Raw genomic sequence first — 131,584 nt, forward strand, 5'->3', positions numbered from 1 at the left:
AGGCTCACATGCTCTATTTTTAATCAGGGGCTGCTGGGTGAAGACAACTGGGTCCTTTGGGTTGCTTTGAAAGGCGGCTCTGCCTCTGTCTTCCCTGCTGGGCTGCTTTTGCTCTGGCCCCAGGCATGCCCTTCTCCCCAGCCTCAGCATCAGAAAGGTCACTTCCTATGTGGACAGAAAGGTGGAGAACACGGGTCTGATCTCAGAAAGGTGTGTTCAAGTCCCAGCTCTGCCACTTACGTTATGTACTTTGGGGACAAGTCCCTTAAATCTCTGTGAAACTCAGTGGCCTCATTTGTGAAATGGGGGTAACCATAGTGTCTCTCTTCCTGGGATTTTGATATGCAATTCTTAGCACACACAGTTCCTGCAGAGAGGAAATATTCAATGTTAAAAGAAACTGGGCTGTGGCTAAGTGTGGTGACTCACTCCTGTAATCTCAACACTTCGGGAGGCCAAGGCGGGCAGATGATGAGGTCAGGAGATCAAGACCATCCTGGCCCACATGGTGAAAACCTGTCTCTACCAAAAATACAAAAATTAGCCAGGCATGCTGGTGCATGCCTGTACTCCCAGCTACTTGGGAGGCTGAGGCAGGAGAATCACTTGAACCTGGAAGGCAGAGGTTGCAGTGAGCAGAGATCGTGCCATTGCACTCCAGCCTCGCGACAGAGTGAGACTCTGTCTCAGAAAGAAAGAAAGAAAGATAGAAAGGAAGGAAGGAGGGAGGGAAGGAAGGAAGGAATCGAAGGAGGGAGGGAGGGAGGGAAGGGAGGGCGGGAGAGGAGGGAGGGGAGGGAGGGGGGGAGAGAGGGAGGAAAAAAGCTGAAATTCTGGGGAAAACCAATCCTGGTTCTGCTTTTCCTCCCTAAACTTTTTTTCCTCTCTAAACTAGTTTCCTCCTCTGTAAAAATATGTGCATTAAACTTTGTCCACCTCCCACGTTTAACACGAGGGTTAAGAGAAATGGTGCATGTAGGGTGCCCAACCCACAGTGAGCGCGGGACAGTGGTGGCTGTTCCGGTCATAGCTGCTGTTGTTGCTGTTTCGTAAGAAGACTGGGATGGAGGAGCAAATAACTCCAGGTTGCTACCGTAGGGTGGAGCCTGGGCTGGGGAAGGAGCTCTTGTAGGCTGGACTCCTACCTATCCCAGGTCCTTCATCTCTCATTACTGGAGTAAGAAACAACGTGGGGAGACACCCCTCATGGTCACAAAATGCAACCTTGGGGTAGACAGAGGGTGCTGGTGAGTTCAGCATCATGCAAAGAGCTCAAGCCTCAGCATCAAATAGGCTCCACCTGTCGGCTATGGAACCTGGGGCAAGTCCTTTCACCTAGCTAAGCCTCGGTTTCCTCATCTGCAGAATTCCTCCCAGCACAGCTGTTCAAGTCCAATGAAAAGGACATAGGGTCTGGCTCATGATAAAGGCTGATTGTTTTTAAAAACTATTATTTGGACAGACTCAGGATCTCCAGCACCTGGGAGGGAAGGGAACCAAATTGTCTTTCTTGCTTGAAGGAGGGAAGAAGATGCAAGAGAGATTGTGGTCATACCCAGTGAACAGACCACCCCAGTGATGCCAGGAAGCCTGGGCAGGGAGTGGCAGGGAAACTGGCACCTCAGCCGCCACCCTTCTGTCCCCTCTCTCCCCTCCAAGGGCCTGATTTTGAAGTTGATATCATACACGTGGGGTTGTCTGAGTTGCCCAATACCTCCTCCAGCCAACTGGACTCCCCTGGAGACCCGGAGATCATGCCTTTCATTTCCCACCCATCTCATCTGAGTCCTGGCCTGGCGTACAATCCGTGCCTGATAAACGGAGTTGCACATTTGTGTATCGTGTTTCTGTTTACAAACATATCCACGTCCATCATCAACCTTCCATCATACAGAATGGGTCTTACCAACCCCAACTCACTGTTTCAAATGGACCACGGCTGGTGGAATCTAAGGATGCTCCCATCACACCTTGGGTGGCGGAGATTCTGCTAAACCGCTAGGTGAAGGCTATTTGCTGTTTGGTTTGGGGGTTCTTTCTTGTGTGTATTCACTGCATTTCACACCGTGTTCTGTGTGCTTTACTGCTGTGATTGCATTTAATCCTCATAACAGCTTTGTAAGGTAAATGTTGCTATTGCCCCCATTTTGCAGGTGTGGAAGGTGAGAGTCCTCATGTAGTTACTCGCTCAGGGTCACACAGCTGTGGTTATAGACCAGGTTCGTCTACACCCAGACCCCATGCGCTCAGCCACCATGCTCCTCTGCCTGTCATTTTCTTCCCAAATTCTGCAAACCTCTTTCTACAAGATATCAATGTTGTTCATCCTGGTGGCCTCCTTCCACCTCATCTCCTGTACCCAGGACAAAGCAAGGCAGAAGGGGCGAATATAGGAGGTGACGTAACATGATCAGGGTGGCGCAACTGATAAGTAACAAAGCCAAGATTAGAACTGAGGCTGTAGGATCCCAGAGCCTGTGCTCCTAGCCAGCACACACTGTTGCCTCCACTCATAAGTAATTCGATTAGTATTTAATTATCTAGAATTACGTACAGTTGGTGAATTTCTGTGTTCATGGTTCTCACACACGGCATTATGCTGAAGGGTTCATTTATTATCATTAAGGGACCGACAAGACCATGTATGTCCAGTGCTTGGGGGACACAGTCCCTGCAATGTAGGGTGTCACCAAGTGGTTATTGAACTCCTATAGAGCAAGGGCTGGGTCGTGGTTGCCTTTTCAGTGGCAGCACCTACCACAGTGCCTGGCACAGTGCAGGTACTTAGAATTAGGGCAATGAATGAAATGAATGAATGGAAGAGTTGGCCCTCCAACCACATTTTCCAATTTCCAGTGCTCTTTCCTTGACATCACAACCTCAAAGAGCTTGAGTTTAGGGAGCACTGAGGGGCACCAGGGCACATCTCAGGAGAGATGTGAACTGCCAAGGGGTGGACTGTGGATGGCAAGTTGGCCAAGCATGTGGGCTCTGAACCCAGCTTGCCTGGGTTCAAATTCTGCCTCCACCGCGTGTTACTTATGGGATTTCAGGCAAGTTACTTAGCCTCCCCGTTCAGCATGAGGAGTGGCCACCGTCAAGGCTTTAGGGATAGGAAGTCACCTCCATCTGGGCAGAGGGACCTCCATCTTGGACTCCACTGATGGACAAGGCAGACGGGCACCTGCAGTCGGCACCTGAATGCCTCTCTTCCCTCAGACCGCCATTGCGGCCAGCTTTGTACTCCTGCCTGGACAAACGCATAAAGCCTTGTTAATAATGAATAGGCCCCTGTCTGCCTTACTTAACACTGAAGCTCCGGGCAGATGCACAGCCCTTTATAAACGATCCAGTCCAGCTGATGAGGCCCCGTGGGGCGCATTCCTGCAGCCAGCCTCTTGTTCCCTATAATGGAATCATAATGTTAATGTGATTTCAATTAGGGCTGTGTTACAGAACACAGGTGCTGGAGTGAGCCTGTAGGCGGGGAGGCCTCCTCAGGGACTCATTTTCCTGGGAAAGGTACGTGTGTTTCCAAGGCCTCAGGAAAAAGCAAGTCACCCCAGCTGAAGGGAAGCCATGAAAGCAGGGACAAGAGGTATCAGAGCCCACACTGCCGGCTCTTCGGGGGCCCCAGACCTGTTTCTTATTCCACTAGAGTAGCAGGCCCTTTGATAGGAGAAACTGTCTCTTGGGGGCCCCTGAGATCCACAGGTCCCAATTTGAGAAACAATGGCCCAAGAACCAAAATCTGATCCCAGGAAAATGTCTTTCTATTGTGAATTATCGCTGCAGAAGAGATGAATACATGATACAGGGGTTTTTAATTTTTCTTAATAAACAGAGCTCACATGTACGGAGGCTTCACTATGTCCCAGACACAACTTTTAGAACATATGTGGATGTACAACCCATTCCTTGGATTTTATTATTGAAATGAAAGCACACAAATATTTTTTGGACAATTTTCTTTTCTTTCTTTTTTTTTTTTGTTTTTTTTTTTTTTGTTTTTTGAGATGGAGTATTGCTCTGTCACCCAGGCTGGAGTGCAGTGGCACAATCTCAGCTCACTGCAACCTCTGCCTCCCAGGTTCCAGTGATTCTCATGCCTCAGCCTCCAGAGTAGCTGGGATTACAGGCGCACACCACCACACCTGGCTAATTTTTTTTTGTATTTATAATAGAGATGGGGTTTCACCATGTTGGCCAGGCTGGTCTTGAACGGCTGGCCTCAAGTGATTCACCCACCTTGGCCTCCCAAAGTGCTGGGATTATAGGATGGGTCACTGTGCCTGGCCATTTTTTGGGCACTTTTCATAGAATGCAAGGACCTCCTAAGAACACATTTCCAGACTGCGGTCTGAGAAACCCCAGCCCGGGGTAGCTGGGCCATATGGGACCCTCAGGGAGCACTGGGCCAGTTTTCATCCTATAGGTGAGGAAGCCAAGAGCCAGAGAGGGGAAGGGACTTGCTCAGGTTTCCTTGCAAGTCGGTGGTCAAAGGACATCAAACCCAGGTGCCCTGCTTCCCAGGCCCTGAGCCTTCCTTCTATCATGCTCATTATGAACAAAGTATGGGGAGGAATTAAAAATGATCGCAAACCCCACTACCCAGAAATCTCCGTTGCTGACATCCTAGAATATCCTTCCAGCCTTTTTCTCCAGACATATACAATCGGCCCTCCATATCTGCAGTTTCTGTGTGTGCAGATACAACCAACTGAGAATAAAAAATATTCAAAAAACTAAAACTAAAAAATGCAACAATAAAAATAATACAAGTTAAAAAAATACACTGCAGTGACCAGGCGCAATGGCTCATGTCTGTAATTCCAGCACTTTGGGAGGCTGAGGCAGGTAGATCATGAGGTCAAGAGATCGAGACCATCCTGGCCAACACAGTGAAACCCCATCTCTATTAAAAATATAAAAATTAGCTGGGTATAGTGACTCATGCCTGTAGTCCCAGCTACTGGGGAGGCTGAGGCAGGATAATCGCTTGAACCCAGGAGGTGTAGGTTGCAGTGAGCTGAGATCACGCCACTGCACTCCAGCACTCCAGCCGGGAGGCAGAGGGAGACTCCGTCTCAACAACAAGAACAAAAATACACTACAGCACTATTTATATAGCATACACTATATTAGGTATTATAAGTAATCTCAGGTGATTTGAAGTAGATGGGAGAATGTAAGTGAATTATATGCAAATACAACTCCATTTTATGTCAGGGACTTGAGCATTTGTGGAGTCTGTTACCCCTGGGGGTTCCTGGAACCAATCCTGTGAGGATACTACTGAAAGATGACTGCACAAGACAGCACACAATCAGATAGCAGTGACTAGACTATGGTAATCTGTTATCTTTCACCGCCTAAACACAGCATGTCAACTGGGTAGCACTGGAGCATTTATATCTGATGCCCATGCCATTCTAATGACACCCCTGGGTTCAAGGTGGCCTCTTTAGAAGGTCTCATCTTGCCCAGGTTCTCCCATGATTCCATTATTGCAAACACTCAGAGTGATTTGCATTGCTCTGATCAGGTCTTCAATACATGCCTCCATGCCCTTGCACTTGCTGGTTTCTACCCGCAAAGCCCTTCCCTGCTGAGCAAAATCACACTCAGCTCACATATTGCCTCTGCCGTGAAGCCTTCCCCAGCTACTCTAGCACCGTCCTCCCCTCTCCTTGTGCCTTTATCTTCTTGCAGTGCTTCTACAGGATGTTGTACCTCGTCCTGCTGGAGCAGCTGTCACTTTGCATTTCTACGGCACAGGGTGTCCTTAAAATCTGGAAACGAATATACAGAATGTTGTCAAACACATCTTTCATGTGTAACATATTTATTCATTGTTATGACTTTCTAGGCTTCTGGACTTCATGGATACCCTGTGTTTTCACGGAGCAGTCCCCTTCGTTCCATGGTGAGTGCTGGAAGTCAGACAAACACTATCTTCTTCATATGTGTATCTCCAAGGGAGTATTTAGGTGATTATTGATCACCGTTTCCTCATCTGTGGCATGACAGTCTTTGGATAGTGGTAGATGAGATGAGATAATGCAAGAAAAGCAGTTAGCACAGTGCCTCATGCACAGTAAGCTTTCCACAGATGGTGGCTATTACTGTTTGTAGTACCATCGTTATTGTTACCAAGCCTGTAGCTTTTTGAACAAGGAATGTGCAGAGCGAGGGAGGGATGACCAAATGACCAGATGATGGATGAATGGATAATGAGGGAAAGGATGAAAATCGATGGGTGATAAATGGAGAATGATGGAGGCTGGATGGATGGTCTTAGAACGGATAAGTGAAAGGATGGATGAATGGGTGGATGGATGGATGATGGATAGATAGTTGGGTAGGTGAATGGGTACATAATGGATAGAAGGGTGGGTGAGTGATGGATTGATGAATGATTAAGGATAGAAGAAACGAGGGAAGAGGTTGACGGGAAGACCAAAGGTCTTGGTGGCTAGAGACAAGAGTCAAAGGCTACTTGTTATCCCAGCCTTCTACCACAGCCCAGATCTCAACTAGGTCTCATAACTTAGCCTACCAGTGACTGTCCCTAAGCCAACTTGAGGTTATGTCTCTGGAATAAAAAAAGACTGCCTGTGGAATAGCTGAAGGAGCAAATGCAGGGCTGTAAATCTGCCCTTAGCCGAGAAGTTTTCTTGGAATTCACTTTGAAGTTCACGGGTCATGAAGTTGCTCCTTGGGGAAGAAAGCCCTAACCCTTCCTCCACTGGCAAGGAAGAGTGACCTTAAGGTCGCAGAAGCAAACACCGCATTGCTGCCCAGCTGGCCCTAGCTGCAGGTCCTGACGGGCCTTCTCAGATACATCCAAGAGAGGTCTCAGGGAATGATCCCCAACCAGCCACCCAAGTGGGATTACAGGCTTGGAGGGGTCCCAGAATCCTGGAGCACCAGCACCAGCTGGGACTCAGGGATCCTCCAGGCCACCCCACCCATGGGGCAGATGGAGACACAGAGGCAAGAGAGGGTGGTGACTTCCCCAGGTGCCCCCCAAGTCAATCAATCAGGGGTGGAGTTGGCGCTCGAATGCAGGTCCCAGGCTGTGGGGTCTCTCCAGCCCTCACTGTTAGCTATTTGTTGGCTGCGGGGTGAAACCACCCAGGCTCTCCAGGAATCCCTGAGCTGCTCAGGCCAGGCATGGCTGGAGGCAGTTTCCTGGGAGCTGGCGTATACTCGGACACTGCTGTGCCTTTCAACACAACCCCTGTAATGTTCCAGGCGAGTCACTCTCTCCAGGATTCTTGGATGCTGAGTGATCCTCCCAGGCCCTGAGGCTGATAAAAAAGTGTTGGATCAAGTCCCTCTCTGCTAGGTGAGCCCATGGTGATTATTTTTGGGACTCCAACTTGAAGAAGGGCAGGCAGACAGAACAGTGGCTTTTCAGGAGTGGCAGGTCAGGCTGTGCCCAGTGGAAATTCAGCCACACCAGAGAAGCCTACCTACATCCTTCTGTTGGGGAGCCGGGGTGGGGTCCTGACTCCTCCGCTTACCTAGGTGGCCTTCAGGGAGGTACCTCCTCTCTGCCTGCATTTCATGGCTGAAGAGAGGGGGATGGGGATGAGGGATGCCAAGAAAGAGTGGCCTGCTGGAAAAGAGGAAACTGAGGAATGCATTTGGGCCCTCAAGCCCAGGGAAGTGTTTTCAAATAATGCAAGAATTTAGAATGGCAGATTGAAGCCCTGTTGACTCTGCTCCTTGCCCTGAAAGCCGGCTGAAAATAACAATGAATTCGAAGGGAAAGAAACAGAGCAAGGTCTCTCTTTTTTTTTTTAGATGGAGTCTCGCTCTGTTGCCTAGGCTGAAATGCAGTGGTGCGATCTCAGCTCACTGCAATCTCTGCCTTCTGAGTTCAAGCAATTCTCCTGCCTCAGCCTCCTGAGTCACTGGGACTACAGGTGCACACCACCATGCCTGGCTAATTCTTGTACTTTTAGTAGAGATGGGGTTTCACCATGTTGGCCAGGCTGGCCTAGAATTCCTGACCTCAAGTGATCCTCCCTCCTCGGCCTCCCAAAGTGTTGGGATTATAGGCGCCATTTTTTATTAAACCAGAAAGTATACACGCTACTAAATGCCACAAAATATAAAGAGGGCGCAGAGAGGCGAGGAGGAAGCGGGCGTCCCTGCAGACAGCACCACTGGGAGGCCTCTTCTGTGGATGACAGAGTCTGGGGGCAGCTCAGGCCACAGGGGTGCGAGACACTTCCCCCTTTAGACCCATTTCAATAGCACAGGACAATGGAGGGTGGAAGGGGATGTGCTGACTGGCTATGTCTCCTGCCTGACACCCAACTCCTCCTAGCACCAGGAAACTGCAGGAGTGAGGCATGGGAAGGAGGGCTTTTGAAGGCCTTTGCTGAGTCTTGCCAACCCTCAGTGCTGAAGTGGGAGGTGATGTGTGTTCGGGTAATAACAATAAAGAGTTTGGAAAGAGCATGCCTGCGGGCACAAACCCTGATCACTTTCTGGATTGCATATCTCTCTCTTCAATACCATCCTGCAACAAACGACTGGCCGAGTGGCCGTGATCTAAGGTGAATGATAATCACAGAAGAACCACAACGGGACTAAAGAAAACAAAAAGGCAATAGAGGTGAGGAACGTAAGCAAAGGGCGCAAGAACTGACATCAGAAGAAGACTTATTAAACAAACAAAAAACACAGAGGAAGAGTCTGACACGCAGGGACTCAAAGAGATTGCAGGTGATCTGACCTCCCTGATAAGCTAAAAGATGTCAAGCATTCCAGAAAGCACTCATGAGGCAACATACAGAAAGACAGCTGCTCTCAGGAAAGAAATGGAAGCAACAAATGAAGACATTTTGAAATTAAAAAGACGTATGGGCTGGGTGCGGGGTGGCTGATGCCTGTAATCCCAACAATTTGGGAGGCCAAGATGGGCAGATTACTTGAGGTCAGGAGTTCGAGACCAGCCTGGCCAACATGGTAAAACCCTGTCTCTACTAAAAATACAAAAATAAGCTGGATATGGTGGTGGGCACCTGTAATTCCAGCTACTCAGGAGGCGAAGGCAGGAGAATCGCTTGAACCCAGGAGACAGAGGTTGCAATGAGCCGAGATCCCACCATTGCACCCCAACTTGGGTGACAAGAGCAAAACTCTGTGCCAATTAAAAAAGAAAAAAAGACATATGGATACAAACAGCCAACAAACATATAAAAAAAAATTCCCAGCATCACTTATTATCAGGGAAATGCAAATGAACACCACCATGAGCTACCACAGTACTACTGCAAGAATGGCCATAATTAAAAAGTCAAAAAATAACAGATGTTGACGTGGATGTGGTGAAAAGGGAACACTTGTTCTCTGCCGGTGGGAATGTAAACTAGTACAACCACTACTGAAAACAGAATGGAGATTCCTCAGAGAACTAAATATAGAACTACCTTTCCATCCAGCAATCCTACTGCTGGGTATCTGCCAAAAGGAAAAGAAGTCATTATATGAAAAAGACACCTGCATGCATATGTGTATAGCAGCACAATTTGCAATTGCCCAATTATGGAACCAATCATATTGAACCAACCACATTCCAAAATATGGAACCAACCATATTCCATCAACAAGTAGATAAAGAAATGTGGCGTATATATACACCATGGACTACTACTCAGCCATTAAAAGAAATGGGATAATGTCTTTTGCAGCCCCTTAGATGGAGCTGGAGGCCATTATTCTAAGTGAAGTAACTCAGGATTGGAAAGCCAAATAACACGTGTTCTCACTTATAAGTGCGAGCTATGAAGATGCAAAGGCATAAGAATGCTATAATGGACTCTGGGGACTCAGGAGGAAGGATGGTTTGGGGGTGAGGGGTAAATGACTGCATACTGGGTACAGTGTACACTGCTCGGGTGACAGGTGCACCAAAATCTCAGAAGTCACCACTAAAAAACCTATGCATGTAACCAAAAAACACCTGTACCCCCCAAACTATTTAAATCTTTTAAAAACGAAGAAGAAAGGCGTAATGAAAACGAAAGACAACTCCTGGGCTAAACAGAGACGCAGAGTGGAGAAGGCCACGTGATGAACATCTGGGAAACACGAATATAAAGGAACAAACAAAACATATACAGTCTGTTAGTTTCTCGGGCTGCTGTGGCCGAGGACCGCAAGTACTGTATGGCTTAAAATAAGAGACATGTAATCTCTCACAGTTCTGGAGGCTGGAATTCTGAAATCCTGGTGGTGGCAGCATTGGCTTCTTCTGGGGGCCCTGTGGGAGAAGCTGCTCCATGGCTCTAGCCTAACCTTCCGGGGGTGGCCGGCAACCCTCGGCGTTTTTTGGCTTCTATCTGCAGAAGTCTAATCTCTGTCTTTGACGTTCCACCCATTCTTCTTTCTGTCTGTCTGCATCTCTCTCCTCTTTGTATAAGGACACAGTCAGATCAGATTTAGGACCCCTCTAATTCAGTGTGACCTCATCTGGATGAATTACATCCACCCTGTTTCCCAATAAAGTCACATTATGAGGGACAGGGCATCAGGACTTCAACATGGCTTTTTGAGAGGACACAACTCAGCCCATAAGAGTTATAGGAAAAGCTAAGAGACATGGAGGACAGATCAGAGACAGACAACATTTGCACAGTCAGTTTTTGAAAAGAGAAAGAGAACAAATGGAACGAGGATGAAAAATATTCTGACATAACAGGAAAAAACATTCCTCAAATAAGGATTTGAATGTGGAGATAAGAGATTGATTCAAGACCATCAGCATCAAGCATTATACTCTAATAAAGGTATTGAAATTCAAGGCCAAACAATCATATGGGAGTCTGGGTAAAAATCTCAAGTCACACAAATGGGAGAAATCAGGTTGGCTGCAGGTTTCTCTCTAGAAATACACCAGAGTCTGTGGGGCAGAGTCTGCAAGCTCCCAAAGGATACAATGTATGACCCAAGAAATTTGTACCCAGACAAGTTTTGATATAGTTTTGTGGCCTTTCAAATAGAAAGGCCACAGACAGACATTCTCAAGAGTTCTAGAATTTAGGGAATAAGTGCCTCTTAGTTATTGAAACAAACAAACTATTGGGCAATGAAATGGTATCAACAAAGGGATTTATCAAAATAAATAGCTGAGAATGGAGAAGCCAGGGTAAACATATGGATAAGCTCTAAATCCATTTAAATATAGAAATAAAAATCTTTGTGAATTTTGAGTGTAGGACACAGTGCAAAGGTTATATAAACATCAACAATAAAAATAATATTATTAAGTGACCAATAAGAATTGGGAGATCTAGGAGAGAAGCAGAGAGAAACTGAATCTGCTAATTTCCTTATTTTTCACAGCAAGAGTCAACTGGTAAGGGATAAAGTTGGAAAAAGGTCATTTAAAAAATAGCATAATTTGCTGGGCATGGTTGCTCACACCTGTAATCCCAGCACTTTGGGAGGGTGAGGTGGGTGGATCACAAGGTCAGGAGATCAAGACCACCCTGGCTAATATGGTAAAATCCTGTCTCTACTAAAAATACAAAAAGTTAGCTGGGCATGGTGGCATGCACCTGTAGTCCTAGCTACTCGGGAGGCTGAGGCAGGAGAACTGCTTGAACCCAGGAGGTGGAGGTTGCAGTGAGCCGGGATCGTGCCATTGCACTCCAGCCTGGATGACAGAGCGAGACTTCTTCTCAAAACAAAAAACAAAAAACCCTAATTGGCTGGGCACAGTGACTCACACCTGTAATCCTAATACTTTGGGAGACCAAGGTGGGTGGGCATCTGAGGTCAGAAGTTCTCAAGACCAGCCTGGCCAACACGGTGAAACCCAGTCTCTATTAAAAACATAAAATAATTAGCTGGGCGTGGTGGTGAGCACCTGTAGTCCCAGCTACTCGGGAGGCCGAGGCAGAAGAATCGCTTCAACCTGAGAGGCAGAGTTTGCAGAGCCAAGATCGTGCCACTGCACTCCAGCCTGGGCAACAGAGCAAAACTCTGTCTCAAAAAACACAATAAAATAAAATGAAAATAAATAAATAATAACATAATATAGTCAAATAATTAATATTACACAAAATTATGTTTCTTAACTTTAAAAAGCCTGGTAAAAACTCATATTACTTAAGGTAAAAAAGGATTTATCTAAAATGAAGCAATTCTTTGATTTTAATTTACTAATTTATTTTTAAGCTTTTTATTTTAAAATAATTTTAGTTGATTTTTAATTTTTATTTTATTTATTTTTGAGACTGGGTCTTGCTCTGTCACTTGAGTATCTTCTGGGCTCAAGTCATACTTCCACTTCAGCCTCCCATGCAGCTGGGACCACAGGCATGCACCACAACAGCTGGCTAATTTGTTCATTGTTTTGTAGAGACGGGGGTCTCACTATGTTGCCCAGGCCGATCTTGAACTCCTGGCGTCAAACAATCCTTTCCCCTCAGCTTCCCAAAGTGTTAGGATTACAAGCGTGAGTCACCATGCCTGGCCTATTTTTAAATTTGTTTTTGAGGCAAGGTCTCACTCTGTCATCCAGGCTGGAGAGCAGAGGTTCAATCGCAGTTCACTGCAGCCTCAACCTCGTGTCTCAGGTAATCCTCCCACCTTAGCCACCCAAGGAGCTGGGACTACAGGCACGCACCACCAGGCCAGGCTAAATTTCTATTTTTTTGTAGAGATGGGGTTTTGCCATGTTGCCCAGGCTGGTCTTGAACTCCTGGCCTCAAGCAATCCACCTGCCTCACCATCGCAAAGTCCTAGAATTATAGGCATGAGGCACTGCACTGGCCAAAATAACTTTAAATGTACAGAAAATTTGCAAAGTGTTCCCCATATGCCCTTCACTCAGCTTCCCTAATGCTAAACATCTCACCTATTTGTCCAAACTAAGATACTAACATTGGTATAAGGCTGTTAACTAAATTACAGACTTTATTTCGCCAGTTTTTCCACTAATCTATTTCTGCCCGAGGATTTCATCCTTTACTAATCAATGTCTCCGTGACCTCCAGTCCCTGACAGTTTCTCAGTCTTTCCTTGTCTTTCATGACCTTGACATTTTTGAAGAGTCCTGGCCAGATGTTTTGTAGACGATCTCTCAGTTTGCATGTGCATGATGATTTCTCATGACTACATTGAGACAGATTTGGGGGAAGAACGCCACAAAGGCAAAAAGGCCTATCAAGTGGTGGATAGCATGAACATGACTTATTACAGGTGATGTAACCGTGATCACTTGGTGAAGGTGGCATCTACCAGGTTTGTCTGCTGTAAAGTCACTGCTTTTCTCCTTGCCTACTCTATTTGTTAGAAGTGGATGACTAATCCAGCCCTTACTCAAGAGGAGGGGAATCATCTCCTTCTCCCTGAGGGAATTGGTGGACATAGATTAAAACCACCACAGTAATTAATAAGCATTTTGGAGAGGAACTTTGGGGACTCCATCAGTGGATCCTGCCTGCGGTAATTAGCACTTGTCCTCTAATGGTGATGTTCTATTGTCCCCATCCTTCTTATTTGGAATATTATTCACATGATTATGCCCCACATTTATTATCTGGAATTCTTTATAAAGAAGATTTATCTCCCCTCATCCCCATTTATTTATTTAGTCCATCATTTGCTTGTACCAGTATGACCTTGTGAATATTTATTTTATTCTTTGCATTGTAATCCAACACTATCGTTATCCGTTTTGTTGTTCAAATTATTCTAGCCTTGGCCACTGGGACCTTTTTTCAGGTTGATTCCTTTGTCCTTTTTCCTTTGCATTACTTAATAGACTATACTTAGAGGGTTTACAGAAAAATTGAGTGTAAAGTGCAGAGAGTTCCTTTGTATTCCCTCACGCTCCCAATCTCACACACAGCTTCTCCCATTATTAGTATCTTGCCTTGCTGTGGTACCTATGTGACAATGGATGAGCCAATATTGATACGTTATTAATTACTAAAGTCCATAGTTTACATGAGGAGTCACTCTTAGAGTTGTGCATTCTGTGGGTTTTGACACATAGGTACAGTACTGACAAGTGTCCACCATTATAGTTCATACACAACAGCTTCATAGTCCTGAAAATCTCATGCCCTACCTAGTCATCCTCCCTCTCTCTCCCTGAACCTCTGGCTACCACTGATCCTTTTACTGTGTTTATGTGTATTAGTCCATTCTCACATTGCAGTAAAGAACTTCCCAAGACCGGGTAATTTACAAAGGAAACAGATTTAATTGGCTCACAGTTCAGCACGGGTGGGAGGCCTCAGGAAACTCACATAATGGCAGAAGGGGAAGCACGGCGCCTTTTTCACAAGGCGGCAGGAAAGAGAGTGAATGCAGGAGGAACTACCAATCACTCATAAAACCATCAGATTTTCTGCGAACTCACTCACTACCATGAGAATGGCATGGGGGAAACTGGCCCCATGATTCACTTACCTCCACCTGGTCTCTCCCTTGACATGTGGGGATAATGAGGATTAAAATTCAAGATGAGATTTTGGGGAGGGACACAGGCAAACCATATCACCATAGTTTCAGAATGTCATATAGTCGGAATCATACAGAAGCCTTTTCAGATTGGCTTTTTGGAGACAGGGGCTCTCTCTGCCACCCAGGGTACAGCACAATGCTGTGATCCTAGCTCACTGAAGCCTTGAACTCCTGGGCTCAAGCAATCCTCCCACCTCTGTCTCCCAAGCAGCTGGGACTACAAGCACGTGCCACCATGCCTGGATAATTTGCTTTATTTGTGTAGAGATGGGGTCTCATTATGTTTCCCAGCCTGGTCTGGAACTCCTGGCCTGAAGCAATTCCCCCTCAACCCACCCTTGGCTCCCAAAGTGCTTGGATTACAGGTGTGAGCCACTGTGCCCACTCAAGAGATTATTTTGTTTTATTTTGTTTAGAAAGAGGGGCCTCACCAGATTGGCTTCTTTCAGTTTACATTATGCATTTACGTTTCCTCCACATCTTTTTGTGGCTTGAGAGCTCATTTCTTGTTACCTCTGAATAATATTCCATTGTTTAGATGTATCACAGTTTATCTGTTCACCTCTTGAAGAACATCTTGGTTGCTTCCAAGTTTGGACAATTATGAATAAAGCTGTTGTACATATTTATACATGTGTTGGGTTTTTGTGTGGCTCTAACTTTTCAACTCATTTGAGTGAATACCAAGGAACACAATTTCCAGATTGTATGGTGAGAGTGTGCTTAGTTTTGTAAGAAACTTCTAAATTGCCTTCCAAAGTGGCTATGTCATTTTGCATTTCCACTAGGAATGAATGAGAGTCCCTGTTGCCATACATTCTCACGGCATTTGGCATTGTCAGTGTTTTAGATTCTTAGCTATTCTAATAGGTGTGTAGTGGTAACTTGTTATATTTTGCAATTCTCTACTGATTTATGATGTGGGGCATATTGTGTCCTTTAATATGTCTCTATCCTCTTTGTTTTTGTAACCACTTTCTGGCATTACAAGATGCTCCAGGCTCATCTTACATTTTCTCTGTGTATTAGTTCATTCTTGAATTGCTATAAAGAAATACCTGAGACTGTGTAATTTACAAATAAAATAGGTTTAATTGGCTCATGGCTCTGTAGGCTGTACTGGAAGCATGGAACTGGCAGCTGCTCAGCCTCTGGGGAGGCCCCACGGAGATTTTACTCATTGTGGAAGGCAAAGAGAGAGCAGGCATCTCACGTGGCTGAGTGAGAACAAGGGAGAGTGGGGCAGGAGAGGTGTCACACTTCACAACAATCAGATCTCACATAACTAACTTACCATCACAAGGGTAGCACCAAGCCAAGAGGGATCTGCCCCCATGAGCCACACAGCTTCCTCCAGGCTCCACCCCCAACAGGAGATTAGAATTCAACATGAGATTTGGTAGCGATATATATTGAGACCATATCATTCTGCCCCGACTACCCCGACCCCTCAAATCCCCTGTCCTTCTCATATTTCAAAATACAATCACGGCTTCCCAACAGTCCCTCAAAAGTCTTAACTCATTTCAGCATCAACTCAAACATTGAAAGTCCCAAGTCCAAAATCGCATCTGGAAACGAGCTCCTTCCACCTATGAGCCTATAAAATCAAAACAAGTCATTTACTTCAAATATCCAATGAGGATACCAGCGCTGGGTAAACATTCCTATTCCAAAAGGGAGAAAATGGCCAAAAGAAAGGGGCTTTAGGCCCCACACAACTCTGAAATCTAGCAGGGCAGTCATTAACTCTTAAGGCTCCAAAATCGTCTCCTTTGACTCCACATCCCACATCCTAGGCACCCTGGTGCAAAGGGTGAGCTCTGAAGGCCTCGGGCAGCTCTGCCCCTGTGGCTTTGCCGAGTTCAGCCCCCATAGCCCCTCTCACAGGTTGTTGAGTGCACACTGCTTTTTCAGGCAGACAGTGCAAGCTGCTGTGGATCTCCCATTCGGGGGGCTGGAGGACTGTGGCCCCCTTCCCATTGCTCCGCTAGGCAGTGTCCTAGTGTGGACTCTGTGTGAGGGCTGCAGCCCCACATTTCCCGGCTGCACTCCCCTTGTACAGGTTCTCTAAGCAGGCTCTGTCCTGCAGCAGGCTTCTCCCTGACACACAAACAGTCTTTCTCACACGTCCTCTGAAATGGGCAGAGGCTGCCAAGCCTTCACTCTTGTACCCTGTGTACCCACAGGCTTAACACCATGTGGAAGCCACCAAGGCTTACGGCTTGCATTTTCCAAAGTGGCAGCTCGAGGTGTACCTGGGCCCTTGTGAGCCCCAGCTAGAGCTGAGGTGTGGAAACGCTGTCCCAAGGCTGTATAGGGCAGCAGGCTCTCTCTCCCCAAGCCATTCTCTTCTCCTAGATTTTAGGGCCTGTGATGGGAGAGCCTGCCTCTTATATCTCAGAAATGCCTTTGAGGCCTTTTCCCCAGCGTCTTGGCTATTAGCACTTGCCAACTTTTTAGTTATATGAATTTCTCTAGCAAGTGGTTGCTCCATAGCCTGCTTGAATTCCTCTCCCCCAAAAAAGATTTTCTTTCTTTGCCACATGGCTAGCCTGCAAATTTTCCAAACTTTTATGCCTTGCTTCCTTTTTAAATGTAGATTCCAACTTTAGGTCATTTATTTGCTCCCACATCTGAGCGTAGGTAGTTAGAAGCAGCCAGGTCACATCTGGAACACTTTGCTGCTTAGAAGTTTGTCCTTCAAGATACCCTAGGCCATCACTAGCGGACGCAGGAACTTCCCATGGCACAGCAGGAGCAAGAGAGAGACAGTGGAATGGAGGGAGGTGCCAAACACTTAAATAATCAGATCTCACAAGAACTCACGGTGGTGAGGACAGCACCAAACCATGAGGAATCCACCTCCATGACCCAAACACCTTCTACCAGGCCCCACCTCCAACACTGCAGTTTACATTTCAACACGAGACTTGGACGGGGGCTACAATATCCAAACCATGTCACTCTGTTTCACCCCTAGAATCTGCCATTTCTCCAGGCAACCCAGGTTTCTTTATTGGTGAATGTTGTTTAGAATTCAAGAAGTAGATGCGAGGCTGGGTACAGTGGCTCATGTCTGTAATCCTAGCACTTTGGGAGGCCAACGTGCGATCACCTGTGGTCAGCAGTTTGAGACCAGCCTGGCCAACATGGTAAACCCCATCTCAACTAAAAATTAAAAAAAAAAATTAGCTGGGTGGAGTGCTACATGCTACATACCTGGAATCCCAGCTACTTGGGAGGCTAAGGCAGGAGAATCACTTGAACTGGGAGATAGAGGTTGCAGTGATTTGAGATTGTGCCATGCACTCCAGCCTGGGCCACAGAGCAAGACTCCATCCCCCCCCACCAAAAAAAGATGTGGATGTTAGGTGTGCTTGTCATTACTGGAGTGTCACGGCTTCTAGGCCCTCTCAGAGGCAGAGGTATGACATATATGTATGTGTCCACACAGAACTATATTTATATCTCTATCTATCTATATTTACATTAAAATAAGCCTGAATTCACACCGACTCTCATGCAGCATTCTAGCCTTTATTCTAGACTTCCCATTTCCTCATTTGTAATTTTTTCTCCAAAAGTAAAAATCCTGGCTCTAGTTATGTACAAAAATGTATACTTACGTGTTCAACGTAGCATCCAAGCACTGTAGTTTCAGGATTGCTAGCCTGGAGAAGGAGACCAATGACAGTAGTATCTGTGTTTTGTTCTTTTCCTCTTTAATCCTACAGCATCCAGTCGAAACACCGGTTTTTCATTTACTTAGGTCAGCTCCTTTTTCCCCACGGAACTTGGCTTTTAGGCTCTTAAAGAAAGTCAAATAGCCGGGCGCAGTGGCTCAAGCCTGTAATCCCAGCTCTTTGGGAGGCCAAGGCAGGTGGATCACGAGGTCAAGAGATCGAGACCATCCTGGTCAACATGGTGAAACCCCGTCTCTACTAAAAATAGAAAACATTAGCTGGGCATGGTGGCACGTGCCTGTAATCCCAGCTACTCAGGAGGTTGAGGCAGGAGAATTGCCTGAACCCAGGAGGCGGAGGTTGGGGTGAGCCAAGATCGCGCCATTGCACTCCAGCCTGGGTAACAAGAGTGAAACCCCGTCTCAAAAAAAAAAAAAAAAAAAGGGTCAAATAATATTAGACAGATACTTTCAAGTTGGAAACAGGATATTTAATATGCCATATTATTAGGCTACACTTCTCTACTTTTCCTAATGTTTATCCGTCCATGCTTCTCTCTGTATGTATGTATAAAAAGATATCTGGAATTGCACGAATCCAATGTTAAAAGCAGTTGCTTCTAAATGACGGGGTGTAGAGTGATTTTTCACATTATTCAGATACTGTTCCATTATTCATTTTTATAATAAGTATGTATTATTTTTACAGAAGACAATAAATTGTTGTCTAAACTAAGGGGGGAAATGGGCAAAAGGTAAAAAATATTGCTGAAGGGGAAATTCCTGTTGGATTTCATGGAACAGATGTCATTTCTGAGCCTGGTGAGAGTCGTTGCTTCTGGAAGAGCCAGTTGAGGAGTGAATGGAAGGTAAGGAGAAGGCAAGTGACTAAGATGATTGCTTCTCATGTTAGTAATCATTATCACTGTCGCACGACGGGGAATCACATGTTCAAACATATTTCTGGTCCCCATCCTGCGGAGGTTCAATTCTGTAAGTCTAGTGTAGAGCAGATCACTGGCTTTTTTTTTACCAAGCTCCCAGGTACTGCCGGTCCCAGGTCCCCACTGAGAGGCGTGGGTGTGGATGTGTTGTTTGGGAAGATTAATCAACACGGAGAGAGGGAGGAGAGGATGATGGCTGGGATGGCTTGTGGGTTAAGGGAGCTTGCTTTGTTCAAATTATTTTGATTGTTGTTTATTTTTTGTATGCATCTAATGCTACATAAACAAAATAATGAAAGAATCACTGAAAGAAACCGACAAATACAAAACCTGACTGGGAGATTTTAGCACACCTTTCTCAGCAACATAGAGCAAGCTGACAAAAAAAAACCGTCACCAAGTCTATAGATGATATGAATAACATGATTCACAAACAACACCTGGGAAATACAGAGAAACACATCAAGCAATGACAGAATTACTTTCAAGGGCACATGGAATTTGCCAAAACAATCCTACTGGGCCATAGGATCAGTGTGAACAGATTTCAAAAGATTGAAATAAGAGGATGGTGTGGATTTTGGCCACTGTGAAATCCATAGCCACGTAACATTTTCAGATCTTAGAATTGTTGTAATACACTTTTACTTTTGTAACTAGTTACTTGGAAATAATTTTAAATTTACCAAAACAAGCTGCAAAAATAAAAATAATAGTAAGACCACTCATACAACCTTTACCCAGATTCTCTTCATTGTAAACATTCTACCGGCTTGGCTTTATCATTCTCTCCCTCCTTCCTTCAAGTAAACCCCCTTAAAGAAGGGCCCCCCAGTCTCCAGCTGAGCTGCCCCAGTTAATGCTGCATAGATCAGAGCTGAGCCTTACCCAAAAGTACAGATTTGTAAACTAAATAAATGTTTCTTTGTTTTTATTTTTATTATTTTTAGTATTATTTTTTTGAGACAGAGTTTCACTTTTGTTGCCCAGGCTGGAGTGCAGTAGCACAATCTCCACTCACTGCAACCTCCTCCTCCTGGGTTCAAGTGAGTCTCCTGCCTCAGCCTCCCGAGTAGCTGGGATTACAGGCATCCACCACCATGCCCGGCTAATTTTTGTATTTTTAGTAGAGACGGGGTTCCACTATGTTAGCCAGTCTTGTCTCAAACACCTGACCTCAGGTGATCTCCCCACCTTGGCCTTCAAAGGTGCTGGGATTACAGGCATGAGCCACCAAGCTCAGCCCTGTTTTTTTTTTTTTTAGAGACAGGATCTCACTCCGTTCCAGGCTGGAGTGCAGTGGCGCAATCAAAGCTCATTGTAACCTCAAACTCCTGGGTTCAGGTGATCCTCTAGTCCTAGCCTGTTGAGTAGCTAGGACGGCAGGCATGCACCACCTTGTCGGGCTAAATTAAAGCCAGTGAGCTTTGGGGTGTCTTGTTACACAGTAATAGAAACTAGAACAGACATTGCGGAGCAGGAGAGGGAGTAGTCCTAAGATATCTTATTTCCAGGGTACCAGTCTACCCTAGGCGGGGATTTTCTCCCTCTGTCCTGGTGCAGGTAAAGAAGCAGCTGAGAGTTAACTCATCTAAAGTTGGAATTTCATAGGTGGGTGGAAAAGATAGATGGAAGAAAGGATTCAGGAATTGGCAAGAGTGTTATTGAAGAGGACAACCTCTGAGGATTCTAACTTGAATACAAAGAAAGGGAAGCGGGGGGATGGTTACCAGAAAGGAAGTAGACAGGCAAGTCAGGGCACTGTGGAGCCAGTGAAGGGAAGGACTGTTGTAATGGGAGTAGTTCAGTAGACAAGACAGAAACCAGGACCAGGACCCAGCAGCAAGCTGCATTCGCAATCCTGGCCATAGGGCATGGCAGTTTGGGGTCCTGATGGGGACTGGCTACCGCTGATTGTCCTTCACATTCCCCTTCCCTGGCTTCCCAACAACCCCTGTCAAGAGTCCTTGCTGCACTGGATCTCATTGCCTCCTCCCTGTTGGCCTTCCCAAGAACTGGCGCTGTGTGTTGGTCATTGCTGTGTCCCCAGCTCCCGGCCTGGCACACCAGGAGGCTAAATGAACCGATGCTTGGATGCAGGGAGTGAAGACGGACCTCCAAGTTCAAACGGTCTTTGAGAATGAGGGGAGTCCAATGCCCTCTCAGCCTCACCTTCCAGATAATTAAATGTGAGGCCAGAGAGGTTAGGACACTGTCCAGGGTCACACAGCAGATCAGCCCTGGTGACTGAAGCGGCAGCAGGATTAAGGGAGAAGAGAGGGGAGTGCTGGGAGGAGGCCCCTGAATCGCTGCTCTATGATATCAGCACTAGCTGGAAAGAGTGACTCCCTCCTCTCCTCCCACCGTCCCCACTCCACTGGCTGCAGGGATCCAAGCCCAGCTGAGGGGCCAGAGGTGGCTGCCCCAGAACCTTTGGCAGCCCGTGAACTTAAGCCTCACCCGGCTGGGTGGGGAGCCGGCTGTCACCTCATATCCTAAGCATCTCCAGGTTTCTGGGGAAACAGCTGGACTAACCCGGATGTATTTTCCTCCTCTCCCTTCACCCCACCACCCCACCCCCATCAAGTAAAAGGAAGAGGACAATGAACAGGAAATCCAGAGGAGGGAAGGCAGTTTTACAAGCTAGGGTTGGGGCTGCCCTGGGAGTGAGGAGGTCCCCAGAGGAAATCCCGGTAAATGAATGTTTATTTTAATGGGAGATGAAGGGAGAGGGACTCAGACCAACCTCAGCGGGTGGGGAAGGGGAAGGGCAAGAAGACGATGCAGGGTCGGGGCTCACAGATGGGCTTTTGTGAGCTTCCCAGGGCTGCCCAGTGAGTCGGGAACCAACAAAGATGCTCAGGCAGACAGCGAGATGGGAGGCAGGGGCTGGGGCTCCATGGGAGGGGGGGGCTGCCAGCCAGAGCCGGGGCAGTGGCGTTCTCAGCTCGCCCTCGCCCACCTTAGTGGGAGGACTGGTTTGAACATGCCCTATCCTCAGCAGGAACATCTCCCCAGCCTGGCCAACTGGCTTGTCCTCTTTTTCTTGCTTTCACACACTCATTCATTCCTTCATGCATCCATTTCCTTTCTCCTTCACTCCCCACCCGTTCACTCAGGTCTCCAACATCCCCTGGGCTCTTATGTACCCCAACCCTAGGCTAGGGGCTGGGCAAACAATGACCAATCAGCCCTGGTCCCCAGCAAGGGAGGGAGTGGAGAGACCCCTAGCTAATCAGTCTATGCTAATAGGGTGGGAGCTGGGACAGCCAGAAGCACAGGCACTGTGGGAGCACTGGGAGTCTGGAGGCTGTACAGGTTACAGGGCTGGTAGCCTTCCCAAGGCTGTCCCATCTTTTAGGACCCAGGGTCCTGAGACAGGGAACTCAGGGGCCTGTCCTCACTGCCAGGCAGTGTCCTGGAGGGCAGCCACATCCTGAGTGTCTAGGAAACCTAGCCAGACGCTGGAGCCCCTCCCACAGCTTCTCTGGCCTGTCCCGATTCTGGCCCAGGTGGGTCCCTGTCATCCTTGATGGGGCTGAGGACATCCTCAATGACCGATTAGACCCTAATATTCTTCAAGGTCAGGTTCACTTCCAGTCCTTACTCAGCCACAGCTCTGCACCAAGTCCCTAGGGAGTATTCCAACTCAAGGCAGAAATGCTACATTAAATTGCTCATTCATTCATTCAGCAGGCACTCATGGAGCAACCCCTGTGGGCTGGGGCACTGCTCTGGATCCTAGGGATCTACAGTGAAAAAAAGCAATTCAAAATCCCTGCCCTTTCCTGGTGTGGTCATTCATACCTGTAATCCCAGCACTTTGGGAGGCCAAGGAGGGAGGATTGCTTAAGCCCAGGATGTTGAGGCTACAGTGAGCCGTGTCTGTGCCACTGCACTCTAGCTTGGGTGACAAAAGGATACCCTGTCCAAAAAAAAAAAAAAATCCCTGCCCTTGTAGAACATCTCTCGTAAACAGAGATGATAAAGAAAGGAATGTCAGATAGTAACGAGTGAAACAGAGAAAAACAAGGTGAGGGAGAAGGTAAGGGCAGTAATGATAATAATCATGATATTTCTCTTCATTCCAGTATTAAGAGGTGCATCTGACACTGATAGAAACCTACAAGCTTGTATCATGCTTCACCCTCACCGCTGGCCTGCAGGTTGGTTCTGTGATTAGCTCACCTTTTGTGAATGACAACATAGTGAAAGCCAGGTGGACTAAGCCCCCATCTAGGAGCCTGGTCTGAGGTAGAAATGGAGAAGGAAATAAGTATTCCTCAGCCACAGGTGGCACCTCATCTGGGGGCACCGACCATGGGTTGGGTTCCTGCTTTGGTGCAGACCCTAGGAAGCCTTCATTGATTGGCAGTCTTGCTGTGTGTGGCTTCTGCCTAGGGAGGGCCCCAGGACTGACCATATCCCAAGGTCTCTTGGGGGACCCACCTGCCCCTGCTCAGCAGCCGAGAAGCAAGGTGCTCGGGAGAAAGAGTGCTGGGTGGCAGGCAGAAGGTCTGGCTCTAGCCCCACCTCACTCTTATCTACCTTGTCAATTACACACATCAAGGACCAGCTACTTCTCTGCATCCCACTCTCCCACAAATGAAGTTTTAGGGGGAGCCGGTAACTCTGGAGGGAGGAAGATGAGAAGGGGAAGCTGATTTTTCAATGAAAAGTAAACTTTTGAAACTGTGTATATTACTAATTAAAAATAAAAGTTTGGGCAGGGTGCAGTGACTCATGCCTGCAATCCCAGCACTTTGGGAGGCCGAGGTGAGCAGATCACAAGGTCAGGAGTTCAAGATCAGACTGGCCAACATGGTGAAACCCCATCTATACTAAAAAAATACAAAAATTAGCTGGGCATGGTGGCTCTTGCCTGTAATTCCAGATAATTGGAAGGCTGAGGTAGGAGAACTGCTTGAACTGGGACCTGGGAGGTGGAGGTTGCAGTGAGCTGAGACGGCGCCACTGCACTCCAGCCTGGGCTACAGGGCGAGACTCCATCTCAAAAACAAATAAAAAAATAAAAATTTTTTAAAAGTTTAAACTTAAGCCCTTCCACATTTCCTCCCCTTCCTGAAACTCCAAGAACCTGCTTAGGAAAGTTTCTGACTTTACCCATGGGCCTGTCTTGCTGTTAATGGTATCTCAGGGACTGGCAGATAGTGAGAGCCTCCCCCAGCACCCTTAATATTTGCTCCTGTGGATGCTGCGTGCACCTGCCTCCCCCATGTACACACCTGCTGAAGTCAGGCCCTTTGGCACACACAGGCTCTCCTTGGTTCATCCCAGTAACCCCCTTCCCACCCGCAGATGTGCAGATAACACATACACGCACACACAGAAATGCACAGACACACTCTCACACAAACACAAACCTACACCGAGACACACACAAATACATGCGTGCACACACACTTCCACCCTGCCCACTGGGTTGCTTTGCATACCTCTTAGTCAGGAATTGAGACATATTTGCTAAATAATAAATGAATGTGAATCCTCAGATCCAGAAGGCCAGACAGCCGGCTGGGCCCTGCCTGTCTGCAGCCTCCCTACCTCCCCAGCTCCCTGAAGCCTATTTGAGCAGGGCAGGGAGAAACTGCTGAGCTGGCCGGGCTGGCTGGGGTTGGCCGTGACGTTTCGTTTACAAGTTTCTGCAACTGGGAGTGCTGGCGTTGGGTGAGGGGGTATCTAAGGAGAAGGGAAGGATAAGCGTGAATTCTGGGAGCATTGCTCTGGCCTGGCCTGGCCTGGGAATGTCTCTCGCCCCACATTCCTGTGGTGTCTAATGGACTCTCCGCATGCTTTAAGTATTTGGGGACCAGACCAGGTAGGCCACATGTGCTGAGCCTCCCACGCCTTAAGTCGTGTCTTCTGTGGCCTGACCCACCCAGACCGACTGGAGTGCTTCTCTGCTGAACTTGAACTTGACTCTCTCCAGCTGCAACACAGTTCATAGGGAGAGGTTATCAGCGCACCCTTGTCCTGTGTGAAGTTGTTCTGAAGGGCCTTTTAGGGATCTGGTCACAGGATCACTGGAGGAGTGGACAGCTCCCTGTTGAGCTGGGGGTGGTTTTGGGGGAGAGGGTAGGAATGAGGTCAAACTGTGGGGCTGAGATGGCTTGTGGAGGGCAGGGCACTAGTCTGCCCCACAGAGAAGTCTGCTGTCACCTGAACCTTTACAGACACTGCTTCCTCCAGGGCACAGATGTGAGCTCAAAAGAGAAGTTGTACACATCAAGGTTCCAAATTAGAGCCCTTAATGGAGGCGGACCTATTTCAAGAATACGTCTGTATTCGTTCATTCTTTCAGTGCTAATAAAGACATATCCGAGGCTGGGCAATTTATAAAGAGAGAGATTTAATGGACTCACAGTTCCACATGGCTGGGGAGGCCTCACAATCTTGGCAGAAGGCAAGGAGGAGCAAAGTCACATGGCAGCAGGCAAGAGAGAGCGTGTGCAGAGGAACCCCCATTTATAAAACCATCAGATCTCATGAGACTTACTCACTATCATGAAAACAGCATGGGAAAAGCCTGCCCAACTGATTCAATTACCCCCCACCAGGCCCTCCCTTGACAAGTGGGGATTATGGAAGCTGCAGTTCAAGATGAGATTTGGGTGGGGACACAGACAAACAATGTCAACACCTAAGACAGGGAATCTACCTAGCTCTGGAAGGCCCTTCAGGAATTGTCTTGCCTAGTGGTTCACAATTTGGGATTCTATGCACCAGTTGAAAATTACAAAAAAAAAAAAAAGGGGGGTGCTGTCTCACAAGATAACCATCTACTAGCCCTTATTTCATAAACAAAGTGGCATTCTTGAACGTCAAAACTGTTGGAGGAGGTGGGCGTGGTTTCACAATAATGGACAGCCCTTCACATGGAAACACTTGACTTTTCAGAAAGCCCAATACACAGTGCTTGGCTTTCTCACTTGGAGAGAAAAATATCCTCGCCCCCCCAGTGGGCAGGATGGCATTTGGAACAATGAGGAAACTGACGAAGGCCCAGAAAGAAGGGAGGCATGGAACCTGCAAAGTGAGGGGCTGAGGGGGATCAGAGGTCAGATCTTTGGACTTCAAGTCCAGGGATCTGTTCCTGCAGCTGATTCCTCAGAGCTAGAAGGGGCAGCAGAGGCCCTGTGAGGGATGGGAGTGATACCTGAGGGTGGCCCCTTTCTGCTTCTCAGCAGAGGCTGGGAGGGGTGGCTGTGGCTGCAGGCTTCCTGCCATATCCGCAGCGGAACTGAGCCTACCTCTCTCAGCTTCCCTCAGGCCCTTGGGGCCCACCCTAGAACCAGCTCAGACTGCAGCTTCAAACACTTGTCTCCTGCCTGAATGCCAGTTCCCTCTGGGAACGCTCTGTGCCCTTGGCTGCCAGCATCCCTGGCATGACATTGCTCCAGTGCCAGGAGGGAGGGGGCCACATGTTCCCCATATGCCATCAGGGTGGGAAGTTTATGCCGAACAGCTGAGCCGGCCTCTCCTCCTCCTCCCCCCGCAGAGACTTCCCTGCCTCTCTTCCCTTTGTCCTCCTCAAAGAACCTCCCACGCCCATCCAAGGAGGAGACAGAGCAGAATGTTTCAGCATTTGCAGCATTGCCCCATGCTTTCCAAAGCATGTCTACATGCATGGGTTTTAATTCAACAAATAGGAGTGCCCTGAAATCAAATAGGCATGCGTCCTGTTCGGGGAACTGCAGGAACAGGTAAAGGTGAGCTCCTCAGGGAACAATGAGCCCTCCAGCTCTCCATCCTATCATCCATCCCTCCATCTCTGCACCTCCATCCATCCTTCCCTCTATTTCCTCCTCCTCTCCATTCCTTCTCCAGTGTCTCCATCTCTTTATTCTTCCTTCCCTCTCTACCTTTCAATCTCTTCATCCGTTTCTCTCCCTTTTCCTCCGGCCACCTCTCCATCCTTCCTTTCACCCCTCCCTTATGCCTCCACCTATCCCTACACCCTGTTATCCCTCTATCCAGCCACCATCCATCTTTTCCTACCCTTTCCATCCCATTACACATCCATTCACCTCTCCATCCCTCCCTGGATCTCAGTCCCTCCATTATTCCATTCACCTTCTACCCTTCCATCCCTTCATCCTTCCAGCTCTCCATTTCCCCACCCACCCCTCCATGCTTCCTGCCATGTCTCCATGGCTCCACTCATCCCTTTAACCTCTTTATCCTCAGCCATCATTCCCTCCCTCCTTCCATCCCATCATCCCTCCACCTCTCTATCCCTTCCTGAGTTTCTCCATCCCTATTTCATCCACTTCCACCCTCCCACCCTTCATCCATCTGTGTCTCCATTCCTGCACCCATCCCCTCTATTCCTCCCTCCTCCCTCTGCCCAGCCCTCACCTCTCTATCTTTCATCTGGCTAATCACTCTTCTCTCCCTCTCCCTTCCACCCCTCTCCATTCCCCTCTATCTCTCCCTCCATCCATCCCTCTACCACTTATTGAGAGTTCTCCATGAACTAGGAAGTGCCATGGTATCTCCTCAGGGGACCAGCATGCTTTGTCCTGTGGCATCTTAAATGCGTATTGCCAGGACCTAATGGTGCCCCCAGCCTTCAGGAGCTTGCACGACAGAGCATTAAATCCACAGCTGACACCAATTCTGCCAGGTCTGCAGGTGGAACTGGGTCTGTGCTTGGTAAGCAGGTGGGCAGAAGCGAAATATGGGAAAGACCTAGTTTTCAAGAGTGCTTACAATGAGCAGAGGCCTCTCACACACTGTCTCTTTTCCTCCTAGTAGCCCTACAGAGAAGATGTGATTTGTTCCCACTTTATGACTGAGGAGCTGACCAGCAGCCCCGGCCCAGGAAGGGAATCTGACAGTGCCTCTGCCCTACCATCTGCTCCATTCTGGGGAGCAGGCCTGCTGTTTTTTTTAAAAAATACAAATAAGAGTGAGTTGATTTATTCCTTTCGGCAAACAAAAATAGTAAATTTAATGTCATCCCAACACAATTTCTCAAAGGCTTGACTCAAGCAAGGAGAAAGCCTGTGGAAATTTCTAGTTTGGCAGAGTGCAAATTGGTTTTTGATCCTCTTTGGCCCTTATGCTACAAAACCCCCTCTTTTTCAAAGGAGATATGCGCGGCTTCCCATTGTTTTTTACAAGTGTGTTCCTTACTGACGCCATCAAAGACAGAGATAGGTGGGGTATGGCTCTCTCCCTCTCCTAAAAGCGTCTGCTGGCATCACGGTGACAATACAAATAACAGGGAATATGTTCTACTTTCCTCAATTATCAGCAAGTCACTCCCACATGGGTGAAAGAGGGAGACTCTGTCTCAAAAAATTTTTAAAAAGGGAAGTCATTTTTTCTGTTCCTTGCAGGCACATTCATAGCAATGCTTGTACCATGAATTTAAAACTCCCAACCTGACAGCATATTTTATTTTACTTTTTAATATTTAATTGTGTGTGTGTGTGTGTGTGTGATGAAGTCTCACTCTGTGGCCCAGGCTGGAGTGCAGTGGTGCGATCTTGGCTCACTGCATCCTCTGCCTCCCGGGCACAAGAGATTCTCCTGCCTCGGCCTCCTGAGTAGCTGGAACTACAGGTGCCGCCTGCCATGCCTGGCTAATTTTTGTATTTTTAGTAGAGACGCGGTTTGTCATGTTGGCCAGGCTGGTCTCGAGTTCCTGACCTCAAGTGATCTGCCCACTTGGCCTCCCAAAGTGCTGGGATTACAGGTGTGAGCCACTGTCCCTGGCCCTGATAGCGTGTTTTAAAGGGAAGGAATGACATAAGGACAAATTACATGTTACCTAATAAATAGCTTTAGCTACTTCTCTTATGCTTCGACTCTTTTGCGCTTAATTATTATTATTTTGAGATGGGGTCTCTTTGTTGCCCAGGTTGGAGTGCAGTGGTGTAATCATAGCTCACTGCAGCCTCAGACTCCTGGCCTCAAGTGATCCTCCCACCTCGGCCTCCCAAAGTGCTGTGATTACACGCATGAGCCACCACGCCTGGCCTAAAATTTTTTTTTTAACATAAAAGGATTGATTTATTATAGTTCAATTATGTAAACTGGCATTCAAACATCTTAAAATCATTCAAACATCAACACATCTTAAAATCCAACTTTAGGAACAGAAGTTTAACATTCAAACAGGAGTACAATTTTCAGGGGACATCCGGAAAGTAATTCATTGTCTAGTCCAAAATAATGACAGAGATCACTTCATGGTCAATAACATGCATGTTACCAGTAATGTTTTTTCTTTTTTTCCCTTTCTTGTGTCTTCATAAAATCACCAGCAGTTCTATCCTAGCCCACATCTTATGACTGTGGCCCCATACCTCTCAGTGACACTTGTGCTTCTTTTGAATTCTTCCCTTGCCCAGTCCTTCAGGGACTTGTTATCAGAATCATTTGAAAGTAGCTGAATTGCTTGGAAAACTTTTTGTAGCAGAGGAAAACTTGTTGCCTTCTCGTGAACTGCTTTAGATTTTTGTTTTGTTTTGACAGAGATTTGCTCATCATCCAGGCTGGAGTGCAGTTGCACGATCTGGGCTCACTGCAACCTCTGCCTCCCGGGTTCAAGCAATTCTCCTGCCTCAGCCTACTGGATAGCTGGGATTACAGATGCCCACCACCACATCCAGCTAATTTTTGTATTTTTAGTAGAGACAGGGTTTCACCATGTTGTCCAGGCTGGTCTCGAACTCCCGACCTCAGGTGATCCACCTGCCTTGGCCTCCCAAAGTGCTGGGATTACAGGCATGAACTCCCACGCCCAGTTGAACTTCTTTAGCATTTGGGTCACCAGTGGGGAAACGGGCATCAGCTATGTCTCCCGGACAGCGTTCCCCTCAGCATCCTTTTTGATTTCACCATAAATCTCCCCTTCAGCAAAGTCTCTGCCCCACCAAGCACAGCTCACTCTCCAAGTCCCATGTGTTTCCTTCTACTGTTTCCTTTAGCTTGGAATACCCCTGTCGGTTTTTCCACCGGAAGAAATCCTACCCACCTTACCATACTCATCCCTGAGGACCCCTCCACCAGAAGGCCTTCCCAAGTCGCCCCACCACCCCAACTTTAGTGAGAATTGATGGTTTTTTTTGCTGCCACAAAACTTCATTTACTTGCCCTGTACACACATGCTATTCTCTGCCTTATCTGCAGAACTGTTGTGTGTGTCTTCTCCCTAAATCACCTGGGTCCCCCCACACCCCAGTACACACACATAGCCTAACACCAGAGCCACACGCAATGGGCAACGGATAAATATAGTTGAAGCAGATTTCTAACCAGGGTGATATTAAGAATATTTACTGACTGGACGAGTTGCGTCATGCCTGGGAGGTCGAGATGGGCAGATCACCTGAGGTCAGGAGTTTGAGACCAGCCTGGCCAACATGGTGAAACCCCATCTCTACTAAAAGTATAAAAATTAGCCAGGTGTGATGGCGCACACCTGTTGTTCCAGCTACTCAGGAGGCTGAGGCAGGAGAATCACTTGAAGCTGGGAGGCAGAGGTGGCAGTGAGCTGAGATCACATCACTGCACTCTAACCTGGCAACAAAGCGAGACTCTGTCTCAAAAAAAAAGAATATTTACTAGTCAGAGCAGAGTATGGACACCAGTTGGTCAGAAAGGGACGCAGGACTGCTGTCTGTAATTTTCAAAGAGCTTCGGCCTTTGCCAGCCCCTCACGACCTGACTTCCACCTGAGCATGGGCAAGAGGCTGGGAGGCGTTCAGTACTAAGGGAGGTTGAGAGCAGCGGGTAGCCCTGGGCTGCAAACCTTCCCAGGACTTTCTAGCTAGTAAGCACAGGCCAGGGCTGGAATTCAAGCAGTAGGACTCTCAGGACCCCTAGGCTGGTTTTGGAGTAGGCCAAGAGGAAGCCTGGGTGCAGGTGGTGGGCGGGACTTTTTGGAACGGGAAAGGCTGGAGCTGGGGAGCCAGGCCTGAGCTACTCACTCCTGGTTGCACCACGTGTGGGAGCGGAGCCTGCAAGGGCCATTTGGAAAAGAGGCCCCCTCAGTGCCCACGGGGCTCCCTGTGCCAGCTCTGCAGAGGGCCCAGCTTTGGCAGCAACATGGCGAGGCTGTGTGCAAGACCGAGGAGGCATTGCTGAAGTCCCGAAGCCTTGGCTTTAACCTGTAAAATGGGTGCAATGGTGTTTATGCTATAGGCTTGTTAAGAGGAGGGCTTGGGATAAAGCACTCACCTGGGTCCTAGAAGGCTCAAACTCACCTTGGTCCCCTTCCCCTCTGCTCCTCTGCCCTGTACTTGGGCAACTAGGTGGGGCATGGAGGAAGGGGGAGGAAGGACGTGGGGATCCGGGCACAGCCCAGGCCCCTTCTTCTGCCCAGCTCACTCAACAAGGCAAGTATCTCAGCTATTGACATCCTGACCTTCCGTGTTGGCCAGAAGAGCAGGCTGGGAAAGCAGCAGGCTGCCTCGTCTGTCCTGGACCATGCCACGGCCAGCCCAGGGGCTTGCTCATAGGGGTGCATTCTCATTGCCACTTGGCAGATGAGACGACTGAGTCTCAGAAAGGCCCATTCTCCCAAGTGGCCACCTAGCGAGTGGACATGCTGGGGTAAGGCCCTGGACCAAGTCCCCTCCTTTATCCCTCGCTGTCTCTCTGATAAGGATGGGTGATTATGCCCAGTGCCATACCACCAGGCACAGGGAGGCAGTCAGAGGACAAGGTCTAGGCACCAGGGCACTGGCCAGAAGGGCAGTTCTATAGCAGTAAGGAAGGAGCAGCGGAGGGCTCCCTGGGACAAGAGGAGGATGATCAACTCACAGGCCTTCAAAGTCCCCAAGAGAGGCCTTGGCTCCATCAGGAGCCCCCTGCCCTGAGATCTCCCTACCGAATGCCCTAAGCAGGAATCATTGTCTCTCCCAGACCTTGGGTCCCACGTTCCTTGATGGCAGTGACAGTCTTCTGTGGCCACCTCCCTGGAAGAGCAGGAACAAGTCAGGAACCTCCAGCTTGATTACCTTCATGTGCCCAAGGCCTGCCATAAATGGGTACCAGACAGTCTGTGCCACCCATGGCTTTCAGCTTTCATAAGCGGAAAAGCTGGTGAGGAGAGAGCCAGCCAGAAGGCCAGGGGGAGTGACAGGAGAGCAGGGACAGGGAAGGGAGCTAAGAGCCGCTGACTTTTCCACGTTTTTCTTGGGGGCCCAGAAACCTGACCTGACCCTGGAGCCCCAGCCCCGTGTTCCTGGCCTCTCCTATTCCAGAGCCTCCAGGCCGATTGTGCCCCTTAGAGCTCCCCGATCACGGGGAGAACAAGGCTGCTGCAAACAAGAGTGTTTCTTTCCTTTCGTGCCTCCCCCACTTTGATGCAGGCAGGAGCAGAAAAGGCTAAGTCAGCAAAATTCACCCCATTCACTGCCCCTCCCCCACCCTGCACCTGCCTCCTCCTACCCCCTAGCGCTCCAGGGCTGCACACTGTTATAAGCTGGAAAGTGCTGGAAAAGCAGTGGCAAGGAGGCCACCTGCTGGGAGGCAGGAAAGCCCAGCTCTTCGTGGGGATTCCCCGGTGCTGCTCCTCGGCTGCCACTGGGCTCCGGGGTGGGGTGAGGCGAGGCAGGGAAGGGAGTTAGCACTGGGCAAAGCCACTGCGTGGCAAGCCTTTTATGTCCCCTCCTGTCTTCACAATAACCTGTGGTAGGCATCACTGTTCCCCTTTATCCGATGAAAAGACTGAGGCTCTGTGAGTGACACAGCTGGGGAGTAGCGAGGTTGGGACCTGAGCTTAGGTGTCTATTCCTTCCAGGCCTGCCCACCACATTGGGGAGGTGGGATGCGGATTTCTCTCTATCGTTCACTTTCCAAGTGATATCGCTATTTGTTCTTGGTCATCTAAGAGGAGAGGTCATTGCCAAAGAGGGTCTGAGCACATTCGTGGACCATCTTTAACATTTCCTGGAGAATGTCGATTTCATACCATGAGAGTGTTCTCACTGACATTGACTGTGGCCACTGCAGGCAATTCTCCAGGGCTGTGGTTTTGTGTGGACAATGCACGTGGCCTAAACAGAATGTCACAGCTTCAGCTGCCCACCCCCGGCCTCCTAACATGGGAGTGAACTCAGGGTCCATGGTCCCTGGCAGGTGGCTGCAGGATCCCCAGCCCAAGGATGCCCTGAGCTCATGAAACACCCGTGAAGGAAGAGCACGAAGGCACTGGTGCTGTGAGAAGTGCATGCACCAGAAGGTGGATGCTAGATTCAGGAGACATGGCTCGTAAAAGGTTTTTGCAGCTGTCCAAGAGAATTCAGGCTGGTGTTTCCTGGAGAGTTTGAGACTAGGGAGCCTTCACTTGGGGATCCCTACACTCTCTGGGCCCCATCACTGCCCTCCAAGCCTGTCTCCAGGAGAGACAGGGGGATGGGAGGTTCAGCTTCCCAAACATCCTCCAGCCTGGTACCCCCTGTATCCTGTGCTGAGAAGGTATCCTTGGTACCTCCCAAGCTAACTTCAGCTTCTGACAGATTTATGATTCAACATGTTTTGCTTGGCTAGGTCTCCAGCCCATCCTCTGTGGAACTCCAAGGCACAGTTCAGCTTATATGCATGTGAGCCCCTACCTACAAACCCACCTAGTAGAAAATGCAAAACAGTTTCCTTCCACAATCTGCCTACTTGGGGGCAGAAAATGCCCTCTGGTCCTAGAGCTCCATTAATGGACACTTCAACAGACAGGACCCCAGGTAGAATGGGGTGTCAAAGCCCGGAAGCAGGGGAGGGGGAGAGGGGGATGGGGCATGGCAGCCCCTGATCCACCACAGCTGTTCAAACATCCAGGCCCCCTTCCTCCTTCCTTGCAAAATCCCTGGTCAGCACTCAGACTTGGCTCGTGGCCACCCTGGCTCCCCAGGTCCCTGCAGTAAACACCTTGCAGAGATTTCCTCCCGCAGACAGGAGGCTTCTCTCTAAACCTCAGACGGCAGAAGGCCACCAGGTCAAGAGGAGCCACCAGGGCTGGGCAGAGCCAGGAGTGGAATGGATGACTCTGCTGAGCTCAGAGACGGGCAAGGTAAGGAGTGTGGAAGAGGTCAGAGGTCACAGTGTTGCCACACCCAGGTCTCCTTGCCTGGGCCTCTTTGCCAGTGGGGCATCTGTGTGATGCCGGAAGTCCTGCCATTAGTGACTTCCCCATTCACTGCACACAGTTCCACTCTGTACATGCCTGGCTACAGCCAACACCAACGCTCCTGCCCTAAACCCTCTGCATGCTTCCACTCTAGCCATTGTCTACACTGTCCACAGAGTAGCCTTTGTGTTTTTTCTGAATGACTAGAGTCTGCCCACTCTCAGGGCCCTAGTACAGTGCTTTCAGATGGAAAGCATCTCCTACCATTGCCTGCTCCTTCCGCCACCCCTGTGCCTTATCTCTTTCGTCATTGGTCATTTTCTGCCTTATGTGGTAGATATTTGGGTGAGGGTCATACCTGTCTTCCTGGAGCTCCAGAGGCCAAGATGAGCTGACTCCTGCCAAGTGGTCTCCAGAGTGTCCTTAACCCAGTGCCCAGGGAGAAAGAAGAGAAAGTGACATTTGGTAACTTAGTAACTTTGCACTTGCTAGTTCTTGACTGACTTGTCTCGCTGAATCCTCATGTAAACATGCTGAAGTAGGCACAGCTCCTCACATGCCACAGAGGGGGCAACCATGGTCAACACCATCATTTTCTGTTATTTACATTTTCTAATTGTTTGTACTGGGACCTAGAAATATCGTGGATTTTTCCACGTAGATTTTATGTCTAGCAGCCTCGCTGAATTCTCCTTAATCCTAGTAGTACATCCATGAATTCCTTCATGTTGACTGTATAAAAAGTTGCATCATTTGCAAGTAGATTTTTTTCCTTTCTTTTCAATCTTCATATCATTCAATATTTTTAAATTTACTTTATCTTGTTTTTTCTTTTACTGTGCTAAACCTCCAATGCAATAGCATCCAGAAATGGCATGAGCAGGTATCTTTGTCTTCTGCCTGATTTTATTTTTATTATTTCTAATGTTTATTCTTAAGACATAGGGTCTCACTCTATTACCCAGGCTGGAGTGCAGTGGCATGACCATGGCTCACTGTAACCTTGAATCCCTGGGCTCAAGCGATCCTCCCTGCTTAGCCTCTGAGTAGCTGGGACAACAGGTGTGCACCACCATACCCAGCTAAGTTTTTAATTTTATTTTACTTTCTGTAGAGATGGGGGTCTCAATATGTTCCAAAGACTGGTCTCAAAATCCTGGCCTCAAGCAATCCTCCCTCCTGAGCCTCCCAAAGCACTGAGATTAGAGGCGTGAGCCGCCGCGCCTGGACCTGCCTGATTTTAAAGGGAATGTTTTCAGGTCTTCTTCATGCTAACTGCTTGCTCTAAGGTTTCTGTTGCCACCACTTATTAGGTTAAAGAAAATTTTCTTCTCTTCCCATTTTTCTAGGAGTTTTTGTCATGAATGAATGTTGGAATTTGTTGCCCTCTTTCTCTGCACCTGCTGATATTATTATGTAGCATCTGCCCTTCGACTTGTCTAATGTGAATTACATTAATCTCTTTCCCAAAGTCAAGCCAACTTTGCATTCTTGAGATGAATTGATGTGTTGATCAATTGATAAGATAAATCGATGAAATAAATTGATGGACAGAATTACAAGATTCTGTTTGCTAATACTTTGTCCAAAGTTTTGTATCCATGTTCAAGGGTAAGGAAGGGTCTTTTTTCTATTGTGTTCCATCTGGTTTGGCTATCAAGGTTAGAATGGGCTGAGCATGGTGGCTCATGCCAGTAATCTCAACACTTTAGGAAGCTGGGGCAGGCAGGTTACTTGAGCCCAGGAGTTGGAAACCAACCTGGACAGCATGGTGAAACCCCATGTCTATAAAAAATACCAAAAGTAGGGAGGCATAAGGGCACACTCTATCATCCCAGCCACCCAGGAGGCTAAGGCTAAAAAAAAATGAGCTGAGGGCTGTCCTCTTTCTTTTCTGGCCTCTGGAATGCTTTGTGTAGGATTAGAATTATCTGAAGCTTGAAGGTGGCAGAAGTTGCCTGTAAAGCTGTCCGAACTTGGTGTTCTCATTGCAAAAAATTTGAAACTTTGGATTCAGTTTGAACTATTGATATCAGTGGTCACTGATCCACTTTAGAGGACACTGTTTACATCACGTTTCCTTTGGCATCAATTTTCAAGTTTTGTTTTTTTAATTCATTCATGTTACATGCTTAAAAAATGTATTTGGATTGAAGTTCATAATGTGCTCTGATTATTTTAATAAGTTAATTGATAAATAATTGACATAAATTGACTTCACTTATATAAAGCATACAATTTGATGAGTTTTAACATATATAATGGGGTTCAGGATACACTACTCCAAAATACAGCACCTTGGCATTTGAGCAAACAGCAGAAACACGAAAGTCTCTCTGACCTCCCAGCCTTCGCTCCCAAAGCAGATCATCAGACAATTCTCAAGCCATCCTCTAAAGTAAGCCATGAGACCCTCATGCTAGAGAAGCGCACCCTATATCCAGAGAAAGGTAATTTCCTTCTCCCCCAAAACACAGAGATGCCAAGAATCTGAACAAATAGGGATCGCCAAGCTCCCCCTAGATTTTTTCCACTAGATCATACTCCTTTAGTGCAATCATGCTTCTGCACAACCATCCATAAAAATAGTTTTCCCTGTCTCTTTGGGTCTTCATTTCTAAAGTTATTTCTATGATTTCATTCCTCAAGTCACATAAAACTTATATTGAATAAAACTGCATGCTTCTCTCTTGTTAATCTTTCTTTTACTATAGGTGCCTTAGCCATGGACGTTGAGATGCGTGAGAAATCTTTCCTCCCCTACGTGTACACTAGTGAAACTGTCAATGCGTTCAAGGTACTGAACATTCCCTCATGGGTCTTGATGCTTCCTCCCTGTCCCTCTCCCAACTTCCACCCAAGTCCATACCAATATGCTTTATGTCCCTATATCTTTGTTTGCGTTTTCTAGAATTTTATAAAGTGAAATAATACAACATGCACTCTATTTTGTCTGGCTTCTTTGACTCAGTGTCATTATTTTGTTTTTTGTTGTTTTGTTTTTTTTTTCTGTTGCTGTTTGTTTGTTTTTTGAGACGGAATCTCACTCTGTCTCCTAGGCTAGAGTGCAGTGGCACGATATTGGCTCATTGCAACATTTGCCTCCCAGGTTCTGGCGATTCTCCTGCCTCAGCCTCCTGAGTAGCTGGGATTACAGGTGTGCGCCACCACACCCAGCTGATTTTTGTATTTTTAGTAGAGACGGGGTTTCGCCATGTTGGTCAGGCTGGCCTTGAACTTTTGACCTTGGATGATCTGCCTGCCTCAGCCTCCCAAAGTGCTGGGATTACAGACATGAACCATTGTGTCCCACCTGTGTTATTATTTTGAGACTCATCTAAGTTCCCGTGTATATCAATAGTTCATTCCTTGTTATTGCTGAGTAGTGTTTTATTGTATAGATACACCATCGTTGGTTTATTTTTCACCTTTCAGTGGACATTTGGGTTGTTTTCGGATTTGGCTACTGCCATCACTGTTGGTGTAGAAATCGTTAAATGAACAAAGGCTTTTATTTCTACTTGGTTAAACAGAGGTTGAATGGCTGGGTCATATGGCAGATATATATTTAACCTTTAAAAAAACTGCCAAACGGTTTTTCAAGATAGTTTTACCATTTTACATTTCCACAAGCAGTGTATGGCAGTTCCAATCCTTGCCAACGTTGGGGGTCAGTGTTTTTCATGTTAGACTTTCTAATAGATGTGTAATGGTATCTCATTGTGGTTTTAATCTGCATGTCCCTCTTTGTCTAGTGATACTGACTATCTTTTATGAGCTTAATTGACATTTGTACTGTACATCTTCCTTAGTGAAGTATTTGCTCAATATTTTTGTCCATTTCTAATTTTTATTTGTTGAATTTTAAGAGTGCTTATGTATTCTGGATACAAGTCTTTTATCAGACATGTGATTCACAGTTTCTCCCTGTTTGTGACTTACTTTTGATTCTCTGAACAATGCCTTTCGATACATGTGGCCAATAAACATATAAAAAAAAGCTCAACATCACTGATAATTAGAGAAATGCAAATGAGATTTGTTTTTTTAAGAAAACAAAAACCATGCCTTTTGAAGAGCAGAAATTCTTGCAAATGAGTTACTACAAAAGAGGTATCTCAAACCACAATCAAATACCAAAACTACAATGAGATCCATCTCATGCCAATCAGAATGGCCATTATTAGGAAGTCTAAAAACAACAGATGCTGGCTACGTTGTGGAGAAAAAGGAATGCTTTTACACTGTTGGTGGGAATGTAAATTAGCTCAACCATTGTGGAAGACAGCATGGCCACTCCTCAAAGACCAAGAGGCAGAAACGTCATTTGATCCAGGAATCCCATTACTGAGTATATACCCAAAAGAATTTAAATCATTCTATTATAAAGACACATGCACATGTATGTTCACTGCAGCACTGTTCACAATAGCAAAGAGATGAAATCAGCCTAAATGCCTATCAATGATACACTGAATAAAGAAGATGTGGTACACAATGGCATACTATGCAGCCAGAAAAAGGAACATGGATGGAGATGGAAGCTATTATCCTTGGCAAACTAATGCAGGAACGAAAAACCAAACACCATTATGTTCTCACTTATAAGTGGGAACTGAATGATGAGAACACATAGACACATGGTGGGGAACAACACACAGTGGGCCCTGTGGGAGTGAGGGGAGGGAGAGCATCAGAAAGAATAGCTAATGGATGCTGGGCTTAATAATTGGGTGATGGGGTGATCTGTGCAGCAAACCATCATGGCACACATTCACCTATGTAGCAAACCTGTAAATCTTGCACGTGTACCCATGAACTTTAAAAAATTGAAAAAAGAAAAAAAAGTCTTTTGAAGAGCAAAAGTTCTTAATGCTGCTGAAGTCTAGTTTTTTAAATTTTTTTCTTAAATAGCCCAAGGTCACAAATATCTTTCCTTATGTTTTCTTCCAGGAGTTTTATAATTTAAAGTTTTACACTTAAGTCTGTGGCCCATTTGAGTTATTTTTTATATATGATGTGATACATGGATTGAAGTTATTTTTTAATGTGGATATCCAATTACTGCAGCACCATATGTCCATGTGTCCACTGAATTGCCTTTGTACCTTTGATTAAAATCAATTAACCACCTATAAGCTGGTCTAGCTACAGACCCTTATTTATGCCATTGTTTATGTTGATGCTAATCTCACACTGTTTTGATTACTGTGGCTTTGTACAAAGACTTGAAGTAAGATAGTGTAAGTCCTCTGACTCTGTTTTTTTTTTTTTTTTTTTCATCAAGACCGTTTTAGGTATTTTGGGTTCTTTGCATGATGTCCAAGTGAATTTTAGAATCAGCTTGTGGTTTTCTATAAAAATAACTTGCCCATATTTGGAATGGGATAGAGTTGAATCTGTAACTCAATCTGGGAAGAATTGACGCTAACAATATTCAGTCTTCCAATCCATTAATATGGTATATCTCTCCATTTATTTAGGTCTTTTTTAAACTCTTCTCAGCAATATTTTCTAGTTCTTAATGTATAGGTTTTCATGTCTTTTGTCAGACTTAGCCCTAAGTATTTTATATTTTTGATATGTTTGTAAATGATATTTTTGGTTTCAGTTTCCTACTGTGACTAGCATATAGACTACACCTGATTTTTACATATTGATCTTATATGCTACCACCATGCTTAACTCACTTATTAGTTATAACAGTATTTTTATAGATTCCATAGGATTTGTTGCATAGATCATCATATCATCTGCAAAATAAAGATAATTTTACTGTAAAGAAAAACCAACTGGATGACTTTTATTTATTTATTTTTTTACCTGAACACACTGGCCAAAAATTCCAGTGCTATATGGAATGGAAGTGGTGACAGCAGACATCCTTGCCTTGTTCCTCATCTTAGGGGAAAAGCATTCAGTCTTTCGTCATTAAATACAATGCTAGTTGTATGTTTTTTATAGTTGCCATTTATCAGGTTATGAAAGTTCTCTTCTCTCCCTTCCCTTCCCCTTTCCCCTTTTCTTTCCCCCTTCCCCCTTCCCCTTCCCCCTTTCCCCTTCTCCCTTCCCTTCCCTTCTCCCTTCCCTTCCCCCTTCCCTTCTCCCTTCTCTTCCCTTCCTTTATTGCTGAGAGTTTTAATAAGGAACGGATTTTGGATTTGACAAATACTTTTACTGCATTCATTCAGATGACCAGATGGCATTCCTTTTTTAATCTGTTAATATAATGAACTGCACTGATTGACTTTTGAATCTTAAGCCAAACTTATGTTTCTCTAGTAAAACTCCACTTGGTCATGATGCATTATAAATTTAATATATTGTGCTGCAGAGGTATGGTGTATTAAAAATTAATATATTGTTATGTTTAATTCAATAACACTTTGGTTAATAATTTTTACATTTATGTTCATGAGGAAGATTTGTCTATATCAAACACATAGTCTGCTATTTTTATAATGTCTTTATTTGGCTTTGGTAACAACGTAATGCTGACCAAGTAATATGAGTTAAGAATATGTCACTTTTTAAGTTTTTGAAAGAATTTATGTAGAATTGCCATTTTTTTTTTTTCTGTAAAAGTTTGTAGAATTCCCGACTGGGCATGGTGGCTCATGCCTGTAATCCCAGCACCTTGGGAGGCCAAGGCGGGCAAATCACAAGGTCAGGAGTTACAGACCAGCCTGACCAACATGGTGAAAGCCCATCTCTACTAAAAATACAAAAATCAGCTTGGCATGGTGGTGCATGCCTGTAATCCTAGCTACTCAGGAGGCTGAGACAAGGTAATTGCTTGAACCCAGGAGGCGGAGGCTGCAGTGAGCTGAGATTGTGCCACTGCACTCCAGCCTGGGTGACAGAGTGAGACTGTGTCTCAGAGGAAAAAAAAAGTTTGGTAGGATTCTCCAGTGAAGCTATCTGGACCTGGCATCTCCCTTGTGCAAGGTTTTTAACTGCATAGCCAATTTCTTTGCTAGGAATAGGGTTATTTAAGTTATTTTCTTCTCGAATAAGCTTTGATAATTGGTGCCTTTGAAGGAATTTTATTTATCTAAGTTGTCAAACTTATTGACATAAAGCCCATAATAGCCATACATTTTCCTTTCAGTATCTGTAGAACCTCTAGTAATATTACTTCGCTTATTCCTGATATTGGTAATTGAAGTTATATCTGTTTTTATCTTGACCAGTCTGGCTGGAGGTATCAGTTTTATCAATCTTCTCAATGAATCAGCTTTTAGTTTTACTGATTGTCCTCCACTGCTTATCTATTTTAACATTTTTCACTCTGATCTTCACTATTTTCTTGGGTTTAATTTCCTTTTCTGTTTCTACTTTTTTATTTTATTTTTATTTTTATTTTGAGACGGAGTTTCGCTCTTGTTACCCAGGCTGGAGTGCAATGGCGCGATCTCGGCTCACCGCAACCTCCGCCTCCTGGGTTCAGGCAATTCTCCTACTGCCTCAGCCTCCTGAGTAGCTGGGATTACAGGCATGCACCACCATGCCCAGCTGATTTTTTGTATTTTTAGTAGAGACGGGGTTTCACCATGTTGACCAGGACGGTCTCGATCTCTTGACCTCGTGATCCACCCGCCTAAGCCTCCCAAAGTGCTGGGATTACAGGCTTGAGCCACCGCGCCCGGCCTCTGTTTCTACTTTCTTAAGATGAAAGCTGAAGTAATTAATTTCAGATACCTTTTTTCCTAATATGTGTACTTAATAATTTAAGTACCCCTCTAAATATTGCTTTACCTGCATCCTCTAATTTTTAATATCTCATTTCCATTTTCATTTCATTCACAATAATTTTCTTTTGATTTTCTTTCACCAATGGATTATCTAGAACTTTTCATCTGTTAGTTTCCAAATACTTGGAGATTTTCCAGGTGACTTTCTATTAATAATTTCTAATTTAATTTCATTATGGTAAAAAAAAATGTACCTTTTTCTATTTGAATGCTATAATATATATAGCAACTTGTTTTGTGGCCAAGAAAACAGTCCGTCTTGGTAAATAATCTATACATACTTTAGAAAAAGAATGCGAATTCTGCTATTGTGAGCAGAGTGTTTTACAATATCAGATTGAGGTGATAGACTTGTTCAAATAATCACTTACTAATTTTCTGTTTTGTCTCAGCTGACCTTGAGAGAAGACTGTTGAAGTCTCCAACTGTAATTATGGATTTCTCTATTTCCCCTTGTAGCTCTGTCAATTTGGGCTTTGAAACTCTTTTGTTAGGTGCGTAAACATTTAGGATTGTTACTTTTTTTCCTTGATGAATTCACCTCTCTATCATTTTGAAATGACACTCGTTATGCTTTGACACTCTTTGATTTGAAATCTACTTTGTTTAATATTAATATGCTTACTTCGGCTTTCTTTTGATTAGTGTTAGCCAGTATAACTTTTTTTATACTTTTAACCTATTTGTGTCTTTATATTTATAGGCAGCGTATGATTAAATCTTGCTTGTCTATTTAATCTGGCAATCTCTTCCTTTTAATTGGGGTGTTTAGGCCATTCATATTAATGTGATTACTGATATGGTTGAATTTAAATCTAGCGTCTTGCCATTTATCTTCTCTGTGTCTCTTACATTCCTTGAAAACCCCAATTTTCTTCTTTTTCTGCCTTTTTTTGAACTGAGTATTTTTATCTCATTTTTTTTATCTTGTTGCCTGTAATTCTTCATTGTATTATTTTAGTGTTTAGGTTTTATAGCATAGTATAACTATAAAACTTACATAGTTGTAGTATAACTATAAAACTTATAGTATATAATTATAGTATAAATATAAGACTTATTGGTCTACTTGCAGGTGATACACCACTTCATGTGTATAAATGTGTGCAAGAGTATACTACTGTTTCTCCTCTTTCTGTCTTTGTGCCATTTTTATCATACATTTTACTTCTACATGTATTATAAAATTCTACCACATTGCCATTAATTTTGCTTTAAATAGGAGATTATATTTTTTAAATATTTAAATAATAATTACATACATTTTTATACTCATAAAGTTAACATTTTACCTTTTATTCCTTTGTGCAGATCCAGATTTTCATCTGGTATCATTTTTGTTCTTTAGAATGAAGGACATTTAACATTTCCTATAGTGTAGGTTTGCTAGTCATGAAATGTGTTAGCTTTTATATGTCAGAAAAGATTTAATTTCACTTCTGTTTTTGAAAAATATTTTTGCTGAATAAAGAATTCTAAGTTGGCAGACTTTTTAAATGCTCCTCTGCCTTCTGACTTGCATTATTTTCAACAAAAAGTCTGCTGTCATTTTTATGTTTCTTCTTCTGTTCATAATGTGTCTTTTCTCTCTGGCTGCTCTTAAGATTTTGTCTTTATCACTGATTTTAAATAACTTGATTATAATGGTGGCTTAGTGTCATTTTCTTAATATTTTCTGTATATATTTATATCATCAAGTTTGGAAAAATTGTGGTCATTATTTCTTCAAATATTTTTTAGCCTCCTTTTCTTAATTTGAAGACTCCAGTTGCACATCTATTAGGCAGCTTGAAGTTGCTCCCACATCTCACTCATGCTATATTCATGTTTTTTTTTTTAATTTTTTGGTCCTTTTTCTGGCCATGTTTCTTTTGGTTAATTTCTATTGCATTGACTTCAAGTTCACTAATCTTTCTTCTGTCATGTTTAATCTGCCATTAATCCAAGAATATTTTTATCTCAAATATTGTAGTTTTTATCTACCTTCCTGGTAATCATTAGTTGAGTGGCAGACATTATAAACTGTACCTTGTTAGATATTGCATATTTGGTATTCCTATAACTATTCTTGAGCATTATTTTGGAATTCAGTAAAGATACTTGGAAACAGATAGATTCTTGGAGATCTTGCTTTTAAACTTTATTAGGTGGGACCAGAGAAACATTTAATCTAGGGCTAATTTCCCTCAACACTGAGACAACTCTTTTGAGTATTCTACCCATGATTCATAAATTACGACATTTAAAAAATCCTGGCAGGTGCTAACAAGAACTATACCTGTGTGAGCTCTAATCTTGTCAAGTGGTTTTATTCCCCCAGACTTGGGTATGTTCCTCACATGCATCCATTAATCAGTACTCATCTGAATATTCAAGGAGGATTGTCTGCCTCCAGAATTCTCTCTGTGCAGTTCTCTCCTTTCTAGGACTCTTCCCTGTGAACTTGACTTTTTGGTCTCTTGTAACTCCTAGTTCCATTACCTTAACTCAGAAAGCTGACAGCCTCCACCAGGACTCTTCTTCTCTGTATTATGGACTGTAAACTCTCAATACGGTAAGTTGGGGACAATTAAAAATGTTCTAAAACTGTGGGTTGCACACATCTGTAATATACTAAAAATCATTGAATCGTACACTTTAAATTGGTGAATTATGTGATATGTGAATTATATCTCAATAAAGCTGATATTTTAAAAAATATATAGGCCAGGTACAGTGGCTTAACTTTTATTGAGAAGCTGACATGGGAGGATCACTTGAGTCCAGGAGTTTGAGACCAGCCTGGGAAACATAGTGAGGCTGCTGTTTGTACAAAAAATAAATAAAAATTTATAAGCATGTAGTCCCAATGATCAAAAATAACTAGCTTAGAGCTGGAATTTAATTTCTAATTTAGTCTGAAAAATTTATCTTTTAGTCAGAACACTTAGACCATTTATATTGCTTGTGATTACTGACATATTTGGGTGTATTTCCACCATCTTATTTTGTGCTATGTGTACAGCTTTTTCAGTTTTTTCTCTTTCTTGTCTCATTTTGAATTAAACAAATTGGATCCTCACTGAAAAGCATACTGCATGAACAACTTAAGGGAGAAAACTAACAGTATGAACCAAAAGTAATGTTATCCACCAATGCCTAAAAACCTAGCTCTTAAAACGTCTGTCTGTTTTTGGTTGAGTTCTGCCTCTTCATAGGACTCTAGCCATAATTACAGCTCCTCTGTGATCTGCTTATAGGGTCAGTCATGATCAGGATGAGTTTTGTATGTGTTTTTAGTTCCATTTCCCCCTCTACTCGTTAAGCAGCTTTGTCTTCTCTATACTTAACGATGGGGGTATATTCTGAGAAATTTGTCATTAGGTGATTTTGTCATTGTATGAGCATCATAGATTATACCTAAATACAAACCTAGATGGCATAGCCTACTACATACTTAGGCTGTATGGTATAGCTCACAGCTCTTAGGCTACAAACCTATACAGCATATTACTGTACTGAATACTGTAGGCAGTTGTAACACACTGGTAAGCACTTGTGTATCTAAACATAGCTAAATGTAGGAAATATCATGCATTGTTCTACATTATATGATGGCTGATGCCTATGATATCACTAGGTGATCAGGATTTTCAGTCCCACTATAATCTTATGGGATTGCCCTTTTTTATGAGGTCTGTCACTGACCGAAACATCATTATGTGAAACATGATTGTATATCCTTATCCATAACAGTTAAACGTTCCTACTTAAGAGCTAAGATGAAGTCAATATAATTTTACTCTCTTCCCAAACAATACAAAGATCTCCATTTACTCTCCTTCCACCTGCCAGCTACTATTGTCCAATATTTTGGTTTTGTCTTGTGAAATCAGCTCCCACAATCACACATTATTATCCTCGTACATGCAGTCATTATGTTGAATTTAACTACACATGTATCATTATCTTTGCCTACCGCTCTTTCTTGTATCTCAGAACTTCCAGCTCTCAGATACTTTCTGTCTAGAGTGCATTTTTTAAAAAGCTTTATTGAGATATGGTTTGCATACCATAGAATTCATTCATTTAAATTGTAGAATTCAGTGATTTTTAATATATTTACAGAGTTTTGCAACCACCACCCACAGTCAACTTTAGAACATTTCCATCATCCCAACAAGAAACTTTATAACCCTTGGTAGTCGCTCCACATTTTTCCTCAAATCTCCCAGCCCTAGGCAACCACTAATCTACTTTCCGTCTCTGTAGAGTTCCTTATTTTTGACATTTTACAGAAATAGAATCATACAATATGTGGTCTTTTGTGGCTGGCTTCTTTCACTTTGCATAATGTTTTCAAGACTCATTGCATTACAGCATGTATTAGTACTCCATTTTTTTTGTTCCAAATACTATTCCATTGTATGAACATATCACATTTTACATATGCATTCATCCACCGAAGTTACATTTAGGTTGTTTCTACTCTTTGGGCCACTATAAATAATATTCCTATGAGCATTTGTGCATAAATTTTTATGTAACTGCATGTTTTCAGTTTTCTTTGGTATATATCTAGGAGTGAAATTGCTGGGTCATATGGTAACTCCATGTTTAATATTTTGAAGAATCGTTAAACTGCTTTCTAAAGTGGCTGCACCATCTTACCTTCCCACCAGCAATGTGTGAGGGTTTCCATTTCTCTGCAGACTTGCCAACGCTTGATACTTTCTTTTTTTTAATGTCCCTCCTTGTGTGTATAAAGTGGTATTTCACTGTAGTTTTGATTTGCATGTTCCTGCTGATTAAAGATGTCAAGGCTGTTTTCATGTGCTTAGAGGCCATTTGCACTTATTCTTCCTCTTTTTGTTGTTGTTTGAGATGGAGTTTCGCTCTTGTTGCCCAGAACAAGTTTCCTTCTTGTTCCCTCTTGTTGTGTAGTGGTGAGATCTTGGCTCACTGCAACCTCTGCCTCCCGGGTTCAAGTGATTCTCCCGCCTCAGCCTCCCGAGTAGCTGGGACTACAGGTACCCGCCATCGTGCCTGGTGAATTTTTGTATTTTTAGTAGAGGTGGGGTTTCACCATCTTGGCCAGGCTGGTCTTGAACTCCTGACCTCGTGATGCACGTGCCTAGGCCTCCCAAAGTGCTGGAATTACAGGCATGAGCCACTGTGCCCAGCCCATTTGCATATATTCTTTGGAGAAATGTCTATCCAAGTCCTTTGCCTATTTTTCAAATAGACTTTTGTCCGTTTAATATTGAGTTATAAGAGTTCCTTATATATTCTGGATACTAGTCCTTTATCAGATATGATTTTCACATATATTTTTCCATTCTATAGTTGTCTTTTCACTTTCTTCATGGTGTCTTTTAAAGCATAAACGTTTTAATCTTAAATTAAGTCCAATTTATCTATTTTTTCTTTTGTTGCTTGTGCTTTTGACATCATGTCTAAGATGTTGCCTAATCCTGGGTCACTAAGATTTAAACCTGTGTTCCTGAGTTTTATTGTAAGTGTTCTGTAGTTTTAGCTCTTTCATTTAGGTTTATGATCCATTGTAAGTTAATTTTAGTGTGTGGTGTAAGGAAAGAATCCAACTTCATCCTTTTGCATATGGATATCCAGTTGTTCTGGTGCCATTTGTTGAAAAGAATATGCTTTTCCCATTGAATTGTCTTGGCATACACCCTTTTTCATAAATGTACGATTTTATTTCTGGATTCTCAATTCTCTTCCATTGATCTATATGTCAATCTTTTTGCCAGTACTACAGTCTTAATTACTTCAACTTTATAATAAGTTTTAAAATTGGGAAGTGTGAGTTCTCCAACTTTGTTCTTTTTCAAGTCTGTTTCATCTATTCTTGGCCCTTTACATTTCCGTATGAATTTTAGGATCAGCTCATCCATTTCTGTAAAACAGCCAGCTGGGATTTTGATAAAGGTGGCATTGAATCTGTAAATCAATTTGGAGTGCATTCCCATCTTAATAATATTAAATCTTCCAGTCCATGAACAGAAGCGATCTTTCCATTTATTTAGGTCTCCTTTAATTTATTTCAATCATATTTTACAGTTTTTAGGGTGCAAGCATTGTTCTTCTTTTGTTAAATGTGTTCTTTAGATTTTTAGGTTATTTTTAATGCTATTGTTAGTAGAATTGTTTTTCTTAAATCCATTTTTCTTGGATTATATATTGCTAATGTATAGAAATACAATTAGTTGTATATGTTGACCTTGTATCCAGTGATGAGTCTAATAGTTCTTTAGTTGATTCTTTTTCTAGATAGAAGAACAGATCATCTGCAAATAAAGATAGTTTTACTTTTTTAATTTTTTTCTGGCCTAATTGTCTGGCTACATCCTCCAGTACCATGTTAAATGGAATTGGTGACAACGGACATCCTTATCTGTTCTTGACCTTAGGAAGAATGAAGTACATTATTTAGACAATCCTTTAGTGAGGTCCATTGTGGTAAACTCAGTTTTTTGAGTTTTTTTCCCTTTTGAGACTGGGTCTCAATCTGTCACCCAAGCTGGAGTGCAGTGGTGATCTCCCCACCTCAGTGTCCCAAGTAGCTGGGACTACAGGAGTGCACCACTACACCCAGCTAATTTTTATATGTTTTGTAGAGACGGGAGGTCTAACCATGTCGCCCAGGCTAGCCTCCAACTCCTGAGCTCAAGCAATTCTCCTGCCTCTGCCTCCGGAAGTGCTAGAGTTACAGGCGTGAGCCACGGTACCTACCCCCTCCCAGTTTTATTATTTCTTTGTTTTTGAAATGTGGATTCACCAGATAAGAATTCTAGGTCAACCACTACTTTATTTCAGCAATATACGTTTCAAATACACTAAAAATATTATTCTACAGTCTTCCTAATTGAATTGTTGCTGCTGAGAAGTCAGCCACCTATCTAAGGGCTGTTTCATGTGATTTTTTTTTTTTTTTTGGTCTTGCTGGCTGCCTTTATGATCTCTCTTTCTTTGAAGTATAATTTATTTTTAATTGACACATAATAAGTGTACATATTTTGGAGAACAATGTGATGTTGTGATACATGTAAATACTGTGTAATGATCAAATCAGGATAATTAACAAATCCATCACCATTTATCATTTCTTTGTCATGAGAACATTCAAAATCTTCTTCTAGCTATTTTGAAATATACAATGCATTACTGTTAACTATAGCCATCCTATTGTGCAATAGAACACTAGAACTTATTTCTCCTATCTAACTGTAACTTTGTACTCATGGACCAATCTCTCCACATTCATCCCTCCTCCCTCCACCCCCTCAGCCTCTAATAATCACTATTCTACTCTATTTCTATGAGATCAACTTTTTTAGAGCTTGTTTATGGATGATAATCTCTCTTTCTTTTTTTTTTTTTTTTAAGACAGAGTCTCACTCTGTTGTTCAGGCTGGAGTGCAATGGCGTGATCTCAGCTCACTGCAACCTTTGCCTCTGGGTTCAAGCAATTCTCCTGTCTCAGCCTCCCGAGTAGCTGGGATTACAGGCTCGCATCACCATGCCCAGCTGATTTTTGTATTTTTAGTAGAGATGGGGTTTCACCATGTTGGCCAGAATGGTCTCGATCTCTTGACCTTGTGATCTGCTTGCTTTGGCCTCCCAAAGTGCTGGGTGTGAGCCACCACGCCCGCCCTTCTCTTAATTCTGCTGCTTCACTTTAATGTATATAGTTGTGGATTTCCTTTTATTTTAGTGTTTAGAAATTACTGAGTTTTCTGGGTTTAATGTTGGATGTCTTTTGACAATTCTTGAAAACTGTCAGTTTCCATCTCTTCAAATATTGCGTCTTCCCCATACTTTCCCTCTTCTCTTTCTAGGATTCTGGCTGAACATGTTAGATCTCTCTCCTCCACGTCTTTTACTTCTCTTTCCTACTTTCCAACTCTTTTTCACTTTGAACTATATTCAGGATAATTGTTGCAGTTCTGTCTTCTATCTTACTAATTCTGTCTTCATATGTATGTACTCTTACTTGACCCATACTTTGAATTCTGTCATTTCAATGACTATATTTCCCATTTCTAGAAGTTTCATTGGCTAGGCAAGGTGGCTCATGCCTGTAATCCCAGCACTTTGGGAGGCTAAGGCGGGTAGATCACTGCAGTCAGGAGTTCGAGACCAGCCTGGTCAACATGGTGAAACTCTATCTCTACTAAAAAACAAAAAATTACCCAGGCGTGGTGGGCACCTGTAATCCCAGCTACTTGGGAGGCTGAGGCAGGAGAATCATTTGAGCCCAGGAGGCAGAGGTTGCGGTGAGCTGAGATCGTGCCATTGCACTCCAGCCTGGGCAACAAGAGCCAAACTCCATCTCAAAAAAAAAAAAAAAAGTTTTATTTGATTAATTTCCAAATCCACTTGTTGTTCAGGCTCTGGTTATTTGCTCATATTTTCAGATTTCTTTTAGTTTTGAAACATCCTACGTTTTGCATCCAGTTTTAATGTCACATCTTTTCAGGTCTGAGTCTCCTGTCTGTTGATTATGCTGACTCTTATTCGTGGTATTTTGTTTCTTTGTGTGTGTGTTTTATACTTTTCCTATTGAGACCTCTTGTTTCCTGGAACATTATCTGGGGGGTCTTTACAATTACATCCCTCCAGAGAGAGCTTATATTTGATCCTGCACATCATGTTTCAGCATTACAAACCTAGGACCATATTAAACTGAAATCTCCACTGGAAGTTTATTGATGCATATAGGTGCCACCAATTCAGAGTACAAAGGCACATCAGGGTTGGCTTATGCTTCTGTATTTTCATTGTAGACATTTTTCCTCTTCCACAAGATGTCATGCTTGAGATGGATACATTTCCTTGCTTCCCCTCTATGCAGTGGAGTTATTTATTTATTTATTGGAGATGGAATTTCGCCCTGCTGCCCAGGCTGGAGCGCAATGGCATGATCTCGACTCCCTGCGGTCTTGAACTCCTGACCTCAGGTGACCCACCAGCCTCAGCCTCCCAAAGTGCTGGGATTGCAGGTGTGAGCCACCGCGCCCAACTGGAGTTATTTATTCTTTATCCTTACACTAAGAATAGAGTTCTGTAAGATCCCAACTTCATGAGGCGTTCTCTTATAGACCCTCCACTTTGAGCAAGCCACATAACCCCTACTACTATTATGTTATTTTTGGTGGTGGTGTTGTGTGTGCATGTGGGTTTTGTGAAGCACCTTGCAAGACTAATGTTCTGAGGGCACACTTGAAGTGTTGGTTCAACCGCACCTGCTGGGGCAGCCCGGTGATCTTCCCCCGGTCAGGTGGAGGTCTTGGGGGGGGGCAGATCACTGCAGACCCTGTTGCCTTCTGATCTCCCTGGACAGAATGGGAGGAAGGCTTTCCCGCTCCTAGTGCCAAGCCAACCAACCTTCAGCATTCTGAATTCTGGGGCTCCAGGTGCTAGGGAATAGAGATTGACAGCCCGATTGTATTTCAAGGTTGTTCCTGAATAAAACCTCCATCCAGGTATTTATTTGGGAAGAAGAGAGAAGAGCCAGTGCTAGGAGTTAGGATTGGGCCTTTGGCCACACTGAGGAGGGAAAATCCCTGCAACCAAAGTCAGGAGGCGTGCTTAGAATTTCCTCAGGCAGCAAGGTCCAAGGTCTACTCCCACGTGGTCCCCCAGTGATCGCAAGAAATGGATGTTGACCTCGAAGCTTGAGAGCATTGATGTAAAGTCCTTGTCCTTCAGCTAACCCTGACAGCAAAGGACCAACCATTTAGCTTTGAAATGGACCTTGAGGAATTACGAGTAGACACCCCACAGGCAACTGAGATGGACTGAGGGTCCCCTTGTAAGTGGGGCAGGGGCTTGAGGTACATGACCTCATTGAAGCCTCACACCCGCCCGAGGCAGGTCCTATTATCATCCAAGATGAAGCTGACCGAGATAAAGTCCCCGGTCCAGGGCCACCGTGCTGGTGAGGGGAGGAGCCTCAGTGTGCATTGGGGTGCATCTGGCCCGGTCGGTCACCAGGACCGTAACTGCAGGAGCTGAGCAGTGTCCAGCTGGGGGGAAGCATCCAACCAGATCCCACTCACCGGGGAGGCTGGGCAGGGGGAGGAATTTCACGTTGGTCCCAGGGCACAGCCCCTCCCCCACCCAGGATGTGTCATCCTCACAGGGGCAGCCAGGGGTGAAGGGTAAGCTGGCTGGGGGCGGGGTGGGACCAGGGAGGGTGATGTCACCGCCAGGCTTAGTAATGTTTTGGCAGAGCCTGAAGCTCCCACCTTGGGAGGGAGGGGAAGGAGGAGGGGAAGCACTGGAGCCAGCATCCAGGAGGATGCCAAGTCAGTGATCAGGGACAGGCACCCTGCCAGGAGCACCCCAGACCAGGCCTTCTGGGCAGGGGGGCCTCCAGGAGAGGAGAGACACTCTTGGCGTGCTGGGAGGGGACCCTGGAAAGTGGTGTCTGTATCAGATTGAGTGCAGTGATCCTCAGACTGTCTGTCCATCTCACTAGCAAGGCTGGCAGCCAGCCGTCTCCTGATCAATGCCCGACTGTCTAACCGCCTGGTCGTAGAGTCCCGTCACTGGCAAATGGACTGCCCAACTGATTTACGTGACTGACACTTGGAGAAGCCACAAGGGATAGGCCACATCTCTGTCTACATCCACGAGACCTTGGGCTACCCTCTGAACCTGATGCCACCTCTTATGAACACCCAGGGTCAGGCAAAAGAAAAGAGAAAAGTAACATCTACTGACGTTTATCGAATACCCAGCCTTGGGCCAGGTGCTGGAGGGACAGAGCCACATATGACAGGGAACCGCCCTCAGGAGCCCAGATTCTGGTAGGGGAGACAGAGTCACAGCCATAATGACAGAAACCAGTGCATTTGATAAGCAAAACTCAGACGAAAGAGAAAACAACTTTATTCTTGTGACCCAACATCTTTTTTACTTTTTATGATTCATTCTCAGGTGGAAGTTCGTCCCCTCATTTCTGGATGAAAACTTGTGGGATGAAAAGTCCCACAAGTTTTCTGACCCCGGTTAGGTGATAAAAATTCTTAGGTCACTTTAAAATTGCAAATGCAGAGTCAGGTTAGCATTCAAAGCAGCTGGTCCCAGGTAGTAACCTTGTCTTTGAACTTGGTTCAAAGCTAACCCTCCTTTCTGCCCTTGCTGCCCTCCGCAGGCAGCAAACTGGAGAAGGGGCTTGGACCTGCTGTGCCCCTGCATGTGTCCTTGCACTGGGCCCCTCTTCCCCCATGTTACTACAGACTGAGCATCCCTAATTCAAAAATTCAAAATCAGAAATGCTCCAAAATTCAAACCCTTTTGAGCACCGATGGCATAACACTGTGTGTGGAAAATTCCACCTAATCTCTGCTTTCTGATGGTTCAATATGCACAAACTTTGTTTCAGGCACAGCTATTTCAAATAATCTATAAATTACCTCCAGACTGCGTGTAGAAGATGCATATGAAACAGAAATACATTTTGTGTTTAAGGATTGGGTCCCATCCCCAAGATATCTCATCATGTATCTGTAAATATTCTCAAATCCAAAACTATTCCAAATCTAAGTCATGGTGGCTCATGCCTGTAATCTCAGTACTTTGGGAGGCTGAGGTGAGCAGATCACTTGAGGCCAAGGGTTCAAGACCAGCCTGACCAACATGGTGAAACCCCGTCTTTACTTAAAAATACAAAAATTAGCCAGATGTGGTGGCACATGCCTATAATTCCAGCTACTTGGGAGGCTGAGGCTGGAGAATCGCTTGAGCCCAGGAGGTGGAGGTTGCAGTGCACTGCACCCCAGCCTGGGCAACAGAGTGAGACTCTGTCTCAAAAAAAGCAAAAAATCCCAAATCTGAAACACTTCTGGTCCAAACATTTTGGATAAGGGACACTCACCCTGTATTTGCCATTCCAGAGGCTGCCAGGGCATAGCCCGGAACTGGGAGAAGTCGGGAAGAAAAGGTTTTTGCCTCATTGGTCCTGTTGTGAGATGGCTTCTGCTCACAGGGCCTGGCAGAGGGCAGTGCTGATTCCTCGGGTCCTTCTAGATGCCTCCTTCCTGCCCTGGGGACCTTTGGCTGCCCTTCCCACACTGCGAGCCAGGGGCATCCTGCAGACGGCTGCTGCCCGCTCTAACCCTGGCTTTCCACGTCCGTCCCACACTCACGCTCTGCTATAGTGCTTCCCAGATTTACTTGTCCACATAATTCTGAAGAGGAGGAGGAGGAGGAATAGCTGTGCTTTGTGAAACTTCTTGGCAGAATAGGCCCATGTTTGGACCCCAGAAAATATACCTGTTTTCTGCACTCGGATGAACTCTGAGGGATCCCAGCCAATCCCACCTCAGATCCATCTCCTTCTATTTATCCCTGGCAGGTAGCAGTTCTTTGCTGGCCTTTTGAAATTTTCCTGGTGGGAGCTAACTTTGTCCAGGCCTCTGAGTCCCCAGCTCACTGGAGACATGAGTTACCATCTTCTCACAATCCACTGGGAAGCTCTAACCAAGCCATGGGAGGGACAGGCACTTCCCAAACACCCCCTCATAGGGGCTGGAAATCTAAGCATCCCCAGATCTCCCACCAAAGAAATCCTTTTGACAAAATGTCTCCCTCTCTCTAGGCACTTGACCTTTCTATACCCTCCACAGTCGGGCCATTAGCCTGTTCTCAGCCCAAGCTTCCACCATGACTCTTATTCCATGATAAGACCCCTCATCTGCCATCTGCCCCCAGCTGCACTCCTTCCTCAGGGTCCCCAAGCTCAGGAAACAAGGCTTCAGCATACTCAGCTGCTCAAGCTGTATCTGGGTGTCTTCGCTGACCTTTGTAGTGTAACCCCAATGGGCGCTTTTGCTCTGGACTTGCCCATCTCACACCACTCAGCCTTGGCACCTGCTCCGTCCCTTGCCTCCTCTCCCCTCCAGGGCCTGGCGAATACTGCTCCTCTCTGGCTGTCCAGGGTGGCTCTCGGTCTCCTGCCTGCAAATACAGCCTCAACTCTAAGGTTGTGCAAGTGCTGCCCTCTCCGAGCTCTGCGCAGGCTCCCTGGGTCCTTCAGACCTGCGTTTCATTGGACAACATGTATGTGGGCATGCTGGAACTTACCCATTCATTTGCCGAGCACCTACTGCATGCCAGGCACTGTGCTAGGCACTGAGGATACAGTGGTAAAGAATCAATCACAATCCTGTATACACTCAGGAGCCCCACAGCATACATGTGGACACACATGCACACATGCACGCACACACACACATGCACACACGCACACATGCACATGCACACACATGCACACACGCACACATGCACATGCACACAGACGTAAAGACCCCAGTTTACAACAGCTTTCCTGGGGGCTGGACTCCATGGGGCCCAAGTTCACAGTCAATATCTAACAATAAAATGTCCCTCTCAGCAGGGCTGAGTGGGAGGCCAAGGTGGGATGATCACCTGAGGTCAGGAGTTCGAGACCAGCCTGACCAACATGGAGAAACCCCGTCTCTACTAAAAATACAACATTAGCTGGGCGTGGTGGCATGTGCCTGTAATCCCAGCTACTCGGGAGGCTGAGACAGGAGAATCGTCTTAACCCTGGAGGAGGAGGTTGCGGTGAGCCAAGATCACACCATTGCACTCCAGCCTGGGCAACAAGAGCGAAACTCTGTCTCAAAAAAAAAAAAAAAAAGCCTCTCTCACTGCCTTCTCTCCTCCCCACCTGTGCTGGGCTGAAAACAGGCTAATGACCCGCCTGTGCTCAGGAGGTAGGAGGCAGTGAGACTGAGATGGGCATCTTACGTTCCGAATGTCCTCACTGAGTGCTAGTCCTAATGCCTGCTGTGGGAATCCAGACTGACCACCACTCTGGACCATGATAGAAATGGGAGACGCTGCTGACCGTCACCAACCTCACCTTCTTCCCCTTCCCCCAACCCTTCTAGGCTGGGGCAGCTCTCCTTCCAGAGCCTCAGTGCCTCCTCCAGGCAAGGCCCGTGGGGCTAATTCCAGGCCTGAGATTTTGTCCTGACTGGGCCACCTTTAGAAAGTGCTGCCCCTGCCCCACTCCCTCCTAAGCAGAGTGGACAGAGAACATCATGTTCAGGGTGTCCCTGATTTATAGGACCCTGAACTTGTCACACACCGGGCCTGCAGCCGCCTTCCTCTGACTTCCAGAGGTGGTCATTGTGAGGTTGGAGGCTAGAGCCCCAAACTTCTGAGCCACTGGGGGCGACACGCCTCCACCTCTCCTTGTCCTTCCCTGGAAGACTGGCACCCATCCTCAACACTGCCCTCCATACCTCCTTCTCCAGGAAGCCCTCCAGATTTCTCTCCCCCTGCCTTCTATCTCAGAGAGGAGGAACCCCAGCCCAGCCCTCTGAGACATGTTAGCAGTATATTCACTTTTCTCCTCTCCAAGCCAGCATTTCTCAATCTGAATCGACTGAGGTGCTTTTTTTTTTGGAGACAGAATCTCATCCTGTCACCCGGGCTGGAGTGCAGTGGTGCGATCTCAGTTCACTGCAACCTCTGCCTACCGGGTTAAAGTGATTCTTTTGCTTCAGCCTCCCGAGTAGCTGGGACTACAGGCATGCGCCACCATGCCCAGCTAATTTTTGTATTTTTAGTAGAGACAGGGTTTCTCCATGTTGGCCAGGATGGTCTCGATCTCTTGACTTCATGATCTGCCCACCTCAGATTCCCAAAGTGCTGGGATTACAGGCGTGAGCCACCGCACCCACCCAGGATGCTAAGTTTTGTTAGAGGTTGTATCATAGGAAAGCCTACAACGGTGTGTCACACTCTGGGCTATGCTGAATGCCTACACGCTAGACATCATTTAAAAACCTGACAGCTTTTCTAAGCCTGAACCTGTGCTAAATCACTTAGTCCTGGCCACAGCGCTATGGGTTGAGACCATTATTACACTCATTTCCCAGAGGAGGGACTAAAAAGGGAGGGCAGAGTCTGTATGTGAACCCATGGGCCAGGTGTTAGCACATGGAGGCCCTCCCCATGGAGAGAGTCCCGGGAGAGCAAGGCCACCTCTGTCGTTGGGGCCGTGGTCTGGGGAGCTCCCTGAAGGCAGATCTGAAGGAGAAGCAGGAATTAGGTGGAAACAAAGAGGAAGATTGTTCCAGGAAGCAGAGGAGCGCAGCCCACCGATGATGGAGATACGGCAGAGGGGTTCAGGGCACTAGGAGACTCCAGGGCCAGGAACGGCGTCCACGGCATCAAGCAAACCAGTATGGAGCATGACCTGACCTGCAGACCATGATGAATCGAGCGGGCGTCCGTGCATTTGCAAGTGTGACCCACCCTGAGAAGGGAGGCTGGTAGCCACGAGGCTGAGACCCCGGCATGGGAGTCAGGGTGGCTGAGTCTAAACCTTTTGTGGTCACTCACTCACCCGGACCCTGGGCAAGTTACTTAATCTCGCTGAGAACTCAGGTCTAGGGTCATTGTGGGAATAGCTAAGATCATGTTTGCAAAGTGCTGAACACTTAATAAATTCGTACTGGTGTCTGTGTGGTTATGTGGCTCTGAGAATATTTCTGTTCAGTTTCAAGATGAGGAGATGGAGGTCCAGAGGGGCCAGGGCGACTGGTCTAAGTTTCTCAGCCAGTAAGGGCTCCCAAGGCTGGGCAGGGATGTTTCCAGCACCCAAGTGGCCCCAGGGGAAGGCAACCACGTGTAGTTGTGGGACGGCAGTTTCCCTCATTGCCTAGAAGACCCGTGGGCCTCCCAGCCGCTCACCTCTGTATCCTCCTGCTCCCACACACTGCTGAAGGCTCCATGCAGCTAGACTCTGATTGGTCAGGACATCGGGTGTCTGCTCCCAGCTTGAAAGAGGAACCCTGGGTGGGGGCTGGTCTCTAGGACCCTTAAGAAACCTGTAGCTAAGCCCCTACTCCTGGGATGTGACGCCCCGGGAGAAAACAGTCTGAATTTCCCATTTGTAAACAGTGCAGCCGGGGAGGGGCAGGGCCCAGTGCACAGTGCCTGGTGGTGGAAGATGGCAACAGTCCAGCAGCTAAGCGGAGGGGCGGGGCGGGTGGGGATGAGTGATGGCTGTGCCTGTCAGCTGCGGACACAAGGGAGGCAGGCTGGAGTCTGTGGCTATTTCTCCTTTCTCCCAGGCATGTGACCTCCTCCTGTCCTCCTTGGCCAGCTCACACCATTACCCAGCGCTTGAGCTTCATGCCCAGCATAGGTGCCAGCCAGCTCCGAGAGTCAGGGGGCATTTTCCAGCAGCGCCCCCATCCTTTCTCCTCTCTGCCTTCCAGCCCCTACCTGCCATACACAGAGCCCAGAAGAAGTGTCAAAATCCCACCCCCGCTTTTTTTTTTTTAAAGAAAGTTATAGCTGTAGTGACAGAGTAAGAAGAGACCCTGTCTGAATTCAGCCAAACTTGGAGCTAAATCTTGTTTTGGTCACTTACTAGCTAAGTGACCTCCAAGTGGCCACTTCACCTCTCTGGAACCTCAGTTTTTTCAGCTGTAAAGCGGGGATGATCCCAACAACCCTAGTGTTTCCATAAGGGCTACATGGGCTGAGTGAGAGCATGCCATAGGGACCCAGAAATGTGTCATGCAAGAAAGAATACTCTGAAATTAGCACATAACAGACCCTCTGTAAATATTTACTGATTAAATAGGAAGTGGAATCAAAAAGAAAGAAATTATCCCGACATCTGTGTCTTTTGTCTTTCTCTCCAGAAGCCCAAGGGAATTAGAGGCATTGGCTGGGGATGAGGGAAGAACAGGGTGAGACAGGGCATAATTCTTGGGGAATGGAAGGCTGAGAACATGCTTAATGATGTCAGCTCCCGTGTGCAGAATACATTACACTCTCTCAAGTGATGCTGGTTCTCTCTGACATTAAGGCTCGTTTGGAAGGGCGATTCAGACACCAAGCCCATGAAGACAGACTTTAGGTTCTCATCTGATCTCTGTCTCTTACTGTTCAGCAGCCTTAGACCAGACTCCCGTCTCCTCTCAACCTCTGTTTTCTTAATCTATAAAGTGTGCATCCAGATGCCACCTTTCAGAGCTATTGTGAGGATTCAGTGAGTCAGGAGAGTCATGCAATGTATGTCAAGTGTTCAGTGCTGGGCCTGATGTGCAACAGGCCTTCAGCAAATGGTAGCTGTCATTATGATTACCTATCCTTTCAGTTAGCTATTGCTGTGTAATAAACTACCCCCAAATTTAGGGCCTGAAACAACCACCATTTATTTAGCTCATGATTCTGTGTTAGCTGTTTAGATTGGGCTCAGCTGGATGGTTCATCTGGTCTTCTCTTGCGTCTGAAGTTGGCTGCAGGTAGGGTGGTGATTCTGCTTCTGGGGTAACTTGGCTGTCATCTGGGATGATGGGGTACTGACCCACTTGCCTCTCATGCTCCAGCAGGCTAACTTGGCTTCTTCATGAGGCAGTGGCAGGGATTTGAGAGAGTGAGAGAGACAGAGTGAGAGAAGAGCTGGGGAGAATTGTGCAAAACTCCTTGAGACTCAGGCTTAGAATTGACACAGTGTGTCTTCCCCCACATTGGGGGGAGGAAGTCACATGACCATTGGCCAAAGGAAGTCACACGACCAGCCATCAGAGAGCTGCTAGCCACATAGTCATGTTTCAGAGAGCATAGATACAAGAAGGGGAATAACTATTTTTGCAAACAATGACCACATGCAACTACTTAGTTAGGGGACATCTGAGACAGAACCAAGTCTCTCAACACCCAATGCCACGACTCCCACCCTAGCTGCTCACTCTGCCCTGTGACACTGGCAGGAAAGCTGGTTGCTCTCCCACGTGGCTTCCCCACTCCATTCTCCATTCCTCAGTCTGAGCCAGGCTGCCACCTTCACATTCCTTTTCTGAAGGAGATGGAAACCAGACTCCATATAGGACCAGGCACAGGCATCCCACACATGGAGTCATGGGGGTCTGATGACCCGCATCCCCCATGGACTGACCCAGGATGGAGTCCCTGCACCCTCAGTCCTCAGAGGAAGGAAATACACACAGCCCACCTGGGCAAACTTTCCGCCCAGCTGTCTGCTAAATAAACTCACCGAGCAATCCCTGATGAGGCATTCTAGATCATCACAAGCTACAGATAGTTTCCCTTGGCCTCTTGGAAAAGATTTTCCTGCCCACATAGACAGAATTCCCAGATCAGTTCCCCTTGTGGGTAGGGGGTGCCTGGTTCTCATTTGTATTCACACTATGGTTTCTGTGTATTCTCTTAAACTCTGGGCCAGGCAGCCCATGGGACGGGATTCATTCCCCCATGTCCTGGTGGAGGGGCAGCCTCCACAGTGTCCCAGGACATCAAGAGGCAACAGCCAGTTTGGGGACCGGCTTGTCTTACCTGTGCACTTCCTGGCAGGTAGAGACAGCGCCTTGATCACCTTTGCCCCCTCTCTGTACCTGACATAGGGCTCTTTTTCTGCTGTTTTTTTTCCCTGTGCCTCCTCCACAACTACCTTGGTGGGCCCCAATTCCTCCCACAATGCCTGGCATAGAGTGGGTGCCTGATAAATCCTTATTGCATAGATCGATGGAGGAAAAGTTGGGTTTAACGGAACTTGCGCCTCCTTAGAAAAGGCCCACCCCTCTCTTCTTTTTATGAACCAGGAGTCTTCATTCCCAACGGCCTTGAGAACTGCTGGAAACGACACGGAGTCACAGGCCCCAGGGGCCAATCCCAGTTTCTCCAGTAACTGAGGCTCTGGACCTGAAGGTGGATTTGTGAACCCAACGTGAATGACTCCTGGATTGTGTAGTAGATCAGGGTTACTGCAGACAGCTCGGTGTTTCCAAGTTTTGGTTTCCACGCTGTAAAGGGGTTGGGGGGAGCAAGTGTGTCTACACTGTTGGGGTGTCAGGGTGATGATGATTGGGAAGGATACAGGGTGCCACGGCTGCTGGGGCCCACGATACAGCCCTCAGTGGTGGCTGACTGCACCCTCCTCTTGCTGCCCTGCTGCCTCTTTGCCTGCTGTGAGTCCCACCTTACTCCAAAGGGTCAGCCCTGCTCGCCTTCCCAGCTCCCCCAGCTGGGGTCCCACTCATAGCATCGTTCTCACTCCCACTGTCTATTCCTCCCCTCTGTGGGCTCCCTTGGGTTTAGAGCCTACCCCTCTGGGGAAGGGCCTTGATATAGTTTGGCTCTGTGTCCCCACCCAAATCTCATCTTGACTTGTACTCCCATAATTCCCGTATGTTGTGGGAGGGACCCAGTGGGAGGTAAGTGAATCAAGGGGCGGTTTCTCCCATGCCATTCTCGTGGCAGTGAATACGTCTCAGCAGATCTGATGGTTTTATGAGGGAAACCCCTTTCGCTTGGCTCTCATTCTTCTCTTGTCTGCCACCATGTGAGGCGTGCCGTTCACCTTCCTCCATGATTGTGAGGCCTCCCCAGCCACATGGGACTGTGAGTCCCTTAAACCTCTTTCTTTTGTAAACTGCTCAGCTTTGGGTATGTCTTTATCAGCAGCATGAAAATGGATTAACACAGGCCTCTCTCCTCCCATTTTTACCAGACCCCTACCTACCCACCAAGTGAGTTCCTCAACAGCTTCCCCATGGGAAGAATTCAGACACCACCCCAAGCACCTGAGTCCTCTATGAACCAGGACCAAGAGGACTGGCTGCTGGGATCACAGGGTCCCTCTCATCCTGGAAGCCCCAAGCTGGGCTCACCCAGGTGTGTGATGCAAGGGCATAGGATGGAGCCCTCCACTCCTTCAGCTGCCACCAGCATCCCTCCCACCCACGCGGTGGCCCAAGAGGCTGCTGGGGACTCTCCAGCCTTCTCCCTCCACTCTTCACCTCCGCACAGCCCTTCTGCACTGCCAGCTGTTCCTGCCGACCGCCCCTCTGCCCCCGGCATCCTGCAGGAAGCCCACTCCTGTCCCAGGGGCTACCGCTTGAGGCATCTGAGGTCACTGGGAAAGAGAGGCTTGGCTCTGGACCTGACCTCCCCTGGGCTCAGAAGGCAGGTGCTGGGGAAATGATGTCAGAGGGGCAGCTGTGGGCCCGGAGATCACAGCTCAAATGTCCCCTAATGGCCCTCCTACTTGCTCACCTTCCCAGAGGCTGAGCACAGGCTCTTACCTGCCCCAGCCCAGTGGGCCAATCAGCCATCCCTGCCCCAGAGTCACCAAGGCCCAAAGTCCTCCCATGGGCCTCATTCCTGCTCAGGGAAGGTATCCCCAGGGGACGGGAAATCCCACTTGAAGCTGGGGCCAGTCCTGGAATGGGCTACTTGGGGAATGAGCTCACTGTGTACGTGACCGCATTTGGCTTCCACGATAGCACTGGGAGTGAGGAATGAGAACACCCACTTTCCAGATGAGACGAAGAGAGGTGAAGTCATGCAGCCTGTCACCTCCAGCAAGCAGCTGCTCTGATTCTATTTGATTTCAGTTGGGAAGGGGATTGCTCGGGCAATGGCTGATTCCTGCACTGTGGCTAGAGGAGACAGGGCTGAGCGATGAGTCCTTCCCCCCACTTTCCTGTTTGTTCCACGTGCTGTTCATTTTACTTCCTTCCACAGGATAGGGCCTTGGATGGGCCCCAGGGATCCCACAGCAACACGCGGCTTAGATTGTGCTGTCAGCAGTTGGCAGCGGGTTCTGGCATGTACCTCTGTACGTGTGGAGGGTGTGCTGGTGTGCGCGTGTGTGCTGGTGTGTGCACGCGTGTCCTGGTGTGCACGTGTGTGCTGGTGTGCGCGTGTGTGCTGGTGTGCGGACACGTGTCCTGGTGCATCAGTTGTGTGCGAGCATCCCTACACTCACAGAATGCAGGTGCCATGTGGGCAGGGGGTTTGTGTTTGTTCACTGCTGTTTCTAAGATCCTACAACTGTGCTTCACAAATAGTCTGTGCCCATTAAGTATTCATGGGATGAAAGAATGAATGAATGAATGAACGAACCTTAGTCTACAGCCTCTAAAGACCCCAAAGAACAGCCAGACATTTGGCCTGAGGCAGCATGGCAACTTGAGTGTCTGTCCCTCTGCAGGCAAGGGGAGGCGATGGGAGTGCTGGCCCAGGAGATGCCTGGTGGCTAGTCCTCCAGCATCACCAGTGTGCCCCTACACCCTGCTGCTCTCGGCCTGGGGGACTTGCTCACCTGGAAGACCTCGGGGCGGAGGCTGGAGGCAGCTCTGCTGGGAGACAGGACAGTGGTCAGTGGCAGAGGGGCTCTGCAGTGTTGGCCTGGGAAGGCCAGGCAGGAAGACACTTGGCTTTCCCTGTTCACCACGGGCTACCTGCAGCTTAGTCTCAGGGGAGAAGAGCTAGGGTTCCTCCCAGCTGGGAATGGACTGAGCCTTCAGGGGGCTTCAGGGCCTCAAGTGTGTGCATGTGAGAGAGGGTGCCTGTATGCATGTGCACATACACCAGGCTGCCATTTGTACTCACCCAGCCAGCCATGCTAGTTATTATTCATAAAATGGTGAAATATTTCTACGCCAGTTGAAAATCCCCCCCAGCCCAACCTCTCAGAGCCCCTGCACCTCCCGCCACTCCATATATGAGGATCCTAGTCCAGCTCGGGCCTGACTTCCATTCCCATTGGTCAATGGCCATGCCAGTCAGTGCCCCCTAAAGTCCAGCTTCCTGGACACATCCTAGGCACTGTCTCTAACCTCCTATGGGAGCCCAGAGAGCAGCCCTCTGCCCGAGCCATGCTTCCTGCCTGCCCCAGGGAGCTGTGGGTGGGCACTGCCAAGGAGCACCCTTGTATCCTCTTGCACATGGTGCCCATGTGCCAGTCCTCTGGGCCTGGCAGGGCTTTTAGCAGAAGAGTCAGAAGCCCACAGAGAGCCCAGGGAGGGCAGCTGGAAGGCGTGGAAGCCCCAGATGAGCTTGGGACAGATGGCTGGCTGCAGGGACCATTTCTGGTATTAGACATGGGTCTACACTCCCTCCCTCCCAAAACCTCACAGGCTGGGGGTAAGTGGGGAGCTGAAACTGGGTGCTTCCCAGGAGGCCAAAATGAAGAGGTCAGCAGTCTCGGAGCTCACAGTGACCAAATTTCACAAAACCAAGGGCCAGGGCCTCACAAACCACACGTGCTGGGGCTGCCGTGGGAAATCTGGGAGGGCAGGAGGCAGTAGGGCTGGGAGTATGGTCTTTGAAGTCAGGTATGTGGATTCAAATCCTGGCTCCAGCCCCTTCTAGCTGTGAGCTCTGGGTAGGATGGATGTATCAGAGGAAGCTGCCCACCCCTTCGGTAACTGCTGAGTTTTCTCAGTTGTCTATTTTGGAGACAGTTTTGAGCCCACCCCCAGCCTGCCAGGCCCCAGGTCACACAGGAAGATGGAGATGGAGCTGGATTCAGACTCAGGTCCCCTCGCTCCCAGTGAGAAAGCATTTATGAAGACACCCCAATGGGTGCTACTCTTCCTGAGGGTGGAAGCTATGGGGGGCCAGGGAGGTCAGGCCAGGTGGAACCATCGACACTTCCCCCCCTTCCCTGCGTCCCAGAAGGAGGCAACCAAGGCCACAGAGGGACCCACAGCCGACCCCTGCTGACACCTCCTCAGCTGCAACATTTGCTGGGAGGTCAGCACATGGCCTGGGACAGATATTACCCCAGGTCTGAGAATCTTCGGGAATCAACGCAGAAGGGTGCAAATAGGCAAATTCCTTGTTTCCATCCCAGATCTGCAGTGTCAGTCGTTGAGCCCTGGAATCTGCATTTTCACAAGTCGTCACTGGAGTGGGACGCCGGTAGGTCCCAGGCTGGAGAGAAGGGGAGTAACCACGGAACCTTTGGGCTCCACCGGGCTCCTAGGCTGAGGCTGCAGCGCCACCTGGGGGTCACTGCTGAAATATCACTCCTTCCGCTGCCCTGCCCGCCGGCCCCACTGCAGGGAGACAAGAGTTCTCCTGCCCACCTGCTCCTCCAGAAATGAGAGAAGGTGGGGCAAGTGCCCTCTGGACTTCATGGCGCTGGGCAAGTGGTATGCTGGGGCTCAGTTGTTACAGTCGTCTTTTTTATTTCTTTTAAGACGGAGTGTCACTCTGTTGCCCAGGCTGGAGTGCTGTGGCACAATCTCGGCCCACTGCAACCTCCAACCCTCAGGTTCAAGCAATTCTCCTGCCTCAGCCTCCCAAGTAGCTGGGATTACAGGCATGCACCACCACGCCCAGCTAATTTTTGTATTTTTAGGAGAGATGGCGTTTCACCATGTTGGCCAGGTTGGTCTCAAACTCCTGACCTCAAATGATCCGCCTGCCTTGGCCTCCCAAAGTCTCACATTTCATCTTAAAAAGTTCCCTGAATTCTCCATATCTTGCTCCATCACATTTCTTTAGTATGAAAATGTTTCCTTCCACAAACCTTTGCAAAAACGGGTGTTCCAGAAAGTGAGGCCAAGTTTACCCTGTGGCTTCCCTGCCCCCCATCACCAGCCCACTTTTGTGTACCTTCTGGGGAAACCCATACCCTAGTTTCAAAAGCAGGAAGTGAGAGGTACGCTCTATACCTCTCTTACTACCAAATCAAACTCCAGGCACCCCAGCATGCAGGTGGGCCCTAAACTCCAGGCACCCCAGCATGCAGGCGGGCCCTAAACTCCAGGCACCCCAGCATGCAGGCGGGCCCTAAACTCCAGGCACCCCAGCATGCAGGCGGGCTCCTAAACTCCAGGCATCCCAGCATGCAGGCGGACTCCTAAACTCCAGGCACCCCAGCATGCAGGCAGGCTCCTAAACTCCAGGCACCCCAGCAGGCAGGCGGGCTCCTAAACTCCAAGCACCCCAGCATGCAGGTGGGCCCCGTAGAGCCTGGCCCATCACTGTCCTCAGGGTCCGACTGCAGAGGCGGTGAGATGCCCAGGGGGAAGCGCAGAGCAGCGAGGGCCCAGCAGTCCCCAGCAGACCCAGCCACTCTGCTCACACCCTCTGCCCTGGGTCCTCCCCTGCCCCAGGAAGCAGCAACCCTACCATTCCAGGCTACGTCGTTATAAATCCTCTTTAATAGTCTTAGAACCTTGAGTATATTTTACAGAATGAGACACACAGAGCCCCCTCCCCACTCCCCTCTACAAGGCACAGCCTCACCCACCCCCCCACCCCCCTCCCCGGGAACAGAAGACAGCTTACCAAGAAAGGCCAGCCCACCTTCTCCCAGGAGAAGCCATCCTCCTCCTCCCCACCCTTGGACAGCTCAGGACCCTGGAGAATACAGGGCCAGCTCTGTGTCATGTCCCCAAGGGCTCACCTGCCCCTAAGTAGCTCAGGGCCAAGCTAGATCCCCTTACCCAGGCAAAGCCCCTCCAGCCCAGCTCCCATAGGCCCTGTCCCCAGGGCATGGGACAGGCTGATCTGAGCTGTCTGGATGGGACTGAGTCAGGCCTGAGGAAGGGATACCACCCCTTAATAACAGGTCAAGCCCACCCTCGCCCACTGCCTTCAATACAATTGTGAAAAAACAAAGATGCCAATGTCATTGTGGGAAATAAGTTGACCCACCCAGTAGGCATTCTCCTGGCAGCCCAGGGTGCCTTATCTAATGCCCACCTCCCCAATTTTAATACATTTGCCCCTATACAATATACACACCCTGAGGGCAGGCAGAAGACCAGCCCACCTGAACCAGGGATGCTGTGGGGAGCGTTTTTCTCTGAGTTGCTAAGAGAACCCTGCTGGGCAGTGAGCAGAGGAACCACAGAACAGCCAGGGCTCAAGGCTGGCAACGGAAAGGCCAGGAAAGCATGCCAGGCCCCAGAAAGCCCCCTGCTTTCTTCAGTCAAGGCTGGCAAGGGGGCCCTGGTAGTGAGGTGGGAGACAGGCCTGGAGGAGGAAGCCAGGGAGACCCTGGGAGCCCTGAGGTTGGGGGCCGGGCAGGGACATGGGGACAGCAGCCGCCTCAGTACTTGGGGACCTTGCTGTAGTCTTCAGAATGGACATGCCGGCACAGGCAGATGGACAGGAGCATCCCCAGGATCTGTGGGAGAGGCGGACAGTCAGAGGGAGGCTGGGCTGTCCTGGCTGCAGATGCCCCAGCCTCCCCATCCAGGTTTAGATGGGGAGTAAGTGGATTCTCAACTTGAGCCTCACAACCACCCTGCGATGCAGGCAGCAGAGGGAGGCCCAGAGGGCTGCGGCGGCTCATCTGAGGTCACACAGCCAGACAGTGCTCAGGCCAGAGGGTCTCTGCAAACTGATGGGGTGCTGGTCCCCTCGGCCACCACCTCCCCGAGGACAGCAGCAGAAAAGAGACAGCCCAGGAGGATCCGGAATGGGGGAGAGGGGGCTCAGACCTCAATGACGGCCACGGCCACGCATACGCCGAGGATGACACCCAGGTTCTCCTGCAGCCAGGCCTGTACCTTCTCCATGCAGCCCTGCAAGGCGAGAACACGGTCACGTCATCCTGCCCCGCACCATCCCACCCCATCACGCAGATCCACCGAGAGTCCCCAGTCCCAGCCCGGAAGGCCCCGAAAGAGGGCTCTGCCTGTTCCTTGAATGAATACATTAACAAAGAAGTAGATGAAGGTACAAATGACAGGGGAATCAAGGGAAGGAACTAAACAGAGGAAGGAAGGGCTGAGCAGTAGCCCAGATGGCCCCCGATGCCCTCGGAGCCCAGCCCCCGATCCACAGCCCCTCCCCCACCCCCAGCACACCTCCTGGTACACAGGCCAGTCTTCAGGGTGGTTGCCGCTCTGGGTCGTGTTGCCAGGGGCCTCGCAGAAGCCCTTCCTCACTAAGCGGCTGCTGTCCTCTCCCCCCTTGTCTTCGCAGGAACAGGGGTAGGTGACCTCAGGGCGATCCATGAGCTCAGCGTTGTCCGTCCAGTTGTAGAAGCTGACCCAGCCGCAGCACTTCACCTGGGCAAGGCAGGGGACAGACTGCTCATGCTCACTGCCCACCCCAGGCAGGCTGCCCTCCTGGCAGAGGCCTTCCCAGGACAGGAGCTCAGATGTGCCACTTCCAGGCCCCTGATTCCAGGCGAACCATCGTAAACTACAAGTACGGTAGAAACATCAAAACCAGGACCAGCAAAAATACAAAGCAGAGTAGGAAGGAGTTCAAGTGAAAAGATCACAGGTATGTAGGGCATAAGGAGAGCGGCCGGCAGACGGCCCACAGCATGGGGTTTAAAGTCAGGCTACTGGGTTAAACGCCAGCCCTGCCACCCACCTGCCAGCTGACAACCTCCCTCAAGGGACTAGACTCTGTTTCCTCGTCTGTAAAATGGGGACAATTAATGTTCCTAACTCGCAGGGCTATCACCAGAACTAAATGCGATGAGGCAGGCAGAGCACCCAGCGCAGGTCTGGAGAGTGCAGTAAGCTTAGGCAAGGCCTTTCTACTTTAGTGCAGGAGTTGAGATTTGCCTCTGAGCTTCCTGGTGAAAAGGAGAAAAAGTGAAAAGTGAAAAGTCAACTCTGCCTTTTTTTTTTTTTTTTTAAAGACAGAGTCTTGCTCTGTTGCCCAGGCTGGAGTGCAGTGGCGCGATCTCGGCTCACTGCGATCTCTGCCTCCTGGGTTCAAGCAATTCTCCTGCCTCAGCTTCCCGAGTAGCTGGGACTACAGACGTGCGCCACCACGCCCGGCTAATTTTTTGTATTTTTAGTAGAAATGGGATTTCACCGTTTTAGCCAGGCTGGTCTTGAACTCCTGACCTCAAGCAATCTGCCAGCCTCTGCCTCCCAAAGTGCTGGGATTACAGATGTGAACCATCGCGCCCGGCGGGTCAATTCTGCCATTTTAAAGGAGAAAATGCTCTAGTTCTAGAGAAAGGAAAGCCTTTCTGGGCTCCGTGTGCTCCAGGAGCCTCTGCGCATTAATCCCCCCGCAACGCTGGAGTTCCTAGGAGGATTCAGTGAGACAGCGCAGTGCCCGGCAGGGATTACCTCCTGACTGCTTCCTTCCAATCCCTGGGTGTCGCCCGACCAGCAGCCAGTGGCCAGCAGGGGGCGTGCCAGGCACATTCAGGAACGCTCAGTTCCAGGCAGCTCCTAATCCAGGTTTTATGGACATACATTCCAGCAGCCTGGCTGCCTCCTCTCGCGAAGAAAAGGCTGGCACCTCAGGTCTGCAGGGCTGGGGGAGCCCACAGGCCATCCTGCACCAGAGTGAAATGAGGCAGGTCTCCTTGGCCCACCTATGGCAGAGCCTCCTTCCAAACAACCCCTGTCCTGATCCTGGCTGCGCCTGGTCCCCAGCAACACACGCCACCTCCACCTGTGTCTCCACAGATATGCAGAGTGACTTCGCCACCACCACCAACATACCACATAGTACACGCCGCCTAAGTGCTGCAGGCTTTAACAAGGCATCTCACACGGCCTGGGCAGTAGCCCCATCGTATAGAAGAGGAGGCAGGCTCAGCAAAGGTCTGGCGGCAGTGGTAGCAGTCCAGGCCTGGGAGTCTCACTGCCACCAGCCCAGCAGCATGACAGCATCGGAATCATCTAGAACCAGCCAATGACTTTCCACGGTGGGATGCTCCCCACCTCCAAGGGACCCCAGTGTCCCTTGTCAGGTGGCACTGGTTTATGTCACTGGTGACATCCAGGCTTTGCTATCATTATCAGTCTCAGAAGTTGTGGTCAAACTACATCTGTGACCAAAACACCTCCCTGCGTGCACTGAGCCTTCCGGCTGCCGCGGCCCCCACACCTGATCTCCTCCGTCAGAGCCAGAAAACATGGCTCTCCCCTTCCTCCGCTTAGAAAATGGCCATGTTCATGTCTTCGAGGTGGAGTGTCCTGTCTGTAAACTCTCCTGGTGCCCCAGAGTCAAGCTTTCTTCTGATGCCCCTGCCCCTTACACCCCACAGCCCTCCCCTGAGGTGTCAACAGGCCCTAAGTGACCGCTGTGTCCTGAGCCCTCACAGGACTGTGGGACAGAGATGGCAGGTCCCAGCCAAGGGTGCACACAGCATCTGGAACCACAAGAAAGGAGAGCCGGGTGGCCATCGTTTCACTATTGACACAGGCTGGGAACCTGGTCAGTCTATCTGTCGGTCAGTCGGTTGGTCCATCCGTCCGTCCGTCCGTCCGTCCGTTCGTCCATCTCATTTTAATGGAGGTGTAATACACATGAGCTAATGGGCACACATTCAGCCTGGAGCATTTTTACATATGTGCACATCCTGGTGAAACCGGTATCAAGATTTGGCTGGAATACTCCTCTCACCCTAGAAGGCTCCCTCAGCACCTCCCCAGCCAGTGACTTTCCCAGAGGCAGCCTCCACGGGGACTTCTCAGCATCTCAGCCTTGGCACCCAGTTTCCTAACACCCAGGGTGGAGCTCCCAACGCTCCCCAATGTAGCTTGAGATAAAAGAGCTGACAGCTGCCCCTGGTTTCTCTGGCCACAAATGGAAGCATGGAGCTGTGAAGCTGCCTCTGAGTCTCTGGGCCCCCCCTGAGTGACTGGGGTGCCCTGACCCCATAGAAACACATTCCCCTACAAACTCACTGTCAGGCACGCACACTGAAGATGCCCCTCCCAGACACGCGGGTGCACAGAGCCCCAAATGCAGAAACGCCCAGGCCAGAGAGCCTCCCGCCGCCCCGCCGTCTCACCTGAGCTTGCACGTAGTCCCAGGTGTCCTGCAGGCTGTCCTCACGGCTGCTGTTGTAGTCTCGAATGAGCTTGGTCACGATGCCACCCATCTCCTGCTTCAGCTGCAGCGGGGAGGACAAAGGCCAGGGTCAGATTTCCTGAAACCCCTGCCCACCTGTGGTCACTTCAACTGCCTCCCCTATTCCCCTCAGCCAGCCTGGGACACGCTTATGGTCCCAACCACTTTCCTGGCGCTCCCAGTGCCAGCCACTCCTGCCCCACTGTCTCTTCTGTGCTTAGCAGCAGCCCAGCCCCTGAAAACACCAGTATTCCCAGGTCACTGCTGAAAACCCTCCGGGGGCCGCCCACCACCATGGCAGGTGGGACCGCCAGCGTCCCCACTACAACCCTATGCCACCTGTCTCTGCTCCTCAGACCTTGCTTTCTCTGTTCTGCTTCCTCTGCTTCAACTGCGTGGATTTCCCTGCTGTCTCTGTGCCAGGCACACTCCTGCCTCGGGGCCTTCGCACCTGCCGTTCCCACTGCCTGGAATGCTCTTCCCCCAGTCATTAACATGTCCCACCCTCTGCTTCCTTCAGGGCTCTGTTCCAATGTCACCTCCTCAGAAAGGCCTTCCCAGACCACTCTACAAAATATCAGCCCTTCCCCATCCCCTCTCCCCGCCCACCAATCAAGCACCCCTCCCCTGGCATCCCTTATCCCACGAGGGAAAGCATGCTGTATTTTTCTTTAGAGCTCTGATGTTACATGCTTGTTGGTTTTCAGGGCTTATGATCTCTCTCTGCTACCACATCAACTCCGTGGGGGCGGGGACCACATCTGGCACACTCACTTCAGGGTCCCCTGTGGCTGGCACTAAGCCTAGCGCAGAATAGGCGTGTGGTGTGCGTGAGTGCTGAATGCACACCCACCTAACCACCACGCTCTGCCAGGCACCAGAGCCAAACCCATGCAGCTTCTTGGTGAAACCTTATTCCTCCCACAGGGAAGCTTCAAGGAGAAGGAGGGACAGGGAGGAGAGCCCAGCTCCGTTTCCTTCTTTCAAGGACCCGAGTGCAGCCTCTCCAAGCAGGGTCCCCAAGATGTCAGGGTAGACACCTAGAGGGGACCTTGAGACTGGGGGGGCCTGGAACTTCAGCATCAACTATGTGGTCAAAAGATCCTCCCTCTATGCAGGCCTGTAATCCCAGCTACTCAGGAGGCTGAGTCAGGAGACTCGCTTCAACATGGGAGGTGGAGGTTGCAGTGAACCAAGATCACACCACTGCATTCCAGCCTGGGCGACAGAGTGAGACTCCATCTCAAAAAAACAAAACAGAAAAGATCCTCCCTCACCCCTTCCCAAGCCCTAGGCCAGCAGCACCAGCCAGCCAGAGTGTGAGTTCAGTTGCCTTTCTGGGACCTGGCTGCTTGCCCCAGAGCCCCACAAAATCTCACCTTTTTTTTTTTTTTTTTTTTTTTTTTTTGAGACAGGGTCTCCCTGTCACCCAGGCTGGAGTGCAGTGGCAGGATCTCCGCTCACTGCAACTTCTGCCTTCTGGGGTTAAGCGATCCTCCCACTTCAGCCTCCCATGTAGCTGGGGCTGCAGGTGCGTGTCACCACGCCCAGCTAATTTTTGTATTTCTAGTAGAGACAGGGTCTCACCATGTTGCCCTGGCTGGTCTTGAACTCCTGATCTCAAGTGACGCGCCTGGTTCAGCCTCCCAAAGTGCTGGGATTACAGGCCTGAGGCACATGGACCCCGGCCCAAATCTACATCTTACGTATGCTGTTTCCTACCCTGCTCAGGAATTCAGGGTCCCTCCTTGTGGTGGAGAGCAGCACCTGCTCTCAGCTAACCCCACAGAGAAAACACTAATTTACAAAGCAGGGAGAGGGGGGTTTCCAAATAAGTCAGCTGGGCAAAGGGAGGAAAACCCAGAGCCAGCTAAGGGCAGGACCTCCCTCGGCCGTAAGCGGGCCAGGGTGGGAGGGGTCCTCTGAGAGCCAGCCCCTGCCTAGCTCACTTGGACCTTGCCCAGAGGCCTTCTGGGGCACATGGATGGGTGGGCTGGTCACGGCAGTGGGGAGCCCCAGGGCGAGGTCTCCTAGAGGGCAGGGATGCCAAGGAGAAGACCACATACCTTCCCACCTCAGGTCCTGAGGAGGAGGAGTTGGGAGAAATAGGACAAGTACTTCCAGATGTGGTTTCAGAGCTTGACTCCCAGGGAACCCTGTGGGTTGGGCTTCCTACAGCTCCCCACGGGCAGTTCTAGAACGAGCAATGTGCTCAGAGGACCCATATCCTGCAGCCCTGGCTCCTCACCCAACTCCCTTGGTTAAATGACAGCTGGGAAACCAGCCTCCATGATGCTCCCTGCCCTCCTCTCAATAAAGCTCTCAGCATGATACTTAAAAGAAAAAACCCGTATGCAGGGTTCTGCAATTTACAAAGCTTTCCTGTCGGTAATCACAACACTAACAGTGGCGTTTGTCAAATGTCTGTTGTGTACTGGGTGCTGTGATAAGCATTATAAATGTATTATCTCAATTGAATCCTCACAGCGGACCTATGGGCTAGGTATTCACCCCATTCCCTCATCATAGAGATGCAGAAAACAGGTCCAGAGAAGTTAATTAACTTGCCCAAGGTCACACAGGCTACATGTGGAAGAACTGAGGTTTGTATCCAGGTTTGGCTGATTTCAGAACCCAGGTTTTTAACCTATTAAGCTTTATTGGCATTTAAACCACATGGCCATACCCAGTTTTAACCAGGGCCGGAAAAGCTAAGTGGTCTGCCTGAGTCACGTAGCTGGGCTGCCTGCCGGCAGATCTGAGGTCTCTCTGTCCTGACGTCTTGGCTGCACCTCTCAACTCCAGTGGGTGGCTGATCGCTGTGGTGTGGAAAGGAGGGGTTCCTCAGAAGCATCTGTGCGGAAAGCCATGCCTCCCACATCCTTCCCCACCCGCCCAGCTTCCTCACGACATGTGCCGAGGTTCTGTTTAGACCTCAGTGCGGCTGTCACAGCAGCCTGGACTTCCCTGTTTCTCTCTCAGGGCCCCTGAAATGAGAAGGTGATGGAGGCCGGGTGGTTTCCACCTAGATGGGTGGTTTCCATGGAAACATCACAACACCTTTCAGTCCAGAATGTGGTTGAAGGACACAGCTGGGCCCGGGGACCATGGCTGCAGGGGCTGGTTCAGCTTGGAGCTGATGCCCTGGGACCCCAGTGGAGGCCTGTGCTGGGAGTGCAGGGAGGTCACCCTGGTAACCAGGTAGTATTGAGACAGAGCCAGACGTAGCAGGAGCAGACATTCATTATCTCCCTCCATCCCACCAGGGGTCACTTCATTGCTTCTGTCTGCCCTGTAGAAACCCAGTGTCTTCTTGAAGTTCTGCTCCTTGGGGAAAACCACTTCTATGTCTCCATGGAGTTGGGGAGGCCCCACCAGCCTTTTGCCCAGGCCGGAGTACAGCATCATGATCTCAGCTCACTGCAGCCTCCACATTCCTCAGGTGATCCTCCTGCCTCGGCCTCCCGAGTAGCGTGATACAATTAAAGTTGTGCTCAAATGACTTCTGCCCACTTGTATTAGTTCACATCCTCCTCTTCTCCTGGCTACCCAAGCCCTAGCTCGGACCACAGGAACAAAGCAAATCCCTCTCTCGAAGGGCACATGTCATCCAGCTACTTGAGACCAGACTACATCTTCAGAGTAACTTTCCAGGCTCCTGTGCCCAGCCCTGGGGGTGCTGTGCAGACCTCTCGCCATGCTCTTTAAGGTGTCAAATCGCCCCTAATAATGAGGTACAAGTGCACGAATCAGACCCACATCTTCCTGTCCTCTCCAGGTTTCCCACAGGAGATGCTGCCAAACGCTTCACTAGAATCCAGATATACCAGCTCGGAGGCTTCGTCCCAGTGCCCTGATAGGAAATGAAGGCCCTTGGCCGTAAAGGGGGTGGCCAGGGCATTTAGCCTGTGACCACCTGCACCTGTCCTGCAAGCCTGGCTGCAAACCACGTAACTAGCTACCTCGGAATTCAGGGCCCATGACTGGCACGTGATTAAGAGATTCTGGACCATGTCTCTCCGTAATCCTTTTCCAGAGGGGCAGCCTGGACTCTCTCATTCTCTCAACAGGGAAGAGAAAGGTCCTCTCCCTATCCCAGGCTCTAGCTGCCCTTCCTCCCCATACCCCTCACAAGAGAACCCCAAGCCAGAGAATCAGGAAGTGCTAATCCAGCAGGCAGACAGCTCACAGAGAGCCACACTGTCCCTAAGTAACAAGGAACCCGTCTCACCACCTGTGTGTCACACATGAGGGTATGTGCCACCAGCGATTTGGGCTTTCGGGGTGAGAGGGAGGACAACAAGAAGGAAGTCACAGTTCCCCTGAACAACATCTCTGGGGAGCTATCTGGCCAGGCACTGTCACTGTCATGGCCCCCACCTCTGGCTCCCAGCCATGCCAAGTGAGCCCCTTCCGTGCCAGTGTCTTCTGCTTGAGTCTGATTGTTCTCAGAGCCTCAGGGGCCTGGCTAGCACAGGTAGAGCAGGCCAAGGGCACCCAGCTCAGCACCCACGCACCACAGGAAAGGGCAACCTGCATTCGCTTCCTTCTCACCCCCCCATCCCCACTGTCTAGAGAGAACAAGTCAGGATCCTTGACTGCCTGCGCTGGCCATGGCCCAAGAGCTCACCTGTGGATCAGAGGGTCAGAGGGGCTGGGTAACTTATCCGAAGCCACACAGCAATCAGCGGCAGAGCCCACACTAAGACACAGGGCCCCTGAATCCCAGAGCTGGGCTCTGCCCACCAAACAGAGGCTGGATAAACATGCAAATGAGGAAACAGCTGGAGGGATCTTGGGCCATGCCCAAATGCCGGTTCCCACGGCCCTTGCTCTGGTGACGCTGAGGGCAGCAGGAATAGCTGCCATCTACTGAGCCCTTACCAGGCCCTCATGAAGTGAATAACGGGGGCAATAGCAATAAGCACTGGTAATGATGCCAGCAACATCGCCTTGGGCCGGGTGCCGTACGATGCCCTTGCCCTATGCCAGTGCTCTTCCACCAAAGCCCCTGCGGGCTCTGGCAGACAGGACCAGATCGCAGAAAGGGCCTGGAGGGGATAGGTCACACCCCCCAGCGGGGCCGGGGCAGCAGCCTGCAATCACTCCTGTTCCTATTTGCCCAGCGACACTTCTATGGTGTAGCCTTGCTTCCCCAGGTTCAATTTTGCCACCAAATGAGTTGCAAATGCTACTTTTGGTTTCTGAATTGTTCTTTGGATTTCTGAATTGCAGAGAAGGGACGGGGGTCTGCATTATTACTAGTTTGATAAATGAGGCAACAGAGCACAGGGAGGCTGAGCAGCACGCTCAGGATGTCAAAGCAGTGGTTCCACAGCAGAGGCCCTTGGCCACCACTCTGCATTTTTATAAAAGTGCCACAGCCATGGTGGCGCGTGCCTGTAATCCCAGCTACTCAGGAGGCTGAGGCAGGAGAATTGCCTGAACCCAGGAGGCGGAGGTTGCGGTGAGCCGAGATCGCACCATTGCACTCCAGCCTGGGTAACAAGAGCAAAACTCCGTCCCCCAAAAAAAAAAAAAAAAAGTGCCACAGCCTGCGTTCACTTCAACATGGGTGGCAGGGCAGGGAGAAGCAGGTTTATTCTCAGTTTATAGAAGCAGAACCCAAGGCTCCACAGGTCACGTGCCATGCCAAGGTCCCCAACTTCCGCGTCGCTGCTCTGAGAACAGTGGCTGCAGGTGGCAGGGGAAGGAAGGACAGAGGGGCTGCCTGCAGACCACAGCAGGTCACTCCCACCCACCTGCCTGGGATCCCTATCTCCTTTCAAAAGGCCTTCCTTCCTTATGCTCAAACAAGTCCCCCCTGCCCCCCCCACCCCCCGCCAAGCCCTGTCTGCCAGAATAAACACCATCAAGAGTGTGTTTAGTCTTCCACTGAGATTTATAACGCGTTGGGAAAGAAAAAAATAAATCATTCATTCCAACTCGGGCGATACAGTGGCACCAGAACTTCCTTGTAAAGTCAGAAAATTTCCCCCTGCCTTCCAGAAAAAGTGGTGGTGGGCTAAGGGTGGGACTAGAGGGTGTGGGCTCTCGGAGAAATGGGGCTGGGGGTGCAAGCACAGAGCCTGGCAGGGGTCAGGAAACCCACATCTCCAAACAAGTCCAGTGCTGGGGCTGATAGGACAGCTCTGAGGCTAAGCTCGTCATCGTCAGCCAAGCAGAGTTAATCAGCCCTCGGGAGGGCAGCGCGGTGCACAGGGAGGCATGGGCCTTGGGGTCCGACGGATCAGGATGGAAATCCCCACTCTGATGCATCCAAGCTGTGTGTGTCAGTGGCCGAAAGTCACTTTGCTTTCCTGGGCCTCGGTTTCTTCAAATGGAAAATGTTTGTAAATTTCACACATGTATTTCAGCTCGAATTTCTAGCTTAGCTCCTGATGTGGTTGGTGCCCACTCGGTGGGTGCTATCTTTATTACTGTGAGATGGTGAATCATTTGGGGTGAGAGGGTAGACTGCCCGAGACCCCTGCAGAGGCGTCCAGCTTCTGAGTCATAGGAATCAGCTCACTGGGGCCTGCTTCTAATCCACCCTGATTATATCACTAACAGTGTCCTAAAGAAGCTCCAGTCTCATAAGGCAGAAACGAAGACCTGGCCCCACATCCAGTTTTCTGGGAAAGGAATTTCCCTCCCTTAACTGCTGGCTTCCAGTCTCATAGCCAAACAAGCTGCTTTTCATCTACAAAATCCACTATTTTCCACTTTCACTTTGACCGCCAGGAAGCTCGGTGCCCAAGTTAGCCCTTAGCTACTAAGAGTATCTTGTCCTCTGGTTTCGGGAAGAACTGCCTTCCTCTCTCTTGATGTAGGTTCTGCTCTCATTTTGACTTTAGCTACCCTGAGCCTATGCTGGGAGCCACATCAAATTCTCCCGGGAAACAAGAATAAATAATTTTTATTTATTTTATAAATAAAGTAAATATGACTTATTTGCTTAAATAAATAAATAAAACAGATTCAGGCAGGAACTGCCACAGTGAAAATTTCACAGGCATGAGCTCAGAAGGCAGGCTACCTGGGTTCCAGTCCTGGCCCTGCCACTTTACTAGCTGTGTGAACTTGGACAAGCTGCTTGACCTCTCTGTGCTCCAGCTTCCTCATCTGAAGATGGGGGTTATTGATGCCCACAATCTCACAGGATTGTTGTGAGGAATAATTAATGCAGTTTGCGTGAAGCGCTGAGCTCCAGGCTTGTTCTAAGTTCTTCTTAGTGTTAGTTGTCGAGCTCAGTTCCCTTCCAAGAGAGATGTTGGGCAACTTGACCTCCCAGTGGTAACGTGCAGGAGCCCGCCTGGCTGCCGGCTCTGCCACCCTCACTGTGGGACAAGAACTGGTGGCACTGGAAGCAGGGACCCCAGGGTCTGCTAGGCCACAGGTCACATGCAGCAGGGTCTAGGGACGTGTGAACTCAGGACTCGGAGTCAGGGTGCCTAGGCTGCCTGTACTTTTTCATCTGCAGGATGGAGATTCTCCCGCTACCTTGAGAGGGCCTCGTGAGGATCAGCGGGAGGAGTGTAATGTGGCTGACACTGTCCTTGGTATATGCTGTGCTTGGACTCCAGGGCAGGGGTGGTGGGGTCAGGGTCACGGTTATCAATGTGGTTACTGCTCTTCATCTCGGGGCATCTGCTTCTCCATCTGTCAACATAAAACCCTGCAGGGCCATTGTGAGGACAAGATGATGTATGGAAAGCTTCTAGAAGATACCATGTGCACACAGTAGGTGCTTCATATATAATACATGGATAACTGTGACTCACACCTGCTCACCCAATGGCCATTCTTGGCTCCTTGTGGCTCTGTCTTGGGAATCTGACGGTTGGATACTCACATTCTCAGCCTCCTTTGCAATGAGGGGTGGCTTTGTAACTCAGTCTGGGGAAGTCTATTGGATGCTTTTGTTTTTCTTTTTTTTGAGATGGGGTCTCACTCTGTTGCCCAGGCTCTGTTGCATAGCTTACTGTAGCCTCAACCTCCCGGCCTCAAGTGATCCTCCTGCCTCAGCCTACTGAGTAGCTGGGAACACAGGTGTACACCACCATGCCCAGCGTTTTAAAAAATTTTCTGTAGAAATGGGTCTCATCATGTTGCCCAGACTGGTCTCAAAGTAATCGCCCCAAGTCTGCCTCCCTAAACATTGGTTACAGGTGTGAGCCACCTCACCCAGTCAGGGCTTGCTTTTCCGATAAAAGGGATGGCCATGGCTGGCACTGCACATTTCCCCATCTTCCAGCCACAGCAACACAGACGCTGTGCCTGGTGCTATGGCAGCCACCTTGGAACCATGAGGTAAGTCGTATGATGCAGGAAAGCCATCCCAGCAAGGATGCTGAACAGCCAGAACCAGGGCCGCTGAGCTTCCAAACCAGACTTCCGGTTATGTCAACCGCAGAGGCCCTTCAAGTCTAAGTCTGGTTTTCTATTTCTGAAAGCCGAACATCTCCCTTCCGACACCTCATTTGTGGGTGAGTGGTATAATAACTGCTAAAGTATCTTAATAACAAGCATGACATTTGTTGAGTACTTATGGTGCTCTGTGCTACGTGTTTTACCCAGATAATCTCGAATAATCTTTGCAACCACTCCGAGCGTTCCGTTTTCTTATTGCCCCCATTTCACAGACGGTGGAGCAGACACATAGAGGCAAGCCGCTTGCCCAAGGCCACACAGCTAGAAAGCAGTGAGTCAGGCCCAGCAGCGACTGCCCACACCTGCCACCTTCTCCTCTAACGCTCCCCCACTTGATCAAATGGAAAAGCGTCCAGGAGGCTGTCCCTGACACCTACTGGGTCTGTCTATGACAACTGGGGGGCTTTGTCCATCCCCCACACTCAACGTCAATCCCCCACATGGCCAGTCCAGCCCAGTGAGGGGGCAGGGAGGGAGAAAGGGCTTACCTTGCCCACGTTGAAGTAGAAGAGGGCCCCCGCCGTCACCTGGGCAATGAGGATCAGGAGAAGGAAGGCGAAGTACTGAGGACACAAAGCAGGCATAAAGTCAGCCGCGGATTCCCTACCTGGTGTAGCCAGCCCACACGCCGTGGGAGATGCTCTCCACCTGGAGTTATGGCCAGCACAGTGCTCAGGCTGCGCTTGGCTGGATGAAACGGAACAGGCAGGCAGCTGCGGAGGGACCCGTACTCACCAGCCCCAACAGGCAGCGGACCTCGTTGACGGCACCGATGCAACCCAGGAAGCCCATGAGCATGGTGACCGCCCCCACGCCGATGAAGATGTAGGCGCCCATCTTGAGCGAGCTGGAGGAGGTTTCTAGGGGGAGGAGAGGCGCACTTACTCATAAGTACAACATCAGTGGGTCCAGCGGGTACAAACGCCCGGCCTAACTGCCCAGGTCTGCTTCCCAATCCCTCCTTGGAGCCCGGGTGTTGGGGTCAGCTGCGTTCCCCTGCTGGCTTTTCACTGTCCAAGAGGGAACCAGCTCACTCCCTTGGAAGCTGCCATCCCCAGATGTGTCCCTCCCCCATGTCAAATCGCAATCTGTACCCTTATCAAGCCCAACTCCCTTCTCAGCTTCATTTTTTTCTTTGTAACACTACTCAGGATTGAACAGACATTTAACTCCTGATCCAAACAGATCCCTCCCGCTCATTGTCTGCTCTACCCCTCCACCGAGAACCAGAGCTGCATGACAGCAGAAGCTTCGCTTTATTCCCAGGGAACCCCCGGCCCGAACAGCGCCTCTCTCAGTGAGGTGCTGCACACAGTGACTATCTGCGGAACTGACAGACGAGGGGCTGGCTGGTTCTGCAGGGGCCAGGGATGTTAAGATTCCAGGTTGATTTTTAACCCGCCTTTCTTTTTGTCCATATAACAACAAACAGCAGCCTTTCTTGTTCACTCACTGTGCCTCGGGGCTTTCCACACACCATCTCCAACTCTGACATCACCCTGCCTGGCAGGCACTAGCATGGCCATTTCACAGATGAGAAAACTGAGGTTCAGAAAGGCGCACAGGCAAGGGCCTGAGTTGGGATTTGGAAATATGCAAACCTCCAACGCCACACTCTTTTCACTGATGCATGGGGACATGTATTGTGACAGGTGTGATGCATGTTCACTCAGCCAACAATTATTTACTAGGTGCCTACTTCATGCCAGGCACTGTGCCATCTGCTGGGGATGCAGAAGGGAGACGGATGAGGTCTGACATTTGGTGATAAGGGTGGAGGCAAAAAGCCCACAACACAGGTTTTCTGGTTGTGTTAGGGGCCATGCAGGTACCAAAGCTGGCTAAGTGCAGAGGCCTGCTGGGCAGGGAGAGGGTCGGGATGGGTTAAGGAAGGCCAGCCTGAGCTGGGGACATGTGAGCCGAGACGTGAATGGAGAAGTCAGCCAAGGGAAAATCTGCAGGAAAAGCATTCCAGGCAGTGGGCACAGCAGGTGCAAAGGCCTGAGGAAGGAGTAAGCTTGGCGCATTTTTTTTTTTTTTGAGACGGAGTCTTGCTCTGTTGCCAGGCTGGACAGCAGTGGCGTGATCTCAGCTCACTGCAACCTCCATCTCCTGAGTTCAAGCAAGTCCCCTGCCTCAGCCTCCTGAGTAGCTGGGACTACAGGTACATGCCACCATGCCTGGCTAACTTTTTTGTATTTTAGTAGAGAGGGGGTTTCGTCATGGCCAGGATGGTTTCAATCTCCTGAACTCGTGATCTGCCCATCTCGGCCTCCCAAAGCGCTGGTATTACAGGTGTTAGCCAAGGCCAACCTTGGTGTATTTGAAGATCAGAAAGCAAAATTATGGACCAGTGAGAGCGAGAGAGGAGCCTGGGAGGGGATGATGCTTAGGAGGCGCAGGGAGGGCCTGATGGCTAAGACCCTCTTTAGAGCCACCTGTGGACAGGCCCACCCCGGGAGGTGGAGGTCAGGAGTCTCACCGGGGCACTTGGCCAGCATTTCCTAAGATACCCAACTCATCACACAGGGTAAAGCGCATGTCATCTCTAGCTCACCAGCATGGCTACGCTGTACCCCCAGGGCATGGGATATACCTGGAGGGCCAGGGTGTAGGTGGCTCCCACCACAGCCCCAGGCACTCTGGAAGGCTGGGCATGGTCTCCAGGAGGGTGGAGAGCACTGTGGATCAGAGGAGGCTCTTAGAGATGCAGATGCCTGCGTCTGTTACAACCCGACCAAGACACTCCCAGCAGAAGGCCAAGGATCTGCGTTTTTCACCTGCTCCCCTAAGGACTGAGGCACAGCCAGGGCCAACCCCTGACCATCAGAAGAAAGAATATAGGTCTGAGGCTGGCCATGACTCCCTGGGGACCCCAGAGAGGCCTCCTTAAAGGAACATCCGCTCCTTTAAGTAATAACTACCAAGCTGGATGGTGGGAGGGAGACTGTGGGATTCAGTTCTACTTCCTGGTCACAGACAGAATGTTCTGGAGCTCAGGAAGAGCCCTGGCCAATCCACCCTACTCCCAGGCTCCCTCCACCCAGTTCCTCGCAGGAGTCCCCCGGCTTCCTGAGGGTGAGCGTAGGGACCTTCTGGCACCGAGCCCCAGCCATCGGCGTGGGCAGGGAGAGGCTGTCAATACCACTCTTCCTAAATTTCCTGGGTTTGACTTCCAACAATTCCTCCCAGTGACTACTCCCAGAAAAAAGAAACTGGCATTGCCCCGACCGCCGCTCTGTGCCAGCCCTGAACAAGGCCCTTTATCCAAAGCATCCTGCTTAATTTCAGCAACGGCCCTCTACGGCTGTGCTCACATCCTGATATGTCTGCAAGGACCCTGCGGTTCGGAGAGGCTGGCAGGCTGCAAGTCGCCTGGCAGGCAAGGCCCGGGGCTGAGACCCCAACTCAGATCCTTCCCCCAGGAGATCAGAACTGTGAGGTCTCCGCATCTCAGAATATTTCATTGACGCCACTTCTTGTCCTCACCCAGGATCCCAGGCCTACCCCAAATCTGAGCAACCTGATGTAGGAAGCAGGCGAGGGTATGTTCTGGGGTAGGCCATCCACAGTGCACGGCACACACAAAAAAACTATTCTTAAGTCTTCCTGGGCCTAGGAGGGACCGGGAATGTAGAAAGAAAGTGACCCAAACAGAAACGAGGAATCACGAGAAGCAGATTCTAATCCCAGCTCTGTTGCAATACACTCTGGCCTTGTGCAAGCCATTTTCTATTTCCTTCTCTGTAAAATGGGTCTAAACCTGCTTCTTGAAGATGGCAAAGGGATTAAATTGTATCATAAAACGTAGTTAAGAATCACTTATGTAGGGTTTTTCACCAGGGGCTGTCCTAAACTCTTTTCACATAAAAATGAGAGGCTCATTTCTTTTCTCACAATAACCACAGAAAGTGCATTCTATTACGATCCTCATTTTATAGATGAGGAGGCACAGAGAGGTGAAGCAATGTGCTGAGGGTCACACAGCTAGTGGACAGCACAGCTGTGAATCGAACCCCAGCAGTCAGGCTCCAGCCTGCTCTTCGCTGCAGAGTGCTTCCTCTTACTAAGGTGCTAACCAGTGGCACGTGACTGCAAAGCCATGTGGTGGTCCAGGAGTTCAAGGCACAGGCTTAGAAGCTAGGCCACCTGGTCTACAGCCAGCTCCCCTACCTGCTCGCTGTGTGCCCTTGAACAAGTTACTGTACCTCTCTGTGCTTCAGTTTCCTCCTCTGTAAAACGATAGAAATGCCCAGCCCATGGACTCAGAGCAGGGATTCAACTCGGTAGGGAAAGAGCTGTCCCTAGTTCTGCCCCTCACGTGCTCCGTGACTCTCAGCAAGTCATTTCTCCCCACCCCCGGCCTCAGTTTACACAAGTACCTAGTGACAGGCTAGAGGATCGGTGTTTCTGAACCCTGGCTGTCTGGGGAATCTACCGGGGGAAACTTTTTAGAAAACACCAGTTCTTAGGCTCCCACCTACACCAACAAAGTCAGGTCCCTCAGGGCGGGTGGGGCTCAGGTCAAAGCATCTGGAAAATGCACCCCCATATGGTAGGTCTTTAAGGTCAGGTCAGCTTGAGATTCTTAGACCCGTGTTAACAGGGAGGCCAGAGCTGCAGCAGGAAGTGCTCCCCACGCAGTGGGCTCACCCCCACTGCACCATCCTGGGGCAGGGCGCAGAGGGCAGAAATGTGGGTGAGCGGGCTGGGCCTCTAGACTTTGCCCTGGGGTGCAGTGCATGCTGGGTTGGGCTGTGACTCAGGAAGTGGAGAGCTGGGCCTAATGGGGCCGAGCAGGGTGTGTCACAGGTCTAGAGAGTGTGCGGAGCATGGGCCGCCCACCCTCCCTAACCCCAGAATGGAGGGTGAAAGGGGTGAGACCCATAGCTCCAGGTGCATCAGATGTGGCTACAGTGTGGAGCATCCTCGCCTTCCAGCTCCTAGAGGGGAGGCCTAGTCCCTGGGGTCAGGGGGACAGATGTGGCCCCTCCATCGTCACAACCTAGCCAGGTTCCGCTTTATGTAAATCAAGCAGCTGCCATGGGCCACATTCCAAACCAGCTGCCTCGGGCAGCTGCTGGGAGAAGGGAGCCAGGGCCACACTCAGCAAGGGGAGTGGCATGGCTGTGCCCTGGTGGCCTCCACTGTGCCTCCCTCCCACCACAGGGAGCGCCCCAGAGGTCAGTGTGGCAGGCCCTAAGGGCTTCCTGGAGGAGGCTGAGTAGGGCGAAAGGGCTCTTCTCTCTGTAGAAATGCCTTGGGCTCCTTTCCTTCTGCCTCTAAAGGAGAGAGAAGGGGTTTCCACACTGTGGCTCACCCTGCCATGTGCTGCATTTAGGACCAAAGCCCCTGGAGTCTGAGGCCTATACCTCCCATTTAGAAGCTGTGTGAACTTCAGCAATGACAACCTTTCTGAGTAGTATCTACCTCACAGGGCTGTGGTGGGATTAAGAGTTTATCAGACTAGGCGTAGTGGCTCATGCCTGTAATCTCAGCACTTTGGGAGGTTGAGGTGGGCAGATCACCTGAGGTCGGGAGTTCGAGACCAGCCTGACCAACATGGTGAAATCCCGTCTCTACTGAAAATACAAAAGTAGCCGGGTGTGGTGGTGCACGCCAGTAATCCCAGCTACTTGGGAGGCTGATGCAGAACTGCTTGAACCCTGGAAGCGGAGGTTGAGGTGAGCCAAGATGGTGCCATTGCACTCCAGCCTGGGCAACAAGAGAGAAACTCTGTATCAAAAAAATTTTTTAAAAAAACAGTTTATTGGTGCAAACCGCTGGGCACATGACAAGCATGATACCTGGTGGCTGTGCCTGGAACCTTTCTATCCGTGCACACCCTGACCCACTCAGCTGCTGCCGGGCTCACAGTGAAGGACCACTCATAGCGGCTCTGACAATCTATCTTTCCTACATCTCTGTGAAATGGGAGGGACTGCTGCCCACATTCTGCTGAGCGGGCAAGTGAAGGGACAGAGAACATAAGAGGCTTTCCCAAGGTCAGGGCTGAGGGAAGGGGCCAGGAAGGGAAAACAAGCCTCCCTCATCTCCCAGTGTTCCCCAGACAACGGCAGCTTTGTTCGGGGAAGAAGAGAAAATTCCTTTTGGAAACCCCTGCAGAGGGAGCCATGGGCAGTGGTCGGCAGTGGGACCTGGCCGCATCCCTGAGGTCAGCTGGAAAAGCAACAGGCATTGAAGCCGAGGCACTCATGGGAGCAGCTGTGCCTGTCTCGAGGGGGCCGGGCTCTGGGGAAGCCGAGGGGTCCTTACGCAGGACAGAGATGAAACTGGTCTTGTCGGCCAGGATCCACACCCCGAAGCCCAGGATCACTGCACCTAGGATCTGGAAGGAGAAAGGGACAGTTAAATGGGGAGCCAAGAGCAGATGAGAGCCCTCCCCCTGCCAGCTGTCCCTGCAACCCAAGTCAGGGTGGAGTGGGCAGGGCAGGGGGCCACAGAGGGCACCAGCTCCACCCTTCTCCAGCCCAGGGATACCTAGACGGCCTCAGGGATGTCCCACAGCCCAGCAAGCCAGACAGCAGGACCCTGGGCAGGGAGTCCCTCTTGCCCCCCTGCTCGCCCCTCTGCCACGTGTGACTCAGCCGAGCTTCCTGGTGCAGTCTCCTGCCAGGGGCATCCTTCCTGCTGCATCTCCCAGCCCTTTTCTCAGCTCATCCCTCCACCCACCCAGCTGAGGGCCCAGGAGCTTCCCAAACAAGACAGGCTCTGAGGAAGACCCTCCATGGACTTGAACATCAAAGTCCAACTCATCCCCAGGTCTAAGCAATGGGGCCACCTGCCACAGGAGCCTTCACTGACCCCCTCAGGCAGATTTAGGTACCCCCATTCTGTGGCAACCACTTAACAGTCATTCCCACTGGGTCTAACTGCTGTGATGGTTTCTCTGGCTAGACTGTGAGCCCCCTGAGGGCAGGGCTGGTTGGAGGCGGCTCTGCATCCCCAGCCGCTCTATAACACTGGGCGCTAAGTGGTTGGGGGAATGAATGAGCTCCTGAACCAAACTGCAAATGCAGGATTTGAAAGGAAAATGAAGGTTGGGCAAGGTGGCTCACGCCTGTAATCCCAGCACTTTGGAAGGCCCAGGTAGGCAGATCACTTGAGCCCAGGAGTTTGAGACCAGCCTGGCCAACACAGTGAGACCTCGACTCTACAAAAAATTTTAAAAATTAGCCAATGTGGTGGTGCATGCCTGTAGTCCCACCTACTGGGGAAGCTGAGGAGAGAGGATCACTTGACCCCAGGGAAGTCAAGGCTGCAGTGAACTGTTTATGAGACTGCACTCCAGCCTGAGTGACAGGGCAAGACCCCAGTCCCTATCCCACCAGAAAGAAAAATAAAATGAATGAGGGGTTACAAATAAGGACCCCAAGCCCAGGGATTCCCTGCTTCTCTCCCATCTACCAGGGCTGAGCTCATCTCCCCAGGTGGTGTCCCAGATCCCCCATCCCACAAAGCTGGCTAAGGCTGGGGAAGTGCTGTCGTCTGGGTAAAGACGCAGGTTCCCTTTGGAGGTGGGGGTGGCCCTGTGTCAGCCCACAAGGCTGGCCATTACCTGGGGTCTGGATTCGGGCCCACCTGGTGGATGGCCCATCTTGAAACTCCCACCTGTATCATCAGCCCCAGATTCCCACCTCAGCCATCATCCCATAATCTCAGGTCTGAGGTCAGCAGCTGCCATAGAGACCTGAGCCTGGGGCTGGCCTGGGCCCAAGGTCTCCATCAGCCTCATTCTATCATTATCAAAGATAAGAGCCCTGACTGGCCCAAGGCAGGAGGCACCTTGCCTCAGGGGTAACACAGGAGGGAGCACTAAAAACTCAGGAATCGAGATAAATAATATTTTGCAGCAATATTTTTAAAAGAAAATTAATGGCCGGGTGCAGTGGCTCACGCCTGTAATCCCAACGCTTTGGGAGGCCAAGGTGGGTGGATCACCTGAGGTCGGGAGTTCAAGACCAGCCTGGCCAACATGGTGAAACCCCATCTCTACTAAAAATACAAAAAATTAGCTGGGTGTGGTGGTGGGTGCCTATAATCCCAGATCCTCAGGAGGCTGAGGCAGGAGAATCACTTGAACTCAGGAAGCGGAGGTTGCAGTGAGCTGAGGTTGTGCACTCCAGCCTGGGCAACAAGAGTGAGACTCTGTCTCAAAAAAAAAAAAAAAAAAAAAAAAAAATTAAGTTCCGAAATCCATGATAAATGAACTATTAAACTGTGAAATAAAATGTTGACAGCATCAGTATTATTGACAACTCCTTTTGCCCCAGGGCCCAGGTGGCTCAGTGTGGGGGGCAGGGGGCTGCCTCTCTCCCCTTACCCTTGAACTTGCTTCCTTAGACCACTGTGGCTGGTGGCTACAACCACAAAGGCACGGTGACCACCCCACATCTACCCCCAGTGTCACCCACCAGAATCATCACGGAGGTCCTATCTGTCCTCTCCTCTCTCCCAGTGACATGGGCCTTGTAATCGTCCTCATTTTGTACACAGGGAATTTTATAGGAGGCCTTGATTTCATCCATTAGGGACTGGAAGCCAAACAGTGGCAGGTGTGCTGTAGGGATATCTGGGATCTGTCCTTGGCCTTCACCAAGAAAGCCAGTCTCTGGGGACAGAAAGGCCCCTGAGACACTGGGGAGGAGAAGGGTCTGCTGGAAGGTGGGTCCACCTTCGCCTGCACAGCTGGGGGAAAGCGGGGCTTTCCAGGACCCGGGAGTTTGGTTCCCCAAGACTCCTGCACCCCTTCCCAGACCGCCACCACCCCGCAGGACAGCGAGGCGGAGGCCAGTGCCCAGGCCCACGTCTGCTCCCTCTGCACCTCAGACCCACGTGGGCAGAGCCCCTGCTCCATTCCCTCCCACATTCACAGGATGGGGCAAAAGGGAGGACAGCTCCTACCAAGAAGGAGTGGCAGGCAGGACAGAAAATCTCCTCTGGGCACACATAATCCCAAGCAGATCCAAACCCCACACTACTCAGCTGCCTCCTCAACTTACCAAGAGGAACCCAGACAGCAAAGCCCCCATGGCCACCCCTTCAGTCCCCTGCAGGTCTGATGACCCCTGCCTGCTGGTCAGGTGTGGCTGAACCAGCCACGGGGCCGCGGCACAGGCAGGAAGAAGGCTGGGCAGCCTACCAGAATGGGTAAGGCACCATGGCACCCCCTTTTTCTCTGTGAACCAAGACTGGGGCTGCAGGGCACGCCCCATGTTAATCACTCCGCAGTCCTTCTCCAGTCCCCAGATGGGACTCAGCCAGGATCCGGGACCCTCAGGGCAGCGAGCGCCCCTCCCCAGCAGAGCCACAGCACCAGTGCCTCTGCATTTCTCTGGACCTGAGAAAAGTGGCCATTTGCTGGGGAGTCTGGAGTCCAGAGGGAGCACAGGCAAAGCTGTGCACGTGCGCATGCGTGCAGGCGCGAGCACACATGGCAGCCACGTGGGTTTTTCCAAACCACAAATCCAATCACCTGACCCCTCCCAACATGCATAAATCAAAGAGGCAGGCCAGCCTGGTCTGTGCCTGGGGAGGTGCACTCTGCCTCAACCCCTTGACCCCCTCCCCATAGCCACACCCAGAACCCCAGGAAGTCTTTGCTGACCTCCCCGACCAGGCCAAGAGCCTCATCTGCTTTCCCAGAAGCCTATCTGTTCCTAGCACCCCAACAACCGCAATTTTCCATGCATGTGAGAAGTTATTTGTTGGAGGCCCACTGCTCCCTAGGACACAACCTCCGGATGTATAGCAATCAAGGAGGGCTCTTCCGTCCTGAACATCTGAAGATACTGAGTGTCAGATACACGTTTGCTGAGGAGTAAACAAGCCTGCTCTGCCTCCTCCAGCCTTCTGCTTTCCCTGTCACCCTCCTGTCACACAGGCTCCCCCTCTCCCGCTCCAGCATCCTGATGGGCCCTCCTGGGCCCTGGCACATGGACAGTTAACACCTGGCTCCTGCCAGCTCCCTGGAGGAGCCAATACGAAGGCCAAGCCTTGGCCAGAGGGCAGCTTTTCCAGTCCCTGGTTCCATAGGGCAGCCTGGGAGCAGGACAGAAAGGGACACCCTGGCCAGCACCACCAACCCCACTCCCTTTCTCTACTAGGATCTCACCACCCCCTGACCGCATGGAGGAAAGTTTTCATAGCCCTGAAACTCAAGCTCCTTGTGACCTCCTAGGCTAGATCCCAGGCCCCTCTCTCTAGACTCTAAAGCCCCCAGGGATAGAGCTACAGCGCTCCTCTCTCCCCTACCCGCCGGTCCTGGTCTCTTGGCCTTTATGCTGAGTCTCAGCCCAGACAGCAAGTGTTTGCCAGGAAAGCTTGCCTTTGCCTGCAAGGGCAGCTGTTTCCCAAAGTCCTAGGGCAGCCAGGAGAGACCTGACCGCCAAGCTGGGGAAGCCCAGCCCGGCCCGGGGTGGGTTCCAGCGCTGGCTGCCGTGAGCAGAGGAACAAGCCACAGTGGGGCCTCATAGGGTCCTCCAGGAGGCAGCCAGGGTGGACAAAAACAGCCCTGTGCCAGGGTTGCTTGTGCGGGCACATGCGTGTGTGCATACTTGTGTGCGGGTGCCAGGAACACACGTGTACATATCTGTGCCTTGGGTTAGAGTTAGGGAGGGGAATTTTAAAAGTTTTTTTTGTAGAGAAACAGGGTCTTGCTATGTTGCCTGAGCTGTTCTCGAACTCCTGGCCTCAAACGATCCTCCTGTAATCCCAAAGCACTGAGATTACAGGCATGAGCCGCCATAACTGGCCTGAAGGGGAATTTGGAATGATTCTTTTTTATTTCCCAAACTTCCCTGAACTATGTAACTTGTAATGTAAAACCCCCCCCTCCCCAAACAAGTAATTCATATCTACCATAGAAAATTTGGAAAATACAGAGATGCATAAAGAATAAAATCAAAGTTCCCAGGAATCCCAAAGTTAACATTCAGAGGGATTTTCTTCTCCTCTCAAAAATGCTCACTTTTTATGAATAGGTACATTTAAAAATTTGGATCATAATAAACATCCTACTGTACAATCCTATTTTTTTTAACAGTATAGGGTAAACTATCAACATGGAGAAGCCAGTGCCGCCAACACTATTCCGGGGCTATGAAGGCCTCTCCAGGGCACTGCTCCCCCCACGACACACTCACACTCACACACACCCCACCATCCCCGCAACTCCAAGGCAAGAGGCATCTGTGCCAGGCCAGAGAGGAAAACCAAGACCCCAGGAAAACCAGCAGTCAGTGTCCACAGAGCTGACATCTGGATGGCCCGTGGCTTGGGGACCCAGTGAGGCCAGCTGGGTTGGGTCTGGGGAGGGAGGTATGTGTCCTTCGCTGGCCCACTCTTGTTCACCCTGTGAGAGCTCAGGGAGATACCTCCCCACAACAGGGACAGGGTGTCATAGGGGCAACTGGGGCCTGGAACGGTCAAAGGTCACTTTTTGTAGATTAAACAGGGTCTTGCTATGTTGCCCAACCTGTTCTTGAATCCCTGGCCTCAAACAATCCTCCTGTAATCCCAAATCACACGGGCAGGGTGGGGGCCAGGACAGGACTAGGGAGATGTTAAGAGGCTTCTTCCAGCAGCTCCTGCTGTGGAGTTAGGGGGATGCCCAGGGGCTCTCCTCGTCCTCCCCATCCCCATTTACAGCCCTGGCTAGCCCAGGCTTCCGGTTTTCTAGGAGAGGGGAAGGCCGGGTCAGGATTATAAAGCTTTGTCAAAGGACCAATCGGGAATGCCAGGGAATCTCCTCGCCGCCCCCACCAGGTTCCATTGAGACAGTCCATCCTCAGTCCCCACCCACCAAACCTTCCCAATCCCAGCCTGGTCAACGCTGAAGGGCTCAGGCTGGGAAGCCCCTGGGAAGAGAATCTCTCGGAGGCAGTCAGGATGGTACGGGACAGTCAGGGTGGCATGGGACATACTTACAAAGAAGATCAAGTTGAAGAGGAAGAGAAAGTATTTGGTGACTTTGATACAGGCTGAGCCCATCCTGCCAGTCCTGGAACTCCCTGGGGGAAGACAGAAGGCAGGCAGGCCAGTGAGGGGATCATCTCGGTTTGCCCTTGCAGCAGCCCCAGGAGGTGAGTTCTAACCCTGCCCCTGCCTTGCAGGACGCAGAGCCCCAGAGAGGTTAGACCACTAGCCTAAAGCCACATAGCTAGGAAGTGAGGTCCCATGAGCAGTCTCGTGGGCCAGGTACTTGATGCTTGGCAGTTAGGATCTGGGTCAGACACTGCACTGGGGCTGTGGCTTCTGGGAGCAAAATGGTAGAGGGAGACCCTCGCTCCGCACCTCCGTGGCCCAGGCTCTGAAACTTGCACGGATGGACTCTGGCTGAAGTCAGGGGGCCAGGAAGTTAGTGATGCATTGACAGACACAGAGGTGAGACCTGTGCTGGTTCACAGACTCCCTCTGGAACTAGGGGCTGGGAACTGTGGGGGCTGCCAAGGTGAGAAGGGGAATTCTGGCTTCTCAGAAAATGGGCTGAGTGTCCTGGCTTCTTATTACAGAGGCAATAAACATGCATTGTAGAACACCCAACAGAAACAGAACACCAGAAATCAAACAAAATGTAGCACACCCCAGCAATTAAAAATTGTCATCACTTTAGAAGCTATAATTCATATGTATGTGTGTTTGTGTGTGTGTATAACAAACGGTTCTAAACAAAATTGGGCTCATTCCGTACAGCGTTTTGTGGTCTTTTTTTCATTCTATAATCTTCACTCTCTATGTGCTGATGAAATGCTCTTCTACAACACCGCTTCACATGGTACATGGGATTCCATCCTATTTGCCAGTACTGATTAACATTTGGGGGCTCACAGAGTGCCCCAGAAAATTCATGTGTAGTTAGCATTGTGTGATGCTAATAATTTCTGGGAATTCATGGGCCTCATGAAACCCATTCAGGAAGCCCAGTGGCCCCAGGTTAAAGTCCCAGAGGTGCCATCCCATAAAGCATTTCACCAACACTCTAAGATTGGACACACAGGTTGTTTCCAAGTTTTCAGTCTCTCCAATGACACAAGCCGTGCTTCTGAGATGACACAAATCATGCTTGAGCACGCTGTGCCCCTCCACTCCAAAAGACCCCAGGTGAGGGGAGGACCCCGGAAGCAAGAGGGAAGCTGACTGCCTCACCGTGACTCTGAGGCCAGAAAATCCAGGAGTGTCCACCGCCAGCCTTCAGGCCCTGTGGGGCCAAGGGAGCCAGCACCGCCGGGCAGCTGGGGCCTGGACAGCTGGCCTGGGACAGCTGCATGGGCAAAGCTGGGCTAGGGGGTGGCGGGGAAGGCACCAGGCCCACTTGCGTTTCCCTGCCTTATGGAGGGGGAAGGGCAGGCCACAGAGCAAAGGGAAGGGAAAGCCCGAGGCTCGGGTTTCTTGAAAGTCCGCAATTTCCCCGGCTACACGTAGGTTCCCTACTCTTTTTTTTTTTTTTTTTTTTTTTTTTTTGAGACAGAGTCTTGCTCTGTCACCCAGGCTGGAGTGCAATGGCACAATCTCGGCTCACTGCAACCTCCGCCTCCTGGATTCAAGCTATTCTCATGTCCCAGTCTCTCAAGTAGCTGGGATTACAGGTGCTCTCCACCACACCTGGCTAACTTTTGTATTTTTAGTAGAGACATGGTTTTGCCGTGTTGGTCAGGTTGGCCTCGAACTCCTGACCTCAGGTGATCCACTGGCCTCAGACTCCCAAAGTGCTGGGATTACAGGAGAGAGCCCCTGCGCCCAGCCCCTACTCTTTTCTGGACATGTTAACAATCAATAATATTCTATTCTCCTTGTCAAGTGGGAGCTCAGCTTCCACTTTATATACCTCCAGTGACAGGGAAGGTGGCTACTGAGGAGGGCTCATGACCTCCCAAGGGGTCCAGTCCAGTTTTCCTTCCCCTAACAGCTTTGTTAGAAGTTTTCTTTAACTGCCTTTCTAAAGGGCAGATTTGGGAGGTACCACATGAAGCAAAGCTGCCCAAGTTAGGAAAAAGCCACCCGGGTGGTAGTGAGCTCCCCATCACAAGCAGCATGGAAGCGTCTAAAAAAAATACTCATGGGGGATTTAAGTGCTATGTAGGGAGATGCGACAAAATGGCTCTTCCAGTCTTGGGGGGGTCTAAGGCGTGGGTCTGAGAATTGCAGAGATGGCATTGACTCAGGAGCCAGGGCAGTGCACCCTGGGACCCTCCCTAGGGGCCTTCTCTAGACCTAGAGAGGAGAAAACATGACTTCCCCGTAGCCAGAAAGCCAGAGACCTTCGATGCCCAAACCCCATCCTGGCCTAGGAAGGCCCCTGGGGTCTGCAGTACATCAAGGATAGCTGTGGTCTTTGCTCTCTCTTACCTCCCAGCACAGAGCCTGAAATACTGCAGGCACTTCCCAAACGTCAGGAATAAGACAGCAAGAAAAGAGAGATTCTCTCCCAAAGCGAGGTGGCGTCTGTTTTTCTTTCCTCTCACAGATCTGCTGTGTTAGGGCCTGACCAGGTCTCCTCCCAGTAAGCAGCACAGGGCATCCCCCAAGAGACCAACCCAGGCTCAGTGCCCAGGCAGTAACAGCTAAGCTACCCTTCACCAGAAGAACGTCCTCTAACTGCAGTCCAGAACTAACTGTGCCCCTTGGCACCGGGGCCACTGGCATCCTTGCGAAATTGGAGAAGTGCGGAAAGAGCTCTTTGGCAACCCTGAGTCAGACGCATGGTGTTGCAGTCTCAGAAAGTCCGGGAAGGGGGTTTCTACACTTTCCAGCTCCCACGTCCTCTGCTCAGCCTTGCCGGGGCGGGGGCATGCAGCAAAGGATAGCTTTTAGAAAAGAGTAAGTATAGACCGGGCACAGTGGCTTATGCCTGTAATCCCAGCACTTTGGGAGGCCAAGGCTGGCAGATCACCTGAGGTCAGGAGTTCGAGACCAGCCTGGCCAACATGGTGAAACCCCATCTCTACTAAAAATATAAAAATTAGTTGGATGTGGTGGTGGGTGCCTGTAATCCCAGCTACTCAGGGGGCTGAGGCATGAGAATTATTGAATCCAGGAGGTGGAAGTTGCAGTGAGCCAAGATCATACCATTGCACTGCAGCCTGGGCAACAGAGCAAGACTCTGTCTCAAAAAAAAAAAAAAAAAAAAGAGTAAGTATGGGGTCTGTGAGGGAGAAGGTGGCCACCAGGGAATAGCAAACACTACAAGTGGCCATTTTCAGACAACATCCCCCTTCCTCCTCACAACCGGCCCAGGAAGTGAATATCCCTATCCCTGGCAGACCAGAGGCTCACACAGGTTCAGTAACGTGCCCCAGTCACACAGCTCATAAGCTGCAGTGGTTTCCAGAGCCCAGGATCTTTCTTCTATGAAGTGGTCCTTTCTGGGCAACAGCTGGGATCATAAAGGGATCTCTAGGGATGGCTGGGTTTTCTTTGTCCAGTTAGGTGTGAGGACAAAATGCTCAGAGGAGCTCTGCCCGGAGGGCAAGGGGGAGGATGGGAACCTCGTCGCCAAGGCAGACGTGACTGGGCTGGTATTTCCGTGATATTCCAGACCCTGGGCAAGCTTGGCTGGTCCCTTGGTCACACACAGATTGTGTCAGGCATTGAGCTAAGCTCTTCAGCCCTCTATGTGCAAACAGAGGCACCGAGAGGAGAAGGAGCCTGCCCAAGGTTACAAGTAGGAGGACCGGCAAGGTCATGGCCCAGGCCGCCTGGCCCTTATACCACCCGTGGGCTCCATCCCACACAGGAGGCAGCTGGGTAGGTCCAGATGCAGCCCAGCCAAGCGAGACAGACCCAGAGGGTACCTGGACATCACTCGAGGGAGAAGATGGTGCTGCTACCTGGATCCTGGGTGGGTGGCTCCCAGGCAAGCTGGCCAAGATCCAGAAGACAAAGTCTTCCTGCCCTGCAGGTATAGATGTTTCTGCCTCACAGCGGCAGGGAGCAGAGGGTGAAGGACATTCTCCACACTCGGCAGGAGATGGTCAGTCCCACACAAGCAAGGGATTCAGCTCGGCCCTCAGCGGGGACACAGCCAGGTCACCCACAATGGGCTGTGGCATCAACTTCAAGGAATCCACAACCACTGCCGAGCTCCAAGGGGCACCCGAGGTTGGATTCAGAGGGCCAGGGGTTATGCCCGGCTCTGCCCTCCCATGCCGAGAGCTGCGCCTCAGTCTGCCATCCATGAGACAGAAATAAGGGTTGGTGTGGAGCCAGGGTTGTAAACCGCAGTCTGCAGACCACCCTGGCCCCCTGCCTGTTTTTTATACAGCTTCTGAGCTAAGAACAGATTTCATATTTTTATATAGTTAAAAGAAAAATGAAAAGATTCTTTAAGGCATGAAAATTACATGGAATCTCAATTTCTGCTTTCATAAATAAAGTTGTATTGGCACATAGCCCTGCCTACTGGCCTAGCTGGCTCTTTACAGAAAAAGCCTGCTGGCCCCAGTATAGGGGATCAAATGGTGTGCCCACAAGTGCCTGTAAGAGGCAGCAGGGCGCAGGACCACCCTCAACGTGGGATCTTCGGGGAAAGAAAACAGCCAGCTGTCTGGCAGGCATTGATTGTAATTTAGAGAGAGAAGACACAGAATCCCCAGACAAGGGTTCAAATCCTGGCTCTGCCAATGTGTGGCCACAGAGGAGGGACATCCGGGGCCTCATTCATCTCCTTGGAGAGTGGAACTCCCAACTGCACCCCCGTCCTGAAGAGGGAGTGAGGTCAGCGCCTGGCACAGTCGGGACTTGGTGACCCGGAGCTGGGGCTGCGTCTGTGTCATCACCATCAGTTGGCTCAGTACTTGAGGAAGAACTGAGGGATGAGGATTTAATTTACAGATGATATTAAGCCAAAAGAATGTCCTCCACTGTTACGCTTTCTTGTGTATACTTTTGGTAAACATTGGAGAGTCGCCCAAGCTTTCCTGTGTTAAAAACACCGACAACTAAAGGGAATGAGGTGCAGGCACGCCTTATGGAAACTTCCAGAACCGTCTCAGAGAGCCATGAGCAGCAGGATGGAGGTGCTGCTCTTCATTGTTGTTTTGAGACAGTCTCGCTCTTGCCCTGTCACCCAGGCTGGAGTGCAGTGGCACGATCTTGGCTCATGGCAACCTCCGCCTCCTGGGTTCAAGTGATTCTCCTGCTTCAGCCACCCAAGTAGCTGGGATTACAGGCATGGGCCATCATGCCCCACTATTTTTTGTATTTTTATTAAAGATGGGGTTTTACCATGTTGGCCAGGCTGGTCTTGAACTCCTGACCTCAGGTGATCCACCCACCTAGGCCTCCCACAGTGGTAGGATTACAGGCGTGAGCCACCAAGCCTGGTGAGGTGTTGATCTTATGTTACACTTTGCAGCAGGTGAAGTGACCATTTCTGAGCAACTATAATTTTCATTGACCAAATATATCATTTTATGCCAAATCAGTTTGTATAATAAAATTATTATATTAATATTTTACCAACATCTACTCATCATTTAACGCTCACCTCAGAAATCACCACCTCCAGGAAACCAACTCCAGCCAGCCTTGCCATCACCGCCTCTGCCACCCCCGACCCCCAAGACACATGCTGGTTTAGGGGCACTCCCCCTCTCCTTCCTTCCAGTGGCACTAGAGACTGGAGCAGCTGCCTGAACAGGCTCTGGCATCAGACTGCCTTGGGTTTGAATGCAGTTCTAATGCCTCCTAGCTGTGTGACCTTGGACAAGTGACTTAACCTCTCTGAGCCTCACTTTACTCATCTGTGAAATGACAAAAATAAAACCTATTTTTTAGGCCAGGTACAGTGGCTCATGCCTGTAACCCCAGCACTTTGGGAGGCCAAGGCAGGTGGATCAGGAGGTCAGGATTTCAAGGCCAGCCTGGCCAACATGGTGAAACCCCATCTCTCTACTAAAAATACAAAAATGAGTAGGGTGTGGTGGTGGGTGTCTGTAATCCCAGTTACTCAGGAGGCTGAGGCAGAGGAATTGCTGAACCCTGGAGGCGGAGGTGGCAGTGAGCCAAGATCACGCCACTGCACTCTAGCCTGGGGGACAGAGCGAGACTTCATCTCCAAAAAAAAAAAAAGAGAGAGACAAAAAAACCCCACAACTCTATTTTGCAGATTTGTCCAGACATTAAATTAGATCGTATGGGCAAAATGCCTGGCACACAGTGGGCTGTGGATAGATGGCCGTTCCTATAATGCATGCTGTGGAGTCATTTGCTACTTACATGTCCATTTCCCCTGAGGACTGTGATACCTTGAGGGGGAAGACTATGTTATTTATGAGAACAAGGTAGACTCCCAACAAATGTTGCCAAATGAAAAACTGGTTAGATGCAGGGGTGGATGGGTAGGTAGATGGACAGGTGGATGGACAGACAGATGGAGGGACTGCCATGAAGAACACCAGGACTTTCAAGTGCTCAGCCACCTGAAGGCAGTCTGAGATCCACTGTCCATGAGTCTGTAGGGGCTGGTCTCAGGCCTCTTCTGTCCTTGCCTGCAAGGTGGGTGGGGGGTGGGTGAAGCGCTCAACTCTGGGCCAGCTCTGAATGCCAGGATCTGCTGCCAAGCCTCCCTGGAGACCAGCACTCCAGGACTCTAAATGCTGTAGGAGCCGGAGGCGGGGAATAAATGGTCCCTCCACTCACCAGGTGGCTCAGACTGAACACCCGAGAGCCATGCTCGGGTCTTCACCTTCTTCGCCCCACAGCCCATGTGTGTCCCCTCCAATCCGCCTCTCCTCCCGGCCCAGGACTCACCTTCCACGAAACCAGCACAGCTGGTCACAGGGCCCACTTCTGCCCTCACCCACGCGTCGTCCACACGGCAGCAGGGAGGACTCTGAAAAACATGACCCAGATCTTGTCACTCCTGTCTGTGACTCTCCAAAGGTGATGAAGACATATTCACTATAAATCCAGGCTCCCTGTGTGGCCAGCAGGGCCCCACCTGGGTTGCCACTCCTCCATCCTCTTCCCTGCCACAGCTCACGTGGCCTCTTTCCTGTTGTCCTGGTGTATCAGGCCCTTATACCCACCTGAGGGCCTTTGCAAAAGGGTTTCTCTGCCAGGATTACTCTTTTCCCATATTCCCCTGCAGGCCTTGGCTCAGAAGGCTGACGTCCCTCCTTCCGGAGGCCCTCCCTGAACATCCAATCTATTCAGAAGGCCTTAACTCCAGCTGTTCGTTACAATCAACAGAGGCCATGCCCAGGCCCCCCGCCCCCACCAAGTCATCGGGATCTCTAGGGGTAGGGCTGGGCTCCCCAGGAGACTCGAAGGAGCAGCCCAGATCGTTACACGGCACCCTCACTGCAGTTAGCCCATTTGTTCACTAGTGTGTCTACATCTGCCACTAGAATACGGGCTCCTCAAGGGGAGGGGCTGCCCCTGTCCCACTCACCCTGTGTCCCACAGCCTAGAACAGTGCCTTGTGAATAAGCAGCTCTCGGTGTGTATTTTTAGGAAGCAAGAGAGAACAGAGAGGTCTAGAGAGAACAGGAAAGTTTCGTAGACCAGCACTGACCCTGCAGCTGGAGGTTTCTGATCCTTACAATGATATCGCTGGATTGGGGTGGAGATGGGTTGCTTCCTCCTAAGGTAGGATTTTAAAAAATATATATATTTTTGAGACAGGATCTCACTCTGCTCTGCCGCCCAGGATGGCGTGCAACGGTGTAAACACAGCTCACTGTAGCCTCAACCTCCTGGGCTTAAGCGATCCTCCTGCCTCAGTTTCCCATGGAGCTGGGACCACAGGTGCACGCCATCATGCATGCCTGAATATTTTGTAGAGATGAGGTCTCACCTTATTGTCCAGACCTGTCTCAAATGTGTGGGCTCAAACAAGGATTTTAATCTCCTTTAGGTCAGAAAAGCTGACGAAAGCTGTGAACCCTCCCTAGAAAGATGCACGCAGATGGGCAGGCACATGCTTCGTTCCAATTTCAGGAGGTCACAGGCCTTGGAAAGCCCACCTAGGGGCCAAGGCTTTTTCTGTCCCCAACTCCTAAATGCCCTAGAGTGGTGGTGCCCAGCCTTGGCTGCACACAGGAATCACCCCAGGAATTCTAAAGGTTGTTGATGCCCGGCCCCCACTGCCAGAGATCCTGACGAGCTGCTCAGGGTGCAGCCTGGGCATCAGGGTTTCTTCAGTTCTTCGGGGGGGTTCCAGTGTGCTGAGACCTACTACCATGGCTCCATCCCTCACACAGGCCAGCCCCTCTTCTCCTCTGGGGTGCAGGCAGGCATGGGGTTTCTGGTGCCACAGCGCCTGGCCAGGGAGAATCTGCCTGGCATTCTGGCATCTGAAAAACAGTGTCACATGGAGCTTCCTGTACCATCTTCCAACCTTCACTGCCTCAGGGCTCCTTCCAGTCCAGTCTGTTACCCCAGAGCAATATCACTGTGCATGAGACCTTTGAGATCACTGTATTTTTCAGAGGAGCCAGAGAGAGCAAGAGGTGGCAGATGGCACAGCAAGCTCAGGCTAAGCATGAGGTGGAGAACTTAAGATTCCCAGAGTCCAGAGCTCCTTTCTCTACCTGTGGCCCCGCCCCTGCTCATTGGGGCTCCTGCGTGGGAGGGATAAGGAGCACTGGGCTCGGAATCACACAGCCGGCCGTTGGCTCCCAGCCCTGGCTCTGCCGGGTGTCTGCCACAGGACCTCAGGAAACCCTGCAGAACTGCTCCCTTATCCACAGATGGGAATGCTAACCCCGCCCACCCATCACGGGCATGAAGGTGAATCACCATCAGGCTAGCGCATAGTAGGGTGCATCCATGATGGTGCCTGGCCCTCTCCTCCCACTCTCCCTACCTAAAGATGCCACCTCCGCCACACCTTGCCACTGTGCCTCAGCTTTCCCACCTGTGAAATGAACTTAATGATGTGTTGTGGTCAGGCTTAGAGAGTTTATATCTATAAAGTGTCCGGCACCCAGTAAATGTCAGATAATCTTACCAACTATGATGATGCTGATTATCTGGAAAAGTTGTTGCTTTCTTAACCAACAGTCTGCTGCCCTCCGAGGCCTGATCCAGCCTCCAGCAATGTTCCCAACCTGGAGAGGCTCTGTGCCAGCAGATGACCACTGCTGCTCCTGGGTGAGGAGCTGGGGGACAAGCAGGACCAGGCTGGGCTGCCTAAGGAAGGAGGAGCCTCTGCCCCTAGCCTCCAGGCTGTGCCTCCTGCCTGCAACTCAGAGGTCCAGCCAGTTTGGTGAGTTGGGCATCCGATCCCATGGGAGCTCAGTCTGCCCAGTCGAGCAGAATGGAGAGAGAAGTCCTGACCTGGCTGTTGTGCCCTGGATGCCAGCCCATCCACAGGCACTCCTCCTGCAAGCTGGTTCTTTGGCCACCAGCTCTCTGGTCCTCTGGACTTTGTCCTGATCGCCCACAGGAAGAGGCTGGGCACAGAGGGCTGTGTTTGTTTTCATGTTTGACAGGTGATACGTTTCCTGAAACTCCGCTGACACCAGGCCTGGCTTTTTTACCTCCCACTCTCTTGCTTTTCAATCTCTAATCTTATTTTTATTGTTGATATTAACCCCCACCCACCAGAAGAAAAAATAGCTGCTACTCTGAGCGACAGGAGAAGAGTGAGCTTGAAGCGGATTGAGGGCCTTTAAGACCTCGGCTTGGGCCAGGAGCAGTGGCTCACACCTGTAATCCCAGTACTTTGGGAGGCCAAGGAGGGAGGATCACCTGAGGTCAGGAGTTTGAGACCAGCCTGGCCAACATGGTGAAACCCCATCTCTACTAAAAATACAAAAAATTAGCTGGCATGGTGACGTGTGCCTGTAATCCCAGCTACTCAGGAGGCTGAGGCAGGAGAATTGCATGAACCCAGGAGCCAGAGGTTGCGGTGAGCTGAGATCACGCCACTGCATTCCAGCCTGGGCAATAAGAGTGAGACTCTGTCTCAAACAAACAAAAGCATAGGCTTCAATCACAGCTCTGCCGCCTCCTAGCTGTGTGAGCTTCAGCAAGCGAGTTACTAAACCCCTCTGAGCCCCACATTCCCAACTCTAACGCTAAGGTCCTGGTGGGATCCCCACCTCGCAGGATTGCTGGAGGAGTGGGAAATGACATGGGAGGAGCTTTGGGGTCACTCTCAGCTCCTCACCACACAGTGAGCAGATCCTGCCATTACCACCACCAAGGCTGGAAGAAACACGTCCAAGTCAGACCTTCCCAGGAATCACAGGATTTCAGAGCCCAAAGCGCCTTCCTGTTTGTCTCAGAGATTAAGGAAGAGCCCCTGTCACATGATCCCATGAACCAGTGAGACAGGCTCCCTCTATCCTGAGATGGCTGGGATTGACCCCAGAGCTGGGACTGACACCTGACATTTGGGGAAAGGAGGTCAGGGGGACAAGAGCAAGGCAGGCCAGCAGCTCTCGTGTATTATGCCATTACCCACTGCAACCTCCATAGCACCCCCCATTATTATTAAACAAGAGATTACTGAGAGATTATTATCCCCATTTAACAGATGGAAGGACTGAGACTCAGAGGTTCAGTGACTTGCCTAAGGCCACACAAGTGGCTGAGCCATGATTAAAATTCAGGTCTGACTTTAAAGTTGCTTCATCCTCACCTGCTGCCCGAATGAACAAGGTAAATGGCAGAGCCCGCTCCACCCCCACTTCCAGACCTCTGCCTTCTGCCTGACCCCCGCACCCTACCCCAGTTCCCTGAGGTCTGACTCTCAGCTTCCTATCAGGAAGGAAAAGAGCAGCTCCACCAATCCTAATTGGGACATTCCTTCAGTTTGGCTGATGAGGCTGACAGACGTGGCCCTTATCAGGAGGTTTTGCTTTGAAACCCCAGCAAAGAGACTGGAGGGCCTTTGGGTGAAGAAGGGGCTTGCTCTGACATGAGAGTGCAGAGTGGAAACCAGCAGACACCTGGAGCCCTCCAGCATTCCCACCTGGACCCCATGCAGCCAAAGAATCAAGTTGAGGCTGAGCCATAGCCTCTGACCTCTTGCTTTCCACGGCTCCCTTGCTTGACTGTTTTGGCTTCTTAGCCGGCTGCTTGGGTCACAGACAGTCCCCACTCCCTTCCGGTGCTAGGTGCCAAGACTCACACACTCAGATTCACAGTGCCAGAATGGCCTTTGACATCACTAGCTCAGTCCCCACTTCTCAGATGAAGAGACTGATGTCCAGAGAAGACAAAGAACCCCCACCCCCAACGCTTCTGGGGAATTTGTATGTTCAGTGTGTACACTGGGGGATAGGGAGGGGATTGGTTAGGGCAGTCGGTGTTTCTCAACTTGTTTGGCATCATAATACACATTGAGAAGTGTATCTATTTGTTCAGTGCACTGGGACAGACAGATAGAACTACATCTGGCTTGAGGTTACTAGCCAGGGCTCTGTTCTCAAGGGCTGCAGAGATAACCATCTCAATAGCTCATTGATCGGAAAGCTCTAACCTAGAGGGATATTTAGGAGCTAAAGAGAGGCTGCAAGAAGTCCCAGATTCCAGAGGCCCTGACAACAGGATCCAGATTACCAGGTGGGCTCTCGGGGATCAGCCACCTTTTGAGGCCCTCTCCCCCGTGCCACAATTAGAGGCGGAGTAAGGAAGCAGATCATAGTATGGGCCCTGAGAGAGACCTAAATTCCAAATCTCATTTTCAGCATCCACATGACCTCTGCAAGCTGCCTACCTGCACTGAATCTTGGTGTTCTTATCCGTAAAATGGGCTTTCTAGGACCCTCTAAGAGGAAGCCAGAATCCCAAAGATATAAGCAGAATCCCAAAGTGTGCCAAACTCAGAGATATAAGCATGACAGAGGCAGAGGATTCTGGGAGGAGGTCCTGTTAGGCCCCACAGCAAGAAAGTCACATAGAGATTGTCCCTGGAGGCATGGGATAGACACAGGTTTCATGCAGACTGCCCCAGGGAGGTCACCAGCCCCCGAGAATTTGAATGAGTTTGGGCAGAGGGAAGACTGAGGAGCAAAAGGAACATTCATGAAAGCATCCTCGATGGGAGTGTTGCTTCACTGATCTCATCTCATTCAGTCTCCAAACCCCAGGCAGGATCACTGGGATTCAGGAGGGTGGTGGCACTGGCCCTGGTCACACAGAGGACCGTGGTGCAGCTGAGCTCTGCCCTCGAGACTCTCTGACTCTGGAGCTCAATATCCTACTGACTTTGTGACATTGCTTCCCACCACCAAGGCAATCTCAAGGCAGGGAGGGCAGACACTGCAGCCAGGTGTTAAAGGGGCAAAGCCCTAGTCCCAGGACTATGAAATCAGAACATCCAGGGGTGGGGCCAATCACCTGCAGGTTTAGCAAACACACAGCATTTCCGAAATCTCTCCCTCCACCAGCCAGCCACGAAGGAGGTGGACACAGAGGGCCGAGCTGAAACAGCAGGAAATGAAGCCAGGCCTAGCCCTTAGAGGGAACCTCAGAGGGAACCGCACACTCTCCTCTTAGAATAAACAGCTCATGATCCAGAGGGCCTGAGGGGCTATCCTCTCAGGGGGCTCCCAAGTGGCCCTTCTGTGCTCAGTTTCCAACCTGAGCCACCATCCACTGCAGTTCACCAAATCCCCACTCCAGGCTGGCCCAGAGCTGGAGAGAAACAGGAAACAGGTGACTCCGACCCATCCCTGCCCTCAGGGAGCACCGTCTGGAGAGGCAGAGACATGAAAGTGAGCAATTATGCACCAGCATAGTCACAAAGCAGCCTGCTGACTCCACCTCCCTCCGAAGGACAAGAGAGGCTCTCTAGAACAGACTCAAGTGTTTAACAGTGACAAAAGCGAACATGTTTGCATGATTACTAGCTAGAGATTGTGCCAAGCACTTTACGTGGCCCAGTTTATTCCTGCAATCGCCGTGTGAGGTAAGCACTGCGTATCACCCCATTGTACAGCTGCAGAAACTGAGACTCAGGGTGGTCAAGGGCCTTGCCCAAGGTCACCTTGCTGGTAGAGCAGAGAGTTGAACCCCCACAGTCTGACCCTCCCAGGGCCCCTGAGCTTTACTGTCACACCTTGCTGCCTGCAGAAACAAAGCTGTAAATGACAGGTAACGAAAATTACCCACCAAGGCCTGGCCTAGCTTACTTGGGTTTTATAGCCCAGCTTCTGAACCCAACCAACTAAAGACACTCTAGGGGAACACAACCAACTGTGAAGACACTCTGGGGCAACACTAGGCACCAGCAACCAGCTTGCACAACCATCCCAGAGCCTAGCCAGCCAACAAAAAAGGGTGTGGGCTCTAAGTAGGGTGATTAGAGAGGGAGGGAGACTCTAATCAGGGACCTCACATGGCAGCAGGCAAGCCCTTTGCCACCTCATACCCTCCCCAGGCACTGAGCTCAGGAAGGTGGAGACAGGGCTGCTGAAATGCCACCTCCTCAAGGCAGCCTTTCCAAAACATTGTCCGGCACAGACCCTCAGCAGCACCATGTGGCGGCCCTAATTATCTCATCATGGGAATTTAGGATGGACATCTGACAGATGTGGCTCAAACCTTGGTTCTGCTTACCCTTTCTTTTCTGTTTATTGAGACAGAGTCTTGCTCTGTCACCCAGGCTGGAGTACGATGGCATGATCTCGGCTCACTGCAACCTCTGTCTCCCGGGCTCAAGCGATTCTCCTGCCTCAGCCTCCTGTGTAGCTGGGATTACAGGCACCCACCATTATATCTGGCTAATTTTCGTATTTTTAGTAGAGACAGGGTTTCACCGTGTTAGCAAGGCTGGTCTCGAACTCCTGACCTCAAGTGATCCACCCACCTCGGCCTCCCAAAGTGCTGGAATGACACACATGAGCCACCGTGCCTGGCCTGTCTACCCTTTCCTAACTGTCATTTAACTTTTCCGAACCTCAGTTACTTCATCTGTCCAATGCGCTAATCCTTCCTGCCTCCCACAGCTATAGTTCTGAGCACTCTGTAGGGCTTTAGGAGTATTTGAGGGGCAGAGAGAGGAGTAAATGAGACGCAGCAAAGGCAAAGTGCTGCATGTAGGTACAGGGACTCGGTCTACATAGATCCTTGGGCGAAAATGCAGAGAGATGAGGCTGGGGTGGAGGGTAGGGGGAGGTCTCCAACTCCAAGAACTTGGGGGTGGGCGTCTTCCTGGCTGAGACCTGGCTGGAGGCACCTCAGCCCAGGAGAGAAGGAGAGGGCAGGTCAGGGCTCTGTGCAGGCTCAGCCCTCTCTCAACTTCTTCTCCCTTACCTGTTTCTTCCCTTCTGTAGGGGTCCCTATCTCTGTCTGTGGCTCCCTGGGCCATCCCCTCTTCCTTGTTGTTCCCCATTTCTGTGATCATCTCAGTCTCCCCCTTTAACATCCTGAGAGCCTTGGAACACTCAGAGTGTCCGGGACAACCTCACCCAGCCCACAGGCCCCTACCTCCAGCCTACCCAGCGCTCAGCACGACAGGAGCCCAGCTTCTGCAAGGAGCGGGGCTGAGAGACCCACTTCCATGCTCCACTGCAGAGATCTGGGCCTGCCAAGGCGGGAATAAAGATGCTGCGCTTCCCACAGAGGGCCCCAGGTTCCTAGGCAGGGAAGCAGCCATTTATCCAGCCCAGACACTTGGCAGCTCTGGCAGGAACGCTAGTAACGAAAGGAAACCAGCACGGGCCTGCCAGGGCTCCCTGGGCCTCTCCTCCGTGATTGCTGAGGGGCCTGGGCAGAGGAAGGTACAGAGCAGAGAGTGAGAGAGGCAGGCACAGAGACAGTAAAAAGAAAGAGACAGACAGACTCCAGGGTGAAGGGAGCCTCTGGTCCCCGGGAGCACCAACCCGCAGACACTCAGGCCCTGTCAGATTTCACCAGGAAGTCCAGGGGAGCCTGCAGTGAGGCCCGTCCGGGAGTGCAGGTCCTGCCTACGCAGGAGGATCCCACCCCCGGATCCAGCCCGGCTCCCCAGCTACCGCTCGGTGGGGGGGGTCACCCCAGAGGCTGCCCTGCACCATCTGTCTCCCCCTGTCTTGGAGCCAAGAGTCCTACCTCCTCTGTGGCTTCCCAAGGCATGGGCTCCCCTACTGGCCTCACCCACCCTGCCCTCTCCCTGCCTCCCGTTAACAATGACCCTTCCCAGCACATTTTTCTCCGCCTCGGCCTCCCCTAGATTCTAGGAGCTGCAGTGCTGTGCCCTGGAAAAAAAACCCTATACCCCACCAAATGTGATTCCTGAGCAGGCTGATGGCCAGGCCTTGATAACGAGAGAGGTCCTGCAGTGCTCTGAGCCAGCCACTCCGAGCCCCCCAAGGAAGCTAAGGCAGACAGGAGGGACCTGACCTCAGCTTGCAGCAGCTAAGACAAAATGAACATCCGGGTCCCAAACAGCCCCATCCAATCCCCTCCACTAGAGCAACTCAGGGCCATGGGGAGGAAGAGGGGAGGGGGAAAAGCCCAGCCAACTCTAGGCTGTAATCAATCACTCCCCTTCCCCAAACCTCGAACTCCTGACCTCAAGTGATCCACCCGCCTCAGCCTCCCAAAGTGCTGGAATGAGCTCAGAGAGGCTGCCTCCTTCCCTGGGCAACCCAGCACACCAGGTCCTGCATCAAGAGCATGTGGTCCTCGTGAGCCTCCAGGTGTCCAGAGGAAAGGGAACTGTTTGTTCCTCAGCAGGAAAATGGAAAAGGGTAGACCGCGCCTGGCCTGTCTGCCCTTTCCTAACTGTCATTTAACTTTTCCGAGCCTCAGTTCCTTCATCTGTCCAATGGGCTAATCCTTCCTGCCTCTCACAGCTATAGTTCTGAGCACTCTGTAGGGCAGAGAGTTCCTCTCTCTGGGTAGTAACAGCTCATTCCTGTCCTAGAGGGAGGTGTGTGGTTTGAGGAGTAAAATGCTCTAGCACAATAAAGGGAAGTGTGGTGAGAAGGTCCTGGGCCACACGGAGCTAGAAGAGGGGTGTATGGATGTACAGACAGAGCTGAGAAGGAAAGGTGCTAGGCGCTATAGGAAGGGGTCCATCCCCAGGGACCAGGCATGGGACATGTGGTGACACCATCGTGGTCTCAGAACCAGGCAGGGCCTTACACCTGGGCTGGCTCCCTGGCTGTCTTCCTACAGGAAGACAGGAGCTCAGAGAGAGGCTGCCTCCTTCCCTGGGCAACCCAGCACACCAGGCCATGCATCAAGAGCATATGGGCCTGGTGAGCCTCCAGGTGTCCAGAGGAAAGGGGACTGTTTGTTCCTCAGCAGGAAAATTGAGATGTAAATAAGCAGCCACTGGCCTGACCCAGGCCTCCTGGGAGGCAGCCCTCAGGTCGCCTGGGCCCCATCCCCTGGTCTCCTGTTTGCTGATCATGTGTGATCCTGAGAACACAGGAGACAGAGTATCTCTTTCTACAGATCTGGAAATTGAGGCTCGGGGGGGTTAGTCACGTGCCCAGAGAGGGCCACAACTTGGAACTGGCAGAGTCTGCTTAAATCAGCCTGATTCTGTCCCTGTGCCCAATCCTTGGCCCATTATCGGCCCAGGGCACCCTCTACCTATAGCAGACATAGTTCAGGCCTTAGGCCAAGGCCCAACCAGGTGTTCCACTCAATGGGGTTGGGGTGGGTGGAGGCAGAACGCAGCCTGAGCCCACTGCAGGGAAGATGAGGGACTGGCGTTTCCTGAGTGCCACGAACCTCCCAGACACCTGTGTCAGAAGCTATCAACGAGGAAAGTAGCTTTCTTACTTTTCAACGAAGGAAACCAGGGTTCAAAGAAGATAACAGTGACTTGCTGAAAGTCACAAGCCTGAGAGTTACAGGTCTGAGGCTAACCTTTCCCTACCAGGCACAGACTCTGCTGCATGCCCCGCCAGATCCCGCAGGGGCTTGGACCCACACCAGCCACAGGCCCCGCTCTCACACCTCACTGGGGAGTTAACCAACCTGGTCAGCCAGTTCACCCACTGCACAGAACCCGAGAGAGTGGAGTTGGCTTGGCCAGAGGAGCCGGTCTTCCCCGAGGGAAGAAGGTGGCTGGAGCCAGGTGTGGAAGAATGAGGAAGACTCAGGAGGAAGTGACGGCATTCAGGTGAAACTGCAGGGCCCAGGCCCCTGGGTGTGAGAGTCTGGAAAATTCTGCATGATACATTTTAGAGGACAAGCACAGTTTCCAGGAGAAGCAAGCAGCTGACCTGGGAGGAAAACCTGGCCTGAACACCTCCTTCCCCGCAGCACCAAGGGCCTCACGTGCAAGGCCTGGGCAGGAGTCAGAAACGCAGACAGCCTGGACCACCCTAGCTTATCTCCCCATGGGTTCTTGGCCAACAGCAAAGATCCCAGGCCAGCTCCTCCTGGGATTCTGGGTCCCTTGCATCCACAACCCACCAGCCCAACTAAGAGTCCTGGGATCCTTCATCCTAAGGCTGAGAATAGAGAGAAAGAGTTCTCCCTTCTTAGGGGCTGGGCTCAAGACAGGCAGCAAAGACAACCCAGGTTCCAGTCCTAGCTCTCACACCGCCCCCACCACCCACGGGATCCTGGGCAACTCACTGCCCGGTCATCCTCATCCTCTGTGAAACAGGCTTAGCAATAACACTCGCCGTATTTCACAGGGTGCTGGAAGGCTTGAGGGAACGGGAATAGGTACGTGAGAAAATGTGCACTGCCAAGAGCTATAAAGCATAAGCGATCATTAAGAGAAAGGAGGATCCGGATGCCCCTCTGGGGCGGTGACTTGCCCCGGGCCATACAGCCAGGGAGCAGCAGAGCAGGAATAGAGAGGGGTCTCTAGTGACCAGCCAGTGCCCTCCCACTGCAAGACCCTGAAGCCCAAGAAAGCTGTGACCCTCAGGCCGACCCTCTCTGCGTGGATGGCGGGTGGGGCAGAGGCTGCCTCCTCCACATCCCAGCTCCCTCCAGAACAGGACCTGCTGCCGTCCCAGACCAGACCCCAGCCTTGAGTTTGAAATCAAAAGCCCAGTTCTTCCCCTCTCAGTTCTGTGGCCTTGGACAAGTTGTTTCACCTCCTGGACCCTCAGTTTCCTCATCTGTACAATGAGACATGGTGATAACCCCTACCTGGGATGGTTGACTGACATCATGGCTGCAAAGTGACCAGGAAAGGCCTGGCACACATCAGATACTTTTTTTTTTTTTTGAGACGGAGTTTCACTCTGTTGCTCAGGCTGGAGTGCAGTGGCATGATCTTGGCTCACTGTAAACTCTGCCTCCAGGGTTCAAGTGATTTTCCTACTTTAGCCTACCAAGTAGCTGGGATTACAGGCATGTCCCACCACGCCCGGCTAATTTTGTATTTTTAGTAGAGATGTGGTTTCTCCATGTTGGTCAGGCGGGTCTCAAACTCTCGACCTCAGGTATCTGCCCACCTCGGCCTCCCAAAGTGCTGGGATTGCAGGAGTGAGCCACCGCACCCAGCCAGCTGAGGCTTCTCTCTTCTCCCTCTGTTGTGCCTGCCAGGCACAGCCCAGGCTTGACAGGAGAGAGTTCCTGGCTTCCTGGAAAACCTGCCAGAACAATAACTGGGAACATAAACTGCTGGAGAACACTAGACCTTGGAAGAAGATCATGTTACTGAAGAGTGAGTCAAGGGATAAGAAGTGGAGCAAGATCCCAGCTCAGAGATGGGGTGGGGGAGCCTGCTCCCCAGGCCCCTCACTTGGGGCCGGTGCAATGGTCAGGCAAGGCCTCTCTGCTTCCGCACCAGGCCTGCACGGGAGAAGTCGAGGTGGGAAGTGTGACTGGGCCAGGGTTCCAGTACTAGTGCTCCTACTTTCGACATCCTTAGACACATCGGGTCACCTGTCAGAGACTCAATTTTCCTTTCTGTAAAGTGAGGATGCTGATAATCTCTTGCACAGAAAGTCCCCAATATATACAAAGGATACCTGGGAAGAGGGGAAGGTGAGTCCAGGCCTCACAAGATGAGCCTTTATTCTACAGGACAAGGTTCCTACTGTCAGCAGCATCGGGAGCTGAAACTCACCATGGAACCCCACCCCACCCCATCCCACTACTTTACTGGTACCCACAGTGTGGTCCAGCAGCGGCAGTGTCCTCTGGGAACATGTTAGCAATGAGCATTCTCAGGAAGAACCCCAGACCCACGGGATCAGAAACCTGGGGGTGGGACCAAGCAATCTGCTTTCACCAACTGTCCAAGGGACTGATGCTCGTCAGAGTTTGAGAACCCCATCACCACCCACCACCCACCACCCACTCTGGAGAAACTTTCCCCTGCTGACTCATCTTCCCACCTCCTCCTTTCCAGGAGACTGTTGGGGAGGAAGAAGTCACTGAGGAGAGAGGTCATTAAATAGTAAAGAGAGCCCATGATTAGTTAATGACACCACAGACTCCCAGAGAGGAGAGGGTCAAAAGTCAGACTGTAATTGAAGAGAAAACACTCCTCCGTATCTATCTGCCTTTCTCCATCTCCTTCTCTGTCACAGATACACAAACCCTAAAAGCCTGCTCCTTGTCCTGTGGGTGGGTCCACTAGCACCAGGGACAGACAGAACGCTCTCCCACCAGTGGGGCTGAAGCTAAATCAGGAGACTTGTTACGGTGGGAAGTTCTGGTCCTCTGACCTCAAGTTTAAAAGCCACCTGAGTTGGAAAGCCACTTCTAGGAATTCATTCCATGGAGCTCATTAGAGTTGAGCACAAAAATATACATAGGGACAAGGCGATCACTCTAGCAACGTGGATGCTAATGAGAAATTCACAAGGCCTAAATGTGCAACGGGTGAGGAACGCTTAATCAGGTCACAGCAATACCACAGAGCTGGGAAACTTGCTGGAGAAGAATGCTCAATCGCATGGGAAAACCCTCCCTGCACAGCATTCAGCCAAAAGTGGCAGCGCAGGAAGTGGTTTGTGTGGTATAATCCCAATCTTGTATGTGTGTGCTTTTAAAAAAAAAAAAAAAAAAGCCAAAACACCAAACTGTTCACAGCAGTTATCTCTGAGCAGTTATTTCCTCCTGCAGGTCTGTTCTTTGCCCCCTGAATTTTTACACACACGTGCACACACACACACAAAACCCCTCTTTCTTCAATAATCAGAAAGTTTGTGGGGGTTTTGAAGGTAGCCATTTGGGTTAGATAGAAAGTTTTCAAAGGAAAATATCTCCTTCCTATGTCAGAATCACTGGCCTGGGGTCTTCCGCTCTAAGATTTGGTCCCACCAGGGAGTTTCCACATTGTGTGTAATTCCAACAAGCAAAATCAGGATCAACATGGGGAATCCAAGGGAGGGTGGGTTTGCTCAGATTCTATTTCATATTTTCTAAGAGTCAGTTCTTTCCAGAAATAAAAGATCATGAGCGCTCCAATCCTTGAGGTGTGTGAACAAAGGCTAGATGCGGTCCCTGGGATCAGACTGGGCAGGCAGGTTGATTGGATGGACCACAGAGCTGCTTGAAACACCAAGATCCTGTGACTCTACACATAAGCCCTCAACTGTATGCCAAGAGCACCCAGGTCAAGGCTGGGCTCAGACAGTCTGGGGTTCAAGACTACAGAGACCTAAGACCTCTGCTGACACTCCCACCAGAGCTCCAAGTAACCCTGGAAAGCTCCTTCTCTCCAGATTGGGGACCTGAGCCTTCGGAGATGAAGACTCCCTGCCACTTCCCCCGAAGTAATGACAGCAGGAGGCTGTATCATCACCACTCTTACCCTCTGACTTCACTGAAGGTGCACTCTTCCCTGGGCCTGCCACTAAGAATTTTACCAGCATTATCTCATTTAATCCTCATAAAAACCAAGGCTCTAAGAGGCCAAGAAACTTGCCCAGAGGTGAGCAGATACTGTGCCCACAGCTAGGTCTGACTGACATCCATGCCTGAGAAGCTAGAAGCACCTCAAGCTGTAGGCGCAGCCCCAGTGGTTCTCTGACTGCATGCAACTTACAGGGATCATTAGGGATTCCTGATATGCACACGTTTTGAAACTATAGTGCCACGCTATACCGTCTCCTGGCAAACGAGGAGACTTGCTCAGCCCGGCCAGGAGAGGGTATGGGGCAGAGAAGGCAGGTAAGAGGGACAGATAAGAGGGGCTTTTGGATGGAAAACAAGTGAGTAGTCCAGAGTAGAATATACATCCTCCCTGCCTCATGACTCCACTGCTGTGTGTTCAGAGGGGCCAGGGGTCGGGGAGGTGGGCCATCTACACATCCCAAGGTGACTCAAGGCCTAGACACCCACTTGCTCCATAACCTCAGATAAGTCAAACCTCCCCTGCCGTTCCTATTTCATCTACATACAATGAGGTCTCATAGGTCCCACTGTAAAGCATTCTAATATTCTACCTTTTAAGGCAGTGAGTGGGACACGGTTTTCCAACCATACTAGTATAATTTACCACTCGTTTTTATCATCAGCAGCAACAAACATTTATTGAGTGCTTGCTTCATACCAGGTATCATTCAAAACAGTTTGTGTGTCCCCATGGGAACACATACTCCCCTCTCCATTTGTTTCCCACTCAAGGGACCTCTGTCAGGGAAACACCTCAGGCCTTGCTCCACCCTGGCTTATGATTGGTTCATTTTAGAGACACTCAGAGCAGGCTCAGTGGGGCTCCGTCCCTTGCAGAGGCAGGTTGCCCGCAGGGAGAGTTCCATCTGGGCTATTCTCTGCTCTTGCTAACTGGTCCTGCAGGAGGCTGACTCCTGTCCAGCACTGCCTGTGGCAGGATGGGTAACTCTGCCAGGTCCAGGTCAGGCCAGTCAGCAAGCCCTCTGGGCCCCGGATCTAAAGCCGCGTTCTCTCATCAGCTCCCATTTGGAGCTCCATCTTCATGTGTTTAGCTCACAGCTGCCCATCCCTATGTTACAGATGAGGAAACCGAGGCTCAGAATGGTCATCCTGTTGATGTCAACTACTGTGGAAACCCTTTCTAAACACCAGCCAACACTCAGGGTGTGTCCACCACATGGGAAGGTGGATTACACTTCTATTCATATCTAACTTTTGTCTTCCAGGCTGGATGGCCGAAGGCCATAGACACTCCTACCATAGGCACTCCCTCCAAGTCTTCTGAGGCTTGACAAATTGATATTCACTTCAAACCAACACCCCACCCCTCATCTGAAAAAATATGATTGATTCACAAAAAGAACTTCAATATGAACCCAAGTTCATATAATATATTTTTGTTTAAATATGTATGGTACTTTTTAATGGCTTCGTTGTATGAAGAGGTTCTTTTTTTCTTAAGCATAAAAAATACGGGCTGACTGTAGAAGATTTGGGAAATGGGGGAAAGTGGAAAGATAATAAAGGTCTGTAATCTAATCTATATAACTGTATTTTGTAGCAGGCACATTACACGTAGTTGTCCATATGTTAGCCTGATTGAATAGAGCTGTAGGGGAGCAGCTCTGCTATCTAGTGTCTGCAATGCCTTAGGGCAGCAGCTGGGACCTGCCCACCTACAGCCTTCCTTCCTAGGCTGCAGGAGAAGGAGCCTGCCTCCAGGAGTCCTTCCCCTGAATGAAACCCTGCAGCTGCCCACTGTGGCATCACATGTGCCTCACTTACAAAAGCCAACTGCAGCAAATGCAAGATAATACAGTTTTGTGGCCCAAGAAGAGCTATAACTTACCCAAGGTCACATGGCACGTAAAGGATGAGCTGGGAACAGAGCCCCGGTCTCCTGATCTCCACACTCAAGCTCTTCAAAGACTTACATTCTGCTTCCTATCAAGAGCCCTACCAAAATCACCGGGTACAGCAGCTCAGTCATCCCACCACTTTGGGAGGCCAAAGCCAGAGGATCACTTGAGGCCAGGAGTTCGAGACCAACCTGACCAACATGGCGAAATCCCATCTCTGCTAAAAATACAAAAATTAGCCAGGCTTGATGGTGCATGCCTGTAATTCCAGCTGCTCAGGAGGCTGAGACATGAGAACCACTTGAACCCGGGAGGTGGAGGTTGCAGTAAGCTGAGATCACACCACTGCACTCCAACCTCAGCAATGCAGTGAGACCCTATCTCAAAAAAATAAATAAAAATAAAAATAAACACTACCAAAAACAGCAGGAAGATACGTAACACTTACTATGTGCCAGGCACTGTCTTAAATGATTCACATGTATTAGCTCATATGTCATTCTCAAACAACCCTATGAGATAAGCACTATGATTGTCTCCATTTTATAGATGCTGAAACTGGTGCACAGAGAGGTAAGACACAAGGTTGCACCCAGCTGGTAAGTAGCAGAGGAAGGAATCATCCTTAGGTAGTTTGATTCCAGAGCCTGTGATCTTGCCTAGGCTTCTTTCCCTACTCCTCTGGGCCCCAGTCCAGCTGGGACTCAGGAAGGTTCCTGGGACACTTTCTGCCTAAGAGGAAGAAAACCAGCCTAGAAGTCATCTCTCTGGCCAAGGTCACTCTGCAGCTCCACGGCAGAGCCAGCATTTGAACCTGGGCTTCCTAATGCCCAGCCCCCAGGGCTTTGTCCATTTCTCCACATTGACCCTGAGAGCCAAGGCCCAGAACTCTGAACAACTCCCATGCCAGATCACTCTTCACACAGCAGGGAATGTCAAGGGGGAGGCAGAGAAGGGGCAAAAGCCTCCACTGCAGGGCAGGAGGTCAGAGGGGAGAGTGGGGCTTCCCAGGGCTGCCCACCTGGGGGTCTGCATGGATGATGTCCAGGATGGGCTTCCTGGAGGCCACCATCCCATTTCTCCAGGACCCAGCTTGAGTCCCCACAGGATGGCAGCACCTTCCACAAACAACTGCTGACTCCAAGTTGCTCTTTCTGGCTGAGTCAGAGTTCACTGAAGGCCAGAGTGGCCCCTCACTGGGTTAGGCTGAAGGAAGTCATGCTGTTCCCATCTTAGGAGGGTAAAAGCCAGGCGTCAGAAGAGAAGCAGACGCTCTACTGAAAGCAGTCCCAGGACAGAGTTCATTCCTATCTCCCTGGATCCAGGTTCCAGGAGTGGGGCCGATGGGCCTGAAGGGCCAGGCAGTGGTGACCAGACCCTGCTTCCTAGTTCTGCCTTTGCCAAGGGGTCACCTGGTATCTGGCACCAAGCTGGGTCCTACTGATACCCCCGGCCCCACCCAGGAGAACCACTTACCTATTCATTCGGCCATTGATCCCCAAATGCCTGTTGTGTGCCAGGAATCAGAGATACAGACACAGAGGGGACAGGGCAGCACCTGCCCAGGAGGGCTTGTGGAAACACATCCTATGCCACCAAGCGGCAGGATCCGAGGGGAGGGTTCTCAGCATAGACTAGCACAGAGGAGAGGGTGAAAGGCAAGGAGAGGCTTGGGAAAGGCAGCCATTGATGTTCAGACCTACAGCCCCTCAGGAAGCTGAGTATAACAGTGAAGAGACCCAGCCACCCCCAGGAAGAGCCAGAGAGCCATGCACAGCCAGACATGACTGGCTTCTGGGGACGCACACATATTGGAGAGGCACAGAGGCCCTGTGCAGAAGGCAGGTGCTCTGGGAATGTCCCTGGGGGCATGAGAAGGAGCCTGGCATCAGCCTTGAAAGACCAGCCAGATGCAGCAAACAACTATGGTTCTCCTTTACTGAGCATTTACTATGCGCTAGGCATAACAGTACTAAGTGTTTCATCTATACTTTTGTGTTTCCTCCTCATGACCTATGAAGCCATGACCATTATTATCCCCATTTACAGATTCAAAAACTGAGGCTCAGAAAGGGTCACATAGCTAGAAATTGGCAGGGCTGAGATCCAGTGCTTTACTGCCATGCTGTACCATCATCTCCCTAATCTGTGAACAGGCAGGCGGTAGGTAAAGGTGCTTCAGGTGGCGGAAACAAGGTAAAAAGAACAGGGAGTTGGGATCAAGTGCTCCTGTCTGAGGGGGCGCTGCCCAGTGTCTCTGTGTTGGGTTGTATTTGCGTGTGTGCACGCCTGAGTAGGAGTGAGTGTTCACAGACATTCCCTACTTTGCAAAAAATAGATCCCAGGTCCCAGAACTCCCTGAGAGCCAAGGAAAGAATGGGCCATCGGCAAGTCAGGGAAGGAACCCCAGAGATGAGAAGGAACTTAACTAAGGTCACACAGCACACAGCAGAGCCAGAGCCAGAGCCAACTCTGAGGAGCAGCACACAGGCCTCTTTCCCCCACCAGCTGCCTCTCCATGTCAGCATGGTGAATCAGCTGCCGACAGGAAAACCACAGCGGAGGGGGAAGCCCGGGGGTGAGTCAGGAACGAGCCAGCCTCTGAGAGACACCAGCTGTGCCTGCTGCAGAGGCCCGGGTCTGTGGTTGTCTGTCTCCTCTCAGGGTGGCGTCAGGGGCGAGGGGAGCAACACGCCCCATACCGCTCCGTCCCTGTTTACCTCTGGGCTTCCCCTCCCAGCTCCTGAGACCCCGGCTTAGTGGAGGGGAAGCAGGTGGGCAGGGCAGTTCCTGCTGAGATTAAACGGGTCCTGTCCCATGGAGGGGCCCAGGCCAAACAGCCCAGGCTCTTCCCTCCCTTCCCACCTCTCACAGAGCCAGCTCCTGGTCGTTTGATGTTCTTGATTAAGTCATAACCGCCCCCTGTGAGCTTCCTGTGGGGCGGAGGAAGTGGGTATAACGGTTTGGAGCAGGGGGCCAAGACCAAGCCAGAACCAGGGGTGCCAGCTGGTCCCAGATGCTCCAAAGCCAAAGGAACACCCAGGACATGGGGCTGCTCAGCCACGGGCCGAGGAGGGACTGTCCGGTCCTTAGGGGAATAGGGTTGAGTCCTCAGGGTGGAAGGGGATGGCCTGTGGGGGCTTCCAGGCTGTGACTCTAAAGCGTGAGGCCTCAAGAAAGAGGGGCTGCCCCCGCAGAGCAGAAACTTCAGAGGAGCCCAGGGGAACCAAAATCCTGCCTCAGTTCCCCCACTGTGGGAAACTTGTGCCCTGACTACTCGCCCGCTGCCAGAGACAGTACATGGCTGACCTCTCACCCCTACCCTCCCTGGGCTGGGATGGGAGAGACTATCAGGAACTTCTTCCAACCACCGCCCACCCCCCCCGACACACACACACACACACACACACACACACACACACACACACACACTCCCAAACCTACCGCTGGCTGGCACAGGCTCCCATTCAGCCCAGATGATGCCTTCCCTTCATGGACAAACCCCTCCATAGCATTCATCATCCCTCTCCCAGAACATGGCCCCCACTTCCCCCACCACTCACCCAATCCAGCCACCTTCCTGAGCCCCTGCTACGTACCAGGGACTAGACAGGGTGGAAAAGATAAAAGTACAAATGTGCTGGAAAAGTCCTCTCCCATCCCTCCGATGGTGCCTTTGCCATCCCCATGGCCAGTGTCTCTTCCTTCACTCCCAGCTGCAGACATCCCCAAAGCCACCCAGAGCCTTCTTCCCTGTCACTGCATCCATGGGTTCATTATCCCTTGACCACTGGAGCCTCCACCCCAGCACATCTGGCACAGACTGATCTTCCTAAGGTGCTGCTCTGCTCCGTCACTCCTCTCCTCAAACACCTTCAGTGGCTCCCGCTTTCTGCAAATCAGATCCAAAGTTCTTACCCTGGCATTCAAGGCCCTCCATAAGCTAATCCCACCTACTATTCCCACTGCGTAACCCAGTACAGTCCCAAACTTCAGCCAGAATGAGCAAGCTAGCAGTTTCTCGAGACTTCTCAGAACAAGTTGACCTCGCTGCCTCTGCCTAGGCATTTTCCTCTCTCCAAGACACCATCTTCATTCTGACTGCCGAGGTCTTCCCAGTCCATAAGGCCTAGAAGATCCCTCTAATCTGTTCTTCATTTATCTTGCATCAGAGTCACTGGTATTCTTGTCTAAGTCCCTTCCCGGATGCTAAGCAACCTGAAGGTGCAGGCCTTATGTGGTCCCTTGTCATTCATCAAGTGGGAAGTAGGTGGTGGGTGGGGGAGGGCTTTCCGTTAAGGCTCACTAGGCAGGCTGTGTTAAAATGAACATCTGCCCACCACAGGCACCACCTACCAGACCGTCTCCCTCCCCCACTACGCCAAACTCCAATTTACACCACTTCAGTGCTTGGAGAGACTGTGGTCCCACATTGATCCAAGCCAAACCAGGACCAGGAGCCCAGGCAGAAAGTCCTATTCAAATCTCACCCACTCCAGGAAGCCTCCTTACCCCCACCCCCTGCCCTGGCTTCTCAAGTGTCTCACTCTTCTGAACGCCTCCCCCTGCCCTACATACACACACAGTCTCCTGCCACAGCGCAGCCGCCAATTCGTCTCTGTCCCACAGTACTTTCCAGCTTGTTCCATACTGTACAGCTCATCTCCCAGAAGATGCAGGGAGCCAACATAATGCAGCACCTTCAGTGTCCTTCAGTGCCCGACCCTGATTAGATACCGGGTGCTCACACTGCCCCTCGCCTCCATCCCAAGCCACGTGTGCAATGGTATAGCTGGATTCCAGCCACCAGGGCTGCACAGACCCATGAACTCTCATCTGGCCATAAGCCCTGGATGTGAGTGATCCTCTCTACAGGGACATGGTAAGTATAGGGGAGCCTTCATTGTCAGCAACTCAGGTCTGGCTAATTCACCTCTGTACCCTCTAGCTCTCTTTAGCATATAGTAGGTGCTCAGCAAACATTTTTAGACTTATTTAACTCAACACTCTCCAACCTCAAGCAACATTACAGAAAACTCAGCCACTCTTTGTTCCAGGTGACACACTCCCCATCCCTCAAATGGAGTGATGTTGGTGGCAGGTGGCAATTTCTGGCTCTCACGCAGTCAGAAGGGGCTGCAGCCAACCCCATCTCTCCAACAAAAAAAAAAAAAAAAAAAAAAAAAAGCCTCATTTCCCACAGGAAGCAAGCCCATCACCTGCCCATCCGAATGGAAGCAGCTGTCATGGAGGGAGGTCTCACTGGTTTCCTGGAGCCCTGCTAAGGAGCTTATACACGTTATTCTATCTCATGCTTGCTGCTGCCATTGGATATTGTCATTTTCCCCATTTTACAGGTGAGGAAACTGAAGTTTGGAGGAGAAATGGAATCCAAATCAGTTTCATCCCAAAGCCCAAGCCCTTGACCACAAAACCAGGCTGTCCTGCTACTGGGGGACCAGCACAGAGCAGCCACCACCACCACCAGGAACAGAAACCGTCAGCCAAGAAATTAACCCTGAGTATGCTGCAAGAGCCCCTGGGGCCCTGGGCTTGACCCCCGGCCTAAGGATCGGTGGGGTTTTCCCTTCTCTTCCCCACTCACCAGAGTAAGAACTGTTCCCCGATTTCCAACCCCCTGCTCAGGCCAGCTCACCTGGAAAAGCCCCACTGAGTTTCCAACTTGAAGTCTTAGGCGGTCCGGCTTAGTTGAACTGTCAGAATTGGTGGGAAGCAGGTGAGGAGGGAAATGGAACCTCCCTGCTTTGGGCTCGGCTTCCCCAGGGTTCGTGGGTTCGAGCCTCAACCGAGGAACCCGTGTACTCTTTAAAGCAATTCGCTTTGCTCAGTCCCATTTTGCAGGGAGAGAAACTGCAGAGGGCAGCGCGATGGGAACACCTGTGGTGACCTGCAGCCAGCTCTCACCTGCCAGCCCTCACCTTCCGAGGTTTTAAGTAAGAAAGTGCAACCGGAGCGTGGAATTCACCTGGTTCACTTCCTCCTACTGAAGCCCAGGAGGTCCAGAGCCGGGTGAGGGGACGGACCCGGGGTCACGCAGCTGGTGCACGACAGAGTGGGAGAACTGGGGGTTCAGGACTGGGGGCTAAAGCGCCTTTTCACCCACCAGCTGCCCCGACCTGTCGCTGTTTCAAGGAAAGCCGTCCGAGCCGGGCTGCAGAAGCAGGGGCGAAAATAACTTCGCTTCTGATTGTCGGGCAGACTCCCCCGGCCCGGTGCCTCTTGCTCACCTGCTGGTTCTGCTTTCTGCTCCGCGCTGCAGGCCCAGCGTCGCCCGCTCGTGCCCCAGTCGGCGTCGGACTGCGCAGCCCCGGGCTCGGTCACTCCTCGGCCCCCTACCGTCGGCAGTAGGGGAAAGCCGTAGACTCCGCAGGCCCCGCCCCCTGAGGACACGCCCCCTTAGCGCCCCTCTGCCGGCCCCGCCCCCGAGCCCTGTGGTGAGACGGTGCGCTCTTACCGGCCAGGTCCCGCCCACTACGGCCCTGCCCCGGCCAGCCCCGCCCCCGGGCCCAGCTGGCGCTGAGGCCCCGCCCCCCTCCCCGCCCTGCTGCGGCCTCTATCCCGGCAGCCGCGTCCCCAGGTCACACTGGGGATGAGGCCCGCCCCGCCCCATCCCTGTCCATTCACGGCGCTTCCTAACGGTCCCGCCCGGCTCACAACTGCCTCGTTTTCCCCAGTCTCCTCCCGGACCCTCCCAACGCCCCCGCCTCCTTCACTTTCTCCTTGGGGCCCACCCCGCCCCCGGCCCTAGTAGGGTGAGGCCACGCCCCTCCCCGCCCCGGCCTGGGCTCAGCGCCTTCCTAATCCTGCCCTGCCCTGCCTCTCTCAGCTCGGGGCGTGTAGCCCTGGGGCCCCCACGCTGGCATTCCAGGGCGGGTGTATCCGGGTGCAACCGGGGAACGGCGTGGGAGCGGTTTGCGTTCCAAGTCGGGGCCTCTATGAAGAGGCGGCCTGGGCCCAGGCACTTTTTGAAAATACTATCATTGATTGAACCCTTGCCAGGCGCCAGATTCTATGCCAACTGCTGTATAAAGTTCTAGCTCTTGAATTCCCACAACTCATGGTACACCCGTTGCACGCGTTTTACTAATGTGCAGTTGAAGGCTCAGAGAAGGGAAGTCTCCGGCTCTGAATCTCATGGTGGAGGCGGGTGTGAGCGGGATCCAGCCTCAGGTCCTGAGTCACAGGCTTGAGCTGCCCCAGCTTGCCTGGACTGGCCCCCGGAGAAGTGGCCTAGGCCAGCCAGTGCTGAGGCAGTGCCCAGCAGCTGCCTGAGGTGAGGGAGGAGGTGTGGCTTGATGAGAAGAGTGGCAGAAGGGACAGCGGGCCTGAGCCCTCAAAGCTGGCTTTCTACCTGAAGAAAAAGTGGCCCAGAATTGAGGTGGGCTTCAAGAGTTCTCTAGGTGGCCGCGGTGCCCCACCCTGTGTCCCAGCCCTCTGCCCTTCCAGGCTCCAGGGGACCAGCCTCAGCCAGATTACCTGGTTAATGACCAGGGGCATTCACCTCTGCAGCTGACAAAGCTCTTTCGCTCCCATTATCTCCTTGGCATCACACAACGCACCATTGTGGGAGGGTATGATTATGGGTGCTTTGCATGGGTAGAGTGGCGGGGGGGACGGGTGGAGGGTGCTGGATCCCAGCCCAGCACTGTAGTTCTCACATTGTGGTCCCTGAACCAGGAGGAACATCATCTGGGAACTTGTTAGGAATGTGTGTTTTGACGCCCCTCCCAACTTATTGAATGGAACACTGTGGGGCAATTGGTTTTCATAAGGCCTCCAGGTGATTCTGAATCACATTCAAGCATGAACCACGGTTGAGCACATTGTAAAGAATTAGGGTGGTCGAAGAATCACGCAGACCTGGGTGGCCTGCTGGTTGCTTTTTAAACCCAGGACAAGGCAAGCTACGTGCCTTTCTGGGATGAGCCCTTAAACAGGGAATAACAATAAAAAGCCATAACAATAATACCGATCTTGACGTTGGCTGTTGAAGATTACATATGACAGCATTCATAAAGTATTTGGCCCATTGTTTGAATGCCGTAGAGGCTCAGAAAATGTTCTTTTTTCAGTGAAAAGTCTCCTTCATAGAATTCCCACACCAAGGCAGAGAAGTGAAGTTGGGGAATCCTTTGAACCCAGCAGCATGTCCCACCTGCAGAGACACCATCTATCCTGCAGGAGGTTAAGCTCCTAACAAACTCCTAGATGATGTGGATGCTGGTCCGGGGACCACACTTTGAGAACCACTGTGCCATTCTGTCTTGGGCTGGGTTTCAGACCCCTACCCTACCCAGCCCATGCAAAATGGGCATAAAAAACCCTCCTGTTCCACCCTAGTCCACACCCCCTCCCTCCAAGGTGTTTGTGATGGTGTCTGACAGATGCTCCTGACAGCAGTAACTTGACTTAAGCATACCCCGAGAATGGCCCTGTATGAGAGATGCACCCAAATATGTGTTTGTAGTTTCCAGCTAAGGAAGCCGGGAATGACCAACCTGCAGATTCATTCCTTATTTGTGAGGCACATTTGAACCATGACCCATCCTGTGAAACACAGGCTGTACAGGGGCTCAAGTCTCTTTGTTTGGGGCTGAATGAAGGTTATCAGGTAGGGGCTGTTGGGGGAGGGTGCTAAGTGAGAATGATGTGTAAACTGCAGGCTTTTTGTAAGCAGTCGTGGTTCTCCTGCCCATCCTGTCATGGGACTGTACAATTCTGTCCAGTCCACTGCCACCGGACCATCCCTGTGTGTAAGTTTCCCAATAAAACTCCGTGTCCCCATCGCTGGCTCGGGTCTCTCCTTCAGCCTCTTGAACCTCGTGCCATCCCTACTGAAGTTGATAGGGCTCCAGCACGACAGACAGGGACTGGCCATCGGCAAAACAGCTGGATCCCCTCCCGCCGTCCCCTCCCCCATGAAGGCATTCCCTCATATGAGTCCCATCTGCTATTCCTTGCTGCCCTGCCACTCCAGATTAGAGTTAGAGGCAGCTGTGGTGACATGGAGAGCAGTCTGCAGGCAGCTTCTAGAATCTCTGCCATACTCCCTGTCATTGTCTGAGCCCCACAGAAGAGTGCCTTCCTGTAGGAGCGCAGGGCCTGGAGCGCTAGTCCTGTTATGCCGACCTACCTGAACACGGGGAGCCCAAGAGTGCAAATTAAGGACCAGATACCTTGTATTGAAACATTTAACAGACTGTAAAATAAAATGTGTGTTCTCCTGCCTCAGCATATGAAATTGGGGATTCAGTTTCCAATACATTCAAACTTCCCTTCTAATGACCAGGAAGACCATGTTCAAACTGAGAATTCTTGGACTCTTTAGAATTTTATGTAAGAACATGGCAGTGCGGTAGGATAGCCTGGCGCTAGCCTTCAGGCCACCCACTCCACTTCTCTTCCCACCCCCATCTCTGTCCTGTGTCACAAGTGGCCTAGGATTCAGGAATGTGGACACTCCAGCTCATGCACCCAAACTCTGCCCACACGCCTTGCCTACAGCCACCTCTTTGTCACCTCTCTCTGGGTGCACACTCCAGGGACAGGATGTACCCTCAGGACGGTACCTGGGTGTACCGGGGGTAGCAGGGGGCTTTGTAAGACTTAAAACTGGCTTGCGGGGCTGGGCACCATGCCTCACACCTATAATACCAGCCCGGACAATACGGTGAAACCCCGTCTCTACAAAAAATGCAAAAATTAGCCAGGCGTGGTGGCACGTGCTTGTAGTCCCAGCTATTCAGGGGGCTGAGAGGGAGAATTGCTTGAGCCAGGGAGGCAGAGGTTGCAGTAAGCTGAGATTGTGCCACTACACTCCAGCCTGGGCAACAGAGCAAGACCCTGTCAAAAAAAAAAAAAAAAAAAAAAACTGGCTTGGGCCAGTTGGGCAGTCTAGGTTTTTAGACACCTGAAGCATGATCAAGGTCAGGTGTGGACTCTGGGTGGCCACAGGTGCCCTTTTGTCCAGGTCTCTGGTGGCACTGCCATTTGGCCTTGTCTCCCTTGTAGCTTTTAGCACAGTGCCTGGAAGCTTCAGGGATGGTCATTGAGTAGATGCCCATCTGAGGTTATCTTAGTCCATTGTCTGTTTACAGTCTAGGTAACTGATAGAAGAATTTTATTTTGCGTAGTTTTGGAGCCTGAGAAGTCCAAGGTTAAGGGGCCACATCTGGTGAGAGCCTTCTTACTGCCTCGTCACGTGGTGAGAGGGCAAGGGCATGCCACCGCAAGTCTCTCTTCCTCTTATTATAAAGCCACCAGTCCTCATCATGAGGGCCTCACCCAGATGACCTTATCTAATCCTCCCAAAGGCCCTACCCCCAACTAACATCAACATACGAATTTGGGGATTCAGTTTCCAATTCATTCAAACCATAGCAGAGTCGTTCGCTGAACTATCACATGGGTTGGCTCTCCTAGCATTGCCCCTATTCCCTCTCCTCCAGCAGAGGGCGAGCTTTGTCGTGACTCGCCTTGGGCATTTTGCGAGGCGGAGAGTGCAGACACTTCTAGTGAGCGACTCCACCTTTGGAAATTCTTTAATCCGTTCCAGAGGCAGAGCCAGGAGTTCTGGAGGTAGGAAAAGGGATGAGGAGAACTCCCTCCTATAAAGCCTTGAGAAAAGATATCCATGGCCAACTTGGAGGTGAGGAAGATGGTGGTTTTGCAAGACCTCAAAGAGGTATGGCCTTAGGATTCTCAGGCTCTCAGAAGATACCCCCACCCCATAGGTGGCAGATGAACTGCCACACAAGAGACTTCAAATAACCTGTAGGCAAGAACCTGGGGGCCAATTCCCTGCTGGTATCTGGGCCTAGGTTAATACCCCAAGACTTTTGCGCGGGTCTGGTGGTGGAAGGTAAAGAGAATGAGTGGGGGTTTCCTACTGTTTCCTATCCGTTTCCTGCTTTTCTGTAACAAACCATCCCACTCATTTATCTTGATATAAATGAGTGGGCTGGACTCATTTTGGGGTGCAATTTGGGGTGGACTCAGCAGCAAAGGCTTATCTCTGCGCTATGCAATGTCAGCTGGTTCAATTGGAGGTTACGGATCCATTTTCAAGATGGCGCACTCACACACCTAGCAAGTTGTCACTAGCTGCCAGCTGGGAGGTCAGCCAGAGCTGTGGACCAATTGCCATTATTCCTCCCCATGAGGCTGCTCCACAGGTTGCTTGAGTGAGCTCCCTCATAATTAGACTGCTGGTTTTCAAGAACAAAGACCAACTTAAAAGTGCATGGCATTTTGCGACCTAGCCTTAGAAGTCACATAGCCTCACTTCCTTTGCATCCTATTAGCAGAGGCAGTCGCCAAGGCTTACCTGGTTCAAGAGCAGGGTACTTACTCTCTTTCTCAACTAGAGGGTAACGAAATTCTGGAAGAGTTTTCAGGAGAGGAGATATTGTTGCAGCCATCTGTGAAAAATACAGTCTGTCCCAAGCAAGTCCTCAGAATGACTGGAGGAGGATTTTCCCTGATGGGAGCTGAGAGTTCAAACTGAATGGATTGTTTTCAAAATGGTATACAATATGTATCACACAAGAATTTGTGCACAAATGAATAAGAAGTTTAGCAGTGGACATCTTGAATACTTGGAGGTCTTAAGATCGTCCTTCAAGAGTCCTCAGAATAGAGTTAGCACCTCCCTCGCTCAACGTGCAGTTTCCTTAAAGTTATAAACTTAAAACCTGCCCTCATTTAATCCTCATAACAACAACCCCATGAGGCACATCCTATTAGGAAGCCCATTCCCGAGATGGGAAATGGAGCACTCAGATGCTGAAGTCATACAATAAGTGGTGGAGGAAAGAGAAGAGACAGCTTATAGCTAACCCAATTCCCAGTTCCTGAAATTGAGCCCCAGGGGAAAGTGAGCCCCAGGGGAAAGGCCCAAGTTAGGACCCAGTGAGGACCCAACACTGAACCCCAAAGGTGCTCACTGGGTCAAGGAGGTATCCCAACGCCTTAAAGGGACTCTGCTTCCTGCTTACAGAATGAAGGCTGGCCCCAAAAAGCTGGGCTCCAGCGCTTGCTGGGCATACTCCCATCCACTGCCCTCTTGCTGAGTCTCTGGCCAGGAAGTGCTTAATAGCACTTTCCCACACTTTCTGTTTCAACTTGTCTATTTCTAAACACAGTCGTTCCTGCATTTGAATGGGCTCAGCAGGACACCAACCTTTATCTTCCTCCCCAAACCACTTAGAGGGGATTGGAACTCTGAGCCCTTTGTAGCTGGGTTGTAGCTGGGGACTGGGGCCAAGTTCCCACAGAAGAGACTGAGCCATTGATTTGTACCTGTCTCAGTCATTTCGGCAAGATCAGTGAGGCTCCTGCTTGAATCCTGCCCTGCCACCTGCTACATCTGAAGGTCCAGGGGTTACTCCCAGCCAGCCCTGGCCTTGGGAGACTTTTTGCCCCTGTGCACTGCCATGTTGCCATAGCAACTACGACACTAATAATGGCAGCCATCAATTTGAAAGTAAGCTGTAAACTAATTTAAATATATTTAACTAATTCGATAACTAGCATTTGCATAGTGTTTTACATATTCTAAAGCTTATTTATATTTATCTTACCACTGTGGCACTTGGGTAACTCTTTGAAACTATTTTTTTTTTTTGAGACAGAGTCTCACTCCGTCACCAGGCACCAGGCTGGAGTGCAGTGGCGTGACCTCGGCTCACTGCAACCTCCACCTTCTGGGTTCAGGCAATTCTCCTGCCTCAGCCTCCCGAGTAGCTAGGACTACAGGCATGTGCCACCATGCCCAGCTAATTTTTTTGTGTTTTTAGTAGAGACGGGGTTTCACCATGTTGGCCAGGATGGTCTCGATCTCTTGACCTCATGATCCGCCCGCCTCGGCCTCCCAATGAAACTATTAAATGCTGTCCCCCGCTCCCCATCCACAATTCCCTGTTCCACCTGTTTATTTTTCTTTTTAAGCATTAGCTGAACCCCATAGTAGGGGTTTGGGTACCCCAAATATATGTTGGGCCTACACCCCAATATATGTCATTTATTTATAACAGATATGTATGTACTGTTAAACATTTTGCATATGATGAACCATGAACAAAAACAAATATTTTAAAAGATAATCATTTAAAATATTATATATATATAATAAACAGAAAGCAGTCCTATTCTTTTCTCTTTAAACCCAAGCAGAACACATTGTAGACCATCAGCCACGCCTTTAGAGAGGGATTGTTGGAACAGCGAAGCAGAAGAAAAGTGGACATTTCTGGGCAGTGCTTTTGTAGAGTCTCCAGATAGAAGCCTACCTTGGAGATACTGCGGTTTCCATTCCAGACCACCACACTAAAGTGAATATTGCAATAAACTCAGTCATACACATTTTTTTTTGTTTCCCAATGCATATAAAAGTCATGTTTACATTTCACCGTAGTCTATAAAGTATGCAATAGCATGTCTAAAAAATGTGCATACCTTACTTTGAAAATGTTGATCCTGACCGGGTGCATTGGCTTATGCCTGTAATCTCAGCACTTTGGGAGGCCGAGGTGGGTGGATCACCTGAGGTGGGGCATATGAGACCAGCCTGGCTAACATGATGAAACCCTGTCTCCACTAAAAATATAAAAATTAGCCAGGTGTGGTGGTGGACGCCTATAATCCCAGCTACTTGGGAGGCTGAGGCACAAGAATTGCTTGAATCCAGGAGGTAGAGGTTGCAGTGAACCAAGATCACGCCACTGCACTCCAGCCTGGAAAACACAGTGAGAGATTTAGTCTCAAAAAAAAAAAAAAAAAAAGTGTTGCTGGGTGCTGAGGCTCACGACTATAATCCCAGCACTTTGGGAGGCAGAGGTGGGTGAATTGTCTGAGGTCAGGAGTTCGAGACCAGCCTGGCCAACATACTGAAACCACATCGCTACTAAAAATACAAAAAAAAAAAAAAAATTAACCAGGTGTGGTGGCAGGCGCCTGTAATCCCAGCTACTCCGGAGGCTAAGGCAGGGAAGTTGTTTGAGCCAGGGAGGTGGAGGTTGCCGTGATCCGAGATTACTACTGCACTCCAGCCTGGGCAACAGAGTGAGACTCTGTCTCAAAAAAAAAAAAAAAAAAAAAAAAATGTTGATCCAAAATGCTGACACAAAGTGAATGCATACTGTTAGAAAAATGGCACCAATAACCTTGCTCAGTTCAGCTGCCACAGACCTTCAATGTGTAAAAAACACAGTATCTGCAAAGCGTAATAACACGCAATGTCCACCTGTCTTCATAAGTCCCTGGAAATGGATGAGGAGGTGCTGGAGAAAGGGGAGCTCACACGCCTGTTCTTGGATGGAGCTACACAAAATCAGTGGGGAGATCTTTCCCTGAATCAGGCCTGAGGCTTAAAAGAACACACCTGTGGCCCAAGAAGCCGATGGTGGGGCTGGGTGTGGTGGTTCATGCCTGTAATCCCAGCATTTTGGGAGGCCGATGCAGGCAGATTACAAGGTCAGGAGTTCGAGACCAGCCTGACCCACATGGTGAAACCCCATCTCTACTAAAAATACAAAAAAAAATTAGGTGGGTGTGGTGTCACAAGCCTGTAATCCCAACTACTCAGGAGGCTGAGGCAGGAGAATCACTCGAACCCAAGAGGTGGAGGATGCAGTGAGCTGAGATCGCACCACTGCACTCCAGCCTGGGTGACAGAGTGAGACTCCATCTCAAAAAAAAAAAAAAAAAAGAAGCTGATGGTGTAGACATTCTCTCCCTTGTACAGTTGAGAAGGCCAAAGCTTAGAGAGTTGAGTTGAAAAAATTTTGAATTTGTTGCCAGCATTTAAAAATTGAGGAATTTTGGGTTGATAGTTAGGTGTATATCTTCTGTTGACAAATAGAGACATCTGAACCTCTTGATGTCCCTTCCAACGGGGCCACAGCAGATGGACCTGAGTTGTGGCTGTTCTCCATTTGCAACATAAGCCCTCCAGCTGCCTACAGTCCCCACTGTGCCTGTGGCTCATCAGGCCTGCTTCCCTCATTTCTGTGACCTGCCTCGTTCCCATGGGGAGCTGAGTTTGCAATCCAGGGAGCAGTAGACACTGGGGAAATTCACGTTCATACTGGGAACATTCTGAGCTGCAGGGCCGCACAGACCTTAGCAGGAAGACAGGGACACTGTTCTGTTTTCTTCCTTTCTCTCCAGGATGATCGCTGTGAAAGCTGCCATGTTTGCACTGCCCTCCTCTGTGAGACATGGTTTAGCTCAAGTCCTTGCTCTAATAACTTTCCAGCCACGTGACTTTGGGCACAAATGACCTTCACCTCTCTAGGTTTGTTTTCTCACTGCTAATGCTGCAGGCAAGGTACATACAATATTGCTACTTTAGGGCTATAAGATGGACTAGTTAGCTGTGTCCAAGTCTTTCCTTTTACCAACAGAAATAGAGAGAAAGAGGAGAATAAATAAATAAATGAAACAAACAAATGAAAAAAAAAAAATCACTCTTTTCCCCAAAATGAATATTTATCGCCCTCTGGTGTCCACCACCACTCGGTGCAGCCAGTCAAGAGTGGCTTGAAGGCCCGGTGCGATGGCTGAAACCTGTAATCCCAGCACTTTGGGAGGCTGAGGCGGGTGGATCACCTGAGTTCAGGAGTTCGAGACCAGCTCAGTCAACATGGTGAAACCCTGTCTCTACTGAATATGCAAAAATTAGCCAGGTGTGGTGGAGGGTGCCTGTAATCCCAGCTACTTGGGAGGTGGAGACAGCTCGAACTTGGGAGGCAGAGGTTGCAGTGAGCTGAGATCCCCCTACTGCACTCCAGCCTGGGTGATAGAGCAAGACTCTGTCTCAAAAAAAAAAAAAAAAAAAAAATCAGCCCGGCACAATGCCTCACGCCTGTAATCCCAGCACTTTGAAAGGCCGAGGCAGACAGATCACTTGAGGTCAGGAGTTCAAGACCAATCTGGACAACATGGTGAAACCCTGTCTCTACTAACAATACAAATATTGGACCAGGTGCAGTGGCTCAAACCTGTAACCTCAGCACTTTGGGAGACCGAGGCGGGCAGATCATCTGAGGTCAGGCGTTGGAGACCAGCCTGGCCAACATGGTGAAACCCCGTCTCTCCTAAAAATACAAAAATTAGCCTGGCATGATGTTGGTGCCTGTAATGCCAGCTACTCAGGAGGCTAAGGCAGGAGAATCGCTTGGATCCAGGAGACAGAAGCTGCAGGGAGCTGAGATCGCACCACTGCACTCCAGCGTGGGTAACAAAGTGAGATTCCGTCTTGAAAAGAAAAAAAAAGAATGGCTGGGAGATGAAAGACTTGGGGGCAGGGGAATAGGGACTGCCCCATTCCTGCAGACTAAGGTTAATCCCCGCCGGCTACAGGACCAGGGAAGGAGAAATAGGTCTCCACACCAAGTTTCCACTGCAGACACCCATGCAGCTTAGACAAGGACACTTGAGGCATGGGATTTACAAGCCAATGATAGCTGGCCTAATGTCACTGCATTTAATAATCATGGTGGAATAGTATTAACCACAGTAGGCATTAGTTATAAGCATAGCAAGTGAAATCTAGTTGTTTGTGCAGAAAAATTTTATTAAAAGGCTCTTGCAAAGCCCCCTAAATTATTGCGCAGGGGATGGAGGTTGGTGGAGAGTGCGCTTCTGTGAAGTTATACTGCAGTAACAACTCCCAGATCTCATTGATTTCTATGAACAAAGGCCCTATTCCTCATTTACATTAAATGACTGCTAAAGATTGCCGTGGGTCACTCGAGACTCTGCTTCATATGTCTTCATTAGTCCTGGATCCAAGATGGAAAATCTGTCCCTATTTAGGGTCTTCTCATGGGAGAGGAAACAAGAAGCAGTGGTCAAGCGGCATGGTGGCTCTCAAAGCTCCTGCCTGGATGTGGTATCTGTCATTCTGCCCACGTGCCATTGGTGAAGGCAAATCACACGGCTGAGGTCCACATCACGGGCAGAGAAGTATCCTCTCAGAGGGAGTCGTCGCCAGTCACACGACAATGGGCGGGGCTGTCTAATCTTACAGGGAAGGGAAGGGAATCATTGGAGAAAAGGAAAACCTACACCTGTCCTTCTAGCACTGATGGCTGGATTCTGGGGAGGAGAGCTACCGTGTATGACAGTTACAAAGCCACTGACTGCCACAAATCATGTGTCATAGTGACTCTCATTCGACTGTATTTCATTTCTGCATTTCACAAGTTTTGTGTCCCGGGTGATATTCTAGCACTGAGGATGGCATGTCAATGCCTTTGCCCTCTTGGATATATATTATATATAGTATTTATAATATATTATATATAATTTATATGTAAATAAAAATGTACATATTTGCCATCATGATTAAAAAACTATTTACCCAAAATTTATTCTTAGTCTGTTCAATAACTATAACAAAATAGTTTAGACTGGATAATTTGTAAACAGTAGAAATTTATTTCTCATGGTTCTGGAGGGTGGGAGGTCCAAGGCCAAGTTACGTGAAGATTGGCATCCAGTGAGGGCCCACTCTTTGCTTCCGAGATGGCACCTTCTAGCTGCATCCTCACATGACTGAAAAGGCCAACAAGCTCCCCTGGGCCTCTTTTAAAAGGGTGCTGGTCCCATGCATGAAGGTGAAGCCTTCATGACCAAATCACCTCCCAAAGGCCCTATCTCTTAATACCATTGCATTGGGGAGTAGGTTTCAACATATGAATTTCTGGGGACATGAACCTTCAGACCATAGCACAGACTCATGGACCAAAAGCCTGCTCTAATGGTTTCACTCAAAAATGGTGGCTAGCCCATTTGGGCTGTGGATGGATACTGCAAGAAGACATGTGAGTGTGAGTTGATCTCAATAGTTCTTCCAGGAGGTCTACATCCAATGTTCACAGTGTAATGTGTAACCACCACTATAGGCTCATTCTTTCTCTTTTTTTTTTTTTTTTTTTTTTTTTTTT

General features: G+C 49.9%; 1 protein-coding gene across 3 annotated transcripts; it reads right to left on the reverse strand.

The window, feature by feature from the left end:
- Positions 1–65,945: 65,945 nt before the first annotated feature.
- CD82 (CD82 molecule) lies at positions 65,946–120,023 on the reverse strand. 3 transcript variants are annotated; one of them, XM_032283533.1, is made up of 11 exons: positions 119,861–119,950; positions 119,269–119,326; positions 97,795–97,876; positions 90,973–91,055; positions 85,300–85,372; positions 79,759–79,883; positions 79,512–79,586; positions 70,532–70,633; positions 67,620–67,823; positions 67,251–67,334; positions 65,946–66,934 (listed from the first exon to the last, which is right to left on the reverse strand). In XM_032283533.1, the coding sequence occupies exons 4-11, from the start codon at positions 91,033–91,035 to the stop codon at positions 66,857–66,859; spliced, it is 804 nt and encodes a 267-aa protein (XP_032139424.1). In that variant the 5' UTR covers positions 91,036–91,055; positions 97,795–97,876; positions 119,269–119,326; positions 119,861–119,950; the 3' UTR covers positions 65,946–66,856. The 3 variants fall into 3 exon arrangements, with proteins under 3 accessions (XP_032139424.1, XP_032139423.1, XP_032139422.1); XM_032283532.1 differs by lacking the exon at positions 119,269–119,326 and having other exon boundaries at positions 119,861–120,023; XM_032283531.1 differs by lacking the exons at positions 97,795–97,876; positions 119,269–119,326; positions 119,861–119,950 and adding an exon at positions 92,191–92,262.
- Between the last annotated feature and the right edge of the window lie 11,561 nt (positions 120,024–131,584).

Source organism: Sapajus apella, unplaced genomic scaffold (genome assembly GCF_009761245.1).
Source record: "Sapajus apella isolate SASKATOON/1434 unplaced genomic scaffold, GSC_monkey_1.0 scaffold14, whole genome shotgun sequence".
NCBI lineage: Eukaryota > Metazoa > Chordata > Mammalia > Primates > Cebidae > Sapajus > Sapajus apella.

Bases quoted from the DNA above. Each gene is read 5' to 3' on its own strand.
- CD82 (XM_032283532.1), bottom strand. From the start codon at position 91,035: ATGGGCTCAGCCTGTATCAAAGTCACCAAATACTTTCTCTTCCTCTTC. The intron at 70,634-79,511 runs GTAAGCCCTTTC...TCCCCGCTGCAG, and splicing joins TCTACTTCAACGTGGGCAAG to CTGAAGCAGGAGATGGGTGG. The intron at 67,824-70,531 runs GTGAGACGGCGG...TGCCTTGCCCAG, and splicing joins GGGACTACGTGCAAGCTCAG to GTGAAGTGCTGCGGCTGGGT.